This window comes from Adiantum capillus-veneris, chromosome 10 (assembly GCF_014529385.1).
Source record: "Adiantum capillus-veneris isolate H3 chromosome 10, ASM1452938v2, whole genome shotgun sequence".
NCBI classification, from domain to species: Eukaryota; Viridiplantae; Streptophyta; class Polypodiopsida; order Polypodiales; family Pteridaceae; genus Adiantum; species Adiantum capillus-veneris.
Genome location: NC_140940.1, coordinates 107851390 through 107995568, shown reverse-complemented (window position 1 = coordinate 107995568; position 144179 = coordinate 107851390). Strand labels below are relative to the sequence as shown.

The 144179-nt window shown below is 43.0% G+C and overlaps 1 protein-coding gene across 1 annotated transcript; it reads right to left on the bottom strand.

Annotated features, from left to right (window-relative positions):
- Window positions 1-47341: 47341 nt before the first annotated feature.
- Window positions 47342-114649, bottom strand: LOC147449433 (uncharacterized). Its single transcript, XM_086521881.1, has 9 exons — window positions 113405-114649; window positions 70394-70557; window positions 70118-70241; window positions 69904-70036; window positions 69381-69448; window positions 66892-69280; window positions 66698-66784; window positions 66468-66572; window positions 47342-47819 (listed from the first exon to the last, which is right to left on the bottom strand). Exons 1-9 carry the CDS (start codon window positions 113557-113559, stop codon window positions 47763-47765), a joined length of 3282 nt encoding a protein of 1093 aa, XP_086378007.1. The 5' UTR covers window positions 113560-114649; the 3' UTR covers window positions 47342-47762.
- Between the last annotated feature and the right edge of the window lie 29530 nt (window positions 114650-144179).

Below are 144179 nucleotides of genomic sequence, written 5' to 3'. Positions count from 1 at the left end.
ACAGCGGACCCCACCCACGCCTATAGAGGACCCAACGGTATGGCATGCATATGCAGAGACACTCTATCAGGTGCAGGCTCAGCCCTCCCTTCCACACCCGGTGGCTCCCCGACCTACAGCTCCCACTCTCTTTACCATAGACATGGTGAGACGAGGCATTCAAAGTCTACAGCACCGTCGAGCCGCGGACCACACCGAACTTCAAGGTGAGCATTTTATATACGCTACACAGTTTGGCTCCATTGATTGCACACTTGTTCAACAGGGCATTGGCAGAGGGATTTCCAGAGAGCTGGACTATGCATACTATTGTGCCTTTACATAAGGCTGGAGACCGCATGGATCCACCCAAATACAGGACTGTCATGATTGGTCATATGATGGCCAAGATTTATGGAGCAGTTTTAGAGTCAGAGTTGAGCATGTATGCAGAGACCGAGGGGCTACGCGCCTCCGGACAGGCAGGCTTCAGACGCACATTCTCTACTGTGGACTATATCTTCACTCTCAGATGCCTGATAGAGCAGTCATGGAGCCGAGGGAGACGCCTCTATTGTTGCTTTGTGGACTTTAAAGCCTTTGACACAATCCCCAGAGAGAGACTACTACAGCGACTCATATCTCTTGGGATACCCCCGGACATGATATGGGCCATATATGCTTTGTATGAGAGAGTGTCAAGTAGGGTCAGATGCCCAGGAGGACTATCAGATACCATCACTAGCACCATCGGGGTGACACAGGGGTGTCCACTCTCCCCTACTCTATTTGGTTTGTACATAGATGAGATGGAGGCCTACATCCCACAGAGAGGAGGAGCAGGCGCCGACCTATCAGGCACTCAGGTACATATTATGCTATAAACTGATGACATTATTTTACTCGCAGAGTCACAGGAAGATCTCCAGCTCCACGTACAGGCTCTAGACTTATTTAGTACACAGAGAGGAGTGACAGTGAACCTTGGCAAGACCAAGGTTTTGATATTCCAAACATCAGGCATTGTTCGGAGGAGATCAGTTTTTCCTTTTGAGGGCAGCCAGATTGAGGTAGTAGAGTCATATGTATACTTGGGCATCACCTTTACAACCAGGACTGGCCGCTTCTCTATGGCATAGGCAGCCCGAGATCGCACCACACGAGCGTATGCAGCTCTACCCATACTTGAGAGGGGATGCCATCAGACACATTTCCAGAAGCCCCGCACGAAGAGCTGGCTATTTGACACTTTGGTGACACCAGCTCTTCTATTCGCTACCCCGGTGTGGACCCCAGGATTATCAGAGCAGGCTTGGAGCAGACTCGAGAGGCCACACATATTGTTGCTTGCCCAGATGATCCGGAGCAAGCCATCAGTCCCACATGATATCGTGAGAGCAGAGTTCGGTGCCCCACCCACAGTAGTGGAGGCGCTATTTCAGATAGTGGGATACCTCCACAGGCTACGAGACATGAGGGCAGATAGACTACCTCACCTTGCTCTTGAGGCCTCCCGCGGGCTAGCAGACTCTGGGAATGAGAGATCATGGTACGCGAGTGTGACTAGATGGCTTCAGACATACGGCTACTCTATGGACAGATTGCCTCCCTCAGTATGATCCACATGCACCACGCCAGGCCCTCTCACACACTGAGAGGAACACAGTTGTCAAATATGAGCTCATACAGAGGCATGTAGATCAGACTTGGCTCACACCTTCACGGCCATTGGCCACCAAGATGGCATATTACAGAGATCATTTCCTTATGCTCACACAGGACAGGTTCATACAGAGGCCCCACTACATGGATATATATCTACCACATGGCATGGGGGTGGCCATCGGACAGCTCAGAGTATCATCCCACCAGCTTGAGATTGAGAGCGGCAGAGCAGTACGGGTCCCACGTGAGGCCAGGATATGCAGATTATGCAGGTAGGAGGTAGAGTGTGAGAGCCACTTCTTATGCAGATGCCCTCACTATGCGGAGATCAGATCACGATACCCCACTCTATTTGATAGGCCAGAGGTCTCATTACAGACAGTGATGACATCATTGATCAAAGACTACTTGGAAGTTGGGAGACTCTTGGTGGAGATGCACCAGCATAGAGAGAGAGCCCTCCAGACGGGGGAAGGTGGAGGATCGGACAGGCAGACACCTTACAGATTACTTCCAGGCTAGAGTACCCATGCAGCCACAGCCATCCACACATCAGGGGATGACTTTGATACAAGCTGAGGAGGCCTGAGCTAGGCGGCGACCACGACTACCAGGATATCGCTCTAGGGCCTCTCAAAGACACAGACGAGAGGTCCAGGCCATTAGGGATCGACGTACAGCATATATTCAGAGGAGGGCAGAGCAGACACTAGACATGGCAGGTATAGCCAGAGTCCTCACATAAGGCTCACGGATGTACCAGATACTACACCCTGCCACACTACTGGATGGAGCTGATGTACCACACCACCCCCTCCCTCCTCCCCTCACTCTCACTACACACATACATGCCTCTTTATGTACACCGGATGTTTTGTTATTACCCGGTCACCCCCACATCTGCACACCGGATGCTTTGTTATTACCCGGTCACTTACCACACTACACTTTGTACACCGGATGCTATTATTACCCGGTCATTTTGCACATACCAGATATCCAAAGGATATTCACATTTTTGTACATGGATCTGTCTCATAGGCCAGTTTTCTTTGGCCTTTTGAAGACGTAAATAAAATCAATCTCTCTCTCTCTCTCTCTCTCTCTCTCTCTCTCAGTTCAGTTGTTATTGAAGTGCTAAAAGTCTGCTCTTTTCTATTGGCATGTGGTGCCCGTCTCGTGACAGTGGTACTAGAGCATCAGGCGCGTGCTTTTTTGAAAGCATACCGGTCCTACAAAAGAGGAGACAGAGCAAACCGGCACTTCCAAAGGCTACTGGAATTTTACTTGAAGAATCTGGCCCTGAATCCGTACTTATTAGGCACTTCCACCCTTACTTCATCGCGCATTGGGCGAGCTCTCGTCTGCACCCCTCATGTCCTTCAGGGCATAAGCCATAAAGATCACTTGCAAGAGAAGGATCCAAGATTTGTTTCGAGGTGCTGTTTTTCTCAGAGGCAGTGCCATGCACTGGTGGAAGTCCATAGCTACCAAGCCGCACACTCCAAGGACTTGGCAAGCTTTCAAGAAAATTTTTTCTCGAAGTTATATGATTTTTCTAACATCTTCCTTCGGAGTGCAACTTCTGACAAAGTGGGGTATCCTGAAATGCTTGCCATGGAAACCCTAGAAGATTATAACTTCAAATTCCTCGACATCTCTCAGTAGGTCTCTCTTTTCGAGCTACTAACCTTGGAGGACCAGTGTGATTGCTGTGTCTTGGGACTATCACCGCCACAGGAACATTTTCTATCCAACAGCTTATGGACCATGGTGCGGTCGGCTACGACCTTATGAAAGGAATCAACCCTAATTTTTAGTGCAGGTATCAGGATGGAAAGTCCGTCGACTTTTTGAGCTCGACTGATGTCGAGATTGCTTTTTAAGTTTGAATTTTGTTTGAGAATCTGTTTGACAAGTTGTTTGGTGATCCTGTTTGGAATTTGTTTGAAATGGATGGTATCTGTTTTGAACCTGTCTTGGTGCCAATTTGAAATGTTTCTCTGGTTTTAATACTGGTTTCAATGATTGGTGATTTTACTCCCAGGTGGAGGAGTGAGAAACGTTGTTTTGGTATTGTCTCAACCTCAGAACGACGCAGACGGGATGTGTTTCGTTGTATGCTTGAAAACCTCGGAACAATGTAGATGGGATGTTTGGGGAGCGTTTCGTTGTATGCTAGAAAACCTCGGAACGACACAGACGGGATGTCTAGGGAGCATTTGGTTGCAAGCTAGAAAACCTCCGAGCGACACAAACAGGATGTCTGGGGAGCGTTTGGTTGTACAATCCTCTAAGCTCATGGCCCGGACCTTTTTAGGTTATTTGCGGAGGCAGTGATGAGGTAGTCGTTGAGTAGCTTCATACCGATGACCGTTTGTCTCGGGGGAGTGCTCAGCGACGATGTTCGTTGTGTCTTGTAGCATGCATATGTGAGCATTTGTGTTGCATTGTGATGTGCCAGCTACTGAATATTCCTAATTGGATGAGATGGCCTAAATATGTAATTTTAATGCATCAAGACACCCATGGAAGATCAGTGCGGTCTGGGTGTGATGGCTAATCTTACTACGCCGGATTGGTCAAGCATTTGGACTTTCTGCATTAGGTGTAGGATATGTTTTTTCATGTAGATGATAGCACATGCAGATTGTTTGTTGATACTTGGTCGGCACTCACTGGCCATGTCAGCAATGTAGTTCAAAGGCCGAGTCTTTGAGGCACTGTTTCTGGGTCTGTCCTTTTGCGCAGCCAGTGTGGAGAGCAGTTTTTTGTTTACTGATTAGAGTGGTGTCCACGATGGGTTCGTGACGTGGGAGCGGTTGCATGGCTTTTGCAATTTCCAGGGTCACACTCCTCTTTTTAGGGCTTGCCAACAAATCCCCTCATCATGCTTACTACCTTGGATTATAGACTAGGCACTCTATCCAAGATGCAGGTCACAAATTGGCTTTTTGCAAACGAGACACATTATTCACCATGATATGCCGCATCACGCTTTGGACAATGTGGAAGGCTCGATGTGACCAGATCCTAGGCTTACAATCCTCCCCTACATCCACCATTTTGACAGCACAGAGCTACTACTTGCATACTCTCCGCAGTTAGTGGGATTTTTCAACTGGCTCCTCGAGGGCTACGGAATATCATCTATGCCCCTTTCTTAACACATGGGCACGGTCGTCGGTTCTTTTTCGTCAGGATCACGATCACATCACATGGCAGTATGCACCCCCATAGTGGTTCATTCTACATTCATCGTAGAGATTGCCTTGATGTTTACATAGCCTACACATTGTCCCTCCTCTTTTGTGCTTCCTCTAGGTGATAGGCCATTGAGCATTTCCCGAGGACTCTTACATACACAATACAACCCCTTTTCTACCAAAAAAAAAAAAGAAAAGGAGAGGGGGAGAGAGGGAGAGAAGGGGGGGAGGGGGGCACTTGGTGAGGAATTGCCCTAGAAGGCGCTAGCAAAGACAGACTAGTCGAAGGAGGAGACAACCCTTACAGCCACAACAGAGTTCTGTACGACAACGGAACCCTGCGCGGAGTCAGTAGCAGCAGAGTGTTGAGCAACAACACAATGTAGAGCAGACAAAGATAAAGAGACAGAGACAGGCAGGTAGAGAGGGACAGGCACAACCTATCCTTGTTTACAAAAGGGTAGTAAGACGGAGGTTGGCAGAGGCAGAGCAACCCACAGACAAACCTTCGGAGGAGGATTAGTATCGAGAAGAGGTAGCAAAGCAGTTGATTGGACAGAGGGATAGAGGAGGACCGGCAGTCGATGGCAGCTCAGGAGCAGTTTGAGTTGCCCGAGGATAGACCAATTCAGCAGGCCTTGGATCTCTTGGAGATGTGGTCAGAAGTGCCTCTCACAGTAGGCTTTGTTCGGGGGGAGCAGGAGAGTGAGTCTACAAGGATTTTGACTATTCAGTAGGCTTTGAATCTCCAGCAGAAAGTCGCGCTCTCTAAGATCTTGCCACCTCAGTTTTTTGCGGCTGGTCCATGGAAATCTCTAGATGTTTCTTTGAGGAGTGGGCCACTATGTGTCAACATTCTTATCCTGCAGTTATCAGGAACACATCACATTTTTCGCAACCCAGAGAGAGCCCCCATGATCAGATTTAGAAGACAGGTTTTACATGGTTACTCCTTCTAGACGAGGGAGCTGTCTATGATATCTTACCAAGAGCAGACAATAATTGATGGCCAATTACTTTAAGGATATCAGGGAGTTTGCAGATTTGTTTGAAAGCCATTTCGGAGAGGCCTTAGGGAAGGGTTAGAGAGATGTGCATCGTGGTACCTTCCCTTGGCTTTTGATGTGGACAACAAGTGGGTCCCCACTGTCTCTCTTACAATTTGTGCCATAGATTGGCTTTTGGATATACCCTCTACTTCGCAGCATCCACCCAAAGCTTCCTCACATTTAGCTATGGAGATAGAATCTCCACCTCTGCCTTCTTTACCAGCCCCTCCGCTCTCCCAACCACCGAACACTACAACACCGTCACCCTTGCTGCACACCCGTGCCCAACCACCCCCACCCACGACACTCTATCCTCTCCACCTCTTGTATGCGCCCCACTACCTCCTCATGTTCCTCGATCCTTCGTAGCTTTTGCGCCTCTAGCTTGGTAGTTTTCTAGAGCTGAGTACAATAGTGATAGCATTGGTATGTTATTGGTTCGGTTGTACATTTTACGATGTGCCACAGAAGGCACACTCTCTATGTCACGAGACGGGCACCACGTGCCAATAGAAAAGAACAGACTGAACAGACTTTTAGCACTTCAATAACAACTGAACTGAAAGAGAGAGAGCGCACGCAACACGGAGTGGCGAAATTCCACCCCAGAGAGTATTGGCCCCAAACTTTGGCGCCTCTTTCGGTATTTTTTTAATATTACTTGTACTCGCGCTCTGCACCTTCTCGTTGAAGCGTGCCAGAGATTGGGCCCTCTGCACTTATTAAAAGGCCCTTGGCCTTGAAAAGCAGTTTACATGAAAAGCTTGAATCTCAAAAGCTGGCACTGATCAGCCAGCGTAAATCACGGAAATCCATACAGAATGCACGTCAGCACAGTAGAAATCTTACAGAAGCGACGAATCCATACAGCTGCCACATCAGCAAGTCAACGCAAAACACGGGCATCCCTACAGCCTGCTGCCATGTCATCAAATGAATCACAAGTCCTTCTGTGTGTGTGTGGGTCCTGCTTTATTTATTCTCTTTAGGTCACTTGGGCCCCATCGGACGGGGTCCCATAAGTTAGCGGGAACTTCTTTAAAAATAGACCCACTTGACGGGGATCTGTAAGTTGGTGAGAACTTCAACTTCTTCTGCTGCTTCTCGGATTTAGGCCCCTCGGCCGGGATTTGCAAGTTGACTCCGTTCTTCAGTGGCTTGACAAGGCAACACTTTGTGACATCTCCCCTTCTTGAAAGAAAGTAATCGTCCACAATTATAGCATATCTGCAAAACCACTCAAGTTAGCTCAAAAATTTCCGAGAGACAATCAATTTGCTCTTTTTTTTGTTAAGGAGTTGGCTTCTCCTTTCGTCTAGATCGGAACTCTGCCACTCACCAGGATCCCACTCCAATTGAACAAGTGGCTTTCCTTGCCAAATCCACAGTCTTGAAAGTGGTGCCTCCTCAATAGTGAAAACAAGGTCAACACAAGACCTTTGGAAAGAGCCTACAACTCTAACAGGATGCCAATGCAGCACAGTTGGTAGGGACATGGATCCTGTCAAAGGTGGCAGCGGAATATGCAATGAAGACAAGAACTGACTCGTGATCCGGTGGGTACCTCGACTCCAATCTAGAACATCTGCGATGCCAAACACATGAACAAGGCAGATCGGTGGAGCAGAGAGATCACTGAGGTAGAAATAGACAAGACATCTGAGAATGAGAGAGAGAGAGAGAGAGAGAGAGAGAGAGAGAGAGATCTGGGAAATGCTCTCCATGTTGATAACAATATGCTCATACAAGTCACCAAGGGTGGTCCGGCATAGAACGGACATGCCCAATGGATAGACCCAAGGCAAACACAACTACGACTGCTTGGCTTGATAACCCGAAAATCTCCCATACTTCACGCCCAAACACCGCATAAAAGCTGCTCAATAATATAATATATATTTTAGCCATAGTTGTCTTGTTTCGAAATTCGGGTGCAATAAAGCCCGAATACATTCTCCAAAACTCATCACCCACAATCCAAACATCAATTCGACTGGCAATCTTCAAACTTTCACACCCTTGCATTGCATTTCCCCTATTTAATGAAACCCGAACACTGCACAGCTCCTCAATATTCAACTAAAATGAGCATATCTTGCCTAAATGGAATCCAATCGAAGCACCGTAAAGCACATCTCATAGCTGCTATCAGAGGCTATCAACCAAAACCCTAACAAATTGAATTCGATCACTCGGACACAAATTCCAAAGCCCATCCAAAAACTGCAAGCTCGACTCTCGAAAAATCTTCTCTCTCCAATCTGGCCGCCAATCAGCGAGCCATAAAAACACGCTTGGAGAGCATTTTGAGCACTACATAATCAACCCATAAACTTGTACTTTGGAAACTTTCGAGCATCCCGGCTCACAGGCATCAAAAACACACTTACTAGCTCCAAAATCCACATTAGCCTGCATCCATGTCCCACCGTTGCACAAAATGTGTATACATATCAAGCAAGCCTGAATTACATTCCCTAACTCTTTTTCCCATGGTGGAAGCGGAGCAACACAACCCGTGAATGGCAAGTAGGATGGTTCACATCTGTATGCTTGTGATTATGTGAAGGTGACACATCTGTCCGAGTGCATATCTACGTGTATAGAAATGTCCGGATGTGTTTTGGGTGGATATGTGTATACATGTATGGGAGTGCATGTGTATGTGGGAGGGTGTGTATGTCTATGTGCACCATCACTCTAGAGAGAGAATATCCTCTTTATTAGAGAGAAAATTTATCTAGAGAGAAAAAGCAAAGAGAAGAAGAAGAAGAAGAAGTGAAGTTTAAACGTCGTGGGAAACTATCCCAAGAGACCTCAAAGATCTATCCGAGAGAGAGAGAGAGAGAGAGAATCACGTGCTCATGGGCTCGATGTGCCACCTGGACAGTACCATAATCCAAAGCCAATCCATAGACAGAAAATCCTTTGTAATTATAATTTATGCGTCATAGTGAGGCTGTTCACAAGACCTGCATGTCCGACAAATCCTGTTTTGCCTCCAAGCTTGGCCAAGCATTCTAAACCTTGGTAGGACAAGGCAAACAAATTTCTACACTGTTTCATAGCTTAAAAAAGACTACCTGATCCAAGAAAGGGGATCTCTCATAACCATGCTAGCTTGGATTACTTCCTTAAAGACATCGAGGAAGGAAACAAGGGACTCAGCAAGTCTAGCAACATGTGGTAGAACGCAGAAAAGAAAATACCATGGCATGAACATGGCCGCACATTACCAAGCAACCTCAAATACAGGCGGCACAGTCATTATCCTTCCCTATGAAATATCAAAGCTCTAGCAGCACCATCCAGGAGGTGAAAATTTCTAACCAAACCAAGCCGAAAATGGAAACCCCATTGTCAAAAGTTGCTCATCACAAGAATGACACAGACAAAAGGACACTTTGAAAAAGTTTGCTGTAACTATGAGAACTTCAAATAAACATGAAAATTCTGGGTACTCGCCACATGCAACAAGTCAAGCGCATGACAAACTAAATGCAGATTCTCCTTTAAAAAGTTCTTACTCTGCCAAATCTCCAAGCTGCCGAATAATACCAACCAGACCAGCCATTGCCACTCCTTCAAGTAAACCCTCAGGGTCATCCTTTTCTGCAGCCCTATATAAGTCTGGATTGGCAAGGCTATACTCACTTCTGATTTCGTACCTGGAAAGAGGCATGTTTCCTCTTGCAAAACCCTCTTGAAACAAATGACCATCTACACCAGCTTACTTACTGGTGTGAGGTACAAACATCAGCAGAGAACCCTGTAAGCAGCTTGATGGATTTGTGATTCTCTCTCTCACTTCCATGAGGGCCAGCATTTCGCTTTCGTGTAGAAGCAGTGACTTAGCAAAGTTGCTCTACTGTGTAAATTGCTCGGTGATGCAGCTCTTTAACTAATTCGAAGCACATCATCAAATGCCAAGGCTGAGCTCAGAGACAGTTTTGCCCAGAGTGCCACTGCTGTAATTTCTGTAATGTGGGTTTATAGCTAGCAAGATAACCGGTTTTCTGGATGCACAAAACTCTACCTCTCAAGTTGAGCTCTGTGATAATGTGCAATGCAACAAGGATGTATGCCCTTGGATTTTCAAAGTCTGTAATAGTTTGCCTCTGCAAATAGCGCGAACACAGACGTTCCATGTAACATTCCACTTGTCTAGATTGGCTCTGTGAATGGGCATTTGCGCTTCATGACTAATCTACCATGAATTTGGCATCCTGTCAAAATCCCTTGTTCAATTTGGAGGAAGACCCGCTTTTCTCCATGGAGAGAAAAAGACCATCTTCAGAGGTTTCCTGCTGGGGAGCTACCTCGGACTTAATAAACTTTGTAGGGTTCGCTTTGCAGATTGTGTGTCTCTAAAAGAAACAGCAATTGGCTTGAAAGGGAAAAGAGGAAAGGGTGAGGGACCAGGTTATGGCTTTCTATAACTCGCTTCTGTCTCTCGCTTACACGCCCACTCCGCCCACACACGGGGAGAAAGCCGGCTCTCGCTCTCTCTCTCTCTCTCTCTCTCTCTCTCATGCCCTCCTTAGTCTTTCACCAAGACAGCGTTTCGCGTACAGCTCGGATTCTCTGCTCTCTATGAGCGTCGGGTCGAGAGTGTGGGCGATACGACACAAACAGCTCACAGCCTCACACAACCCGCTGCCACTTCAAGAAAGGGAGCTGAATCCGCTACATGCAGCAGGCGTCCTAGTGTATGGAAAGTGCGGTTTTGTGTGTGTTGTTCGATCAGTCAATATGTCAGTACGCGGATGTGCAGAGAGAGAGAGCGAGAGAGCGAGAGGACTCGGGACTCGGGAATGTGCATTGCTGATTTGCTCGTCTAGAGAGAGAGAGAGCCCGCGCTAGAGCATCTGCACTTTAAATATAATCGAAAAGGACAACCAGCGCGAGAAAATAATAGCGTCCTCTCAAGTGTAAGGTTTCAGCGTTCACACCTACTTTACTCTTGAGTCTTGCCTCTCCTAGTCATCTGGCACTCTCCTAGTCATTTGGCATGATTTGTCTACCATCCGATCGCGGACTAGACGCCATGTCAACTCGAGTGCCACCCAAACTTGGAAGCCAGTCGGCAAAAGGTCATTTGTTGCACAAGGTGGACACTGGACAACATTTCAGGCAGCCACAATCCCCTGCGCGAGCTCAAGTGGGGGTTGAGTTCCCGCCAATGCATCTAGGAAACGTTCTCAAACCAATTGGCTACGAGCAGTTGGTGAAAAGAAGCGCACTTTTTAAAGTTGAGATATGATCGGTGTGTAATGCATGCCCGCCCGTCCCCAAAAGTGGGGTAGACAACAGTTTGGTGTGCATCCAGCCCCAACAAAGGAGGGCGGCCTCATAGGCCTTCCAAAAAGAGGGCCCTTCAAAATCCACAGCATAGCCACATACAATGCAAAAAATTTCCTCCAGAAACCTTCAGATGATCTATTGATCCACTAACGTCAAAAAATTAAACCCGATGGAGCGGTTTTGTCAATTCCCAACATTTCGCAAAATCAAGTACAAGTCTACAGTAGAGCAATGGGTAACCCAATCTATTGTCCAACCCCTCCTCATCATACCTAGGGAGATATGAGGGGTAGCAGCTACACAAGCTAACAACACTACTTGTGGATGCATTTTCAGCTGTATTGGCCAAATAGAGGCGATTTTATCCCACCTAAAGGAAAACCATCTAAACTACTTTGGAAAGCTACATATTAGTACCTACATGCCACAATGCTCTTAATTGACATTTATTTGAGTAGGTCCCCCCAATCTAGGAAAAATAAAAAGCCCTTCAAAACATATGAAGGGAATAAGTGAAGGGTGAGATTAGGAAATGAAAAGACCCATGGAAGTAGAAAGTCAAAAGAGGTTTTGTGTTTACATAAAGAGAGAAGCATTTTCTTCTCTTTAGAGTGTTCTTGCACTATGTAAGCAGTGAATATATTTATTTTGAAGCCATTAGGTATACCATTTGATAAATGCCACAATATGTATGAAAAATATTTATTGATTTGCAAGGTCCAGAGAGGACAATGTCTCTTTGGTGCAGTGTTCGGGAAAAATGTGTCTCAGCTTAATATCATGCCATTTTCAATTGCAAAAATGCCGGTTGAGGGCAAGGGGAAAGGGAGAAATTCCGGCCCAAAATAGAAAAAAGAAGAGTAAAAACCTGCAAAATAAGCCTAGTTTTCTAGACTTTCCTATTGGCAAATTCAAGAAAAGGAATTTTGTATGTTTGGGAAAATGATCTTTCCCGAACACTGCTTTGGTGAGTGAGAGAGATTAAAAGAGGGTAGGTATAACCAAAGCAAGAGTGATGAGAGAAACCGTTCTTAAATTTATCTTGATAGCAATTTGTTTATTCAATTTTTGGCCTGCTAAAGACCTCAGTATCCGTATGGATGAAGGTCGTTCAATTCTAGTTGTGAAGCATACGTCCCTCAAGAAGCCTTAAAAGTCTTGAAGTAAACTAGTATGTGACCCGCGCGTTGCTACGATCAAGGAAAAATCATCTTTATTCTCATAGGGCCATTTTCTCTTCCAAGTGGAACATTGTCAATACTCTCTTCCTACATGTATAGTCTATCACATTTCTAAAAGTGATGCATGACATGACCTCTTAATAGATGCTACAAAACATTCTTTGATACCAAGATTGGGAGCTTCTCATAGACATTATTTTTCATGAGGTGCTAGCCCTTGTTCAACAAACTTAGGAGTGCTCTAATTCTATTGAGGTGTGTGTTTGTGTGTCCGTGTGGGTGTATATATATATATATATATATATAAAAAGAGAGAGAGAGAGAGAGAGAGAGAGAGATTCCTCCTTTTGGTCTACCTTGATCTAGCAATGCTACCAAGCTTGATTATAGAGATTAGATAAGTTAGCATGGTGTGAAGAGATGAAACCTAAGAGAAGTCAATGTAATAATAATTTATTTAATTTTATATGGAGTGGGTTCTATGATTGGTTTCAATGATAGGAATACAATTGGATTCAATGTCTCTGCTCCACTCTCTTACTTGCTTCTATCCTTGCATCTTTCTTATGACCAAGGTTTGATAGTAGTGCACATCATAACTACTTAGGGTTGAAAAATGTGCTACCAAGTCGAGAAGCACAAATTGGGTAAGCTAGCAAGCTTTTAAAGATGAAGGCCCATAACTGCTACATTGTGTAATTATAAAACTTTTCATATCTAAGAGTAGAGTTATGAAAAGATTAGGGCTTATACTTTCCAATGTACGAGGAAAGCTTCCAGTTTCAAAGAGATGAGTTGGATTTCTTTTAATATTAAGAATGTGATTGACCCTTCCATCTATGTTTCTCTCTAGATGTCTTGCTTGCATCTATATCTATGTTTTGTGCACAAGCATAGTAATGTTTTACATTTTCACCTAATACAATAATGCAAAAGCAGCTTAGTACAATAAGGTGCACACTGTTTGTTCATGTACACTTTCACATCATTTGCAGCTTAAAATGTGATAGAAATGAAAGAAAAATAATGTCACTAAATTGTTTATTTTTGCGAGAGTTTTGGCCATTAGGCTAAACTGAAGGACGTGGTGCAAAATCGAGGTTGTGACCTGAAATCATGCATGTCATTGATCTCTATCTCCCTTTCTCTCCAAATTATATAGCATGTTCCTTGTTGAGAGAGTAGATTGTATTCAACCATTTACATGCTTGAGCTTATTCCCTTACGTGCAATCTATATCCTACCAACCATTTGGCTTAGCTCTTGATGCCTTAAATGTGAGACCAAACATTGAGGTAGTGTAGGAGAGCCTCTTTTCGTATATACACACATTATGTCCCTTGAAAAATTGAGAGTATAGATATCATACCCTACTTAAGTGCTCAGCTTTTGATCACATGAAATTTCTTGTCTTACATTTTAGCTTGGATCATGGCCTACATTTCTTTGTCTTCCAAAAACTTCATGGATTTAATTTTGTTAGTTGCCACCATTATATCCATGGTCTTCAAGCATGCTACCTGTAGTACTTGGTCCCACATGTCAATCTAATGTTTAAGTACAATGCCCCCCCCCCCCTCCCCCTCCTCTCTCTCTCTCTCTCTCTCTCTCTCTCTCTCTCTCTAACTTTGAGGTGATTGTGATTGTTTCTACTATATTAAAAATCCCACCCCCTCTCCCTCCTTGAGAAAGTATGCAATCATATAAGTACTTGCATTCAAGAATCTAAACTCCTTAACTATATCTTTTAGGCCTCTTGCCTTCTTATTCTCTCTCTCTCTCTCTCTCTCTCTCTCTCTCACAGAACTCATTTGATAGTATTTGTCACTCAATTATTTATTTTGGTGATGTTAGACATTCTCTTTGTGTGTGTCTGTGTGTGTATGTGTGTGTGTATGTTGTGTGTCTTATTTAAGCTATGCAACATGAAAACTCCTTGCCAACAATGTTTGGAGAAGGTTTGCCTAAGCTTGGCTGTTGAGAGTCTAGATTAACGGGTCTCAAACGGCATTAATACGAAGTAAAGCAGGTAAAAATAGTCAAAAATGCTATAAAGTTGCAGATTTTAGAGCTTATTAGTACTTCTAGTGTGCATCTTAATGGAAGGGATATGTGCATTGTAGGTACATCAACAAAGTGAAGGCCATTTCAGCTACAAAAGGACAGGTACCTCTCAAGGGCTTGAGAGAGAGAGAGAGGAGAGGAGAGGGAGAGGGAGGCATGTTGCCTAATCAAGGGAGACACACATGCGACCACCGCTATTTGTTGATACACAGGTTTGCAAGCACCTTCTCTAATTGATACTATGCAAGGGTAGAAGGGGAGGGTTACGTGTGGAGAAGTCATGAGTTTAGGAAAAATTTTATGTCAATAAAGAAGTTATTGAATATTCTAACATCATAGAAAAAAATTCAAATTATTTCAAAGATTTTAAACATCTGATAAAATTGGAATGATACAAAGATGATACACATAAGTTTAGATCTCTGTCTCTCTCTCTCTATGTCTATATGTGTGTGTGTGTATGTATGTATGTAAATACACACACACACATACACATATACATATGTGTGTGTGTATATACTTACTTACTTACACACACATACACACACACACGCGCGCGTATATATATATGCATATATATAACATTTAAAGACGACTACTCTCTCTCTCTCTCTCTCTCCCCCCCCCCCCCCCCCCCCCCCCCCCCCCCCCCCCCCCCCCCCCCCCTAAAATTTTGAGGTCATTGTGATTGTTTCTATGATATTAATAATCCCACCCCCTCTCCCTCCTTGAGAAAGTACGCAAGCATGTAAGCACTTGAGTTCAAGAATCAAGACTCATTGGATATATTTTTTTTCTCTTGTCTTCTTCTTCATCTTTTCCTTCTTCTGTCTCTTTCTCTCTGTCACCTCTCTCCCTCTCAAAACTCATTTGATAGTATTTGTTACTTGATTATTTATTTTGGTGATGTTAAACATTGGGTGTGTGTGTGTGTGTGTGTGTGTGTGTGTGAGTGTGTGTGTGTGTCTTATTTAAGCTATGCAACATGAAGTCTTCTTGCAAGCAGTGTTTGTAGAAGGTTTGCCTGAGCTTAGGGGTTGAGAGTCTAGATTGATCGGTCTCAAACCATGTTAACAGGAAGTAAAGCGGGTAAAAAATAGTCAAAGGATGCTCTAAAAGAGATTACTAGTACTTCTAATGTGCATCTTAATGAAAAGGAGATGTGCATTGTAGATACATCAACAAAGTGAAGTCCATTTTGGCTACAAAAGTGCAGATGCCAAAAAGTTCTCAAGGGATTGGGGGAGAGAGAGGGGGGGGAGAGGGGCTTGCTTAGTCAAGGGAGACACACATGAGGCCACCGCTATTCATCGATACATTGTCTTGTAACTTCTAATGTCTGTTTAGATTGTTCCTACACCCTTGAACATTTTGTTCTCTCTCCTCTTGCATCATTGTTTGGGCACTAAAAAAATTTCATCTCTCTCTCTCTCTCTCTCTCTCTCTCTCTCAAGTTGATTTTTGATTGGCACCCTTGCTGCCAATCAAAAGTTTAGAGAATTTATAGATTTTTTAAGCATGGACCATAGGTTAACTCTTAAAAATAAAAAGAACAAAATATCCAAGAATTGGTAAAAAGTTGATTTTTGATTGGCACCCTTGCCTGCCAAAGTTTAGAGAATTTATAGATTTTTTAAGCATGGACCATAGGTTAACTCTTAAAAATAAAAAGAACAAAATATCCAAGAATTGGTAAAATGTCCATCAACTGGGCAATCTCTCTACTCATTTGGGGTGCTAATTTTTATTGCCTCTCATCCCAACGTCGGAGAAAGACAATAAGAAACCTCTTACACAAGATTCATTCACAAAATCCCTTAACAAATAGCGTTCAATACGTACACAGGAATCAGGAATCTGTCAGGTGACTGAATCCGAACTGAAAACTGAATACACAAAAAAACAAGAACTTGACATTGCACGAGGCTTCAATCCTCTTCTTCTTCTTCATTCCACACGTCCAAAACGTTACAACCATCAGGGAATAACCCAATTTTTAATTGGAAGAAGTTTTGTCCCTTTCACACTACAAATCCTGACTACTTCCTGAAAAAACTACAAACGATGAACTGGAATTATAAAACTACACCCATTTTGAGTTTAACACCTGCCACAGCCCGGTGGTAGAATTTTTTTCAAAAACTTTTGACTCGTTTCCCACAAATCTCTTGTTGAAAAAAACCTTAGTGCTAATAACTATACAGAGTACAAAGTGAAGTGCCTGGAACTTAATCCAAGATTCACAAACTACACACTACATAATCACTAAACACTGCCCATTGTCCCCTCGAAGGATTACATTGATATCCCAATTTGTGCACCACCTCGCCATTAAGAGTGATTTACAAATGCACCATTTATAGCAACATGCTAAGGCCGGGAACCCATCAAGTCACACTCCATGAACATTCAATAAAAATAGCCAAATTCAGGTTTAGGATCCTCTGTATCCCTTAAATCTGCCTGATTGAAAACTGCATTCCTACAAACTGCATCTCTTTGCAAATCTGAAATTCATCAAACATATCCTCAAAATGTCTTCTCAAGAAAAAAAATTGATTCCAAGAACCATAGAAAAACTGATCTAAATGCTCCACAAACATCTCCTCTTCAATATCCATCATTCTCGACAAATCAAACTCAGAACACTTTCCTCTTTGCAACTCAACCATTCCATTCATCAAAGTTTGCCACTTTTGCAAGAAAAACATCCAAAACATCAAATCCCTTTGAACTCCACGAGCATTTTGCAAAATCAGGTTCAAAACCTTCATCTCCTGATCATTGTTTTGCAAAATCTGATCCAAGCAATATGAGATTAACAAAATTGAATCATCAAAATCAGCATCTTCCATTTGCAAAATCTGGTTTGCATGCTCAAAATTCAAGAAATCTGAAAAATTCATGTAAGGTTAAGCTTCATCCACTTCAGACACTTCACAATTTGGAGCATCTGCAACTTTGAGCTCGGTAACCATCATTGCATAATTTAGAAACATCTCCACACTCAATGTTAACCACCAATTTGCCGCAAATAGTCTTTTAGATAAATCAGGTTTTAGTTCAAAATGAGATATGAACGGTTCGATATGAAAAAAAACCTTGCAAACCATCAAACATTGCTTCTTCAACATCTCCAACACTTGTGGAAAAAGATTAGAATCAACTATGGACTCCACATCATCCAAAACAAGCTTTCCCTGATCTTCGTGAATTGGGTCATTGAAAAAATAGCCAACTTGATCTTTGCCTCCTGCATCCTACTTCAAATCCCTTTACAAAATAGTAAACTCTCCTCTTCTTCAAGTAATTTCAGGTCTTTAGGTCCTTTCTCAAATTTAGGTATACATTCAAGAACAAATTCAGTTTTCTTTTCATGTTCAGGTTCATGTTCAGATTCAGGTTTAGTTTCAGGTTTAGGTTCCTCAAAAAGACTGAAGAAATATTCAAGGTAGGATGAAAAATTTGCAACCATTAGACACTTCCTCTTGAGCATCTGCAATATCTTTGCATGTAGATGAAACACTTCAAAATTTGAATTAGACTCAGTATGCCAAAACAATTGATTTTCTTGAAAATTTTGATTCAAGAAACACCAAAACTAATCTGCTTCTTCATCAAAATGATAAGATTCAAAGCTTGAAAATAACAGGTTGAAATCTTTTTCACACATAAAAAACACCACCAAGATGGCTTGCTCATATTTCTCCTCAAAAACAGAAAGAAATCCACTTTCTAGCCACAAAACAGTTCAACTACTGATATCCTCTTGAAATTAAAAACTTTTCACTTGTGCTCCTTGAAAAACTTTCCTTATGTCATCAAGCATGAAGACATAAAACCAATGAAATATAAGAATATCAACAGCATTTCCTCCATCAACAACATCACATAGAAATGTAGAACCATCTTTATGAAAACCCACTTCACCATCATCAAGAACTTGCAAAAGGCTTGCATAATCATCAGTCAAAACCATCTCCTCGGCATCAACAAAACCATTGACATCAGAAACATGACCACATAAGGAATACAAATCTTCAAGAATACCATCAGGAAATTGAACTTCTTTGCAAAAGTTTGCACATCCAACCTACGCAATGATTGAACTTGGGCAAGAACCAACATCATAACAATCATTCAAGATAACATCATCATGCAAAATATCATCCATAATAGCAAGATATGAAGAAGACTCCATATTCTTGAATTGAGTAAATTGAAGATTCAGATCCTCAATTTGATTATCCTTATTCAAAACAGCTTTCTTAAGAGCAACATGAACCTCATAGCAGTAACAAATATGTAAGTCAGCTTTAGTTTGAACCTAAGAAATCTCCACCATGAATGATGCCTTCTCTTTTTGAAGTTGACTAATTTTGGAAACCGCTTCATTATCCGCAACCATATTTGAATACCTCTCATTCTCCAAATCCAAAGAAAGGTTATGGATCATCTCCGCTTGAGAAATAACAAGACTTTACAGTTCATCAAATTAAAGTACATAACTTCTTTGAAAAATCAGTAATCTCAGGATCAGGGACCTGAATTGTGAAACTCTATAAATCAGGAACCTTTGACATCAAAACTTGCAATTCAGGGACTTGAAATTCAAGATACTTGTCTTCACAACTTGAATAACTCATATCCACTCATGGAAATTGGTTTTCAATCTTCAAGACTCCAAAAAACACTTCTCCATCAACACAAACACCTCCTGATTGTCACTTGTAAGATACTTCTCATCAAGATACATCAAAAACTGATTCATCACATCATTCTCATCATTAGCACACAGTATGTCTTTATCTCTCTTCGTCTCTTTCACTTCATTATATTGTAATCAGATGTCTCCCTGAATATGAACCTCTTCAAGATTGATGTTCAATGTTCGTATATGGGTTTGTATGGATATTGGTGGCTTCTCTCCACTTGCATTCCCTTCTTCTCCATAACCAATTCTTCTTTTGGGTAACTTTCATTCTCTTTCTGCAAAGACGTGAGTCTCTTTGATGTGAGGTTTGGGGATAGTTGGCAATCCTCTTGGCTCTCTTGGCTCTTGAGTTGCTCCTGACTTCCTCCTTCTTCCTCCTCTTGGACTTCATCTCCCTTGCTTTGAACTATATCTCCTTCTTCAACCAACACCTTCTCTTCAATAATTTTTACATATAGAACTTTGTTCTCACATTCAAGAACATCAAAATCAGGTTGAAAAACTTTAGGTGCTGAAAAATCATATTCAGGCTTTGAAAATTCATGTTTTGAAATTGCAAGTGCTTGAAAAACTACTGGTAACTGAAAACTGACAACTTGAGGATGTTTTATGTTGGAAACATTAACAGGTTGTTGAAAACACCATTGAGAATCAGCATCACTCAGATCATCACCAAACTCATCTTCATATTGCTCTGAAATACATTCACACGCTTCTTGCAACCTTGATATTCGCATAACAGTTGAGCATGACTTTCTCTTCTTATTGACATGACTATTATGCCACTTGTGTGCATCATCAAGAACATCAAAAAACCAATCTAGATCCTCTTGAGCATCGCACATGTCCTGATGACATGATGCATCCTGAAAACATTGCATAATCCGATACAACTCCCTGCACAACTTTGGCATGCATTACTTCACACATACCTCTTCCTTCTAACAAAACGTACACATATAAGGACATTTCTTGATGGAATGGCCATGCTTTTGACAAATAAGACATTGCTTCTTCTTCTTCTTCTTCTTTGCCATTAAGTAGACATTAAAGAAATAGAGACAAATAATATCACCATAATCCAAGAATCAGTATGACACTGCATAAAATTGAAATTTCCTACAAACTATCAGGAAATTGCCTAAATCTGCTTGAATTTCCTGCGAACTGTCTGAAAATTGCTTGAATTTGTCCGAATTTCCTACGAATGTAAGGAAAACACCATGCATTGTTAAAAAATGCCATCATGTTGCAAAAATTACCCTGAAAACAATAGGACAACACCCCAACTGTTGAAAAATGCATGATTTTTGAAATGCCATGAAAACCAAAAACACCTTGAATAGAACTAGGGTTTCCACTCCTTAATTTGCCACTTCTGACAAAAACCAGCTAAGGATCGCCATGTGTTATTGCCTCTCATCCCAACGTCAGAGAAAGACAATAAGAAACCTCTTACACAACATTCATTCACAAAATCCCCTTAACAAACAACATTCAATACATACACAGAAATCATGAATTTGTTAAGTGACTGAATCCGAACTGAAAACTGAATACACAGAAAAACAAGAATTCGACATTGCACAGGGCTTCAATCCTCTTCTTCTTCTTCTTCCACACGTCCAAAATGTTACGACCATCAGGGAATAATTTTTTATTTGAAGAGATGTTGTCCCTCTCACACTACAAATCCTGAAAAAACTACAAACACTGAACTGGAATTATAAAACTACACCCATTTTGGGTTTAACACTAATGTGAGGGTTGGCCTTTGTCGGGCATTTAATCCATTTTCTATGGGTGAAAAACTTAGCTACACTTTTAAAAATACACTAATGTCAAAAAACAATATCTTGAAAATTTGAAGGGCTTGAAGGGTGCGCGAGCTCAACGATAAAATCTTTGTCTCTCTCTCTCTCTCTCTCTCTCTCTCTCTCTCTGATACATGGTGTACGTGTATGCACACATAGGCAATGTGATGGTCTCTCTCTCTCTCTCTCTCTCTCTCTCTCTCTCTCTCATGGTCAATAACATGGAGAACAATCCCTACATTTGCATGTCATGCATCTCCTCAAAGCGAGATAGCTCCAAGTCGACGTTAGGCGAGCTTTTTTCTTTTTGTCAAGCCTTTTAAAGAAATACGTACTTCCAAAAATTTATAAAAAATATCAATATTGGTCTTGAACAAAAGCCCCTTGAGAAGATAAAGCTAAATATATCTTCAAAATTTACATTTCCATTAAATAGAAAAAATTTCACTAAAATTCTTCTTTTTTTGTTATATCTTCAAAAAGTAAATTCGCATTAAGTAGTGAAACTTCCACTAAAATTATCCCTTTTTTGCTATGTACAATCAAATAGAAACATTTATTGTATGTAAAATAGAAAGTCTTTTGATTTTACATTTGAAAAGGCTTGTCATTCCTTACATTCTGCAAAGGCTGTCATTTCTTACAATCTTACCCTTCACTTTTGCATTTTAGATTAGATGTTTTGCAAGTTTTTTTTAAAATGAACCAAGGGAGTGACACGTGGAAGCTCTCTCCTTCCTTGAAAATTTTAAGCCGCTTCATATATAGTATAGATACGCACTTCCAAAAATTTATACAAAATATCAATATTGGTCTTGAACAAAAGCCCCTTGAGAAGATAAAGCTAAATATCTTCAAAATTTACATTTCCATCAAATAGAAAAAGTTTCACGAAAATTCTTCTTTTTTTTGTTATATCTTCGAAAAGTAAATTCGCATTAAGTAGTAAAACTTCCACTAAAATTATCCCTTTTTTGCTATGTACAATCAAATTGAAACATTTATTCATTCTATGTAGAATAGAAAGTCTTTTGATTTTACATTTGAAAAGGCTTGTCATTCCTTACATTCTGCAAAGGCTGTCATTTCTTACACTCTTACCCTTCACTTTTGCATTTTAGATTAGATGTTTTGCAAGTTTTTTTTAAAATGAACCAAGGGAGTGACACGTGGAAGCTCTCTCCTTCCTTGAAAATTTTAAGCCGCTTCATATATAGTATAGATACGCACTTCCAAAAATTTATAAAAAATATCAATATTGGTCTTGAACAAAAGCCCCTTGAGAAGATAAAGCTAAATATCTTCAAAATTTACATTTCCATCAAATAGAAAAAGTTTCACGAAAATTCTTCTTTTTTTTGTTATATCTTCGAAAAGTAAATTCGCATTAAGTAGTAAAACTTCCACTAAAATTATCCCTTTTTTGCTATGTACAATCAAATTGAAACATTTATTCATTCTATGTAGAATAGAAAGTCTTTTGATTTTACATTTGAAAAGGCTTGTCATTCCTTACATTCTGCAAAGGCTGTCATTTCTTACACTCTTACCCTTCACTTTTGCATTTTAGATTAGATGTTTTGCAAGTTTTTGGCTTTCTAAAAGAAACCCTTAGTGTTGTGTTGGGTCAGGGGGACTTTCATTGTTTTAAGTGCATGATGGAGACTTACCTTTCATTTCACATCGTGACCTGTCTTTACTTTTCTTGCATTCTACTGTTTTATAATGCTAAAGTGAAGTTTCACCTTGCATAATTTTGGTAAATTTTACACACACACATATGTTTTTTTTGCATTCTATTGTTTTAGAATGCTAAAGTGAAGCTTCACCTTGCATAATTCTAATAAATTCTACACACACACATATATTAATTAGTTCTTTTTATTTCACCTTTCATTTCACACCTTCACATGGCTTTACATTTCTTGCATTTTATAGCTTAGTGTTAACGTTCGAGAAAGTCTCTTTTATTAAGCGGTTGCTGATCGAGTTTCCTTCTCACAAAGAAGAAAATAAAAAATGCTAGCAAAAAAATTGAGATTTGTAGAATTTTTGGATTACTTTCTCACATATTTCATCGGTTTTTCTTTTGTTTACCATGGTTTGCAGCTAGCTAGTCTCGATTTTCAATCGGCTTAAGACTAAGCAATCCTTTCCCAAACAGTGATACCACTTTAATTTAACCTAACAATTTTCTCACTTTCTTATTGTTTTTGAAAGTCGTCGTGACCCGTTCACTTGTTTTCAAAGTGAACCAAGGGAGTGACACGTGGAGGCTCTCTCCTTCCTTGAAAGTTTTTAGCCGCTTCATATATAGTATAGAAGATATCATGTTCTTTCAAATGCTATTTTTCAAAGCTGCATTCATTTTTTTGTCGAAAAAGACATTAGAGAACAAAGGAATAAAAAGAGTGTATTTATGGAGTTTGATCCATGATGTGAAGTATTGACTCAATATTTGTTTTTTTATTTTGATTTGTAAAGAGTCCTTTCATTTAAGGACTTCACAAAAATTCATTTCATTAAATTGTTTTATTATCCATCTTTTTCTATGAAGGCTTCAAAATATTCTTTTGTTTTAGTTTTTCAATGTGTCTTTTTATTTTATTGTTTTTCTTATTTTAACTTTATTTTATTTTGGTTTCAATGATAATGTGAAATGTGCACCTTTCACTTTATTATTTTGGAAAAATTACCAAAACACCCTCTCATTTGTGGAAATTCTCAAAATATCCCTTGAGTTTCAAATATTCTCAAAATACCCTTGTATCTACTTTGGTTGGACTCTTGAAGGTTTTTTACTCTCTATTCCTTTTTGATAATTGAGATTCATTTTTGAATGCTTAGCATGTAATTTGTCACAAATTCCCTCGCCAAAAAAGGCAATCATGTCTAAAAACAATGAAGCAATTCATCTTTAATGCCTACATAACCAGCTCAAATTCTAGTTTTAGCCTCTTGTATTGTAGACTATCAGTCTTCTTATAATTTTTTTAATCTTTGGAGATATTTAATCTCACAACCAGGGGTATTTTGAGAATTTTGAAAAATTTGAAGGGTATTTTGAGAATTTATGGCAAAATATTGGGGGTATTTAGGGATTTTTTGAAATTTGAGAAGTATTCTAGGAATTTCCACAAATTAGAGGGATATTTTGGTAAACCATGTGTGATTATGTATGTAAATAATATAATTTTATATTAAAACACAAGAAAACTTCTATGTGATTTTAGACACTCATAAAACTTACTCTCCATAAATCTTATCCTCCCCTTAACTTAGCAGGCCTTTGTGCTTCCTCACCTTGTTTGCTAAGTAGGAAATACATCACTGTAAAATCTTTGAAAGTGTTTGACAAAAACTTAAAACATTCATAGCAGCCCACATTGAGGTGATTCTACATCTTGAAGCCTGAACCTTGATGTGATCAATATTGAACTCTATATACTCTAAGTGAACAACCAATAAAGTCTATGTATTTTGTGTGCATTACGTGAATTCTTGTTTGTGTTATGTTTAAATTACATTAGCACGAGCTAGAAGATCCAAGAAAAATGATTTCCAACAATATAGCAAATTTGGGGCCACAATTTCTAGAACAGTAGGTTGATGTATCCATAAAATAACAAGACAAGCATTGTGTGTGTGTGTGTGTGTGTGTGTGTGTGTGTGTGTGTGTGTGTGTGTGTGTGTGTGTGTGTGTGTGTGTGTGTGTGAGAGAGAGAGAGAGAGAGAGAGAGAGAGAGAGCATGTATGTTCATGACCATAAGTGATGTGCAGAGATAGAGAGCGATAGAAGGAACATGATCCATGGGTGCAATCTCCCTCCATGTAAAAATGGGCATCTTCCTTCTGCATATATTCAATTGATAGATGAAAAGTCAGCTCAAAATAGATACATTTCACTTTGTGTAAAAATAGGAATTGTTCATAACTCTATTTACAAGAAGATTATAATCACTCTAGCTATAAGGAGATAAGTGAGTGGTGCATGCCAATTGCATAGAAGATGTGACCACACAATCTATACTTGAAACGGTTGCTCATGCCCCACTCATTAATCTTCTATACAACAACACTGTACAATGTGATCATAAAAATGATATCAATCATCAATGCACCATCAATATAGTCAAATCCAAATAAAAAATATTCAAGTAGCCAAATATTCACTTCCGTTGCATACCCCAGGGTTAAAAGACAATTGTCTTAAATTGTCACCAAAATGATAGCAATGGCTGGCAACTTGTAGTCTGGTCTTGTAATTAATGTTGTCTAAATTGGCGAATCTACACCAATAGGCATGCTGCCTAAATTAGAGTATCTCCATTGTGATCATGCTACCTAAAGCGACCAATTTGCATTGAAAGGGGATCACTACTTAAATTGGTGAATCTATGATCCTAGACAAAAGTTTTGCAAATATCTAGCGGTGCTAGTGTGGACTTAGGGATATTTGTGATATCCACTAGCATGCTTCGAAGGCACGATTTTTAAATTCCACTAAGTACAAAGTCTAGGTGATCTATCTACAAGCACCCATACCGAGCCACAACCATGTATGGTTTGGTAGACCTATAATAAATTGCATAGAGATATTGCACTTGTGATGCGAAAAGCTTCATAAGCTATTGAATTTATGAATTTGCATGCCGTTCCAAATTTATGTTTGCTAAACACTAGGGCCCATAACACCTAGTGTGCATGCATTTAGTAAAACTTATCCAAACCTACATTTTCATGACTATACTTGCCAATGCTTATGGCAGATGTTCTGCTCATAGCATAAATGGAAGAAGAGGGGATAAAATGTGTAAATAGATCTACAAAAAGAAACTAGATACTTCCCATTGCAATTAATTGAAAGCCTTGCTACAAAATTTGAACCGTAACAGAATGTGAAAAATAAATCACATCTAGGCACAAATAATGAAACATTTTCAATAACAATACATAGCCTTGCTATATGCGTAAACAATCATCTATTAATGTTGGGAAACACAAGCCAATATCAATACTGCCAGTCATCCAGAAAAGGATAGGTAGTTTACAGGTGTTAATCTCATGCTACTAGTGTTACCATATACATGTGGTAGTGATTTGTGTGAACACACTAGGACCGCCGGGGCATTTTTCCCCTCTTTAGGAGGTTTTTTCCCCCGAGCATTGTATATACGCCCATCACTCTAGGGCTGTCTATCTTTCCATTGCACACTAAGTAACACACTCTCTATTGTGTGCCTTGAGCTTCCTTCATCTTCTCCAAGCTGTGTGCGTTTCTCTGCAACCCTAATTCCAATAATTGGTATCAGAGCAGGTTACGTCCTCATGGGCTTAGTCGCCAGCTGCTCCAGCACACGCCTTCTCACTTTCTCTGATTACAGTGAGGTTTGGCGAATGTTTGTAGGTCGACAAATATTTTGGGAGAGCTCATAGAGCCAGTCTGCTCAAATTTCTGATTCGAGCTCATTTCGGCCTTCGTTTCCACTATAGGCAGGTCTGCACAAGCAATTTCATCATTTTGTGCAGAATTTCTATTAGTGCCGATTTTTGCATAACAGGTGCCTTATAGTATTCTACAGTTTGTGCTATATAGCATGTGTTGTTCCCACTCCGTTTCTCCTATTTTTGGGAAGGTTTCACATTAGGTGCAGCATTTACCATGGCTGACAACAACACAGATGTCTTCAAGATGTTTGATGGTGAGGACAGGTTGGATGGGGACAATTACCCTATGTGGGCTTATATGATGCAACACGTTCTTGTGTCAAAGGGCATCTAGAATATTGTGCAGGGCATTGATGTACGTCCTGGTTCTGAGGATGTAGGCCATGTTGAGGATGTTGCAGGTCTTCCTGCAAGGGTTGCTGCTATTAGAGTTGTTTTGCCTACAACTGAACAAGCTCGTTGGGATGTAAATGATGTGCAGGCTCATGCATTGATTGCATTGTCTGTGAAGCACACCATTGTTCCTCACATCCGTTCAACAAAATCTACAAAACAGGCTTGGGATATTTTGGTTGGTCTTTATGCAAGCCGCAATGAAGCTAAAATTGTTTTGCTGCGTAAAGAGCTGGAGTCGAAGATTATGCATGAGGAAGATGATATGGACACTTTTCTTGTTGGTGTCAAGGATATCAACAAGCAAATTATTTTTGCAGGTGAAGTCATTTTAGACAGTTCCCTTGTGCAGACTGTTCTTGATGCCTTACCAGATTCTTACCAGACTTTTGCTAGTACTTGGAGACTTATGACACAAGGAAATCCAAAAGTTGTCAAGTTTGATGCATTCTGCACATTGCTGTTGCAAGAGTCACTTTCCATAAAAAACAGGACTAGACAGTGTGCAGTTGAACAGGCTTTTATTGCTTCTCAAAGAAAGGGTGGTAACAGCAATGCAGCCACTTCTTATGGTTCTACTGCGAGTGGCAAAACTTCTGTTCCTAATGCTTTTGCTGGCAGCAATTTGTCTGGAAATTTTGGTGATAAGGGCAAAAAGAAAATTCTTTTCCATTATTGTAAAGCTAATGATCACTTGATCAAGTCGTGTCCTAAGTTGAAGGCCAAAGAGGCTAAGAAGAAGAGGGTGGTTCCACTGCAAATGCTGGTTCGACTACAAATGCAGCCATTGTTGAGTCTTTTGTGAAAGGAGACTGTGTCGCTGATGTTGATGCAGAATGGGCTTTTAGCGCAGAGTGCACTTACAATCCTGTTGTCCATGATGCATGCTTGTCAGTTGCTGCAGATTCACATGTGTGGTATTTCGACAGTGGTGCTACAAAGCACATTACCTCACATCGTGAATTTTTCACCTCTCTTGAGTCTGTCCCTCATGGGAATTCAGTCACTTGTGCCAACAATGCCTCTTATCCGGTTTAGGGAGTTGGAAAGATTGTGCTTACTGCTGCAAATGGCAGTTCCTTCACACTTGTTGATGCACTTTATGTACCTGGGATCAAGAAGAATCTCTTGTCTGTATCCGCACTTGCTAGACTTGGACTTGTAGTCAAATTTGTGGATGACAGATGTACAGTTCATGATCTCAGTTTTGGTGATGAAATTGTTGCATCTGGCCTTCTATGCCGTGGGTTGTATAAGCTCACTTTGTATGACAAGTGTGGACAAAATTTTGCAAATGCTGTTGCAGATTCAAGGGCTATTTCAGATGCAAAACTTTGGCATGCACGTTTTGGTCATCTCAATTTTGCCAGTTTGCTGTGTTTGTAGAAATCTGATATGGTTGCTTCTTTGCCGCCTCTTGAAGCACCTGTCAAACATGTTTGTGAAGGCTGTATTTTGGGTAAGATGCAGTGTTCTAAGTTTCCAAAGGATGGTTCAGTTCGGGCCACATGCAGGTTGCAGCTTGTGCATAGTGATGTTTGTGGGCCCATGCAAACTCCGTCCTTGGTCAATTACCTTTACTTCGTGACTTTCATTGATGGATGCATGGGTATTTTTGCTTAAAGCGAAGTCCGAAGTTTTTATGTGCTTCAAGCAATTTCTGGCTATGGCTGAAAATGTCTTGAAATGTACTTTGGGCACCCTCCGTTCCGATCGAGGGGGGGAGTATATGTCTCATGAATTCAATGCATTTCTGGCTAGTCGTGGGATAAAACACCAATGTACAGTGCCTTATACACCTCAGCAAAATGGTGTTGCTGAGAGAAAAAATAGGTCACTTATGGAAATGGCACGATGTATGGTCAAAAGTCAAGCTTTGCCGCATTCTTTTTGGCTTGAGGCCATCATGTGTGCCGCTTATGTACTAAATAGGTGTCCTACAAAAGCTTTGCAGTCTATTACTCCATATGAAGCATGGCATGATAGAAAGCCTTCTATTGAGCACATGCGTGTTTTTTTGGCTGTTTGGCATATGCTTTGGTGCCACAAACACGACGCAAAAAATTGGATGATAAGGCTGTCAAATGTATATTTGTTGGTTATGGTGCTGAAAGCAAAAGTTACAGGTTGTATCATCCGCAAACAAAACGAATTCTGGTTTCACGGGATGTAGTGTTTGTGGAAGATTCTGTTCAGCCCTTGCTGTCATGTACTAGAGACAGTAATGTAAGCTCACATGACATTTATGACAAGATTCTTGTAGGTCTTAGCTATATTCATCAGCAACAAAGATCTTCCCATGTATTTTAAGTAGTAAGGGACTTTTGGATCTTCCTTCTTTAACCTCAAAAGGTACTTTCCCCAGAGAAGTATGTACAATATCATTGTACGCATACTCTATAAGAGGTAGGTACTTCTATCATTGAGAACATTGATCTACTTTCATGACATAGGCTTTTAGTATATCAAGAATTGTTAGATTGGTTATTTCACTTTGGTCATCCGTTTGTGGATGACAGGCCGAAAGAGAAATTTAATCTACTTCCTAGATTCTCAAAGAGACCCTTCTAGAAATTAATGGTCATTCTAGGATCTTTGTCTGACACTATGGGTGTTGGAAACCCATGATGCTTGAAAATTTGAGATCTGAGGAGGGTTGCCATTTGATGTGCCTATTTTGGATCTTCCTTCTTTAACCTCAAAAGGTACTTTCCCCAAAGAAGTATGTACAATATCATTGTACGCATACTCTATAAGAGGTAGGTACTTCTATCATTAAGAACATTGATCTACTTCCATGACATAGGCTTTTAGTATATCAAGAATCGTTAGATTAGTTATTTCTGTTTGGTCATCCGTTTGTGGATGACAGGCCGTAAGAGAAATTTAATCTAGTTCCTAGATTCTCAAAGAGACCCTTCTAGAAATTACTGATCATTCTAGGATCTTTGTCCAACACTGTGGGTGTTGGAAATCCATGATGCTTGAAAATTTGAGATCTGAAGAGGGTTGCCATGTGATGTGCCTTAATAGTCTTTTTGACAGGCATAGAGTGTGTTTTCTTGTTAAGCCTGTCGACTGAAACAATCCAAGTTGCTTCCCTCGATCAAGTTTCAACTTTTGGTATACCACGCATTTTTAAACATACTCTTGTATGTTTACTTTTCATGGTAGACCAACAGAAATACATTTCTACTCCTTGAAAAGTAGATTATGGATTCCCTTTTGGCCCCACATAAGGAGAAGTATGGGATTCATACATGACTTTCTTATTGTATGGGTGAGTAACACATAGCCTATTGCCGTTTGGAAGATAACCATCCTTCAAGGTGAACGGTTCTTTTTTCTTCCCTAATGCAAAGGCTGCAATTACATACTTAAAGTCTCAGTTAGTAGCATACTTATCTATCATAAAAGATAGATCATTGTGAGTTGCTATAGACACCACATTTACCCTTGGTCGTTGTGAAAGTGCATCGACCACTTGATTGTGTTTGCCAACAATGTGAGCATGAGCAATATGAAATTTAAATTGCAAAAGAAAATTTGCCCACCCCATTTGTTTGTTGGAGAGCTTGGTTTGCGTCATGAAGTTCTTGAGGCTTTGTGATCCATTCGTAGGATGAATGGAGTCCCCAAGAGACAATGTTTCCACGTGTTTAGGGCATATACAATTGCTAGTAGCTCTTTTTCGTATTTGCCCAATACTCACTTATCGAAGTTGAGTCTTTGACTCTCATATGCTATGGTATGCCCTTCTTGAAGCTCAATAGCTCCAAGGCAATTACCACAAGCATCACATTGGACCTCAAATGGCTTTGTGAGATCTAGTAGTGTGAGCACACGTTGAGAGATAAGATTCTCCTTAAGCTTCTTCAAAAGCTTCTTGCACTTTTGCAGTCCATGAATACTTAATGTTTCTTTTTGTTAAGTCATGTAATGGGCCTGCTATTAGCGAGAATGTTTTCTATGAAGCATCTATAGTATGCACACATACCTATGAAGCTTCGTACCTCATGTAGATTCTTTGGATTAGGCCATCCTTTTATTATCTCTAACTTTGTTGGATCCATAGGGGTGCCATCATTAGAGATAATGTGACCTAAATATTGAATCTCTTGTAGGAAAAATTCACTTTTCTTTTCATTAATGAAAAGCTTATTCTCTCTTATAACTTGAAAGTCTACCTGGAGGTGTCGCTTGTACTCCTTAAGAGAATTTGAATGGCCGAAAGACTTTTGGCCGTCATGAGTTTGAATGCGTCTGGAGCATGTGTCAGGCCAAAACTTGTAACTTATCAAATAGATCTTCTACCCGCATTACGAGAAATCTATTGTTGGTAGTGATCTTATTTAGTGCTCTATAGTCGACACACATGTGATATGTGTCATATTTCTTTTGCACTAAAAGTAATGGTGAGCAAAATGGAGAGGAGTTAGAATCCCTTTTTCCACCAATTCATGCACTTGCCTCATGATCTCCTCTTGTTGAGCTTTTTAAACTCAATAAGGAGGCTTGTTAGGTGACGAGCTTCCTGGTACGAGCTCAATTGCATGGTCATCATCCCTCATTTTAGAGGTAGCTCACTAGGGATGTCATCAATGAAAAAATCTTGGAATCCATTTAGAAAATCAGACAACTCTAATTCCTATTGATTCCCTTTATTGCAAGTATATGGTGTTCCCCGACTCATGAGCATTTATGTACATGCTCTTTTTCCTAAAGGTGAAGTAGATTCTCCTTTTAGGGAACTTCATGTTGGGAGCCATGCGATTAAACCATGGTGCCCCAATGATTAACATTCTCATGTTTGAGAGGGGAGATGAAGAAATCCTTTTGTCCACATAGCTTTGGACATGAAGCCTTAATTTTCCAATTAAGGAAGTAAGTGAGACGTCTTGTCCCTTGATAGCTCCATTGGCTTTCAATGCATCTCCCATTCTCGTGGGCTTGTATGCCTAGCTTGGTGGTCAACTCCGTGGATATGAAGTTGTGAGTTGAACCAAGGTCAAACAAAATAAAGGCATCATGCTCTTGCATCTTTCTCCAAGCATAGGAAAGGAGAAATCCTTGGCAAGGAGCATCCTCTTTTGGAGCTTCAAACATAGAGGCTCTTAGAAGTCTCATTGCGGGCAATTCTCTTGGGGCAAGGACGATAACCATGGCCTTGCTCCCCACACTTAAAACATTTGTGGTCCTTTAAGAAAAACTTCTAGCTCTTTAGGAGAGAGTTTATATTTATCTTTGTAAACTCCCTTCTCCTTGGACCGATTGTTGTTGTTTTTGGAATAGCCTTGGTAAAAATTTTGGGCATTGGCTTTCCTCTTGGCATCACTTAGTCTTTATTTTCCATGGGCTTGACATTCCGTCTACCCCCTTGTTGGATATTGATGCACGAAGCAACCATTGTGTGGTGAATTACTTCGGGGATAGAACTAGGCCGTTGAGAGTTGACATACTCGGCCATCTCTTTGGGTAATCCTGCACAAAATTGTTTCTTTTGCACGGCAAAGTCTATCTTTTGAAAGATAGTAGTCTTGAGATGTAAATCCCAAAACTTGTCCACATATTTGTGGATAGACTCATGAGAGAGAAGCTTTAAACTTCACCATTTGGTAAGCACTTTTTCCTTTGCATCACTTGCAAGAAATTGCTTCATGATGGAAACTCGTAGAGTTTTCCATGTCTTTGGGGCTTCACCATTGCTACGAAGGCTAGCCCACCATTGACAAGCCGATTTTTGGAAGTGCATAGCCACATGCTGTAGCTTGGAGGACTCCGTCAAGCCCTCGTCTCCAAAGGCCGCATTAAATTGTTGGATGAAGGCCAATACTTTGTCCATAGCACCAAAGGTGCCATCATATGTGAGAAAAGAGATACTCTTTCCTCCCTCTTGAACTTCTTTAGCTTTTGTGACCTTCACCATGCAAGGTAAGATTTGTGATGTCCTCCCCTCTTGTATTCTCTAGGAGAATAGTCATAGCTTTCATCGATAGAGGAGGAAGGTGAAGAAGAAGGAGAAGAGGGTGACCTCTATCTTGCCCTTTTCTTCCTTTGTTTCCTCTCTTCCCTTTTGGAGTGACGAGGAGAAGGACTATGGGTTAACCATTTCCTCTTGGGAGGAGTTCGCAATCATCTAGACTGCCATCTTCATGGAGCCACATCTTTTGAGGAACTTAGGGAGTCATTACTTTATCGTTCTTTGGATTCCTCCCCTTGCCCGCGCATCTTAGTACCAGGCCACCAAACCGAGTGTATAATATATCCTGGAATACTTGGCAGTCTACATGTGTCCTGTTCCCACGTTTCAAGTAGAAAAAGTATGTCTGCTTGTGGTAGAACCTCTGTCAATCCTTCCCCTTTGTGCCAAGGGAAACCTCGGCAATTCTAACTTGTGACGTGTATGTTTGTGGTCCCATGGGTTTCCCCCTGTCATGCTTCTGGTGGTGTTGCCCCTGTGGGGGTGGTGTTCTTTTTCATTCGTTCTTCATATGCATGTCTTCTTTCCTTTTGTTTCGCGGGTGTCCTGTCTTCACTGATGTAAATTGCGCTGTCCCTTAGATAAATGCGAGCATTTTCGAGTATGATGGCTCTTTTACGTGCATCCAACATTGTGCATACAATTGCGCGATTGTTCTCAGGCCTCTACTTACCCACATGCTGTGCCCCATACACCACTACATCATGCATGCCAAATGTGTTTGCAAGGAGGTCCGTGACCTCCGCATTCAACATGAGTACTTTCTCATTGTCAGATTCGGGTATGCCTCGGATCACAATATTCATACTGCGTTTCTCTCGCTCATTATACTCTGTGTCATCTACATTGCCATACGTCTCATGTGTCTGCAGAATGGCATTTGGAGTACTTCCTACATATGCCCAGGAGGTCGTATTTCCTATTGCATTATCACTGATGTGTGCAAGCTTCTTGTCGTGTGTAGCTAGAGCGTCTTGCACATTGGAGACCTATTTGTTTAATGCATCTTGCAGGGCCTGAATTTTCTCATCTTGATGTTGCATTTTCAGATTCTGTATTTGGATTGTGTGCTCCAATTCCTGGTTCTTTAGTGCAAGATTTTTGATATCTTCACCCTGCTTCATCACCATTTCCTGTAAGGATGAGATAAAGCCCCAAATATCTTGCATCGAGCATAGCACCGATTTCTCGGTTCCTGCACTTGTCTTTACCTGTCCCTGTATTTGTACCTGTATCCATCTTGGATGGGGGTGTTTGTTTATCCTTTGCATTTGGCATGTTTCTTGTCGGTGACGATCGCACGGAGAAACCACTTCTCGAAACCCACAGGTTGACTGATTCACTCATTCATATGGGGTCAACCCTTGCTGCAGTGTTGCGCACAGGTGTCCACGACAATTCTACGCAGTGTAACAGGGCTGGCGGGGGCAATGGCGGCAGGTGTGCCCCACAACAATGCTGCACACAAGGGTGTTGGGCTGTCGAGGACTGTGGCGGGAGCAGTGGCAAGCAGCAAGCAGCTCATGGAGTCCCGCGCTAGCAGCTGTCCCGCGAGAGAGAGAGAGAGAGAGAGAGAGAGAGAGAGAGAGAGAGAGAGAGAGAGAGAGAGAGAGAGAGAGAGAGAGAGAGAGAGAGAGAGAGAGAGAGAGAGAGAGAGAGAGAGAGAGAGAGAGAGAGAGAGAGAGAGAGAGAGAGAGAGAGAGAGAGAGAGAGAGATATTAATGCGATAGAAGGCTGAGAGGAAAAAAAGAGATTAATGCGATAGAAAGAAAAAAGACCTTGAAGACTTAGAGAGAAACAAAGACGATAAAGGACGTTTTATCACGATAGAAGATTTAGAGAGAGAAGAGGAAGAAGAAGAAGAGAGTTTTAATGTCGTAGGAACTATCCAAAGAGACCTTAAAGGTCTAGCCGACAAGGAGAGTTGAACGAGAGAGAGAGAGAGAGAGAGAGAGAGAGAGAGAGAGAGAGAGAGAGAGAGAGAGAGAGAGAGAGAGAGAGAGAGAGAGAGAGAGAGAGAGAGAGAGAGAGAGAGAGAGAGACCCTATGTTGTCGCTGCCCTGTTGCACTTGAGTGGGAGCTTACCACAGCTTCAGAGAGGGGCATGAGGGGGTGGAGCTGCAGGGGAGAGCGCGAGGGGGGCTGAGCAGGAGGAAACGCGAGTAGGAGAGGGCGCGAGGGGGACTAGACAAGAGGGAGCGCGAGGGGGGAGGGCAGGATTGCATTGGTTGGTTTGTTGTGGGGGGGGGGGGGGGGGGGGGGGGGGGGGGGGGGGGTGGTAGAAGGCCGTCGGCCGTACTAGTGTGTGATATATAGAGGTGTCGTGTTTAAATGGTTATACATGTCCACAAACACACAAATGCCATGTTAAATTAAGTAGTACCTATATATGTATGCATGCATGTATGTAGATGTACATTTATGCATACATATCTATGTATGTGTATGGTATAAGGATGTTGTTTTTAAACGCTTATTCATGTCCAGAGACAAAAAGATGTAACTATCTACCATGTAAAACATTCAACCTGGTCTGAAAGCTATAGAAAAAATGAAACCCGGAAAAGAGAACAATAAATACCCTTTTAATATCTTTTTGCTACATACACAATCAATGATTCAGGGAGGCAATAGATTTGAGAGTCAGAAAAGGAGGGTTATTTTTTAAAGCTTGAAAATTAAGCTAAAAAAGAGTGCATTTGGCTAATGACAATCAGATTGGTAACTTGCAATGGAACACTGATGCAAAAGGGAGCCCACTGCAAGATCCCAAAAATGTATTATTGCCGAGCATTGTTGAGGTTGCCACAGTCATCCGCTAAGGGGCTTTGGGTCTTGAAGACTGCACTCTCTCTTCAAGAAGGTATCACAAGATAGTATGGTACTTGCACATGGCAATTCTTGGCACAGGTATGTGGCTGAACGAGTAGAAATTGTCTGGTAATTTTCAACCACTGTTATGTTATGACTTCCCATACGCGGTGGACCCAATCCTTCATGACATGAAATGACCGCTGCGATTTGATTTGCTGCCCACGTGTTGAATTCCTTGTTACCTTATGCCTGTCCTTGAGAACCTAATCCCTTGCCCATTACCAACTATATCCGATCTTGGTTATTTACATAGGTAGCCTGACCGGAAAAGCTTTGTTCGAGGGAATCTTAAAAGGAGGCGCTACTGTCTTTTCATTAATTGTACTTAGTTGATAAGAGTGAATTTGTTCAAGAGCTAATTATGGAAAATTGGCAGGGGATGTAGTGGAGCACGATATTGTCATAGAAATGCATGTGGCTGTACCGGAGACCGATGGCCATACCACAGAGAGCAATGTCCATGCAACTGAGGGCCAACTGCTTTGTGATCGACCTACTCAATCAGTCACTCTGGAATTGTGCCGCTATTGATAGCCTGGCATGGTAGCACATGGAGAGGCCGCTGCTTAACATTGCATGACACTAGGCGTGGAACCATTTTTGTACATATTTCCATATTATTCAGCACTTCAACGTGAAGCCCATAAACAAATGTCAAGTGCCCAACATACAGCACAATCTACCTTTTCATAGCCTTGAAGCAAGAAAGTGTACCTGCTTCCCTGTCATCAGAGTATAAGCTATTGGGCCCTACTACCTCACTGGTAGTTTATGCATGCTACCTTTGATCTTTCTTCAGCATCCTGCTACTTGGGCTGAATGTCCCATTACTCGTTTCCTGGGGCCTCTACCCATTATTCCCATAGGCTCCTAGCCACTAGCCTCTTACCCATACTAGGCCATTTGGGTTCTCCGATGTGGAGGGATGTAACTCGCATCTTGCTCCCCTACGATGTCAACTACTCCCTTCGTTGCAAGTCAATTAATCTTCTGTTCACAAGAGAAAGCTGGCTAAATCAAGTGTTTTACACAACTCTGGGAACTCCAACAAACCTTGAACATTATTCGCGGAAAATATCAACCAAATCCTTCTCTACTCAGATAAGTTACAGGGTTAAAATATCTCTCTCCATAACAAAGCCTCTTCTCACCTGTCACCCCCCTAAATCAATAGGGCAATTTACCGATAATGTACATTTATTGCTTTTAAGATCATACAAAATTGCTAGTCATCTGCTGTACAAATACCTCACGGAGGTAAAAACCATCTTTGACTCCTAGCAGGGAAGTTACTGCAAGCATTTATAGAGAAATGGTTAGAACCTGGGCCCTCATATTGTGATGTTTGTGCCAGGAAGACATTTGCCATACAAATGTACACTCCAAGGATACTTCAATGGGTGTTCAGAGTTGTGCTTGTGGTTTACTGCAATGAACGTCTCAGATTATGCATCACTCCATTTATCATCATCCTCATCATCTTCATCGCTTCCAGCAAAAGCCTAAAGCAGAAAGCAGGTGTAAGCAAGATAAACAAGTAATAAAATCACGAGGCCTGCCTAGTTTTTGTTGTCTTGACTAAAATTAAGAATTCCCCTTATTTTGCAAAAAGAGAGTGCATTTGCCAAAGCTCCCGAGGTGTGCACCATATCCCACATAGTGGGCTCAACAAAACCGATAATAGATCCCAGTCCCACTTACCCTAATATAATTAACAAAATCAACCATTAAGAGGCTACTTAAGGACCTCTCTTCTTAAGCAAGAAAAGAGAAACCAAATGCTTTGATACCAATGTAATGGAAATGGCCTATGAACTTTGAGAGTAGTGAAATTAGGAAATTAGGTAAAGCACTTTTAAGAGATTACTTTGTGAGCATAGCGGGTGCACTTATTTGATGGTAGCAACATAAACATGGCACTTAGTTAACTTGGCATGATCAATACTTTTGCAAGAGAAAGAGTTTAGAGAACATGACAATAGTTGAGGACCGGATTCATATGGAGCCGGTCCCCCCTCCAATAGGCATTTGTATTATAGTTTCTCCCATCAAGAGAGACTTGGTACAATACAATCTTTGTGTTCCTTGTAACGTAGGTGATGCAATGAAGATGGAAAGCTTCATGCATCACAAGCATAACATAAACTTGAAGAAAGCATTAACTATCTGAAGCCTCAGTCCCAAGGCCTCAAACACCTTCGAAGGTGGAGAGAGCTAGCAGGGAATGAGGATAGGGAGGAGGAAGAAGAAACATTCCATAGGAGAAAGAAATAGTTCCTCACTTATCATTACTCTTCTTGCTAGCATACATAATAGCATTTTAATGAAGATGGAGAAGATGGCAAGCTTAAGCATGAAGCATGGCTCTTGGTTGGATTTGCATTCCATATCCAAGAGTGTTGATGTAGGCTCTCACTTCTCACAAGCTTGGAGAAGGAGGTGGTGTTCCTCAACTTTCACCAAGTGAGAATGCCCTTGCAAATGAGTGTGTGTGTGGAGTATATCCCCCTAGCACCCCCCTTCCTTGCTTTGGGCAAAATTTCTACATGCTGCAAGCTCACTGAACCCCTCTCCCCCTAGCTAATCACATGCAGCATGTAGTCAAGTACATGGGTAGTCTTTTGACAAGTGTCCTCCTTACCCCTTAGAGAGAGAGAGAGAGAGAGTTTGAAAATATCTAAATATTTGTTAGATGGACGTAGAAGCTCATTGGACCCCTCTTTAGCCCAACCAATAGCATTCAAGCACACCATGTGGTTAAGCTTAGTGAGAGTCTGACACATGTCCCATGTGCTCTTTTAGAATTCCCGTAACTTTGAGATTTTTATGCATAGGAAGCTTCTCGAGCAACTTCCTCATTAAGTGTGTAGGTTCTCTTTTTGACTCAAGCATCTTACCCCCCATGCATAGGAAGCTTCTCAAGAAACTTCCTCATTAAATGTGACAAGTACCTCAAGTACCTTTGCATTTCCTCCTTGTACATTATAGCAACACCCCCTTGCCCGCGCATCTTAGTACCAGGCCACCAAATTGAGTGTGTAATATATCCTGGAATACTTGGCAGTCTACATGTGTCCTGTTCCCACGTTTCAAGTAGAAAAAGTATGTCTGCTTGTGGTAGAACCTCTGTCAATCCTTCCCCTTTGTGCCAAGGGAAACCTCGGCAATTCTAACTTGTGACGTGTATGTTTGTGGTCCCATGGGTTTCCCCCTGTCATGCTTCTGGTGGTGTTGCCCCTGTGGGGGTGGTGTTCTTTTTCATTCGTTCTTCATATGCCTGTCTTCTTTCCTTTTGTTTCGCGGGTGTCCTGTCTTCACTGATGTAAATTGGGCCGTCCCTTAGATAAATGCGAGCATTTTCGAGTATGATGGCTCTTTTACGTGCATCCAACATTGTGCATACAATTGCGCGATTGTTCTCAGGCCTCTACTTACCCACATGCTGTGCCCCATACACCACTACATCATGCATGCCAAATGTGTTTGCAAGGAGGTCCGTGACCTCCGCATTCAACATGAGTACTTTCTCATTGTCAGATTCGGGTATGCCTCGGATCACAATATTCATACTGCGTTTCTCTCGCTCATTATACTCTGTGTCATCTACATTGCCATACGTCTCATGTGTCTGCAGAATGGCATTTGGAGTACTTACTACATATGCCCAGGAGGTCGTATTTCCTGTTGCATTATCACTGATGTGTGCAAGCTTCTTGTCGTGTGTAGCTAGAGCGTCTTGCACATTGGAGACCTATTTGTTTAATGCATCTTGCAGGGCCTGAATTTTCTCATCTTGATGTTGCATTTTCAGATTCTGTATTTGGATTGTGTGCTCCAATTCCTGGTTCTTTAGTGCAAGATTTTTGATATCTTCACCCTGCTTCATCACCATTTCCTGTAAGGATGAGATAAAGCCCCAAATATCTTGCATCGAGCATAGCACCGATTTCTCGGTTCCTGCACTTGTCTTTACCTGTCCCTGTATTTGTACCTGTATCCATCTTGGATGGGGGTGTTTGTTTATCCTTTGCATTTGGCATGTTTTTTGTCGGTGACGATCGCACGGAGAAACCACTTCTCGAAACCCACAGGTTGACTGATTCACTCATTCATATGGGGTCCACCCTTGCTGCAGTGTTGCGCACAGGTGTCCACGACAGTTCTACGCAGTGTAACAGGGCTGGCGGGGGCAATGGCGGCAGGTGTGCCCCACAACAATGCTGCACACAAGGGTGCTGGGCTGTCGAGGACTGTGGCGGGAGCAGTGGCGAGCAGCAAGCAGCTCATGGAGTCCCGCGCTAGCAGCTGTCCCGCGCGCGCGAGAGCGAGAGAGAGAGAGAGAGAGAGAGAGAGAGAGAGAGAGAGAGAGAGAGAGAGAGAGAGAGAGAGAGAGAGAGAGAGAGAGAGAGAGAGAGAGAGAGAGAGAGAGAGAGAGAGAGAGAGAGACAGAGAGAGAGAGAGAGAGAGAGAGAGAGAGAGAGAGAGATATTAATGCGATAGAAGGCTGAGAGGAAAAAAAGAGATTAATGCGATAGAAAGAAAAAAGACCTTGAAGACTTAGAGAGAAACAAAGACGATAAAGGACGTTTTATCGCGATAGAAGATTTAGAGAGAGAAGAAGAAGAAGAAGAAGAAGAGAGTTTTAACGTCGTAGGAACTATCCAAAGAGACGTTAAAGGTCTAGCCGACAAGGAGAGTTGAACGAGAGAGAGAGAGAGAGAGAGAGAGAGAGAGAGAGAGAGAGAGAGAGAGAGAGAGAGAGAGAGAGAGAGAGAGAGAGACCCTATGTTGTCGCTGCCCTGTTGCACTTGAGTGGGAGCTTACCAAAGCTTCAGAGAGGGGCATGAGGGGGTGGAGCTGCAGGGGAGAGCGCAAGGGGGGCTGAGCAGGAGGAAACACGAGTAGGAGAGGGCGCGAGGGGGGCTAGACAAGAGGGAGCGCGAGGGGGGAGGGCAGGATTGCGTTGGTTGGTTTGTTGTTGGGAAGGGGGGGGGGGGGGGGGGGGGTGGAGAGGTGGCAGAAGCCCGCCCGCCGTACTAGTGTGTGTGATATATAGAGGTGTCGTGTTTAAATGGTTATACATGTCCACAAACACACACATGCCATGTTAAATTAAGTAGTACCTATATATGTATGCATGCATGTATGTAGATGTACATTTATGCATACATATCTATGTATGTGTATGGTATAAGGATGTTGTTTTTAAACGCTCATTCATGTCCAGAGACAAAAAGATGTAACTATCTACCATGTAAAACATTCAACCTGGTCTGAAAGCTATAGAAAAAATGAAACCCGGAAAAGAGAACAATAAATACCCTTTTAATATCTTTTTTCTACATACACAATCAATGATTCAGGGAGGCAATAGATTTGAGAGTCAGAAAAGGAGGGTTATTTTTTAAAGCTTGAAAATTAAGCTCAAAAAGAGTGCATTTGGCTAATGACAATCAGATTGGTAACTTGCAATGGAATACTGATGCAAAAGGGAGCCCACTGCAAGATCCCAAAAATGTATTATTGCCGAGCATTGTTGAGGTTGCCACAGTCATCCGCTAAGGGGCTTTGGGTCTTGAAGACTGCACTCTCTCTTCAAGAAGGTATCACAAGATAGTATGGTACTTGCACATGGCAATTCTTGGCACAGGTATGTGGCTGAACGAGTAGAAATTGTCTGGTAATTTTCAACCACTGTTATGTTATGACTTCCCATACGCGGTGGACCCAATCCTTCATGACATGAAATGACCGCTGCGATTTGATTTGCTGCCCACGTGTTGAATTCCTTGTTACCTTATGCCTGTCCTTGAGAACCTAATCCCTTGCCCATTACCAACTATATCCGATCTTGGTTATTTACATAGGTAGCCTGACCGGAAAAGCTTTGTTCGAGGGAATCTTAAAAGGAGGCGCTACTGTCTTTTCATTAATTGTACTTAGTTGATAAGAGTGAATTTGTTCAAGAGCTAATTATGGAAAATTGGCAGGGGATGTAGTGGAGCACGATATTGTCATAGAAATGCATGTGGCTGTACCGGAGACCGATGGCCATACCACAGAGAGCAATGTCCATGCAACTGAGGGCCAACTGCTTTGTGATCGACCTACTCAATCAGTCACTCTGGAATTGTGCCGCTATTGATAGCATGGCATGGTAGCACATGGAGAGGCCGCTGCTTAACATTGCATGACACTAGGCGTGGAACCATTTTTGTACATATTTCCATATTATTCAGCACTTCAACGTGAAGCCCATAAACAAATGTCAAGTGCCCAACATACAGCACAATCTACCTTTTCATAGCCTTGAAGCAAGAAAGTGTACCTGCTTCCCTGTCATCAGAGTATAAGCTATTGGGCCCTACTACCTCACTGGTAGTTTATGCATGCTACCTTTGATCTTTCTTCAGCATCCTGCTACTTGGGCTGAATGTCCCATTACTCGTTTCCTGGGGCCTCTAGCCATTATTCCCATAGGCTCCTAGCCACTAGCCTCTTACCCATACTAGGCCATTTGGGTTCTCCGATGTGGAGGGATGTAGCTCGCATCTTGCTCCCCTACGAGGTCAACTACTCCCTTCGTTGCAAGTCAATTAATCTTCTGTTCACAAGAGAAAGCTGGCTAAATCAAGTGTTTTACACAACTCTGGGAACTCCAACAAACCTTGAACATTATTCACGGAAAATATCAACCAAATCCTTCTCTACTCAGATAAGTTACAGGGTTAAAATATCTCTCTCCATAACAAAGCCTCTTCTCACCTGTCACCCCCCTAAATCAATAGGGCAATTTACATATAATGTACATTTATTGCTTTTAAGATCATACAAAATTGCTCGTCATCTGCTGTACAAATACCTCACGGAGGTAAAAACCATCTTTGACTCCTAGCAGGGAAGTTACTGCAAGCATTTACAGAGAAATGGTTAGAACCTGGGCCCTCATATTGTGATGTTTGTGCCAGGAAGACATTTGCCATACAAATGTACACTCCAAGGATACTTCAATGGGTGTTCAGAGTTGTGCTTGTGGTTTACTGCAATGAACGTCTCAGATTATGCATCACTCCATTTATCATCATCCTCATCATCTTCATCGCTTCCAGCAAAAGCCTAAAGCAGAAAGCAAGTGTAAGCAAGATAAACAAGTAATAAAATCACGAGGCCTGCATAGTTTTTGTTGTCTTGACTAAAATTAAGAATTCCCCTTATTTTGCAAAAAGAGAGTGCATTTGCCTGTCTTATTACACAAAAAGAGAGGGAGCTATTCAAGGAGCATGTAAGGATTTTTCCAACCATAGGTTATTTTCCTCTATGCAAACAAATTGATAAAATGACTTTGGAATTTTCATTAGCCCAAGCAAGATCAAGCAATGCTTGGGCAGGCTAGAAAAGATTGGAAACATCAGAACGACTGAAAGAAACATGTCCAATAATCCAGTTCCAAAATCCGATGGTATCAGCAAGAGGCAGGTTGTTTTGGGGCAGGAGGATATGTCAAAGTCGACGATGCAAAAGCGTAAAGCAACGGGGAGAATACACGAGAGAGAGAGAGAGAGAGAGAGAGAGAGAGAGAGAGAGATACTGGTGAACCAACCAACCTTGGCAATAAATAACTGATGATAATACAATGGGGGCAATGGGTTGCATATATACCCATCTAAGTAAATTGCCCTACCCAGACTTTGACAAACAAGTAAGATATATACCTAAAAGCCAAAATAAATAATGGGATCACATTGGGTGGTTCACTTTAGATGCCATAACTTTAACACCCTCTCTAAATGCCATAACTTTAACACCCTCTCTACAGCTCATAGTGGACATAAATGGTGAGCCAAGTCGATTAAGAAGCTATACCATGGACACCCCAACAACAGCTATCATGGCTAGATTCACCTCGGATTTGCTACCCTCAACTTTGTACCTTTGAATAATGCCATCTTCAGCATCGTTGCCTTTTAGTAATTGAACTGTAGACCACATCGCATCCAAGAATATCCATACATGAACTGTGAACACATCACGTCCAAAATACTCCAAGATAATGAACTTTGAAACACATCCTCTCCATAATCTGGCTAACAACAATGGATTGGTGCACTCTAGATTGGTGCACCATCCATACTGTTTTAGATATGTCTGATTGGTTCCCTGCCAGATGCATGTGCCTTGAACACAGTAACCTTAACTCCAGAGTCCAACACAAGGGTCAAAATTATTTATAGGGACCACTATTTGCCCTTCTCTGCCACTCACAAGCCTCTCTTTGGCTGAAGCTAGTGGTGGCAACTGCCTCTTGACTAGAAATCTGGCGTCGTGGCCACTGTGATCGCCTCCACCAGTGCCATGCTGACCTCCTCTGTCAAATCTTTATCACCGTTATCTCTGTCCAACTTGCCTTTGTCTTTGTCTCTTTGTGAGTTCCTGCTTTTGTCTTTGGCTTCAAACTCCCGAGCCAAACAAAGCAACGTGTTTTATAACAACGGTTGTAGGACCTCGCGGGTGCCGAGGCAACTAACTAAGTATTGGTAGTGCCTTCCTTGTTAAGCTTGCCTTTGCCCCTCTCGTTTGGCGAACTCATGCATGCGCTTTTGGCTTCAAAATCCCGAACCAAACAAATTGGCGGCTTCCTTGAGAACTTTGCCAGTGCATAGGTCGCTAACTCGAAGTAATTGATCCATTTTCCATAGCCATTGGTTGGTGTTGGTATTGGTTCGCTTTTTTGATGTCATGGCTTCATGGGAGCACCTATCGCATTGGCCTTTGCCTCCTGAAGGACTCCATCTTTTCAGCCTTGCAGAATACTCGCTAAGACACAACCTTAAAACATGCCAATCGAAGGGACATAATAAAATGAAACGAACCCAAAAGCTATACTCTTAAAGCCCACTTTGTCAATGCATTTCAAAATGCTTGAAGATGAACCGTCACCGGGGATCCATGCCTCCAATAGGATTTGCATTGGCGTCTCAAAGCACACAGCCAACATCGCTCATCTCCATTGCAACAAGGGCCCTTTGCCAAGCGCTGTAGTTTGTGTTTCAAAATGCCGTGGCAAGGGGCAAGATAGCCAAGTGTTGCATTTTGCATTTCAAAATGCTCGTCGACCGGTCGGGCATGAGCGGGGGAGGGGGGCGTCCCACAAGGAGATGAGCATAGGACACCACGGGTCGCCGACTTCATGGGGCTAACGCTGACGTTTTACAACGCCGTCCATAGGGCCCTCTTCCTTGGAGGAATCAAGGTGCAAGGACAACGACATGCCCTCCTCCTCCTCCTTTGATTTCTCTTCGTCACACACAGGTGCTTGTCCTCACCCAAGGTCACGGAGCCTTGCGCTCTGATACCATGTCAAAGTCGACTATCACAAACCAATGACGTGGCAACCTAGATACACACACTTACACCCCGGCTGGCTGCAGAATTCCGAGAATTGCGCTGCAGTGCTGACGAGGACTGTGGCGGGAGCAGTGGCAAGCAGCAAGCAGCTCATGGAGTCCCGCGCTAGCAGCTGTCCCGAGAGAGAGAGAGAGAGAGAGAGAGAGAGAGAGAGAGAGAGAGAGAGATATTAATGCGATAGAAGGCTGAGAGGAAAAAAAGAGATTAATGCGATAGAAAGAAAAAAGACCTTGAAGACTTAGAGAGAAACAAAGACGATAAAGGACGTTTTATTGCGATAGAAGATTTAGAGAGAGAAGAAGAAGAAGAAGAAGAGAGTTTTAATGTCGTAGGAACTATCCAAAGAGACCTTAAAGGTCTAGCCGACAAGGAGAGTTGAACGAGAGAGAGAGAGAGAGAGAGAGAGAGAGAGAGAGAGAGAGACCCTATGTTGTCGCTGCCCTGTTGCACTTGAGTGGGAGCTTACCACAGCTTCAGAGAGGGGCATGAGGGGGTGGAGCTGCAGGGGAGAGCGCGAGGGGGGCTGAGCAGGAGGAAACGCGAGTAGGAGAGGGCGCGAGGGGGACTAGACAAGAGGGAGCGCGAGGGGGGAGGGCAGGATTGCATTGGTTGGTTTGTTGTGAGGGGGGGGGGGGGGGGGGGGTGGTAGAAGGCCGCCGGCCGTACTAGTGTGTGATATATAGAGGTGTCGTGTTTAAATGGTTATACATGTCCACAAACACACAAATGCCATGTTAAATTAAGTAGTACCTATATATGTATGCATGCATGTATGTAGATGTACATTTATGCATACATATCTATGTATGTGTATGGTATAAGGATGTTGTTTTTAAACGCTTATTCATGTCCAGAGACAAAAAGATGTAACTATCTACCATGTAAAACATTCAACCTGGTCTGAAAGCTATAGAAAAAATGAAACCCGAAAAAGAGAACAATAAATACCCTTTTAATATCTTTTTGCTACATACACAATCAATGATTCAGGGAGGCAATAGATTTGAGAGTCAGAAAAGGAGGGTTATTTTTTAAAGCTTGAAAATTAAGCTCAAAAAGAGTGCATTTGGCTAATGACAATCAGATTGGTAACTTGCAATGGAACACTGATGCAAAAGGGAGCCCACTGCAAGATCCCAAAAATGTATTATTGCCGAGCATTGTTGAGGTTGCCACAGTCATCCGCTAAGGGGCTTTGGGTCTTGAAGACTGCACTCTCTCTTCAAGAAGGCATCACAAGATAGTATGGTACTTGCACATGGCAATTCTTGGCACAGGTATGTGGCTGAACGAGTAGAAATTGTCTGGTAATTTTCAACCACTGTTATGTTATGACTTCCCATACGCGGTGGACCCAATCCTTCATGACATGAAATGACCGCTGCGATTTGATTTGCTGCCCACGTGTTGAATTCCTTGTTACCTTATGCCTGTCCTTGAGAACCTAATCCCTTGCCCATTACCAACTATATCCGATCTTGGTTATTTACATAGGTAGCCTGACCGGAAAAGCTTTGTTCGAGGGAATCTTAAAAGGAGGCGCTACTGTCTTTTCATTAATTGTACTTAGTTGATAAGAGTGAATTTGTTCAAGAGCTAATTATGGAAAATTGGCAGGGGATGTAGTGGAGCACGATATTGTCATAGAAATGCATGTGGCTGTACCGGAGACCGATGGCCATACCACAGAGAGCAATGTCCATGCAACTGAGGGCCAACTGCTTTGTGATCGACCTACTCAATCAGTCACTCTGGAATTGTGCCGCTATTGATAGCATGGCATGGTAGCACATGGAGAGGCCGCTGCTTAACATTGCATGACACTAGGCGTGGAACCATTTTTGTACATATTTCCATATTATTCAGCACTTCAACGTGAAGCCCATAAACAAATGTCAAGTGCCCAACATACAGCACAATCTACCTTTTCATAGCCTTGAAGCAAGAAAGTGTACCTGCTTCCCTGTCATCAGAGTATAAGCTATTGGGCCCTACTACCTCACTGGTAGTTTATGCATGCTACCTTTGATCTTTCTTCAGCATCCTGCTACTTGGGCTGAATGTCCCATTACTCGTTTCCTGGGGCCTCTACCCATTATTCCCATAGGCTCCTAGCCACTAGCCTCTTACCCATACTAGGCCATTTGGGTTCTCCGATGTGGAGGGATGTAACTCGCATCTTGCTCCCCTACGATGTCAACTACTCCCTTCGTTGCAAGTCAATTAATCTTCTGTTCACAAGAGAAAGCTGGCTAAATCAAGTGTTTTACACAACTCTGGGAACTCCAACAAACCTTGAACATTATTCGCGGAAAATATCAACCAAATCCTTCTCTACTCAGATAAGTTACAGGGTTAAAATATCTCTCTCCATAACAAAGCCTCTTCTCACCTGTCACCCCCCTAAATCAATAGGGCAATTTACCGATAATGTACATTTATTGCTTTTAAGATCATACAAAATTGCTAGTCATCTGCTGTACAAATACCTCACGGAGGTAAAAACCATCTTTGACTCCTAGCAGGGAAGTTACTGCAAGCATTTATAGAGAAATGGTTAGAACCTGGGCCCTCATATTGTGATGTTTGTGCCAGGAAGACATTTGCCATACAAATGTACACTCCAAGGATACTTCAATGGGTGTTCAGAGTTGTGCTTGTGGTTTACTGCAATGAACGTCTCAGATTATGCATCACTCCATTTATCATCATCCTCATCATCTTCATCGCTTCCAGCAAAAGCCTAAAGCAGAAAGCAGGTGTAAGCAAGATAAACAAGTAATAAAATCACGAGGCCTGCCTAGTTTCTGTTGTCTTGACTAAAATTAAGAATTCCCCTTATTTTGCAAAAAGAGAGTGCATTTGCCTGTCTTATTACACAAAAAGAGAGAGAGCTATTCAAGGAGCATGTAAGGATTTTTCCAACCATAGGTTATTTTCCTCTATGCAAACAAATTGATAAAATGACTTTGGAATTTTCATTAGCCCAAGCAAGATCAAGCAATGCTTGGGCAGGCTAGAAAAGATTGGAAACATCAGAACGACTGAAAGAAACATGTCCAATAATCCAGTTCCAAATTCCGATGGTATCAGCAAGAGGCAAGCTGTTTTGGGGCAGGAGGATATGTCAAAGTCGACGATGCAAAAGCGTAAAGCAACGGGGAGAATACACGAGAGAGAGAGAGAGAGAGAGAGAGAGAGAGAGAGAGAGAGAGAGAGAGAGAGAGATACTGGTGAACCAACCAACCTTGGCAATAAATAACTGATGATAATACAATGGGGGCAATGGGTTGCATATATACCCATCTAAGTAAATTGCCCTACCCAGACTTTGACAAACAAGTAAGATATATACCTAAAAGCCAAAATAAATAATGGGATCACATTGGGTGGTTCACTTTAGATGCCATAACTTTAACACCCTCTCTAAATGCCATAACTTTAACACCCTCTCTACAGCTCATAGTGGACATAAATGGTGAGCCAAGTCGATTAAGAAGCTATACCATGGACACCCCAACAACAGCTATCATGGCTAGATTCACCTCGGATTTGCTACCCTCAACTTTGTACCTTTGAATAATGCCATCTTCAGCATCGTTGCCTTTTAGTAATTGAACTGTAGACCACATTGCATCCAAGAATATCCATACATGAACTGTGAACACATCACGTCCAAAATACTCCAAGATAATGAACTTTGAAACACATCCTCTCCATAATCTGGCTAACAACAATGGATTGGTGCACTCTAGATTGGTGCACCATCCATACTGTTTTAGATACGTCTGATTGGTTCCCTGCCAGATGCATGTGCCTTGAACACAATAACTTGAACTCCAGAGTCCAACACAAGGGTCAAAATTATTTATAGGGACCACTATTTGCCCTTCTCTGCCACTCACAAGCCTCTCTTTGGCTGAAGCTAGTGGTGGCAACTGCCTCTTGACTAGAAATCTGGTGTCGTGGCCACTGTGATCGCCTCCACCAGTGCCATGCTGACCTCCTCTGTCAAATCTTTATCACCGTTATCTCTGTCCAACTTGCCTTTGTCTTTGTCTCTTTGTGAGTTCCTGCTTTTGTCTTTGGCTTCAAACTCCCGAGCGAAACAAAGCAACGTGTCACATTTATAACAACGGTTGTAGGACCTCGCGGGTGCCGAGGCAGCTAACTAAGTATTGGTAGTGCCTTCCTTGTTAAGCTTGCCTTTGCCCCTCTCCTTTGGCGAACTCATGCATGCGCTTTTGGCTTCAAAATCCCGAACCAAACAAATTGGCGGCTTCCTTGAGAACTTTGCCAGTGCATAGGTCGCTAACTCGAAGTAATTGATCCATTTTCCATAGCCATTGGTTGGTGTTGGTATTGGTTCGCTTTTTTGATGTCATGGCTTCATGGGAGCACCTATCGCATTGGCCTTTGCCTCCTGAAGGACTCCATCTTTTCAGCCTTGCAGAATACTCGCTAAGACACAGCCTTAAAACATGCCAATCGAAGGGACATAATAAAATGAAACGAACCCAAAAGCTATACTCTTAAAGCCCACTTTGTCAATGCATTTCAAAATGCTTGAAGATGAACCGTCACCGGGGATCCATGCCTCCAATAGGATTTGCATTGGCGTCTCAAAGCACACAGCCAACATCGCTCATCTCCATTGCAACAAGGGCCCTTTGCCAAGCGCTGTAGTTTGTGTTTCAAAATGCCGTGGCAAGGGGCAAGATAGCCAAGTGTTGCATTTTGCATTTCAAAATGCTCGTCGACCGGTCGGGCATGAGCGGGGGAGGGGGGCGTCCCACAAGGAGATGAGCATAGGACACCACGGGCCGCCGACTTCATGGGGCTAACGCTGACGTTTTACGACGCCGTCCATAGGGCCCTCTTCCTTGGAGGAATCAAGGTGCAAGGACAACGACATGCCCTCCTCCTCCTCCTTTGATTTCTCTTCGTCACACACAGGTGCTTGTCCTCACCCAAGGTCACGGAGCCTTGCGCTCTGATACCATGTCAAAGTCGACTGTCACAAACCAATGACGTGGCAACCCAGATACACACACTTACACCCCGGCTGGCTGCAGAATTCCGAGAATTGCGCTGCAGTGCTGACGTGGCATGTTGTACGGAATTCCGCGTTTTGCGGCGCAAATTGTGGCAGATGTACGGACAGCTCTTCTCTACCCAAGGGCTGGGCAGAATCTACGCAAGGTGAAATCTTGGCAGTTTTTTTGAAGCTTTTTGGAGACTTGCTTTATTTTAAGCCTAAGTTAAAAAGATGGCAGCTTTTGGGGCTCTGCTTTTAGCATCCCTTGTAAACTTATAAATAAGTGGCCAGGGCTCCCACTCTACAGAGCATCTGGACGCAGAGTCTGAGAGTGAGACCCCTCCCACTCCCTTGTACTTTGAGCACAGATTAATACAAAAAGAAATACCGAAAGGAGCGCCAATCTTTGGGGCCAGTATCTTTAGGCACAGAACTCCGTCCGTGTCGAATCAATTGTGAACTGTGAACTATCTTGAAGTGAACCTCTGCTGAGTCGTGGTAAAACCTTGACTTGGAATGTCCAAGTCTGTTACAGTGGTATCAAAGCACGGCCCATTTCTCTTCTACCGGGAAATCCGATCCCTTTCTCGTGACACTTATGGATTCAAACAGAGATCAGTTGACTTCCTCTGTATCTGAGGATGCGGGAAGAGATCACGAAGAAGATTCTCACAAGGAGTACGGCCCGCCTCAGCCTACTCAGGCGAAGATTGAAGAGATGGAGCATCGACGATTGGTTGACGATGTGACAAAGATGATGATTAATCTTGCGAAGGATCCCAAATTTGCAAAATTTTTGACGCAGACATCCTTCGACGAAGTGCACTCTTAGTGGCAAAAGGCCATAGAACCACCCCTCAAACCGGCACTCAAGAAACCTCCTACTCCGAGGATGTTTAGAGAGCAAGAATTAGAAGAGGTGGTTGATACACGGATTACCCAGATTTTGACGCAACCAACAAAGCCAAAAAGCACGACAAAAAGCAGAAGGAAGGAACTGACTTCTCTGGTTATTTGGGTCGTCAATCTAATTTTGCCTCGGCACAAAAGCACAAGAAGCATGTGCGATTTGAAGGAGTATCCAATTCTTCTTCTTCTTCTGACAGTTCTTCTAGCTCTTCTGACTAGAGCGAAGAAGAAAGGAAAGAGAAAAAGCGAAGCAAAAAGCAAAGCTTCGGAAAGGGCAAGAAAAAGGCAAAGAAGCCTAAGTTTCGCCCAGTTTCTGACAGTTCTAAAGAGGACTTGTCTTCAGATACGAACGCGACATACGAACTACTTGGAACCATCTCTGGATTACCAAGAAAGATACCTTGGACGCATATTGCGGGAGATTTTGGAGCTCTTTTCTACCCGCTTCTTCATTTAAGAAGATCTTGTTTAAAGAACAGATTGAGCGGTTTACCTTGGGACTTCCTACGGAGATCCGAGATCACTACTTAGAGCAAAAGTCAGATTCTATTCAAGAACTAATGAGTCATGCGAAACGGGGCTTTGCCATACACTCAGGCAGTTTGACTTACCTCACATATGAGATCATGACGCAAAAAACAAAACAGACTTCTAGAAATGAAAGTAGAAAGAAGAAGAGCCCCCAAGATCAGAAAGATAAGGATGCACGACCCCGGCTCACTCCTCGGGAACGAGCCAACTACATTAAAGAGGGGAAGTGTTTTGGATGCGGGGAACAAGGACACATCTCCGCAAAGTACCCTAAAAAAAGGCACAGAAAGAACAAGATGAAGAAAGGCCAGAGAGTTCAAAAGCAGCTGAGGAACTGGACGGAAAGGTAAGATGAAAGCAAGACTGGTTCCAGATTGCATGGTTACTGACCCAAGCACGATTGATGAGAGTACAGAACTTTGCCGAGCTTGGGGAAAAGTGAAAAATCAAGAAGCCCTGATTTTCTTTGATGAAGGAGCCAAGGCCAACTTCATTTCACATGAATTGGCGGCGCGGTTTGAGATTACACCCAATCGGATGGGACCACAAGCTGAGACAGTTCTAGTGGCACCCAGCAGAGGCGTGGCCATTACACCTGTCATTGGCAAACTTCGGTTGCATTTCCAAGGGTATTTGGGGCACGAGGACTTCTACATAAAGCCCTTGGAAGGTTGTGATGTTCTCTTGGGAGTCCCTTGGTACCATAAGAACAACGCCATGGTCGATTATCAGGCAAAGAAAGCGACACTAACTACAGAAAAGGGCCGAACCATTGTACTTGATGTGAAACTTAAGGGCGAGTCTGTCCCTATTGTATCGACTTCGGCTGTTTCAAAATTAATAAAATCCAATCTGTTTGTTTACTCGATCTTTTTGAAAGAGTTGAATGATGATTGTTTGATCTAGAAAAAGAATGCCAAGATTTTCTCTACACTCACGCAGATTGCTTTTCTGAGGGCCTGCCAGGCGAGTTGCCACCAGCTCGTCCTAAGGATCATACCATTGATCTAATACCTGGAAGTACACCACCGAACCAGCCACCTTACCATGTGAGCCGAGCCCAGAATGAAGAGATTATGAACCAAGTGTGAGACCTCTTGGATAAGGGTCTTCTCCAGCCGAGTACTTCACCTTACTACAGTCCAGTGTTGTTGGTTTTGAAGAAAGACGGGTCTTGGATAATGTGCATTGACTACAGAGCTCTCAACAAAATCACCATCAAGAACAGATTTCCGATTCCTAGGATCGATGATATTCTAGACCGACTACAGGGATCCTCTTGTTTCAGCAAGATCGATTTGAAGAGCGGATATCATCAAATCCGAATCGCGCCGGGAAATGTCTACAAGACAACTTTTCGGATGACTTTCAGTTTATTCGAGTTTTTGGTTATGCCTTTTGCGCTTACCAATGCTAAAACGACCTTTAACCGAATGATGGACAAGATTTTCAGAGAGTACAAATCTTTTGTGGGCACTTTCTTTGATGACATTATTGTCTTCTCCAAGGATGAGGCAGAACATAGAGAACATCTGCTACAAGTCTTTCAGGCATTAAGAGATCACAAGTTGGTGATTAATGCAAAGAAAAGTGAATTTTCCCTGCCTGAGATACACTTTTTGGGACACATTGTCTTAGCAACAGGAGTGCAGATGGACCCGGCCAAGAAAGAGACTATCCATGATTGGCCCGATTTGAAGAATGTCCATGAAGTTAGAAGCTTCTTGGGCTTATGTTCTTACTACCGACGGTTCATTAGAAAGTTTGCAGAGGTTGCTTCCCCTTTGCATATTTTGACACAGAAAGGAGTCCCTTTCTCATGGGGACCCACAGAGGTGACTGCCTTTCAGACATTGAAAGAGAAATTGACTACAGGACCAGTTTTGACTTTGTCGGATTTGCAGAAGTCATTTGAAGTATATTGTGATGCTTGTGGTCGTAGTTTGGGTGCGGTCTTAATGCAAAAGGCCATGTCATTGCCTACATGAGCCGATTGTTCTCAAGGCCGGAATTGACAGCACAGATATATGAGAAAGAGCTTTTGGCGGTTATCCATGCTCTTACTCAGTGGCAACATTACCTACTCGGAGCCGATTTTACGGTCTTCATAGATCACCAGAGTTTACACTACTTCTTGTCACAGAAGCAGCTATCGGAAAAGCAGATGCGATGGACAAGCATCTTGTCACAATTTCACTTCCAGATTGTCCATGTGCAAGGACAGAAGAATTCGATGGCAGATGCTTTGTCTCGGAAGCCGTTGGTTCTGGCTATTTCCGCGATACATCATAGGGCTTCGAGGATATTGCAGATATTTTCACTCAGATACGAAATGGGGAGATAGTAGCGGGATATTCCATTCAGGATGGCTACTTGATGAAGAAAACGATGTTGTGCGTTACACAGCCGTTGAGGGAAAAGGTTTAAACCGAATGCCACTGTCCACCATTTATAGGTCACCGCGGCATTGCTACCACCTTAAAAGGTGTGGAGAGAGACTTCTTTTGGCCGAGACTTTGTTTTGGAAGGCTATTTGGTAGAACATTGGCACGCGGTTGTAGTTCTCGTCATCTTTCCACCCGCAGATAGATGGGCAATCGAAAATTGCAAATTCAGTTGTACTGGTTTATTGAAGTCTTACATCTCGGATTAGAAAACTCAATGGGAAAAGTATTTGCCTTTGGTGATATTTGCCTACAATAACACGATACACTCTTCGACACGGAAGGCGCCATTTGAGATTATTCAAGGTGCTACGAAGGTTCCACCCTTCTTAAGCACGAAAGATAAGATTTTTGAAGCCGACTAGTACACACGGGACTTGCACACGGCTTTTGCCAAGGTCCGGGAGGCTTTGTAGAAATCTCAAGAAAGACACAAAAAGGCAACAGATCGACATCGTCGCAATTTGAAATTAAAGGATAACGATTGGGTGCTCTTACGTTTTGAGAAGGCATGCTTGAGAAAGAAAAAGGGAAAGGAGCGGCTTTTTCCAAAGCTTAGCATGAGATACTATGGAACTTTCCAGATTTTCGAAAAGATAAATGATGTCTCCTTTTTACTTGGAGGATTCACAATGCTTTTCATGTGAGTCTCTTGAAGCCTTTTAAAGGCGATGTGCTTGATGATGGGGAGCCAAATGAGCAACCCAAAGTGGAGGAAAACGAGGAGATACATCGTTCCAGAACAGATTTTGGCACATAAAGATAGAAAGGTAAAAGGTAAAATGATAAGGCAGTTTTTGGTTAAATTCAAGAACTATCCCGCATTGGATGCGAAGTGGATGGAACACGAGGACCCAGCAGATACTCCTCAGATTGTGAACCTTTACCTTGAAGCATTTGGTTTAGTATAAGTCTATTCCAAAAAGAACCCCGAACTCAGCTGGGCGAAATTTGGTGCAGCGGGTATGCACAAGAGGGGAGTCGCTCCACTCCTTTGTCAACAGATTGCCCCGATTTTTGATACTAAAGTCACTGATGTCTCTTTTGAGTTTCAGGGATACTGTGAGCTGACAATATTCTGCTATATGACTTTATGAACTGGAATTCCCAATAATATGATCTTGACTTGTCTAAGTGCAGGAACTGATAGACAAAATGACTGCACAGCATTTTGATCTGAAAAATCTCGATAGACATGGTTGCAATAAGAATTAGTTAATCGGGCATCTATGAGGTCCCGAGCGGATCTAGATGCGATTGCTAAACTCGTTGCCGATTAATCATGGTCTAAGATCCGAAAGAATTTTTGAAGGTGATTTGTCATGTGATGTCTGTCCTGTGATGTCAAGTGATGTCCTCTGATGCCCTGTGATGTGATTGTCGATTGGTACATGTGCTAGATGTGTGTTCCTAGTGCATCGGTACTAACAGTCAGTGTCTACTAAGACAGTTTATGGCCTCTGTTTGTTTTGCAGGCATAATCAAGAGCGAGAACAATGCTTTCAAGAGGGGGGTATGTCACAAACCAGTGACGTGGCAACCTGGATACACAAACTTACACCCCCGATGGCTGTAGAATTCTGAGAATTGCGCTCCGGTGCTAACGTGGCATGCTGTATGGAATTCCGCGTCTTGCGGTGCAAATTGTGGCAGCTGTATAGACAGCTTTTCTCTACACAAAAGCTGGATAGAATCTACGCAAGCTGAAAATTGACAGTTTTTTTGATGGCAGCTTTTGGGGCTTTGCTTTTGGCATCCCTTGTAAACTTATAAATAAGTGGGCAGGGCTCCCACTCTGCAGAGCATCTCAACGCAGAGTCTGAGAGTGAGATCCCTCCCACTCCCTTGTACTTTGAGCACAGATTAATACAAAAAGAAATACCGAAATGGGCGCCAATCTTTGGGGCCAATATCTCCGGGCACAGAACTCCGCCAGGCCGTGTCAAATCAACTGTGAACTGTGAACTGTCTTGAAGTGCATCTCTACTGTGTCGCGGTAAAATCTTGGCTTGGAGTGTCTAAGTTTGTTACATCGACGATGCAGAAGCATAGAGCAACGAGGAGAATACACGAGAGAGAGAAAGAGAGAGAGAGATAATGTTGAACCAACCAACCTTGGCAATGAATAACTGATGATAATACAATGGGGGCAATGGGTTGCATATATACCCATGTAAGTAAATTGCCTTACCCAGACTTTGACAAATAAGTAAAATAAATACCTAAAAACCAAAATAAATAATGTGATCACATTGGGTAGTTCACTTGAGATGCCATAACTTTAACAGATATGGTGTGTCCTTTCGGTTGGAAGTAGGTGGTGGCTCTGTGGTTAGCTCTTGCCATCGTTTTTTGCAGCCACAAGAAAGGACCTATGTATCTCCATATCTAGAGCCACTGGTCGAGAACCTAAAACCCTGGACATCATTTTTTAACCTAGAGATTCTCGGCCAGGAGTGAGGGAATTTGCTTTTTTGATGTAGATGGGACATTGATGGGTTCTTTCTTAACCTTTCAAGCCGCACTTTGGACTGCCAGTGTATAAGAGAGGATGTCTGCTTTTTTCAGCCAATAGGAGTGCTCCGCTTGGTTTTACCTAAACAGGAGGGCTTGTGTTGTTGATTCAGCACCGGGCAGCCCATTGGTGTCCATATGTGCGACCAAGGAGAGGCTTTGGAGCAGTGTGATCAACAGTCTGCATTCAGTGAATCAGTGGGGATGGGAATCCTAGCTGTGCTTTTCAGTCTAAGCTTATCACCTTGCACGTGTCTTTCACCATCACTCAAGGCTAGTGCTCGATTGCTAGGCTGCATCCTTAACGGTGTGTATCACATTGGACTTGCAACTGCTCCTAGTTCTAAAAATGATTGGAAGGATTTGCTCTAAGCTGAAAGCATCACCGTGCTTCCCATGGTTTGCACTTTCTTTCCTTAATCTAACCTTCACAAACCAAAGAAGAACCCAACTCCCTTCATTCAGCTCTAAAGGCCTCCATGCTTGACTACCTCTCCTATGAGGTGTGAAGAGCTTTTGTGACCTTATGGCAAAGACTTAGCTAAGTCTTCTATAAAATGATCAGGTAGTTAAATCTTATCCTTGGTAAAAATGATGGAACCTTTTTCCTCCTTCCACAATCTCAAATGAAGCTTTCCAAGTGGAAAAATAAATTGTGTTATACTCGTCAACTCCACAAGTGGAAGAGATCTATCTTAACCTGACTTGCGGTCAGAAACATAACATCTCAACAAATCCAAAACAATCGAATTGGTGATCTCCTATTGCCCATCTGTCTATGGATGAAAAGAATAAGAAAACTTGTGGAACCCAAATTCTCAAACTACGCTCTCCAAAACAACCTGGTCGTGCTAGGATCTCTATCAGACACAATGGAAGTTGGCATCCCATTATACTTAAAACTGATCGTGCTAGGATCTCTGTGTGACACGATGAAAGTTGGCATCCCATGGTGCTTGAACCCGTTTCTTCCACACAAGATTTTGGAGAAACGTTTATGAAACTCAAGTTTCTTTGGAGACCAAATTTTTTCCTTGTGCATGGTTGTCATCTATTTTGTTTATAGTTTTTAGTTTCAAGTATGCCATAAGTTTTCTCGCACATAATACAACTAATATCTAATCTTGACATGTTAAGCAATGTGCATGACCATTTAGTGTCCATGCATATATGTCAATACTTATCTTTAAGTTTTTATGAAACCTCTCGAATGGAGTTTTAAACATGGACAGAAATGTTTGAGAACCTATTACAAAACTTCTTGTTTTGAGACTCCATGGCTGCTACTCCACAATTGTTGGAATCTCTCTTGGTTTTCAAGGCTTCCCCCTCTCCATCAGTCTTCAAAGAATGTGGCTCGCTCTGTCCAACCTTCCATTTTCCTTCGCAAGCCTCCATTGAATCAAAAGATCTCGATCTCACTCGGGATTTGAACTATTACTCCTGATATAAAACCATCAGCACTAACTCCTCCTATGTACTAGTATTCAGTCATCCACTTGTAATCAATGAAGAATAGAAACCCGAGCACGACAGCGGTAGCTAGGACATCAAATAATGGCCATGTTTGTCGAGGCGATGTTCTTCCCCATCCCAAGTATCTCCTGCCACAGTGATTGCATCTTGTTGGTGTGAACCCTCATGGAAGTACCTAGGGTTGCATACAGGTTGATCGATTGCACTTGCAAAGCAACATGCTTCATAGGGGGTAACATGTTGATGGATAGACTCCAAATGATCCCAAATCTGCTTGGCACTCGTCGTTGTCTTCACATGCTCCAAGATGTATGGGGTACAATTCAAGATGATAAAGGACCGCACTCGAGCACCCTCCTGCGTTGTAGATTGCTTCTCCACCTTCCCAGTGATAAAGAGCCCGAGATCATGAGTCAACCCACAAACAACCTCTCCGTACTTGCAAAACTCATACCAGATCCTCGAAAACTCCCTCTGGTGCGATAATACCAGATCTGAATCTGAAAAAACAGCAAGCTAATTCCTCTTTGAAAACTCTAGGAAAGCACCGAAACATGCCGAACAGACGCTCCAAGGTCAGATCCAACACTCGAGTTCTGATATGATGTCGAAAGTAGCAGTGGAAGATGGACGGATATGGCTGAAAACAGAAGCAACTCGTGCTCGTATCCAATGGCGGACAGTAGCAACCTCTATGAGCAAACCCGTCGCGGTGGATCTCCTAGATCTATGGAGTACAGACACTAGAGAGAGATGGACCCAAAACGCTATCTCTAACTACTATGCACAATGTCTCATACAACTCGAGAGGGCACATCCCCCCCCCTCCCCCCCCCATATAGGGAGAAAAACAGATTGCCCGATTACCCCTAAAAACCCAACGACCTCAAAAATTAGGTAAAACACACACAAACAAAAAACCTTGCCCATAGGTGGAAACCAGTGGCACTGATGACGGTGATAGGTCGAAAATGAGAAAACTACCTCACATAGGCCTAGCACAGCCACAAAACAGCCCACTCCCTATGATCAAGCCCTCGGAAATACTCAGGCACTCGCAACTCCACCAAGACTGGCCATAGAGGTGACAAACTCTAACAGAGTAATCCCGATGTCTGTGCCTCCAACGGCATACCATATGCCCAACAACTGTGATTGCTTCAAATACGAAGAGCCTGCTCCATATGTGACTTGGCAGGCTTGCGCGAATGAACTGAGGAGCCAGCAGGGAAACTGATGTCAAAAGGGGTGTTCAACAACCAAATAAGAGAACCGATCAGTTTCCAATACTTAGTAGCATCAACTACATCTAAGGGGTCATATATGAACAACTTCTAGGTGAGATCCATCAGAGTAAAGATTGTCTACATAGTCATACCAAAAGCCTCCAACAATTCTTGGACATAACTGCTGAGAGACATAGATGCCCCCCTCTGTCTGCCATATCTCTAGTCCAAGAAAATAACAAAGCAAGCCGAGACCTGTCATCTCAAACTCCTTTGTCAAGGTCTCCATAGTATTGTGTATATGTGAGTCATGGCTGCCTGTAATTACAAGATCGTCCACATAGAAGATAACAAGTGTCGCCATCAAAAGATAGAAATCAAGGTCTACAAATGAACAATGAAAGGAATGTTGTAGGAAGAAAGAATCAATCTTGTACCATCCTTGAGGAGCTTGCTTCAGGCCATAGAGAGCCTTCCCCAACTTGTAAACTCTGTCAATAGATCCTAAAGGTGAGAATCCTAGAGGTTGCTCCACATACACCTCCTCCTCCTTTAAGACCGTCAAGGCATAGTTCATGAGTACTAAAGCTCCATCTGTCTCAACATTCTGCAACCGTCGAGACCGTCTCATAGTACCCGCATCAAGCCAAACGGTGGAAAGTCTAAAGCATCTCACAATGTCTCCAATAGCAACTTCGGTAACTTGACTGGTTTGCCCCAAGGTTCAAGAGGTATTGGTTTCACCTCCTCATCATCTACACCATGGTGAGAACCATCTTTCATTGCATCAGCAAGAGAACGTGCATCGTTTCCAGAGCCTAAGGGTCACGAACTAAACAAGAAGGTTCATCAACCATAGGAGAGGAATCATCATCTGAATCACCAAGTTGAGGCAGATATGGGGATGATGTGGAAGACTTGGGAGAGGAAAAGCCCTCTGAACGAATATGCTTGCCGAAGACCACATCTCGGCTCACCACAATCTCCTTCCTCTCAAGAGCATAAAGACGATATCCCTTGGAAAGAGTATAGTGGCCGATAAGAATCATTCGGTTGTCAACCATTCCGAGTTGCTTCTTCGAAACATGGGCATAGACTACTTGTAAAAATCCGAAATGGGATTAGGCTTCATACTGAAGGAAGCCTCAAACAGAGTCAGTCAAGGAAGAGACGTCGTAGGAGACCAATTAAGAGTATGAACTGCTATCACAACTACATCGGCCCATAAGGTGTTCGACAGAATTTCTATGCTCGAGCATTGCCCGTGACCTCCCCACCACAATCATATTCTTTCACTCCACAACTCCATTCTTTGAGGGCGATTCAGTATTTGCAAGCTCTTACTTGATGCCATGGTCCGCACAAAATTGTACAAAGACAATGGAGGTAAACTCTTCACCCTTCTCCGCACAAATAGTCTTCAATTCTTTGAAGGACTCCTTCTCCACAAGTGTACGTCGATTTCTGAAGATCTCAAAGCCTCGTCCTTGCGCTTGAGGAAGTATACCCAAGCAAAGCGGTTGAAATCATCCACCAGCAACATAAAGTAAAGAGCTTTGTCTAAGGATGAAGTCTACATAGGTCCACAAAGGTTGGTGTGAACCAACCATTGCAAAACTGGAGTTGGTGTGAGCCAACTTCAATACTGCAGTAATGGCGCTTCCGACGAATGCACAAAGTGCATTGTCTTTGCTTACTCCCAACATCTAGTAAGCCTTCTATCATCTGATCACGTAAAGCACAACGAAGAGCATCAACATTCAAACGGCCAAACCGATAATGCCAAAGATCACATGTAGGAGAACCTGTAACCGATGTAAGAGCTTGGAGCCTGTAGAGAAACTCCTCCAATGTGCCCCCCCGACTTCCTTGCTCGCATCAAGATCCCATATGAACATTGCATCCTCAATGAAGACCACCTCCATGCCTAACTTGCACACTTTGATAGATGGAAACTCAACTTTGGAGCATAAAGTACCTTGGAGGTGTGCATACCCCCTCTGCCGTCTGGAATCAACTCCATAGTGCCCTTTCTATGAACCCGAATCACCAATTTGTCATTGATAAAAATGGAGCCATAGTGTCGCCGCATGTTGGATAACTGATCCTTCGAAGGTGTCATGTGCTGTGAAAGACCTCTACTATCAAGGATCCAACTCTGAGAATCTCCGATCACAAGAGTTGTCTCAACCTCCAATGTCCTTGGAGAAGTCCTTAAGGTATCACTCCAAATGAACAAAGGTTGGTCTTTTACTGCAGCAGAAGGAGTAGAAGCTTCACCAACTCGCTTTGGACACTTCCGCCAATAACAGCCCTTTTCTCCACACTTGTTAGAATGCCATTTAACTTTCAAAGCTTCCTTTTCAGCATCTGTCATCTTGTTGTTGTTGTTGGAAGAATGTACCAAGGCTTCGGATCGTGACTTCTTCCATGCGTTGCACCACTCCTCCTGGTCCAATACCAATGGGACTATTTCCACCCAAGTAATGGTGTTCAATCGGCCACTCATGATTGTGAAAAATAGAAGTTGGTATAGCGGGGAGGCAATTGAGCCAAAAGCTCAATGGCCATGTCCTGCAAACTGATCCTGTTGTCCATATGAAGTATCTCCTACTAGAGCTCCTGCATCTTGTTGTTGATATAGTCCCTCATGGATGTTTTCTTAGCATCAAAGGTCCACAACTCCACCTTCAAAGCCATTCGCTTCATCAAAACACTCGATCATATAAAGAGGCAAGTCGATCCCACATCATCTTCGCGTCCTTCATCAATCGGATGTGACTCATGACAGATGGTGTACTATTTAGGATAATAAATGAAGAATCCGAGCATGTGAACGCTCCCATAGCTTCACTCTAAAGGAGATTCCACACGCTACGTAGAAGAGGAGAAAGACGACACAGCATGCAGGTGGAGCTCTTGCAACAACAAACCTCCACCTCCTTGTTCTTTGTACATGTGATAAGGTAATTAAAGGTTAGCAATTGGGCCGGCCGCCAGGCACAATGGCCCTTTAACCCCAACAATCTCCCACTTAAAGGCCAACCTACCTTTAAGGTATGTAAAGTTTGGATCTCTACCCAATGCCCATAAGCACTTGAAAGTGTGCAAACTTCTCGGAGGGAAGACCTTTGGTTAGAAGATCAGCAAGACTATCTGTGTCAATCTTGAAAAGCTCTATGGGCTTGTCCTCTACTTGAATTCAATAACCCAAGGTTGCTTTGCTTTGTCGCAAGCACTATCTCTTTTGTTATTTGCGACTTGCGTTAAACCAAGGTTGTTCTCGTCCGTTGGACGGAACGAGGTGTACGGTGGCGTCCGGTGCGATCAAGGCGTCCATTGCGTCCGGTGGTTTTTTAGTACGTTTGACCAGTTTCTTAGTCCGTTGACTGTGCTTTTTTTTGGGAGGTTTTTGGGTTACCTTTTGGCATAGGATCCCTCCCACCTAGCCTAGGATCCCCCTCCCCCCACCTCCCACATGCCCTGAGCATACCACGAGAGGAGCGTACATGCCGGATCTGCTAGACGGAGGTGGAGAGTGAGGAGCATTTTGTCATGAGATGCCCAGCATATACAGAGCTGAGAGAGAGATATGGCATTGGAGACTCATTACAACAGCATATGATAGGCCGAGAGCAGAGGAGGTTTGGCCAGTTCCTGGTTGCGGCTTTAGAGGTTCGAGAGCAGTTGTTACAGCCACGCAAGAGTCAGGATAGCAGGACACAGACTACCATCACACAGTTTTTCCGACGAGCAGGGCCAGATCCCCCCACACTACCTACACAGAGTAGAGGGCTTACCCTTCTGCAGGCAGAGTCTCAGAGGGCACGTCGGAGACCGAGGCTCCCAGGATACAGGACACATGGGTGTCACCAGAGGGAGATCTCGAGGATACTAGCTCTACACCATCAGTATCTAGAGCAGAGTCATATACCAGCACTAGGGGATCCAGCATTCCAGAGATACTTGAGCAGGCCACCACCGATGTACCACATTCTCTACCCTACATATGTTGCTTGTTTTTAGATACCCTCCCTATCATCTCATGGTGGTATCACCTTGCAGCCCCTAGTTGAGCCTGATGATGCGTGAGCACACCTCGACACGAGGACCCACACTATACATTGTACACCACATGCACCACCCTACCACACCCTTTTGCATAGTATAGGCTCATTTCAGTTTGTACCTTTTTTTATTTTCCGATGCCTAGAGCATCAGCACATGTATATGATATTGTCTCATAGGTCGAGTTCGGCCTTTCGAAGACGTTCATAAAGCTTTCTTTCTTTCTTTTCTTTCTCTCTCTCTCTCTCTCTCTCTCTCTCTCTCTCTCTCTCTCACACACACACACACACACACACATTGCTTTGGATTCCATTAGACTCCTCTCTCTCTTCCTCTCCCTCTCCCTCTCTCTCATTGCTTTGGTCCTTCACCTTGGATTCCATTAGGCTCCTCTTTCTCTCTCTCATCCATCCTCTCATCTAACTCTCTCTTGTTCAAGGACAAGTATCTACACTCTAAATCTATATATGGATGCCCTCTTTCTGTTCTTCTCCATTATGTTCCAACTCAAGGCTCAAGCTCATGAGTCATTCTCAAGCTCTCTCATGAGTCATGAGAGATTGCTCAATGGCTCAATGAATCCAGGATAAGCCCAGATTCACCCTTAAAGGAAAGTGCAAGGTATAGACCCATGGTAGTCACCCACAAGACAATATAACCATCAGCTCCATCATGCATAGTATTGACTAAATACCACGACATCCCCACTGTGATAATCAATTGTCTAATTGTCCAAAGTGTAAAATCTAGGGTTAAGAATTGCATGTTTTTATTTTTGAACGTACGTAACCATGTCGTATGACATAAAATTTTCTAGTTCGATGAGTACCGTACGTGGACAAAACCTACGTGACCGTACGAGACCACCCTACGTTAAACTTTAACGCATCCTGTATCAACGAGGTTACTAGCTCTACCTCCATTTGAAATGTGGCCAGACGTCCTCTCTCCGACATTATTTGTAGCTTCTTTACAATTTGCTACAACTAAATTCCCACGCTCTAGAGATGTGCAACCCTTACTACTTGATGTAAGAATTCATCACCTAATTTTGACAAGCCTGAGCTCTCGACTTGGTAAACTCTTTCCGTTCCCGTCGATTGAGCTCACCATCGGCTCCCGTACCACTTTAAGGGGATTCGACGTGCTAGAGCATGGAGAGCAAGAGCGAGAGAGGAGAGAGAGGACACAACATGTGGGTGAAGCTCTTGCAGCATACATTAAATCAATCCCACCGAGCTAAATAGCTCCCTAGCTCTAAAAAGAAATCAGGCAAGCCTGAGCTCTTGACTCGGCAAACTCTTTGCATTCTCGACGATCGAGTTCTATGTTGGATCTGATACCACTTGAAGGAGTGTGTGCACGAGAGCACGAGAGTATACAGAGTCCATGGGAGAAGCTTCTGTAGCAACGAACCTGCAACTCCTTATTCTCTATATATGTAATAAGATAATGAAAGGCTAGTAAATGGGTTCGTGAGTGGCCGGGCACAACCTTCACGCAAAGTGGCCCTTTAACCGCAACACGCTCTTGTTGGATCATTTGGCTTCTGGAAGTTGCTACTGACAAAGCCTCCAAGCTCATATGAGTCGAAGACCGCTGTCATAGTCGCTCTTCAAATGGCATAGTTCTCACCATTCAATTGCTGATCAGTAGGAGGAAAGGTGGATAGAGTAGAAGTTTTGATTCATTGATCTCCCACAATGGCATAGAATTGCGACCAATCTCCCCACTCTTCTTTGTGTATTGCTCCATCATTGGCAACCTCTTTATGTACTTCTTCATCACAGACCGAGTTCTTGTCAGATTCTTCACCCGCTTCCATGGTTGAGGAAAACTTGGGCATGTGAAAAGGCTAGGGCAGGATGAGATGACGAGGGTTCTCCAAATCAGCCGCAAACAACACCAAATCAGCCCCAAGATGGTGAAAAACAGCAGCAACCAGCCGTACAATCCTCTTCATCATAGAAATCAGCACCACAAACTCGCACAAATCACCGATCCGACTCAATCCACTCCGTGGCTCTGATACCATGTCAAAGGTGCAGTGGAAAAGTGAGTTGGATGATGATCAAGTCTGCCACTAGGAGCAAACCTCCTCACGAATGAGGGCAGCCACCGGCTCTCGAGTCTACCACAACACGTCTCCAACCTGCACACACGAGCAGAGAGAGAGGCTAGAGAGGTGTGAATGAGATCGCTAGAGAGACAAAGTGGAAACACTGCCACCGATCTGTAAAACGCTCATGAGAGAGTGGGCGATGAGAAAATGTTACTGAGGAAATGCTAGAGAGAGGAGATCCCACAAACGTTGGCAATCTGCAACTCACTAAATGAATGAAATATAAAAGGGGGGGGCGGGCACAGGGATCCCAATATAGAACTGGAAAGTGACTAAATTTGGTCACCTGTTGGCACAAGTCTGGGACACAATGCAGAAACTAGAGACTCTAACCCCGTGAAAGCCTAGTAACAGGGGTGTCCTACGTGACGCCAGCCTACCACGTGGGCACATACATGGCTTGTACCATCAGAAAAGGTACGTATACCTCAAATACGGCTAGGCACAGCCACAAAGCAGCCCTCATTCCCTGATCTGCTCCTCGGAGCCACCCCCAGACAAGACAGAAGATGAAATTCCTAACATATCTCACAAAGTGATGTCGTAGCAAACCATCACCGATTGGGAGAGATAGAAAGGGGCGTTGTACCGGAAGGCTGACGGACACCATGAATTTCCGCCGTGAAATGCGCCAGAAATCGCACCTGTTTTCAGCTTTGTAGCTTTTGGGCCTCAGGACCTTTATAAAGCAATGGTGCATCAATGTGCTAGATTCCGTCCAATTTTCCAAAGGGAGCCTTCTTTTTAGAATCAGACAACTGATCATTCACTCCATGAGAATTATCTTTCTATCCTTCCCTAGGGAGCAGGAAAACAACAAGGAAGTGCTACTAACATACTTGGATTATGCAGCCACGTGACAACAAGTATGGTATTGTTGCAAGGGAATATGTCCCCCATACTGTGGATTTCATAGATCCTTCCCTCTTCTCCCCTCCCCTTCCCCTTCTTCACTTATTGACTCCCTCATTTGTATCTTGGCACGTTAGTACATGTTCTTTGGAACATAATTGCTAACTTTTCTTTGCAAAAGAGAAAAAAAACGGTATACACTCCACATTACCTGTCTTATTGCATTAGCTTTCTCCAGTATGGCAGCAACATTGATGTTCGTTACAGGACGGGACACGGCCAGCTTTTCTGCACTAAAATTCCGCAAGCTGAAGGACTATCAAGGACAAGAACAAAAAAATCATATGAGCTTATTGCAAAGTCCAATGCACAAACGAAGGTGGTGGTAACATCATCCATGTTTACATATGAGACAAAGACACAAGTGAGTACAAAACACACCCTAGTCCTGATTTGTTGAAGTAAAACCTCTCTGTCATCAGAAGAGGCTGTAGTTGATGTTAAGGCCCATTTCGAGCGCCTTTTGAACTACAGAAGCAAGAATTCATGCAAATAAGTTAGCTAACAGAGCAACACTGTCAAGCTATAAAGTCAAACTTCTACCATCTTAAGTATGTGGTGTGATTAGCTGTTACCCTGTTAATGTCAGATGATGTTGTGGCTTCTGCAGAAAAATCATTTCTCTCAAAGTTTGGCCGGAAGTCCTGGCTCGCCAATGGCCATGCTCTATTGCCACCTGCACTTTTAGCCTCTGGTACTAATCTGGTTTCATCCAGCCTTGCGGGAGTGCTCAGAGCCCGGGTCAAGAAAGTATGGTTGCTATCACTATCCTGCAAACTACTATCGGGTAGAGCCTTAGCATTATTTTCCCTTTCAAAACTTGATGGTGCCAAAACTGAGACGGATTCTTCTTGAGAAGCATCTGCCTTTGATGTCACACTAGCAGCACAGCTTCCATTGGGTCCAGCAAGTTTTAATTCTTTGAGAGTTTCCTCAGAGTTGTCCTGCAAAGCGTTCGTTTCTAAGGGTCGGGTTTCATGTGTGAGAGGCTGCCTTGAATCATCTGGTACATGCTCTATGCCTGTATTAGGGGGAATAGCTATAACTGAAGTGGAAGGCATGAAAGCCTGTGGGAGCTGACTGGTTAGTATTTCAACACCACGCTGGGACGAAGTTTCCGTGGGTGGTTTCACTGGCTCAGAAGAGCCGACAACTGCACTGTGAGATCTTCTTGTCATACGCCATGCTAGAGGCGGTAAAGGTGGTGGTGGAGGGAAACTTTCCATGTTACTGACTCCATTATTTTGGGTTAACAAACTTTTGGCCATATTCTCAGGAGAAGATGTGTTAAGATTGAGCCCTAATGATGGGAGTGAGTCAAAGAATGGTTGCACAGCTGAAGACGACGAGCGAGGTGAAGATGGAGCTGAATGATCAGCATCTGGAGACATTGCAGATCCTGTAAAATGCTTGGCAAGAGACACACTCTCATGCACTGCTGCTGTTATACCTGATTTAGGAGGGCTACACACAGGTGAAGTAGAAGAGGAGTCGGCTAATTTTAAAGGGAGAGAAGAGGACGTCTGCTTATCTCGTAGAATTAAGCTCTGCAGAGTAGTGGCCAATGTTGATGGCCGTGGACTGGAGAGTGTTGAGGAGCTAGAAGAAAGGGAACCTAAGGAGCCTTGCAGCCCATCTATTTCATCATCTGTGTGGTAAGATTTTGAAGTACCTAAGGCCCACCTCATGGGTTGAATGCTAGAACTGGGCGATGAGTGTAAAGATAGTTTCTTCGGACTCTGCTCACTCTCAGAGGCTTGTGAGCTGTCTATTGCCAAATCAGGTGCAAGAATCACTTTGTCAAAGACTCCATCTATTTGCCATCGTTTTCGAGTACTAGCAGAGCCAAGAACCTTGAGAGGTTGGTTCTGGTTTTCTGAAACACCCGACTCTTCTTGCTGCCTGAACAGAGCTGAGGGCTCGTCTCCATGGAGCTCATTGGTATTATTGGCCTCCAAAGTTTCTGAGGTGGTATCAATATGTTCTGTACTTCCCAATTCAAGAGACTTATTTGAGCTTGAGAATATCTCCTGCTCACAAACAGGGGAACATCCACCACTCCCATTGTTTGAGGCTGGGACAACATTATTCTCTGAGGACGCCACAATATGGCTACTGTCAAGAAAGAAAGAGCTTTTTACTTCGATAAAATCTCTTGATGCACTGTCAGTTGATGATTCTGCCGACTTTGCAGCAGCATCTTTCTTAACAATGGATAACGACACATCTTCTGGACTATCCAAAGTCAAGGCATCAGTGGTTTGAGCAGGGGATGTAACAAAGTGACCATTCACGAACGACAAATCCTCCCTTTCAGGAGAAGCTGCCGGTTTATCTTCTACCAAAAAAACCTGGTCTGTCCTACTCAACACCTCAGGCATAAGGACCTCATTTGAATAAACTTCCCCTCTGACCGATGCTCCTTCAACTTTCATGTGTTCTACATAGTCCTCTACACTGATCTGTTCTTCACCTGCTTCCCGTGGACTTTCAGAAACTGGCTGTGGTTCTGGAGCTTCATTTTCTGCAATAATTACACAATCGACAAAATCCACTTCAGCTCTTGCCTTTGTTTCTGTATCCGTCTCCACTTCAGAATCCATCGTCGTTACTGCATCCATGAAATTTTCTGTGTCGCTGGAAGAATCGTCAACTATGACCTCAACTTCCTTCAGACCATTTTCCAAGCAAGCCTTCAGTGGACCCATGTCTTCGCTGGTTTCCATACTTAAGACCTCCCCCTTGCCACTTGAAGGTTCTAGAGGAAGTTCCTCAACCATAAGCTGCTCTACCACAATTCCCCTTGATTGTTGCCCATCCTTACCAGACAACAGTGATGAAGAGGCCGTGAGCATGTCTTCATTCTCTTGCTTAAGTGAATCAAGTAGGTGTTGCTCATTGCTGGAATCTGCAGATGATGAAGGGATGCTGGATGTTTCTCCATCCTCAACTTCACTGGGCGCTCTAGAAAAGCGACAGTAAACAATAAACAGCATCAGATATTAGAAGAGGTTTAGCAACACTACATGTACAATAACAACTCTCTTGAGAAGAAATTCAGAACCTGGGTTTCATATGTGAGGCAATCCTTGCTTCCCTCACCTCCCCATTCTCCTGTCGTTGACCCTTTTTCTAGATACACAACACAAAGCAGCACAAGCCTTGTTCATCATCATCATTCCACAGTTTCACAAAATCTCAACCTCTGCTTCATTATTTAAATTCCACAGTTTTGGTCGGCAAAGTTGAAAAGGAAGGCATATCCACAACATAGATTCGAGTTAACAAGTAAATTGTCCATACATAGTCAGCACAACTTTGGATAATTAATAAATGGATAAAACAGGATAACCTGCCCTACAAAGCAGCTGTAGGCATATGTAAGAACACAGCCAGACTGTGCATGCACCTGTGTCTGCTTAAGGACATCAATTGACTATAGTATGAGGGCAAAGAACAAAATCTTTGGGGGTGGTGATTTTTATCAATTTCTCAAATGTTAACTGCTCATGGCATTTTAGTCAAGTTGGAGGGAACGAGATGGTGCAGATAGACCCTTTAATAGCTTATGTGTTTGAAATCTGTACCTTCAATCTGCGAGCTCTCTGATCCCGCTGTTCTTTCTCAGCTTTTAACAACTCTGAGCTTGCCCATTCTGTTTTGAAAAATGATGGATCCGTAAACCTCTTCAAGCAAGCACCAGCTCCAGTAACATCAAATCTGAAAAGCTAGAGAACAATGAAATCTAAAGTCCAATTCATTTCAAAGAAGATCTTCCATCATCAAATATCAACGGGGTACCTATCAAGCCCAAATAGTCTGGGGGGACTCCTGCAGTCCTCATATGCACTCCGAATGAAACGTGGTAGATCTCCCTGAGTAAAATGGTTCTGTTCATTGTGTATATGAACATGCCATTCCACTCCTGACAATCATTACAGATTCACATTAAGTCTATTGAAAGCTTTGCTCTGAAGCTCAACTTCAAAATCTATCACACAATCATAGCACAGAGCATGCAGAAGAGCGAGCACTTTGACTACGATTTTTCTATGCATGGGTCTCATTCAATAATACCTGGGTTATGCATGAAGTTCCCACGGTCAGTCTTGGTAAACATTAAATTCTCAACCAATGGAACCTCTCTTTCAAGCTGCCGAACACGCACAAGTAACTCATGACCCCTAGCGGCAGTTGCTAAGACATCCTCGTGCAGGTCATGAAAGACTTCCGCTGCAAATCTGCAGAGCACAAGGTTTTGCATATGACAGGCAGGTTCCCCAAGAAATCAACTGATTCCCAGTCGGTAAAATCAGATCACAGCAACAAAATGCATTGTCAAATTTTCATCAACTTAATTACAATTCAAATGATTTAAAGCAAGATGCTACCTAGGTGCATTTCTCACTTTCCTTCAGAATGTATCTACTGCCTCAAGCACGATTTACCAAAAAATGTGATGAGCTTAAATGACCGCAACAGGTATGTGCAGCAGTGGGGGCAGCAAGCGGTGAGCAGGGGGAAGGAGAGCGCCACAAGCAGTCAGACGGTGGCAGACAAGCAAGGAGCGTGGGGACTAAGCGGGTACAAGCTAGAGTTCATACAGGTACAGACTCTCTCTCTCCCTCATGTGACTTTTACACCCCCCCCCCCCCCCCAAAAAAAATGTCAGGTGCAGCGGAATTGAAATGGTGAAGACCTAGGTTTTACACTTCCACAAATCTTTTACTACTTTTCCTTGAGTTAGTGATTCCTTTTAGCTTGATTGATGGTTCCTTTTACCTTTCCCTGAAGAGAGGGAATGATAGAGAGCAGTAGAGATGTGTAGAGAGAGAGAGAGAGAGAGAGAGAGAGAGACCCGATGGGGTCCAACCAACCCTCTCAAGGGGCCCCCACACCGTTGCCGATGTGATATTTTCTTTAGTTTGCGTAAATAGAATGTACACACATGCAATACCTCAAGCGTAGACTCTACTGACTCGAATGATGATTGACGCTGTGGTAACTCATAAGATGAGGCACCTCCGGGACTGATTTGATGCACCTTTGGATCCTTCTCGATGTGGGATTGAGGATGGCCGCCAAGGGGTAGATCTCGGGCTGAATTGCGCTCCCAATGTGAGAGGAATGAAGGGCTGAAAACGCAGATCTCGATGATGCTGATGATGGATAGCAATGGAGCACTCGATGCCGGCGAGGGAATGGCCGAGGGAAGGCTCATTGGGCTGCTGAGGGACCGGTCACCGGACCGCATCTGTGAGGCTAACGCTTGCTGATCCCGCACATCTCCCATGAGAGGATGGGCTGGAAAAAAAGAAAACGTTGGCTGATCTGCAAGGGTATGGGCTAGCGCTATGGCTGAATCTGCAAACGCTGGGGTCCTCGCGCTAGATGGCTGAAAACGCTAGCGCTAAAAGCTATACCTAGATGAATCCAGGATAAGCCCAGATTCACCCTTGAAGGAAAGTGCAAGTTATAGACCCATGGTAGTCACCCACAAGACAATATAACCATCAGCTCCATCATGCATAGTATTGACTAAGTACCACGACATCCCCACTAACGTCGTCAGTGCCCAATAGTGGGTGTAGAACTAGGTACTAACATATGCTCCCCAACACAACACACACCACACGCACACACACATGAGCATACATCAACACAAAGTTCAGCGTACTGAGTTTCTGTCATGACTCTGGAGATCAAGGGCAGACTCAGCCATAATGAAGCCTAGCACTAAAAGAAGCATTAAATCGAAAAAATTAGCACAAAAGGCTCAGGCTCAGGCTGACGTGGGGTTTGGATGGACTAGATCCGCGCCACGATTGCATACTGCAGGTCCTTCTCAGAACTATATGGGACTCTACACACAACCTCCAGTTCAGTACTACAATCCACAGTACCCTCAGGGGTTTCAGTCATCGCCATCGTCCCACATGCATAGCGTTCCTTGCTGCGATGGTGTTGCTGGTGCACACTGCCATGGCTGTGTCACTTGTCTTCCTCAGTACACTTCCAAACAGGTGTTACCCCTCCTTGACAACCACCTTCCCTACTTGCAGTACCCGACCCCCCCTTTCCCCAAAATGCAGCGAGTGTTTTAAAACGTTGCTGGCTAGAGTTGGTTTTTAGTCTTGGGCAGCAGAGAGAGAGTTTTGCAGCCTAGTCTTGGACGGCCTTGGGGATTGGGCCATTGGAGCTTTTATGAAGATTTGGAGATCTTTTTGGGCAAAGTTGAGAAGAATCAGCTTGGAAAGAGCGGAGAAATTGGAGCTCGAGAGAGGGTATGGAGTGGGTTTGGAGTACCAGAGGAATGGCTTGGGGATTTTGTGCAACTTGGATGGAACTCTTAGCCCTTGCTATGTTTAGTTTATTGTGGAGCTTTGGATTTGTTCGAGGCCTACCACAGGGCAAACGTGCGAAGCGGCAATCGGCGATAGAGTTTCGGATTTCAGAGAGGGATAGCAGATTGTGCGGAGCCCATTACATGTGGAGTTCCCTATATGGTGGAATTGAATCGGCTTGGAGTATTTGCGACTTGGTTTGTACGGCCATTTTTTGGACTGCGAGAAGATACCCAATTACCAGATCTTGCAACTTCAATATGTCCCTCCGTTGCTCGAGCGCCCCCGACGACATCGACCAAAACCAACCAAAAGCTATGGATAACGGCACAGTCCTCAAGGAACCCGGCAATTGTTTGGCTCGAGTTTGTAAAGTCAAAAGCAAATGGCGAAGTTCGCTAGAGGACAGCAACAAAGGTCAGTTGGACAAGGATGACAGTACCAGTACTAAGTTAGCTGCCTTGGTACCCACAAGGTACGACCAAAGTTGTTATAAATGTGACTTGACGCCTTGTTTGGCTCGAGAGTTTGAAGCCAAAGGCAGAAGCAGGAACTCACTGATAGACAAGGATAAAGGCAAGCTAGACAGAGATTATGGTAATAAAGATTTGACACAGGAGATCCGCATGGCACACGTGGCGGCAGCCACAGTGGCCTCGATGTCAGATTTCTAGTCAAATATCAAGTGTCACGACTCACCACTAGCTTCAGCCACAGAGAGGCTTGTGAGTGGCAGAGAGGGGCAATGACTGCTCCCTATAATTAATTTGGACCCTTGTGTTGGAGTTCAAGTTATTGGTGTTTGGACCCGTAGGTCGGAGTTCAATGCACATGCATCTAGAAAGGAACCAATCAGACGTCTAAACACTATGGATGAGTCCACCAATCCATTGTTGTTGGTCGGATCATGGATAGGATGTGTTCCACAGTTCATTATCTTGGGGTTTTATATTTTGGACGTGATGTGTTCATAGTTCACGAATGGGGATTATTGAACGTAGTGTGGTCTACAGTTCAAAGTTTCTACAAAGGCAACCGATGCTCAAGATGGCATTACTTTCAGGTACAAAGCTGAGGAGGGCAACACCGAGGTATATCCAATATCCCTTTAGGTGTTGGGGTGTCCATGGTAGCTTCTTCGTCGACTTGGTCTCACTATTGATGTCCACTATGAGCTGCAGAGAGGGTGTTAAGAGTTTTGGCATCTCAAGTGAATTGCCCAATGTGATCCCATATTTAGTTTGGCTTTTAGGTATTTATTTTACTTATTTGTCAAAGTCTTGGGTAGGGAAATTTAGTGAGATTGCTATATAAGCAATCCCTTGCCTCCATTGTATACACATTCAGTTATTCATTCCCAGGGTTGATTAGTTCAGGAGACTCTCTCTCTCTATCTTTACATTGCTATTTGCCACTTTCCCCCGAGCACGTCAGTGTATGCACCACCCAGAGGACAATCCCCTTTCTCTATTTTGGATGATGACATATGGGAGTTCTCTAGAGATGGTGACATCATCATTCTAGGGGATTTCAATGCTAGGACTGCCCATCATCAGACAATATTTTATGATACTTCAGAGGAGATGCTGAGAGAGCTAGATGCTGCAGAGACAGGCCTATCCAGACTATCACAAGATGGAGAACACACTGAGTATGGACGACACTTGATAGACATCGCGACTGCACATGGATTGGCCATCTTGAATGGCCTACAGAGATTTCCCGCCTCAAGGGGTTTTACATGCTTTCCCCACAGACATGGAGCCAGCACAGTGAACTATGTCATGGCACAGCCGAGCCTTATCTCTAGTATCCAGGATCTCACGATTGGACCCAGACCTGTTGGTGTGGCAATGGATCATGCTCTTGTGTCAATGACCATCTCTTTTCAGTTTAGTGTAGCACACAGGCTACGGACAGCAGCCCCTACTCGCTACACCTTCACGCGGGAGACAGACTCTGTATACATAGATGGGATCTACAGACGCCTATGCACAGAGGAGCCAGGGCGACCTCTGGAGGAGCTTACTACTATATTGACACATACACTACATGATGCAGCAGCAGAGGCATACCCACATACCCAGCCTGAGCAGAGACGCCGTTCGGGGAGCATGCCCCAGAACAATTGGTATGATGAGGAATGCCGAGACACTAGAGCTAGACTTCAGAGGGAGGTGCTTTTGGGGGACATCACACACAGACAGTCACAGATTGACTTCCGACGCCTAGTGCGGCGGAAGAAGAGGGCATTTTTGGCTCGGCTAGAGCAGGATCTATATCAACTGTTCTTGAGTCAGGACTCACGTGAGGCATGGCGGCTCTTTCAGGAGCACTCTCCCCCCCCCCCCCCCGCCATCACCTCTACATAGGACTGGGGCCAGTACGCATCATCTCTGTACACAGTTCCTGAGCAGCCCCCCCTTCCCGACCCTCCCGATCCATGCCCACACACATGTGCTTTTTTCACCGCGGAGATGGTGAGGAAGGCCATTGACAGGATGAGGACTGGGAGAGCTTACGATCATGATGGTTTAGTGGCTGAGCATTTCACACATGCCAGAGATCTACTAGCAGAGCTTCTAGCAGTGATGTTTAACCGTGCCATGTGTGAGGGCTTGCCTGATACTTGGAGCCTATCTACTATTGTACCTATCTTCAAGTCGGGAGACCCTATGGAGCCTGGGAATTATCGCACTATCATGATTGGACACACATTGGCACGGTTGTACGCATCTATTCTTGAGCAGCAGCTGAGTAGATGGGCAGAGAGGGAGGGGATACGCGTAGCCGGGCAGGCAGGGTTCAGGAGGGGTTTTTCTACTCTTGACCATATCTTGACACTCAGAGCCATCATTGAGGAGGATAGATCGCGTGGGAAACGGATCTATTGTAGCTTTGTGGATTTCCGCAAAGCATTTGACACAATGCCTAGAGCTAGATTGATACGCATATTACAGCAGATGGGAGTACCCATAGAGCTCATTTGGGGGGTCATGGCATTATACAGGTCAGTAGTGGGGCAGGTACGCAGCTCAGAGGGTCTATCCACACCGATTCACTCCACTATTGGGGTGAAGCAGGGCTGCCCGCTCTCTCCTACTCTATTTGGTATGTATGTGGATGAGGTTTCTGACTACATTGAGAGAGATGGTGATAGAGGTGCACAGTTGGCAAGGACATGGATTCCATTATTGTTATATGCTGATGATATTGTGTTGATCTCGACTCTCCGGAGGGGATGCAACGTCACTTGGATGCTTTGAATAGGTTTGCTCAGGAAAGTGGTTTGTCCGTCAACCTTGGTAAAACCAAGGTCATGGTATTTAATACCACCCCACAATGGATCAGGAGGTCAGCACCAGAATTCACATACGGCCAAGAGACTGTGGAGTATACAGATGCGTACACTTACCTCGGAGTGGTTTTTAGTGGGCCAGCATTTTCATTGAGGAGGGCAGCAGTGACTAGACTGACCAGAGCCCATGCAGCATTGGGTAGATTGGAAAGGATGTGTTCACAGGTTCAGTTTCAGGAGCCTAGGACGAAGCTCTGGCTCTTTGACACTCTGGTGGCTTCTGCATTACTTTATGGAGCTGAGATCTAGGGACCTTCATTAGATCATCACGGGAGGACAGGCCGCAGTGATGGATGGGGGGACATGGAGAAGCCCCTGGTCTCTATGATCTCGCGGCTCATTAGAGCCAAGGCCTCAGTACCACGTGCTATTGTTCGAGCAGAGCTAGCTGCCCCCCCCACTAGTGGTTGAGGCGCTCACAAGATCGGTCTCCTTCATACACCGCATGTGGGAACTTCCCAGAGACAGATATGCCCGCCTTGCACTTGAGTCCTCTCGACAGTTAGCCATGCAGGGAGATACAGCATGCTGGTATGGGGAGATGACATCATGGTTTCAGGCGCAAGGGTTCAGCATAGACAGATTGCCTCCCTTCCAGTACTCACTGGATGCACCCTCTCTGACTCTTACACAGTCCGAGATCACCAGGCTCATCCGCCAGGACTTGACTCAGCTAGACACCAAGAGGACATGGATACAGCCAGCACAGGAGCTGGGCACGAAGATGGCTTTCTACAAAGAGCATCTCCTCCACCTTACGATTGATGGCTTTGTGACGAGGCCGAGATACATGGACACCCACTTATCTCATGGGATACGATGTACTATCGGCCAGATACGTACATCTTCACACCAGCTGTGGATCGAGACTGGGAGATACAGCGGAGTACCAGGACATGCCCCCTGTGTGACATCGAGCCTGAGACAGAGTTGCACTACACATGCCACTGCCCCGTCTACTACGAGATATGAGGCCGCTTCCATTGCTTGTTCAGAGAGGGCTTTGGACCATTCTCCGGAGTCATGCAGTACGAGGATCAGAGATGCTTGGGTTTGTTTTTGCTCGAGCTACGCAGACACAGAGAGAGCCTGATGAGAGGAGAGGCTAGCCAGTCCCAGAGACAGATCACAGATTTCTTTAGAGCTGCCACTGGACACCCGGAGGAGTTACTACCACAGCAGAGCTCGTCGTCTCACACCAGAGGCACACTGATCGACCGAGCGACTGAGCTTGGAAGATCCAGACGCCCACGACTGCGGAGGACTACACAGCATCGATGGAGGCTGCATCAGAGGATTCGGATCACTTTGGCTCGACATGCACGACGCCCGGTCAGACTACTGACCATGGAGGAGATTGATGAGATCCGCCACGACCGATGCTGGATCTCTTGTGATCTAGCTATCCCTGCTAGCTGTTGTTCACACCTAGTAGTTTAGGATTCCATAGTATTTTATTGTGACATTTTTCATTTCATTTTTGTCATTGTTGTCATCTTGTTACCCTGACTCTGACTTTGTATCAGATCCACCACATTGTAACTTTCTGGTCTCATAGGTCACTTTGGCCTTTTGAAGACGTTAATATAACATTTCTCTCTCTCTCTCTCTCTCTCTCTCTCTCTCTCTCTCTCTCTCTCTCTCTCTCTCTCTCTCTCTCTCTCTCTCTCTCTCTCTCTCTCTCTCTCTCTCTCTCTCTCTCTCTCTCTCTCTCTCTCTCTCTCTCTCTCGTGCTCACTCCCCTTGGTCTCTACGCTTCCGCATCATCGACTTTGACAGTCACACCCTTCCAAAGGCATGATGTAAAAGTCCTCGAGCCCTAAATACCCTCAATAATGCAAACGAAGTTTACCAATGACAGGAGTAATGGTTACATCCCGTTCGGGCGCCGCTAGAACCGCCTCCGCCGGTGGCCCCATCCTGTCAACCGTAATCTTGAGCCGCACCACCAATTCACGTCAAATGAAGTGGCCTTGGCTCCTCCATCAAAAAAGATAAGGGCTTCCAGATCTTTCACTTTTCCCCACTGCCTCCCAAACTTGCGTACGAAACCCTTGGGCTGATTTGGCTCTAGTTCCTTAGAGCGCTTTCTCCTGCAAAGGCTCATGCCTTCCTCTGCTCCTACTCCCTCACTAAGAGGAAGTACACTTGCAAACAAATACTTAGAGATCATAACATGAAAATCATTACCTTCAAAGTCTCGACACTCGAAACACAACTCGGTTCTCGAAAAGCAATTCCCCGGAAGAGACCTCTACATAGAAAATCCTCTCTTCCAATCCTACACACAAAAGAGGTGTTCTCGGGTTCCTTCTCGTAAATCAGCCCCGTCTACGACGTTTATGGGCTGAAAACAGAGAAAACAGAAACTTGTCGCGATGGAAACACACTCCGTAGAGACTTCTTCGCGAGGGAACTCGTGCACTAGGTCTTGGCGACATCTGGTACACTTGGGGCAGCCATGGGCATCACCAGCAACGTCTTCTTTGCAGCTGAAATCTGCAGCAACGTCTCCTTCTTGCGAAAACTGGTCTTCTCTCTGGGAGAGGGCGTGTGATGCTTTTATAGCTCCCTGGCCACGGCATAGATAGCAGAGCATTGGCAGCTCGCATAGAGATCACGGCCGTTTTTCGCTTCTTTTCCCTTTTTTAAAAAAAATAATAATAAATTTTGCGATGTTTCGCCAGAAAAAAAGAGAGAGAAAAAAACGATGGCTAATATGTTGCCTTATTTATCAGATGGCTGCCCACTTGTTAAGTGGGCGGCCGGCGTATTTTAGAAATAGTCTGAATCTACCCAAAAACTCAATAAAACCTAATAAGTTAAAAACAATGCTTTCACAGCACTTTCCAGGCGTCCCTGGATGCAATCACATACACACTTGCAATGCAGACATAGACTTCCTCGCGGGAAAGTATCTGCTTTCCTGAAAAGCAATCCCGCTTTCTCAGAAAGCATCCGTTGTTCCTCAAAGTTTCCTCTGAACCCATCTTCATTCAAGTGCTTGCTTTTCCTTGTGCACAATTCTAACACGGTTCAGAATTTCCTCTTGACTATGGATATTTCCTTTTTGATGCACCTGTCACCACCTTGTGACGCATCAGGAATACCCATCACCTAGTCTTTTCCTACCGAACTTACGGTACAATCTCCTTCACGATGCTCTATGTCACCCATCCTATGACGCATCAGAGATGTTGTTGCTAAATTGGCTTTATCTGATAGAAAAATAATTCTAAATGAATTGTTGGATTTATAAGTGAGAGGGTTTTCTCGCTTGGAACACCAAGGAAACATAATTCTAAATAAATTATTGGAATTTTAAGTGAGAGGGTTTTTCTCACTGGAGACATCCGAATACAAAGTATTCCTAGTGCGTCATTCAGAGTAATGACGGGAGCACTGTGAAAGGGAATATCTGTAAGGCCACCAAGAACGGGTACTTCTAATGCGTCACATCTGATGGGTGACAGAGAGCATCGCGAAGAAGTATCCGACCATCCGAGAACGGACATCTCTGATGCGTCATAGGATGGGTGACATAGAGCATCGTGAAGGAGATTGTACCATAAGTTCGGTAGGAAAAGACTAGGTGATGGGTATTCCTAATGCGTCACAAGGTGGGTGACAGGTGCATCAAAAAGGGAATATCCATAGTCAAGAGGAAATTCCGAACTGTGTTAGAATTGTGTACAAGGAAAAGCAAGCACTTGAATGAAGATGGGTTCAGAGGAAACACTGAGGAAAAACAGATGCTTTCTGTGAAAGCTGGATTGCTTTTTGGAAAAGCAGATGCTTTCCCGCGAGGAAGTCTATGTCTACATTGCAAGTGTGTATGTGATTGCATCCAAGGACGCCTAGAAAGTGCTGTGAAAGCATTGGTTTTAACTTATAAGGTTTTATTGAGTTTTTGGGCAGATTCAGACTATTTTGAAAATACGCCGGCCGCCCACTTAGCAAGTGGGCAGCCATCTGATAAATAAGGCAATAGATCAGCCATCGTTTTTTTCTCTATTTTTTTCTGGCGGAACATCGCAAAATTTATTTATTCTTTTTTTTTTTAAATTAAAAAAACGAAAAACGGCCATGATCTCTACGCGAGCAGCCAATGCTCTGCTATCTTTGCCGTTGCCAGGGAGCTATAAAAGCATCACACGCCCTCTCCCAGAGAGAAGACCAGTTTTCGCAAGGAGGAGATGTTGCTACAGATTTCAACCGCAAAGAAGACATTGCCGGTGATGCCCATGGCTGCCTCAAGTGTACCAGATGTCGCCAAGACCCAGTGCACGAGTTCCCTCGCAAAGAAGTGCCTACAGAGCTTGTTTCCATCGCGACAAGTTGCTGTTTTTCTCTGTTTTCAGCCCATAAATGTGGTAGATGGGGCTGATTTACGAGAAGGAACCCGAGAACACCCCTCTTTTGTGTGTAGGATTGGAAGAGAGGATTTTCTATGTAGAGATCTCTTTCGGGGAATTGCTTTTCGAGAACCGAGTTGCGTTTCGAGCGTCGAGACTTTGAAGGTAACGATTTTCATGTTATGATCTCTAAGTATTTGTTTGCAGGTGTACTTCCTCTTAGTGAGGTAGTAGGAGAGGAGGAAGGCACGAGCTTCTGTAGGAGAAAGCGCTCTAAGGAACTAGAGCCAAATCAGCCCAAGGGTTTCGTACCCAAGTTTGGGAAGCAAATCCACGGATCGAAGAGAGGTAGACTCTCGAGATGTGATCCGGAAGTTGAAATTCCCAAGGGAAGGACTTGAGTCCAAAAAAGCAGAGTTATTCTGCAGGAAGAGGACTCTGGGAACAGAGTCGGAAAAGAGTTGCAGGGATGTCATGCCCTGAGTCTGGAAGGTGAGATCCAGAGGCGAGAACCTTGATCTTGAGGATTTGAATAAGGAACGGAAGCTCCTTGGAATAGGGGTTTGCCCTAGGAATAGAAAGCCGAGGCTTCCGGGAACCATCAAGTCTTATTCTAGAACGAACGTGGTAATACATTCGGTTAAAGTGCTTGTATAGACTTCTCCTTAGTAATAAAGATACTATTACGAGGTTGGACCAGCCCATCTTCTGGTCCCCACTGCTGTGTCGATTTTCACGCTCTATCTCTCTCTCTCTATCTATTTCTCTCTATTTCCTCCGGCTTCAGTATTAAGTGATAAATTCTATTTATCCAAGTATATTTTATATCGTTATGCGCTCCCGTTTGTGACAGTGGTAGAAGAGCATGGTCTCCTCTCTTTCTCTGTAAAGGAGGACGACTCTGGGAAGATACGGGAAGAAGCCATGACAAGCCAAGAGAGAAGTAAGCACGCGGAACCCTAAGTCCTGCAAGGAAAAGCTCGCATAGTTGGAAAAAAATCTCTCTGTAGAAGTCGACACAAGACTTGGGATTCTCTGAGAAGGTGACACGAGCATTGGGATTCTCTGAGACAGCTTTTCTGGACACGAAGTCCTTCCCTTGGGAATTTCAACTTCCGGATCACATCTCGAGAGTCTACCTCTCTTCGATCCGTGGATCTGCTTCCAAAACTTGGGTACGAAACCCTTGGGCTGCTTTGGCTCTAGTTCCTTAGAGCGCTTTCTCCTACAGAGGCTCATGCCTTCCTCTACTCCTACTCCCTCACTAAGAGGAAGTACACCTACAAACAAATACTTAGAGATCATAACATGAAAATTGTTACTTCAAAGTCTCGACGCTCGAAATGCAACTCGGTACTCGAAAAGCAATTCCCCAGAAGAGATCTCTGCATAGAAAATCCTCTCTTCCAATCCTACACACAAAAGAGGTGTGTTCTTGGGTTCCTTCTCGTAAATCAGCCGCGTCTACGACGTTTATGGGCTGAAAACAGAGAAAAGCAGCAACTTATCGCGATGGAAACACGCTCCGTAGGCACTTCTTCACGAGGGAACTCGCACACAGGGTCTTGGCGACATCTGGTACACTTGGGGCAGCCATGGGCATCACCGGCAACGTCTTCTTTGCGGTTGAAATCTGCAGCAGCATCTCCTCCTTGTGAAAACTGGTCTTCTCTCTGGGAGAAGGTGTGTGATGCTTTTATAGCTCCCTGGCCACGGCAAAGATCAGAGCATTGGCTGCTCGCGTAAAGATCGCGGCCATTTATCGTTTTTTTTTTTTAATAATAAATAAATTTTGCGATGTTCCGCCAGAAAAAAAGAGAGAAAAAAACGATGGCTGATCTTTTGCCTTATTTATCAGATGGCTGCCCACTTGTTAAGTGGACGGCCGGCGTATTTTAGAAATAGTCTGAATCTGCTCAAAAACTCAATAAAACCCTATAAGAAAAAAACAATGCTTTCACAGCACTTTCCAGGCGTCCTTGGATGCAATCACTTACACACTTGCAATGCAGACATAGACGTCCTCGCGGGAAAGCATCTGCTTTCCCGAAAAGCAATCCCGCTTTCTCAAAAAGCATCTGTTTTTTCTCAAAATTTCCTCTGAACCCAAGTGCTTGCTTTTCCTTGTCCACAATTCTAACACAGTTCGGAATTTCCTCTTGACTATGGATACTCTTTCTGATGTACCTGTCTGCCACCTTGTGACGCATCAGGAATACCCATCACCTAGTCTTTTCCTACCGAACTTACGGTGCAATCTCCTTCGTGATGCTCTATGTCACCCATCCTATGACGCATCAGAGATGTCCGTTCACGGATGGTCGGATACTTCTTCACGATGCTCCTTGTCACCCATCCGATGTGACGCATCAAAAGTACCCGTTCCTGGTGGCCTTACAGATATTCCCTTTCACAGTGTTCCCGTCATTACTCTGAATGAAAGCACTAGGAATACTCTGTACTCGGATGTCTCCAATGAGAAAAACCCTCACTTAAAATTCCAATAATTTATTTAGAATTATTTTTCCTTGGTGTTCCAAGCGAGAAAACCCTCACTTAATTATTTTTCTATCAGACGAAGCCAATTTAGCGACAGTTTGTGTCCGCAGGGTCATGCACTGTCGTCAGTTTGTGTCTGCAAAGTCATGCCACGTCATTAGTTTGTGACATACCCTCCTCTTGAAAGAATGGTAATCGCCCTCGATTACGCATGCAAAACAGACAGAGGCTATAAACCAATTCAATAGACAGTGACTCTTAAGTACCGACGCACTAGACACGACACATCTAGCACTTGTACAAAGACGACAATCACATCAGTGCACATGACATCACAGGACATCACATGACAAATCAATCACAGAAAAATTCGTTCCAAATCTCAGACCATGATTGCGAGCAACGTATCTAGTGATTGCATGTAGATCCATCCCGGAACTCACTGATGCCGGATTAACTAATCCTTATTGCGATCATGTCTATAAAGATTTATGACACCGCTCCCAGACTACGACCACAAGCATCACAATAGACTTCGAATGGCTTTTGCAAGTCTGACAAAGCCAACACTGGTCCAGTAGTCAATTTTTCCTTGAGTGTCTGAAAGGCAGTCACCTCTATCGGTCCCCACAAGAAAGGGACTCCTTTCTGAGTCAATACGTGCAAAGGCGAAGCTATCTTTGCAAACTTCTGAATGAAACAATGATAGTAAGAACACAAGCCCAAAAGGCTTCTAACTTCATGAACATTCTTCAAGTCATGCCAATCGTGGATAGTCTCAATTTTGGCCCGGTCCATCTGTACTCCTGCTACTGAGATGATGTGTCTCAAGAAATGCATCTCCGGCAAGAAAAACTCGCTCTTTTTGGCATTAATAACCAATCTGTGATCACGCAATGCCTCAAAGACCTGTAGCAGATGGTGATGATACTCTGCTTCATCCTTGGAGAAAACTATAATATCATCAAAGAAAGTGCCCACAAAAGATCGATGCTCTCGGAAAATCTTGTCCATCATTCGGTTGAAAGTTGCTGGAGCATTGGTAAGTCCAAAAGGCATTACCAAAAATTTGTATAAACCAAAGCTTGTCCACAAGGCTGTCTTGTATCTCCCGGAGCGATTTCGATCTGATGATATCTGCTTTTCAAATCAATCCTACTGAAACAAGAGGATCCCTAAAGTCTATCAAGAATATCATTCATCCTGAGAATCGGGAATCGATTCTTGATGGTGATTTTATTGAGAGCTCTATAGTCAATGCACATTCTCCAAGATCCGTCTTTCTTTAGTACCCATAAAACCGGAGAACAGTAGGATGAAGTACTAGGCTGGATGAAACCCTTTCCAAGAAGATCTTTCACTTGGTTCATGATTTCTTCATTCTGGGCTCGGCTAACATGGTAAGGTGGCCGGTTCGGTGGTGTGGTTCCAGGAATCACATCAATAGTATGGTCTTCGGGACGAGATGGAGGTAACTCGCCTTGCAGGCCTTCTGAGAAACAGTCAACATGTGTGTGCAGAAATTCTTGTCGTTCTTTGTCCAATTCAGACATGTTTGTTTATTGTTCATCATTCAATTCTTTCAAATAGATCGAGTAAACAAAGAGATTGGATTTCATTAATTTTGAAATGGCCGAAGCCGATACAATAGTGATGGACTCGTCCTTCAATTTTACATCAAATACATCTCATTTATCAAAGTCGCTTTCTTGGCCCGATACATGACCACGGCCTTGTTCTTATGGTACCAAGGGTTTCCTAGGAGGACGTCACACCCTTCCAAAGGCATGATTGAAAAGTCCTCGTGCCCTAAATACCCCTGACAATGCAAACGAAGTCTGCCAATGACAGGTGTAATGGCTACATCCCGTCCGGGTGCCGCTAGAACTGCCTCCGCCGGTGGCACCACCCTGTCAGGCGTAATCTCGAGCCGCGCCGCCAATTCAAGTGAAATGAAGTGGCCTTGGCTCCTCCATCAAAAAAGATAAGGGCTTTCCGATCTTTCACTTTGCCCCATGCGCGGCAATGTTCTATACTTTTATCCATCTGGCTTGGGTTAGTTCCCATGCAATCCGGTACCAGTCCTACTTTCATCTTGCCTTTTCTGCCACGTTCCTCCGCTGTTCTAGAACTCTCTGGCCTGTCTTAGTCTGTCCTCGTTGTACCTTTTTGGGGGCACCTTGCGGAGATGTGCCCTTGTTCCTCGCAACCAAAACACTTCCCCTCTTTGAGATAGTTCTCTCTCTCTCTCTCTCGTCAGTAGTCAATGTGTTGTAACAAACTTAGACACCCCAAGTCTAGATTTTTGTCGCGACACAAAAGAGATTCACTTCAAAAATTGAAGAATCGACACGACTCGGCGTAGTTCCGTGCCAAGAGAGATTGGCCCCAAAGACTGGCGCCCCTTTCGGTATTTCTTTTATATTAATCTTTGAGCAAAGTACAACTTCCGCGGGTGCTTGCTCTCAGACTCTGCATCCAAATGCTCTGAGAAGTGAGACCCCCCTTGGGTTTATTTATTCTTACAAGGGATGCCAAAAGCAGAGCGCCAAAAGCAGTTAAACTCAAAAGCAATTGAGTTCCAAAGCTTCTAACTGAAAATATGCCAACGAAAAGCAGCAACGCAAATTGTAGAAATCTATGCGATGCCACGTCAGCATGTCAGCACAAAAAACGGGCGCCCCTACAGTGCCACGTCAGGTCCGTACGTTGCCACGTCAATAGATCCGTACAATGCCGTGTCAACAGTCCCATCAGTTTGTGTCCGCAGGGTCATGCCACATCATCATTTTGTGTCTGCACGATCATGCCACGTTATCAGTTTGTGACAAAAACGTTGAGCTGCTTTGCTCCCTTTGCTAGCACTATGTAATTTGTCTTCAATCGATGGCTCATGGGTTGCCTTTATAGGCCAAGCTTTGGACTTATAATTCACGTAAGGGCTAGTTAGGGAAAATTATCCACCAATCCTACAAATTAAATCATTAAATGATTTAATTTATAAAATTTTGACCAAGGCTAAGTTTCTAATGAAACTGTTGCACATCTGGAAATCCGATTGACACAGGGAATTGCTCGTTGGATTCCTCTAACCTAAAATTGCATCCACGTCATGTCAGATGCCCACCTTAATGTAATAACATCTACTAAAACGCGTGTACAAACCGATTATGCAAGAGGGTTCCAAAATTGGGAAATTGACTTTAGAAGTCGATGAAGTGTGTCCACGTGGAACATAGAGCCATATGCACGTGACATCCACTCCTGCTTAAGGCGAGGTACTGGTACCGAACTCCATGCACGGCATAAGATGGTCTCGATAATGTTCCTTCTAGAGGATGTCCTCCACGGCGACTTTTGAGAGAGAGGCTCCCCTAGGTGATGTGGAGATGTCCAAAACACAAGGATGGTGATGATGCATCTACTCGCAAACAATGGAATGCCTCTTGGATCAACGTTGCCCTTGTTGGTTACCAGCAAACAATAGACTTTGCTGCCCCAACTCGGATGGTGTGAGCCAAACTGCAAACCGGATGCATGCTCATAGAGCGAATGGCTGGATATGCAAATGCCCATGTTTATGAAGGTTACCGGCCAACCTATGTTGCCCCTACGCGGAAAGATTGGCGAGAGCAACGCCGAATGGGAGATGAAGTGTCACGTGACACATCCAACCCTATGTGTCCGTGGACAAGCTACAGCATGATCAGGGTTCAGTCAGTCTAGTCAAGTCTAGATTAGAAGTGATCTGGCACTTTTGTGAGTCTATTCGTAGACCGTGCATGACTAGTCACTTAGCATAGATGCATATCCTCTGGTTGCACACAGCATGATCATCAGAATTCCCATCAGAATCCATTAGAATCAGTTAGGGGATTTTTCCAATGCATTTAGCCTATTTCCCCTATTTTTGACATTTTTCACTTATTATTTTTAAGTGACTTTCCAACAAAAGTAGGTAGCGCAATTTTGCTAAGAAAATATATAAGCAAACCCAAGTTAGCACTTTCTAGTAGAAGAGGCAGCGGGATCTCCCCGTTCAACAGGTACCTTCTCAGCAAGAACCATCAAGGACCCAGCAGACTTGGCGTTTCCCACCATCAACACTAGCGTTTTTGGTCTACATCGTCACCATCCCCCCTAGCCTGGTGTTTCCAGCCTTGATCATCGCCAGCATACCCAGATCCCCCAGCGTTTTACTAACGCTACAAGAGCAGTACCGGATCCCTAGCGTTTTCAGTTGCAGTCATCGCCAGTGCTTCCCAATCAGCCCAACGTTTTGCTAGCGTTTCCAAATCTGCCAGCGTTTTTGGTTTTCAGCCCATTCCGCAGCAGATGGTCAGCGTTTTCATCCTTCTTGGACAGCAGCAGATTCAGCCCTAGATGCATGCAGAAGACCCCCATTTTCAGCCCTCAAAAATGCAGCCAAAACAGTCATTTTCAGCCACCCAAAACAACCCAAAGATTAGCAGATTTTCAACAGATAGAAGACCGCAGATTTCAGCCCTAACATCGTCGTCGTCATCCCCGTCATCTCGGAGCAGAGCAGTACTCACAGCAACAGGCGGGCAGGTCGATGTGGTTGATTCATATGTATACATGGGGTTGACTTCACTGGCACCACTGGCAGATTTTCCATGGCCCAGGCAGCCCGAGACCGGCTTACACGAGGATATGCAGATTGGCCACCTTGGAGCGCAGATGCCATCAGGCCCACTTCCAGAAGCCCCACACCAAGGGGTGGCTTTTTGACACTCTAATCACACCTGCCATGATGTATGCAGCCGCAGTATGGGCACCACGGCTATCAGCATCTCTATGGTCACAGATAGAGCACCACAGATCATCATGATCTCTCGTTTGCTCCACAGCAAACCCTTAGTACCACATGACATCATTAGAGCAGAGCTAGTTGCACCTCCGATGCTAGTAGAGGCCCTCTTTCAGATAGTTTGTTTCATCCAGCGCATGCGAGAGCTCCCATCAGACAAACTCACCCGCAAAGCTTTTGAGGCATCGATACAGTTGCATCAGGAGGGGGACACGAGGGCATGGTACTCACAGGTCATAGAGTGGTTTACATCCCATGGCTTGGACATCACGGATCTGCCTCCTTTTCAGTATGATCTTGACTCCCCTCACATACGCCTCTCACACACCGAGAGGAATCGAGTTCTCCGACAGGATCTCTGGCAGCTATACATCAGGGAGACATGGATCACACCCAGAGAGTCTCTTCCTACGAAGAGACAGTACTACAGAGACCCCTTCCTGACCATTCTAGTAGATGGGTTCATCCAGAGACCGAGATACATGAATGTCTACATGCCACATAGATCACGGGTCGCCATTGGACAGCTCAGAGTATCATCACACCATCTAGAGATTGAGGCAGGGAGAGTTGCACATGTTCCCAGAGCAGAGAGGATATGCAGACTTTGCACAGCAGAGGTTAAGGGCGAGGAGCATTATGTATGCAGATGTAGAGCATATTAGGAGATTAGAGGCACATATCCGACCTTGTTTGCAGATCAGCCCGCCCTACATCAGATTTTTGAGTCCAGAGACTAGCGGCAGTTCGGCGGCTTCCTCATAGAGGCACAGCAGCATCGGGACTCCCTCCTCCAAGCGACATCAGGTGTGAGAGACAAGCGCCAGACACAGGTCACCGACTTTTTTCAAAGGCCCACAACAACACCATCACCTCTGACCATCCAGAGAGAAGAGACTCTATAGCAGGCTGAGGAGGTCCGAGCTCGCAGACGCCCACGTACCCATGGACGTAGGGCACCTCGCCTACACCAGAGAGAGATCCAGGAGATCGAGGAGCACTACTATAGATCTTTGGAGGAGTGACGCATTCGAGCTTTAGCAGATCCAACCGCCATCTTACGCGGATTGTTCACACCCTATCAGCCCATGCATTATGTATTACATCCCGACTATGGGACTGGATGGAGCTAGAGATAGGATAGCATCTCATGATTGTATTTACTTCAACATATAGGTTTGCATCTTTCCCCAGTTTTGGAGCTTCCCCCCCCCACCCTTGTATCACTTACCTCCTCCCCCAGTCATTACCCAGGATAGCTTACTTTTATTTTTGTACCTTTTATCCTTTATGGATACACAGAGGACACCCACCTCATGTACTTTGATTTGTCTCATAGGCCGAGTTCGGCCTTTTTATAGACATTAAATATCTCTTTCTTTCTTTCTGTCTCTCTATGTAAAAAAGGGGATGTATTTTGTGTACATAAGAGACCTCGGGAAATGCTCGATGGCCTATCACCCAGAGGAACTACAAACGAAGAGTGACAATGTGTAGGCTATATAAATATTAGGGTGGCCTGTACGATGAATGTAAAATGAGCCATTGTGGGGGAGTGTAATGCCATATAATGTGACGCTGATCTCGACGGAACACAACTAATGATCGCGCCCATGTGTGAAGAAAGGCACATCGACGCTACTCCGCTGCCCTGGAGGAGGCTGAACCCCACTGACTACAAAGAGTATGCAGTAGCTCTATCAAGATGGCTGTCAAAATGTGGACGTAGGGGAGGACTGCCAGCCCAGAATGTGGACACATCATCCTAAGCGTGATGCTACATATCGGGGTGAACAATGTGTCTCACTAGAAGAGGGCCAATTGGTCACCTGCATTTGGGATCATCTGTAGAGTGCCTGGTCTATAACCCAAGGTAGTAAGCATGAAGACCGGATCTGTTGGCAAGCCCTGACAAGAGGTGTATGATCCCGAAAATTGATGCCATGCAACTGCTCCCCACGCATGAACCCATCGTGAACATCCACTCTAATCAATAAAGAACAAACTGCCATCCACACTGCCTGCGCAAACGGACGGACCCAAAAACAATGCCTCAAAGACTAAAGCTCCGAAGTACATCATTGACAAGTCGGGGTTGTAACCAGTGACTGTCGACCAAGTACCAAAAGACAATCCTACATGTGTTATCATCCACATGAAAAAACATATCCTACGGCTGATATGGAGAGTCCAAACTGTTGGAATTAGGGTTGCAGAGAAACACACACAGCTTGGAGAAGACGAAGGAAGCTCAAGGCACACAATAGAGAGTGTGTTACTTAGTGTGCAATGGAAGGATTGATAGCCCTAGAGTGATGGGCGTATATACAATGCACGGGGAAAAAAACCTCCTAAAGAGGGAAAAAATGCCCCGGCGGTCCTAGTGTGTTCACACACATCACTACCACATGTATATGGTAACAAATCCCCCCTGGAGTGATGCGATGAACGAGAGCTGGCACATGAGTAAAGGGAAGTGCCATGCCCTGTGGACAAGATCAGTCCACAAAGGGGAGTAAGCCCAAAGCTTTGCGGAAAGCTTCAAGCTTCTCACGAGACAATGCCTTTGTGAAAAGATCTGCAAGGTTGTCCTGTGTTGGCACATAAGCCAAGCTGGTCTCTCCTGCTGAGAGCCTCTCTCTGACATAGTGGTAATGCACCTCAATGTGCTTTGTGCGAGCATGAAAAACTGGGTTCCTCGCAACTGCCAATGCGCTCTGACTGTCAGTGTAGATAGTGTTGGCAATGTCCTGTCCAGCACCCAAATCAGCCATAAGGCGTCTAAGCCATACAAACTCAATCGTAGCTGTGAAGACTGCCCTGTACTCAGCCTCACAACTCGAAGTGGCCACAGTAGGTTGCTTCTTGCTCAACCATGATATACATGAACTGCCAAGCATGAAACAAAAACCACTTGTGGACAATCGCGTGTCAAAACAACCAACCCAATCTGAGTCCGAAAAAGCATGTAAGTCTGGCGGCAATGATCCCCCCTTGGGATAAAACGAGCCAAGATGTAAAGTGCCACTAAGGTAGCGGAAGATCCTCTTGATAGCCTGCCAATGCTTAGACCCTGGGCTATGCATAAATCTGCTGACCTGTGAGACTGCAAACTGAATATTCGGCCTCGTGTTGCATACATAAATGAGGCAGCCAACAGCAGTTTGGTAAAGAGTGACATCAGCAGGATCGCCAGCATCATGTAGACTCAACTTCAAGCCTGTTTCCATGGGAGTGGCAATAGGTTTGCAATCCTCAAGTCCAAACTTACATAGCAATGTCTCTATGTAACTTTTCTGACACAAGGCAATACCACCATCACACTGCTTAAACTGTATACCCAAGTAATGATGCAACAGCTCCAAATCTTTCATCTTGAAAGTAGCATTCAAATCAGCCTTAAATTCAGCAATATGTCTCTCATTTGGTCCAGTGATCAGCAAATCATCAACATAAAGAACCACAATGAGAAGTACATCACCCTCACGCTTTACATACAATGTGCTTTCTGTTGGACTATTACGAAAGCCTCGTTTAACCAAGTGAGTGTCAGTTTTCTCATACCAAGCACGAGGAGATTGCTTCAACCCATACAAAGCCTTCTTACATCTGCACACTTTGTCCTCTTGTCCTTTTATGAAAAAACAGCGAGGTTGCGTTACATAAACTTCCTCAAATATATCACCATTCAAGAAAGCACTAACAATGTCTAATTGATGTACATCCCAACCCAAATGAGCTGCCAATGCACATAGAAAACGTACAGTAGTCATACGACAAGTGGGAGCAAAAGTCTCTTCATAATCTATGCCTTTTTGCTGTGCATAACCCTTTGCAACAAGTCGAGCCTTATGGCGATCAATCTCACCATCCGGCTTGCGTTTTAACTTGTAAACCCACTTCGTACCAATGGCCTTTTTGCCAGGAGGCAAATTACATAAAGTCCACGTGTCATTTTCTATAAGTGCATCATATTCTGATTGCATGGCAGCCATCCAATTTTCTGAATTTTGTGCTTCATCAAAGGACAGAGGCTCCTCAACATCATGTAAACTAGACACAGCCAAAGCATAACAATCCGATGCATAAAATGCATGGCGAGAGTCTGAATGAGTACGACTAGACAAAGGTGCATCCAATTTACTGTCACGCAAAGTGTGCACCAGCCATTTTGGCATACCTCTAGCCTGCTCATTTTCAGCCCTTTCCTCATCAAGTACATCATGTATATCTGCATCAGTAATAGGCTGATCTAAAACATTTTCAGAAACCCCCATAGGCTGTACATTTGCCTCATTGGAACTTACATTCGTATTTCCACCACTGAAAAGAGGCAACAAAGTGTCATAAATGTCCTGTGAGCTTACATTACTGTCTCTAGTACATGACAACAAGGGCTGAACAGAATCTTCCACAAACACTACATCCCGAGAAACCAAAATACGTTTTGTTTGCGGATGATACAACCTGTAACATTTGCTTTCAGCACTATAACCAACAAAAATACATTTGACAGCCTTCTCATCCAATTTTCTGCGCTGCACTTGTGGCACCAAAGCATATGCCAACCAGCCCAAAACACGCATGTGCTCAATAGAAGGCTTTCTATCATGCCATGCTTCATATGGAGTAATAGACTGCAAAGCTTTCGTAGGACACCTGTTAAGTACATAAGTGGCACACATAATGGCCTCAAGCCAAAAAGAATGCTGCAAAGCTTGACTTTTGACCATACATCGTGCCATTTTAGTCAGTGACCTGTTTTTTCTCTCAACAACACCATTTTGCTGAGGTGTATAAGGCACTGTACATTGGTGTTTTATCCCACGACTAGCCAGAAATGCATTAAATTCATGAGACATATACTCCCCCCCTCGATCGGAACGGAGGGTGCCCATAGTACATTTCGAGACATTTTCAGCCATAGCCAGAAATTGTTCGAAGCACATAAAAACTTCGGACTTCGATCATGAACTGTACATCTGTCATCCACAAATTTGACTACAAGTCCAAGTCTAGCAAGTGCGGATACAGATAAGAGATTCTTCTTGATCCCAGGTACATAAAGTGCATCAACAAGTGTGAAGGAACTGCCATTAGCAACAGTGAGCACAATCTTTCCAACTCCCTGAACTGGATAAGAGGCGTTGTTGGCACAAGTGACTGAATTCCCATGAGGGACAGACTCGAGAGAGGTAAACAATTCACGATGTGAGGTAATGTGCTTTGTAGCACCACTGTCGAAATACCACACATGTGAATCTGCAGCAACTGACAAGCATGCATCATGGACAGCAGGATTGTAAGTGCACTCGGCGCTAAAAGCCCATTCTGCATCAACATCAGCAACACAGTCTCCTTTCACAGAAGACTCAACAATGGCTGCATTTGTAGTGGAACCAGCATTTGTAGTGGAACCACCCTCTTTCTTCTTAGCCTCTTTGGCCTTCAACTTAGGACACGACTTGATCAAGTGATCATTGGCTTTACAATAATGGCAACGCATCTTCTTTTTGCCCTTATCACCAGAATTTCCAAACGAATTGCTACCAGCAGAAGCATTAGAAACAGAATTTTTGCCACTCGCAACAGAACCATAAGAAGTGGCTGCATTGTTGTTACCACCCTTTCTTTGAGAAGCAATAAAAGCCTGTTCAACTGCACGCTGTCTAGTCCTGTTTTTTCTGGAAAGTGACTCTTGCAACAGCAATGTGCATAATGCATCAAACTTGACAACTTCTGGATTTCCTTGGGTCATAAGTCTCCAAGGACTAGCAAAAGTCTAGTAAGAATTTGGTAAGGCATCAAGAACACTCTGCACAAGGGAACTGTCTGAAATAACTTCACCTGCAAAAATAAGTTGCTCATTGATATCCTTGACACTAGCAAGGAAAGTGTCCATATCATCTTCCTCATGCATAATCTTCGACTCCAGCTCTTTACGCAACAAAGCAATTTTAGCCTCATTGCGGCTTGCATAAAGACCTGCTAGAATATCCCAAGCCTGTTTTGCAGATTTTGCTGAACGGATGTGAGGAACAATGGTGCGCTTCACAGACAACGCAATCAATGCATGAGCCTGCGCATCCTTAACATCCCAACGAGCTTGTTCTGCCGTAGGCAAAACAACTCTAACAGCTGCAATCCTTGCAGCAAGACCTGCAACATCCTCAACATCGCCTACATCCTCAGAACCAGGACGTACATCAATGCCCAGCACAATGTTCCAGACACCCTTTGACACAAGAACATGTTGCATCATATAAGCCCACATAGGGTAGTTGTCCCCATCCAACCTGTCCTCAGCAGCAAACATCATGAACACATCTATGTTGTTGTTGTCAGCCATGGTAAATGTTGCATGCACCTCATGTGAAAACTGCCCGGAAATAGGAGAAACAGAGCAGGAACAACCTGTGCTATATATCACAAACCGTAGAAGACTATAAGGCACCTGTTATGCAGAAAACGGCACTAACAAAAATTCTGCACAAAATGACGAAATAGCCTGTGCAGTACTGCCTGTAGTGGAAACGGAGGCCGAAATGAGCCCAAATCAAAATTCTGAGCAGATCGAGCTCTTCGACCTCTCCCAAAGTATTTGTCGACCTGCGAACGCTTGCCAAAGCTCACTGAAATCAGAGAAAGTGAGCAGGCGTGTGCTGGAGCAGCGGGCGACTAAGCCCGGGAGGACGCGACCTGCTCTGATACCAATTGTTGGAATTAGGGTTGCAGACAAACACACACAGCTTGGAGAAGACGAAGGAAGCTCAAGGCACACAATAGAGAGTGTGTTACTTAGTGTGCAATGGAAGGATTGATAGCCCTAGAGTGATGGGCGTATATACAATGCACAGGGGAAAAAACCCCCTAAAGAGGGAAAAAATGCCCCGGCGGTCCTAGTGTGTTCACACACATCACTACCACATGTATATGGTAACACAAACTCCAAACGGATGACAAAACTCTCTCTCTTAAGCGGGGAGAATGCCCTGATCCTGCCATACCTCTGATTGGCATGGACGGTGAGCACTGTGCCGAGTCTGCAAAAGAAGTCTCCTCACAAGGGAGACAAAAGTACTCAAAATAGGATAGAGGGTCTCCATCATCGCTCAACGAGGGCCACTGCCACTCACCAAGCTCCCACTCCAACTGAACAAGTGGCTTTCCTTGCCAAATCCACAGTCTCCAAAGCGGTGCCTCCTAAGACACTGCCACTCTAAGACGCTGCCAACGGGCAGTTGATTGCTGATCAAGTGAAACTCTCTCTCTCTCTCTCTCTCTCTCTCTCTCTCTCTCTCTCTCTCTCTCTCTCTCTCTCTCTCTCTCTCTCTCTCTCTCTCTCTCTCTCTCTCAAAGGGGTTGTATTCTATGTGCATAACAAACCTCTCGAGATGCACAATGGTCTATCACCCAAAGGAAGTACAGAAGTGGGCTAACAATGTGTGAGCTGTATAAACATCAAGGTGGCCTATATGATGAATGTCTAAGGAACCACTGTGGGGGTGCATAATACCATGGGATGTGGCCATCATCTCGACGGAAAAGAACTGACGATCGCGCCCATCTGTAAAGAAAGACGCATCGACGCTGCTCCGCTGCCCTGTAGGAGCCGGCTGAAGAATCCTACTAGTTGCGGAGGTATGCAACAGCTCTATCCAAATTGCTGTCAAAACGGTGGACATAGGGAAGGACTGAGAGCCAAGAAAGTGGGCACAGCGAGCCTTCCACATGGTCCAAAGCTTGATGCTGGATATCGTGGTGAAAACTATCTCTCGGTGGCAGAAGTCCAACTCATGACCTGCATCTAGTATAATCTGTAGAGTACCTGGTCTATATCCTAAGGGAGTAAGCACGAAGACCGGATCTGTCAGCAAGCCTTGAAAAAAGATGTGTGACCCCAAAAATTGCAAAAACCATGCAACTGCCCCCCACGTCACAAACCCGGTATGGGTGCCCACTCTAATCAACAAACAAACTACTATCCACACTAGCTGCACATATAGACAAACCCAGAAACAGTGCCTCAAAGACTAAGGCTACGAAGTATATCTCTGACAAGTCGCATCATGACCAATGACTGCCGACCTAGTGTCTACAATCAATCCAGCATGTGATATCATCCACATGAAAAAACATATCCTGTGGCTGATCCAAAGGGTCCAGTAGAGGACCAAAACTGTCGTTGGAAAGCTGGTAGGATGCACTAATCTTGCCACACCTCTGACTAATGTGGACGTGGAAGTGGATGCCGGGTTCGTAAAAGAAGCCTCCTCCCAAGGGAGACTGTGTACTCAAAAGAGGATAAGAGGGGCTTCATCATCACTCAACGAAGGGCAGTGCCACTCCCCAGGATCCCAATCCAGCTGAACAAGGGGTTTGTCCTACCAAATCCATAGTCTCCAAAGTGGAGCCTCCTCAACAGTGAGAACAAGGTCGACACATGATCTCCTCTGGAAAGAGCCAACCACTCTAACAGGCTGCCAATGGGCAGTCAGCATCTGATCATCACCCTGAAAGTCCAATCTAATGTGACATCAATGATGGCCAACCACGGTGATGCCGAAGACTAGAGTCCCTTGCTGAGCAACAATCGGGTCTCCTCAGATGGGATCGAAGTACACCCACCATCCTTGATGGGAAGGCAAATAAGTCTAGCCCTCAATCAAGGCATGCCAATCAGGTGGAATGGCCTCATCAATCTCTCTCATACGGGCAGTAACCTCCGGACGAATCCAATAGGTTACTCCAATAACTTGTGCCCCAACCAAGGAAGCATCTGACCAACAGTGTAAGGAGCTTGATGGTCCGTCATCCCATCTAGCCCAATCAATGTGAGTCCTCTCACCTAGCTAACGGCCATCTATATCTATCACGTATGCATTCCATACAAGTGGCTGCCTCGCAACCTCCTCGATAGAAGAAGGTAGGTGTCCAATCAAAGCAAGACATGATTCCTTCCAAATCCGCAATAAGCAGCCCATAAATGGTGACAAATGGGACGCATACAATGGTGCATTTGTGAAGATGAATCTGATGATTGGCGCCAGACACCGGCAACATCTAGAGATCCAAAACGAGGAGAGGTATGTGACAAAGCATGGTGCAAAAACTGTTTCCAAGGCTTTGTCCCTGGAAACAATCCGTTGTTGAAAGCATTTTGAGAACCCTGTTGTTTGTAAATTTATACATATGCACATGACGCCCGATGTCAAAAGAGTGTGTGGGCTTTGGTTTTGTGAGTTTTTTAGCTTGCTTTAGCAAGCACATTTACAGTCGGGCTATTGTAAGTGCCTGTGAGAGTTTTTTGAAGTGAGACTTGTATACAACAAAAAGTCAAAACGCATGTAAAAACTTAAAAAGTTCAACCAAAGTTCAAAAAATTGCAGGTTTGATCTCGTTGTGCTTCTTGATGGTTTCTGTTGCAGTTTTTGCCCTCGCCTTGCCTACTCTACGTGTACTCGTGTCGGGGCAGCTCTCTCTTCGCATCAATTTTGCATGTAACGGCATGTAGATTCAATTTTGGCCATCTTCAGCTTTCTCGCCATTCCTTTTTCAAGCTTTCTCTCTAGCTTTAAAGTGCCCCAATTAATGTTGTGCTCTTCCCGTTACGACTAGTTCTCTGCAGGGTTATGGCTATGGCAACCTAGTGGAAAATTGTGTGCAAACAGATTGGGAGGACATGTATCTACGAATTATAAAATTGATGTTTAAGTAGTGGGTTTGTGATGTTCAATTGTGAAAGGGGAGCCCTTTATTTCATATGCATTGGTCGGCGTGAGCTGTAAATCCGTGCTTTGACAAGGTTTTGCTCCTATTTGACATAATCTCTTGGGTGGGTGATGGCCAGTAAATTCCCAAGGCGACTACTCTTGTTGGATTAGTGGTGTTTCAAAGGGGTTTCCCAAATCTTTTGGTGTTCTTGTAGTACTCTTTCAACGCTCTTGCGTGACATCACTATAGAGGTGTTCCAGCTTACTTGTTTCCCAACACCGTGTACTATGAGCTTCGCAAGCAATGCCTTGCTCTGCATCTCTGGATCAATAATCCCTAATCCTCCCTCCTCTCTAGGCAAAATGATTGTGTCCCAATGGACTCGTGGTCGAGTGTTAGTTGAACCATCCAGATTTCAACCGCATACTGATCATGCGAGCAAAGATCTGGCACACAAAAGACATGAGGGTGATCGGTCTCCCCTGTCGGAGAGACAATCCATCTCCGCCTTTTGGTATAAAAGAAATAAGTTTCAAACACATAGAGGCAGGCATCTCTCCTGTGTCAAATTTGTCTTGCAAACCTGAAAGCATAACGGGGCTGAGAACATCCAAGAACCTCAAAAAGGATTGTCTAGTCAACCCGTCCTCTCCGGGACAGGAGGCACTATCCAGGCCAATTACTGCGTCATGCATCTCTTGCATAGAGAAGGGAGCTAGTAACGTATCACACATAGCCTTTGTAACCACAGGCTATACATGAGACCAAACCTCTTCTCTACCACGCCGAATATCATCTGTAAGCAGACCAACAGTAAACAAATGCTCAAAATAATCTGAAGCTATGTCAAGGACCTTGTCACGATCCATATGTAATTTGTACACAGAATCACGCAAGGCTCTAATGGAAGTCCCCTTGGGACACTCTCGGAAGTGGGCAAAGAAATCCTTATTTATCCTATCCGCTTTGGATATCCATGTTGAGACCGAAGCATGATAGGAAAATAAATATTGATTTCTCAGTCTAAATGTGACTAAGCGTCTCTCTAGTGTCAACCTCACGCTCACCCAAGAACTCATCACCTGGAAATCCTCAAGCTGCCGACGAATGCAACTCAAGCGGTCCTGTAGGTCACGCTCCCTACAAAACAAGCATCGTCGCCGCTCTGCAGTGGTCCATCTGCAAGCCTCAGAGGACGCAATGATGCATGTAAGCAGACGAGACGCTTGATCTGCAGAAGCAATGCATGTCCAAACATACTGAAGCAGCTAAGATAATGAAGCATCGTCTAACACTAAGTCAGGTATGCGATCCTCGTCTAGGCAAAGAGGAAGTTGCAAAATGCAAGTGCAAAGAAATTGGGGCATGATCAGAGAGTACTATGCTAGGTCAAATGGTAATTGTCCCACCATGGGATGTTGCCCATGCGCCCACATAACATCTATCCAATCTCTCTAGCAGACGACCTAATTGTCATCTAAATCCCCACGAAATCTGCAATGACTGTGAACTGCGAGCCACATATGAAATATGCTAGGCATCTGTACCAAAAACAGCAAAAAGAAGTCTGTCCCAAGCATCTCTCTCACAACGCTACATATGGTAAGGATGGGGGTTGAAGAGCGCGCCAATCCTCAACGGTCTCTACATTGTTCAAATCTCCACCAACGACCCACGAATCCACAGGAGGCAATGCATGTACAATCTGCTACCAAAACTCGGCTCTCGCATGGGCTGAGGGGGGGCATAGATGCAAATCACACCAACCAAGTTATCATCAATCTCTAGAGTAACCCACATCGCTCTACCATGCACTAAAGTACCGTGGTCACGAACACAATGGCACCAACGGGGTCCCACAAAAATGCATACACCACTGCTCGAATACGGCTGTCCAATCGCAGTTTCCCAAAATATATGAGAATCCTCGAGCAACAATTTGCCACATCTGCGTAACGATCTATACATAACTTGTGCTCGATCCACATGAGAGCCATTGACATTCCAAGTGACAATGCATAAATTCATGAGTCAAAAAATGGTGAATCAGAAACCTCAAAAATATACAACAACCGTGTCAACAGCTACAAGATTGAAGATCAATGCCCTGCTCTCTTGATCCCTGACCGAAGCCGTGGAACAAGAGCGAAAGGAAGCGCATCCTCAAGGTGGGGAAGTGGTAGGAGGAGCTATCCTGGAGCAAAGAAGCAAGCAGCTGTAAACCAGGAACCAAAGTAGTCAGAAGAGCATCCAAGTGTGGAGACTACTACCAACTCTAACCATACCCGCATGGTAGGAGGGATCCATGCAGTATGGTCTACGGACAGAACCATTGGTAAACAGTAGCAGTCCTCTATATGGAGCCATTGTATGGTTCCTGTGCTCTGTGCCAGTCTGTCAATGGAAATGTATGACGGAATGCAACCTGCCCAAGTCTAGATAGCCTGTTAGGTGTGACGAAGAATAGATTCCATAACTAAAACCTTTGTCTATGTCTCGGTGCCAATAAAAGGTAGGGAGAAGGAGAGCATGGGACTCTGCCTACCACCTAGAAGAGTGTTTTTTGTTCTGTTTTGTTTTGTTTTAGGAGTCGGGTTGGGCACTCCCGACCACTCCCCTCATACATCAAAAAAGTGCACAACAACGACCAGGACTATGCACCGAGGCTCCTAGGGCAGACGCTTTTGTCACTAGTTTCCTCTCAACTACGTGAGACCAGAACTATCTACACTCTTAGAGCCGTGCCCTTGAGAGACCCATTTCGCTGACTAGTTATGGGCGTGACAACGACCAAGTACCTCTGTTCACAGGCCAGGTACTACGCGACTTGCTTCGGTCTTCCCTTTGGAGTTGCCTCCTCCAGGTAACTTATCGCTCACCTCACTAAACTGCACTTGTAGCCCTACAGTTTTCCCCTAGGAAATGCCATACCCACTTGGAAGGGCGTCGGCTCACAAGTGGCGTATGCTGAGGTTGGTGGTGTCTCCCTTTGCACCTCCCAACCCCGTTTTAGGTGAGGTTGACCCCCGGGTCGGCAAGGCACTTGGGCGCTCTCGTAGCTTATTTGGCTTCGCTTGGGGAGAATGACGTCATTTCCCTCGAAAGGGATCAGATTCAAAATAAAAAGCATAGGAAGGGGGCATTATCCCCCCATCCGCCTATGCAGAGCACCCAAGTACCGGGGTACAACCTCACCGAGGAACTTCGCCACATACACGTGCCCTGCGGTTCCATCCCTTGAGTGCGGATCACGGCGTACCCAAAAGGGCAGCCGCTTCCCACGAGCCTCCCCACCAAGGAGGATAACGGTCCTTTCTTCAGGGTCCAACGACGGGTCGATGTCGTTGAAGGTGGAATTGAATCGGTTTAGCCAGCGCCCCCTAGAATCATCAATCGCGGAACAAGACACCAGCAAATGCGAAAGCGAACGACCCTCTAACTGGGAGCGGAGCACAGCGAGCAAATACTATGTCCGCGCCTCCAACTATCCACCAGTTTGAGCACTGCGGTGCGGATCACTGCGTACCTAGAAGAGTGTCACAAACTGCTGAGGTGTCAAACCACTGAAGAACGGAGCCAACTCGCAGATCCTGACCGAGGGCCCTAAACCCTAGAAGCAGCAGAAGAAGTTGAAGTTCTCACCAACTTGTAGATCCTCGCCGAGAGGGTCTATTTTATAGAAGTTCCCGCTAACTTATGGGACCCCATCCGATGGGGCCCAAGTGACCTAAAGAGAATAAATAAATCAAGACCCACACACACACACAAAAGGACTTGCGTATTCAGCTGATGATGTGGCAGCAGGCTGTACGGACGCCCAAGTTTTGCGCTAACTTGCTGATGTGGCAACTTGTACGGATTTCCGCGTTTCACACTGCCTGTGCTGATGTGGCAGCCTGTACAGATTTCCGTGATTTACGCTAGCTGAATTTTAGCAACAGCTTTTGGGCCAGTGCTTTTGAGTTTCAAGCTTTTCATGTAAACTGCTTTTCAAGGCCAAGGGCCTTTAAATAAGTGCAGAGGGCCCAGTCTCTGGCACGCTTCGATGAGAAGGTGCAAAACACGAGTATCGGCATTGTACTGAGTTCAAGTAATTTAAAGAAATGCCGAAAGGGTAGCGTGTGCTCTCTCTCTCTCTCTCTCTCTCTCTCTCTCTCTCTCTCTCTCTCTCTCTCTCTCTCTCTCTCTCTCTCTCTCTCTCTTCTCTCTTCTCTCTCTCTCTCTTCTCTCTCTCTCATATATAGATGGAAAACCCATCGCATAGGGATTCGCGGCCTATGAGACTACGGAGACCACTACGGAGGCGACACGACACGAGATCACACTCGGAGTATGGAATTGTGACGGATGCCTATGGACTCAACCAGGCAGCCCGTGGAAATTGAATCGGTTTAGCAGCGGGCCCCCTAGAATCATCAATCGCGGAACAAGACACCCAGCAAATGCGAAAGCGAACGACCCTCTAACGGGGAGCGGAGCACAGCGAGCAAATACTATGTCCGCGCCTCCAACTATCCACCAGTTTGAGCACTGCGGTGCGGATCACTGCGTACCTAGAAGAGTGTCACAAACTGCTGAGGTGTCAAACCACTGAAGAACGGAGCCAACTCGCAGATCCTGACCGAGGGCCCTAAACCCTAGAAGCAACAGAAGAAGTTGAAGTTCTCACCAACTTGTAGATCCTCGCCGAGAGGGTCTATTTTATAGAAGTTCCCGCTAACTTATGGGACCCCATCCGATGGGGCCCAAGTGACCTAAAGAGAATAAATAAATCAAGACCCACACACACACAAAAGGACTTGCGTATTTAGCTGAAGATGTGGCAGCAGGCTGTACGGACGCCCAAGTTTTGCGCTAACTTGCTGATGTGGCAACTTGTACGGATTTCCGCGTTTCACACTGCCTGTGCTGACGTGGCAGCCTGTACAGATTTCCGTGATTTACGCTAGCTGAATTTTAGCAACAGCTTTTGGGCCAGTGCTTTTGAGTTTCAAGCTTTTCATGTAAACTGCTTTTCAAGGCCAAGGGCCTTTAAATAAGTGCAGAGGGCCCAGTCTCTGGCACGCTTCGATGAGAAGGTGCAAAACACGAGTATCGGCATTGTACTGAGTTCAAGTAATTTAAAGAAATGCCGAAAGGGTAGCGTGTGCTCTCTCTCTCTCTCTCTCTCTCTCTCTCTCTCTCTCTCTCTCTCTCTCTCATATATAGATGGAAAACCCATCGCATAGGGATTCGCGGCCTATGAGACTACGGAGACCACTACGGAGGCGACACGACACGAGATCACACTCGGAGTATGGAATTGTGACGGATGCCTATGGACTCAACCAGGCAGACTCGAGGAGGTGGAGGGGAGAGACATTGTGATGCTGACAGAGACACATGAGAGCCAGGAGAGAGGTCTACCACATGTCCGGGGCTACCACCAGGAGTCCACATACACGCGATACACAGGGAGGCAGGGGACATCACGTTAGTGAGGAGAGAGCTACACGACAGGGTCACAGTAGTGAGCAGAGATGTAGAGGCCTGCTTCATGTGGGTGAGGATACAGCTAGCCCCAGACAGAGCCATACATGTTGCACTGTGCTACTTCCCCCCCACGCGGGTCACATTTCGCAGACCATACAAAGATACGACGAGCATCTACGACAAAGGAGGAGCCACCAGAGGAGGATGCCGATGAGAGTATGGTAGAGGAGGAGGAGGAGGGACCACAGTCACAGTCACCCTTTTCGGTTATCTCGGAGGACCTCCTACACTACGCGGCATTGGGAGAGATTCTACTTGTAGGTGATTTCAATGCCCGCACACAGAGCCGACAGTGTGAGATGTATGACTTTGATGATTCCACTCTATTCCATACCATAGCGGCGGGACTAGGGAGGACATCAGACAGGGAGAGACTCTACCAGATGATCACACTTTGCACTGATCAGCACCACCTCCTAATCTACAACGATTCGTTGCCGATGTCAAGTGGATACACTTTGCTTCCAGAAGGGAGACTTCAAAGCACGATACACATCTTTCCGCAGGGGCATGGATTGTACGCTCCTTTACCATGTGCGCGGATCATACATATCTCAGCCTCTCTCTCAGGACCAGGACCGACACCACCTTCCCAGTCCCCCATGAAGCATACCACTATACACTTCAATGAGGATCTTTCCGAGATTTACAGATACCATGTGTACGCAAGGATCAGCACGCTAGACCCTGATGCCCGACTCTCCACACTCACCACTGAGCTCACCTCCATACTTCACTCAGCATCCCTCGAGAGCTTTCCCTCGACCATGCACTCCAGCGACACATCACGATCTGGGACAATGCCCAAGGATAGATGGTATGATGATGAGTGCAGACAGCTATATCAGAGGCTTAGGGCACAGCATATTACTGGGCACATATCTGAGAGACAGATGCACCGACAGATGGATACTCTTACTAGACGTAAGAGGAGAGCCTTTGAGGAGACACAGTGGTGGGGTGTACATACACTTCAGAGTCGAGAGGCAGCGATCTCTTGGAGAGATATGAGACAGCGGACCCCACCCACGCCTATAGAGGACCCAACGGTATGGCATGCATATGCAGAGACACTCTATCAGGTGCAGGCTCAGCCCTCCCTTCCACACCCGGTGGCTCCCCGACCTACAGCTCCCACTCTCTTTACCATAGACATGGTGAGACGAGGCATTCAAAGTCTACAGCACCGTCGAGCCGCGGACCACACCGAACTTCAAGGTGAGCATTTTATATACGCTACACAGTTTGGCTCCATTGATTGCACACTTGTTCAACAGGGCATTGGCAGAGGGATTTCCAGAGAGCTGGACTATGCATACTATTGTGCCTTTACATAAGGCTGGAGACCGCATGGATCCACCCAAATACAGGACTGTCATGATTGGTCATATGATGGCCAAGATTTATGGAGCAGTTTTAGAGTCAGAGTTGAGCAGGTATGCAGAGACCGAGGGGCTACGCGCCTCCGGACAGGCAGGCTTCAGACGCACATTCTCTACTGTGGACTATATCTTCACTCTCAGATGCCTGATAGAGCAGTCATGGAGAGACGAGGGAGACGCCTCTATTGTTGCTTTGTGGACTTTAAAGCCTTTGACACAATCCCCAGAGAGAGACTACTACAGCGACTCATATCTCTTGGGATACCCCCGGACATGATATGGGCCATATATGCTTTGTATGAGAGAGTGTCAAGTAGGGTCAGATGCCCAGGAGGACTATCAGATACCATCACTAGCACCATCGGGGTGACACAGGGGTGTCCACTCTCCCCTACTCTATTTGGTTTGTACATAGATGAGATGGAGGCCTACATCCCACAGAGAGGGGAGCAGGCGCCGACCTATCAGGCACTCAGGTACATATTATGCTATAAACTGATGACATTATTTTACTCGCAGAGTCACAGGAAGATCTCCAGCTCCACGTACAGGCTCTAGACTTATTTAGTACACAGAGAGGAGTGACAGTGAACCTTGGCAAGACCAAGGTTTTGATATTCCAAACATCAGGCATTGTTCGGAGGAGATCAGTTTTTCCTTTTGAGGGCAGCCAGATTGAGGTAGTAGAGTCATATGTATACTTGGGCATCACCTTTACAACCAGGACTGGCCGCTTCTCTATGGCATAGGCAGCCCGAGATCGCACCACACGAGCGTATGCAGCTCTACCCATACTTGAGAGGGGATGCCATCAGACACATTTCCAGAAGCCCCGCACGAAGAGCTGGCTATTTGACACTTTGGTGACACCAGCTCTTCTATTCGCTACCCCGGTGTGGACCCCAGGATTATCAGAGCAGGCTTGGAGCAGACTCGAGAGGCCACACATATTGTTGCTTGCCCAGATGATCCGGAGCAAGCCATCAGTCCCACATGATATCGTGAGAGCAGAGTTCGGTGCCCCACCCACAGTAGTGGAGGCGCTATTTCAGACAGTGGGATACCTCCACAGGCTACTAGACATGAGGGCAGATAGACTACCTCACCTTGCTCTTGAGGCCTCCCGCGGGCTAGCAGACTCTGGGAATGAGAGATCATGGTACGCGAGTGTGACAAGATGGCTTCAGACATACAGCTACTCTATGGACAGATTGCCTCCCTCAGTATGATCCACATGCACCACGCCAGGCCCTCTCACACACTGAGAGGAACACAGTTGTCAAATATGAGCTCATACAGAGGCATGTAGATCAGACTTGGCTCACACCTTCGCCGCCATTGGCCACCAAGATGGCATATTACAGAGATCATTTCCTTATGCTCACACAGGACAGGTTCATACAGAGGCCCCACTACATGGATATATATCTACCACATGGCATGGGGGTGGCCATCGGACAGCTCAGAGTATCATCCCACCAGCTTGAGATTGAGAGCGGCAGAGCAGTACGGGTCCCACGCGAGGCCAGGATATGCAGATTATGCAGGTAGGAGGTAGAGTGTGAGAGCCACTTCTTATGCAGATGCCCTCACTATGCGGAGTCAGATCACGGTACCCCACTCTATTTGACAGGCCAGAGGTCTCATTACAGACAGTGATGACATCATTGATCAAAGACTACTTGGAAGTTGGGAGACTCTTGGTGGAGATGCACCAGCATAGAGAGAGAGCCCTCCAGACGGGGGAAGGTGGAGGATCGGACAGGCAGACACCTTACAGATTACTTCCAGGCTAGAGTACCCATGCAGCCACAGCCATCCACACATCAGGGGATGACTTTGATACAAGCTGAGGAGGCCTGAGCTAGGCGGCGACCACGACTACCAGGATATCGCTCTAGGGCCTCTCAAAGACACAGACGAGAGGTCCAGGCCATAGGGATCGACGTACAGCATATATTCAGAGGAGGGCAGAGCAGACACTAGACATGGCAGGTATAGCCAGAGTCCTCACATAAGGCTCACGGATGTACCAGATACTACACCCTGCCACACTACTGGATGGAGCTGATGTACCACACCACCCCCTCCCTCCTCCCCTCACTCTCACTACACACATACATGCCTCTTTATGTACACCGGATGTTTTGTTATTACCCGGTCACCCCCACATCTGCACACCGGATGCTTTGTTATTACCCGATCACTTACCACACTACACTTTGTACACCGGATGCTATTATTACCCGATCATTTTGCACATACCAGATATCCAAAGGATATTCACATTTTTGTACATGGATCTGTCTCATAGGCCAGTTTTCTTTGGCCTTTTGAAGACGTAAATAAAATCAATCTCTCTCTCTCTCTCTCTCTCTCTCTCTCTCTCTCTCTCAGTTCAGTTGTTATTGAAGTGCTAAAAGTCTGCTCTTTTCTATTGGCATGTGGTGCCCGTCTCGTGACAGTGGTATTAGAGCATCAGGCGTGTGCTTTTCTGAAAGCATACCGGTCCTACAAAAGAGGAGACAGAGCAAACCGGCACTTCCAAAGGCTACTGGAATTTTACTTGAAGAATCTGGCCCTGAATCCGTACTTATTAGCCACTTCCACCCTTACTTCATCGCGCATTGGGCGAGCTCTCGTCTGCACCCCTCATGTCCTTCAAGGCATAAGCCATAAAGATCACTTGCAAGAGAAGGATCCAAGATTTGTTTCGAGGTGCTGTTTTTCTCAGAGGCAGTGCCATGCACTGGTGGAAGTCCATAGCTACCAAGCCGCACACTCCAAGGACTTGGCAAGCTTTCAAGAAAAATTTTTCTCGAAGTTATATGATTTTTCTAACATCTTCCTTCGGAGTGCAACTTCTGACAAAGTGGGGTATCCTGAAATGCTTGCCATGGAAACCCTAGAAGATTATAACTTCAAATTCCTCGACATCTCACAGTAGGTCTCTCTTTTCGAGCTACTAACCTTGGAGGACCAGTGTGATTGCTGTGTCTTGGGACTATCACCGCCACAGGAACATTTTCTATCCAACAGCTTATGGACCATGGTGCGGTCAGCTACGACCTTATGAAAGGAATCAACCCTAATTTTTAGTGCAAGTATCAGGATGGAAAGTCAGTCGACTTTTTGAGCTCAACTGATGTCGAGATTGCTTTTTAAGTTTGAATTTTGTTTGAGAATCTGTTTGACAACTTGTTTGGTGATCCTGTTTGGAATTTGTTTGAAATGGATGGTATCTGTTTTGAACCTGTCTTGGTGCCAATTTGAAATGTTTCTCTGGTTTTAATATTGGTTTCAATGATTGGTGATTTTACTCCCAGGTGGAGGAGTGAGAAATGTTGTTTTGGTATTGTCTCAACCTCAGAACGACGCAGACGGGATGTGTTTCGTTGTATGCTTGAAAACCTCGGAACAATGTAGACGGGATGTTTGGGGAGCGTTTCGTTGTATGCTAGAAAACCTCGGAACGACGCAGACGGGATGTCTAGGGAGCATTTGGTTGTAAGCTAGAAAACCTCCGAGCGACACAAACAGGATGTCTGGGGAGCGTTTGGTTGTACAATCCTCTAAGCTCATGGCCCGGACCTTTTTAGGTTATTTGCGGGGGGAGTAATGAGGTAGTCGTTGAGTAGCTTCATACCGATGACCGTTTGTCTCGGGGGAGTGCTCAGCGACGCTGTTCGTTGTGTCTTGTAGCATGCATATGTGAGCATTTGTGTTGCATTGTGATGTGCAAGCTACTGAATATTCCTAATTGGATGAGATGGCCTAAGTATGTAATTTTAATGAATCAAGACACCCATGGAAGATCAGTGCGGTCTGGGTGTGATGGCTAATCTTACTACGCCGGATTGGTCAAGCATTTGGACTTTCTGCATTAGGTGTAGGATATGTTTTTTCATGTAGATGATAGCACATGCAGATTATTTGTTGATACTTGGTCGGCACTCACTGGCCATGTCAGCAATGTACTTCAAAGGCCGAGTCTTTGAGGCACTGTTTCTGGGACTGTCCTTTTGCGCAGCCAGTGTGGAGAGCAGTTTTTTGTTTACTGATTAGAGTGGTGTCCACGATGGGTTCGTGACGTGGGAGCAGTTGCATGGCTTTTGCAATTTCCAGGGTCACACTCCTCTTTTTAGGGCTTGCCAACAAATCCCCTCATCATGCTTACTACCTTGGATTATAGACTAGGCACTCTATCCCAGATGCAGGTCACAAATTGGCTTTTTGCCAACGAGACACATTATTCACCATGATATGCCCCATCACGCTTTGGACAATGTGGAAGGCTCGATGTGACCAGATCCTAGGCTTACAATCCTCCCCTGCATCCACCATTTTGACAGCACAGAGCTACTACTTGCATACTCTCCGCAGTTAGTGGGATTTTTCAACTAGCTCCTCGAGGGCTACGGAATATCATCTATGCCCCTTTCTTAACACATGGGCACGGTCGTCGGTTCTTTTTCGTCAGGATCACGATCACATCACATGGCAGTATGCACCCCCATAGTGGTTCATTCTACATTCATCGTAGAGATTGCCTTGATGTTTACATAGCCTACACATTGTCCCTCCTCTTTTGTGCTTCCTCTAGGTGATAGGCCATTGAGCATTTCCTGAGGACTCTTACGTACACAATACAACCACTTTTCTACCAAAAAAAAAAAAGAAAAGGAGAGGGGGAGAGAGGGAGAGAAGGGGGGGAGGGGGGCACTTGGTGAGGAATTGCCCTAGAAGGCGCTAGCAAAGACAGACTAGTCGAAGGAGGAGACAACCCTTACAGCCACAACAGAGTTCTGTACGACAACGGAACCCTGCGCGGAGTCAGTAGCAGCAGAGTGTTGAGCAACAACACAATGTAGAGCAGACACAGATAAAGAGACAGAGACAGGCAGGTAGAGAGGGACAGGCACAACCTATCCTTGTTTACAAAAGGGTAGTAAGACGGAGGTTGGCAGAGGCAGAGCAACCCACAGACAAACCTTCGGAGGAGGATTAGTATCGAGAAGAGGTAGCAAAGCAGTTGATTGGACAGAGGGATAGAGGAGGACCGGTAGTCGATGGCAGCTCAGGAGCAGTTTGAGTTGCCCGAGGATAGACCAATTCAGTAGGCCTTGGATCTCTTGGAGATGTGGTCAGAAGTGCCTCTCACAGTAGGCTTTGTTCGGGGGGAGCAGGAGAGTGAGTCTACAAGGATTTTGACTATTCAGTAGGCTTTGAATCTCCAGCAGAAAGTCGCGCTCTCTAAGATCTTGCCACCTCAGTTTTTTGCGGCTGGTCCATGGAAATCTCTAGATGTTTCTTTGAGGAGTGGGCCACTATGTGTCAACATTCTTATCCTGCAGTTATCAGGAACACATCACATTTTTCGCAACCCAGAGAGAGCCCCCATGATCAGATTTAGAAGACAGGTTTTACATGGTTACTCCTTCTAGACGAGGGAGCTGTCTATGATATCTTACCAAGAGCAGACAATAATTGATGGCCAATTACTTTAAGGATATCAGGGAGTTTGCAGATTTGTTTGAAAGCCATTTCGGAGAGGCCTTAGGGAAGGGTTAGAGAGATGTGCATCGTGGTACCTTCCCTTGGCTTTTGATGTGGACAACAAGTGGGTCCCCACTGTCTCTCTTACAATTTGTGCCATAGATTGGCTTTTGGATATACCCTCTACTTCGCAGCATCCACCCAAAGCTTCCTCACATTTAGCTATGGAGATAGAATCTCCACCTCTGCCTTCTTTACCAGCCCCTCCGCTCTCCCAACCACCGAACACTACAACACCGTCACCCTTGCTGCACACCCGTGCCCAACCACCCCCACCCACGACACTCTATCCTCTCCACCTCTTGTATGCGCCCCACTACCTCCTCATGTTCCTCGATCCTTCGTAGCTTTTGCGCCTCTAGCTTGGTAGTTTTCTAGAGCTGAGTACAATAGTGATAGCATTGGTATGTTATTGGTTCGGTTGTACATTTTACGATGTGCCACAGAAGGCACGCTCTCTATGTCACGAGACGGGCACCACGTGCCAATAGAAAAGAACAGACTGAACAGACTTTTAGCACTTCAATAACAACTGAACTGAAAGAGAGAGAGCGCACGCAACACGGAGTGGCGAAATTCCACCCCAGAGAGTATTGGCCCCAAACTTTGGCGCCTCTTTCGGTATTTTTTTTATATTACTTGTACTCGCGCTCTGCACCTTCTCGTTGAAGCGTGCCAGAGATTGGGCCCTCTGCACTTATTAAAAGGCCCTTGGCCTTGAAAAGCAGTTTACATGAAAAGCTTGAATCTCAAAAGCTGGCACTGATCAGCCAGCGTAAATCACGGAAATCCATACAGAATGCCACGTCAGCACAGTTAGCAGAAGCGACGAAATCCATACAAGCTGCCACATCAGCAAGTCAACGCAAAACACGGGCATCCCTACAGCCTGCTGCCATGTCATCAAATGAATCACAAGTCCTTCTGTGTGTGTGTGTGGGTCCTGCTTTATTTATTCTCTTTAGGTCACTTGGGCCCCATCGGACGGGGTCCCATAAGTTAGCGGGAACTTCTTTAAAAATAGACCCACTTGACGGGGATCTGTAAGTTGGTGAGAACTTCAACTTCTTCTGCTGCTTCTCGGATTTAGGCCCCTCGGCCGGGATTTGCAAGTTGACTCCGTTCTTCAGTGGCTTGACAAGTCAACACTTTGTGACATCTCCCCTTCTTGAAAGAAAGTAATCGTCCACAATTATAGCATATCTGCAAAACCACTCAAGTTAGCTCAAAAATTTCCGAGAGACAATCAATTTGCTCTTTTTTTTGTTAAGGAGTCGGCTTCTCCTTTCGTCTAGATCGGAACTCTGCCACTCACCAGGATCCCACTCCAATTGAACAAGTGGCTTTCCTTGCCAAATCCACAGTCTTGAAAGTGGTGCCTCCTCAATAGTGAAAACAAGGTCAACACAAGACCTTTGGAAAGAGCCTACAACTCTAACAGGATGCCAATGCAGCACAGTTGGTAGGGACATGGATCCTGTCAAAGGTGGCAGCGGAATATGCAATGAAGACAAGAACTGACTCGTGATCCGGTGGGTACCTCGACTCCAATCTAGAACATCTGCGATGCCAAACACATGAACAAGGCAGATCGGTGGAGCAGAGAGATCACTGAGGTAGAAATAGACAAGACATCTGAGAATGAGAGAGAGAGAGAGAGAGAGAGAGAGAGAGAGAGAGAGATCTGGGAAATGCTCTCCATGTTGATAACAATATGCTCATACAAGTCACCAAGGGTGGTCCGGCATAGAACGGACATGCCCAATGGATAGACCCAAGGCAAACACAACTACGACTGCTTGGCTTGATAACCCGAAAATCTCCCATACTTCACGCCCAAACACCGCATAAAAGCTGCTCAATAATATAATATATATTTTAGCCATAGTTGTCTTGTTTCGAAATTCGGGTGCAATAAAGCCCGAATACATTCTCCAAAACTCATCACCCACAATCCAAACATCAATTCGACTGGCAATCTTCAAACTTTCACACCCTTGCATTGCATTTCCCCTATTTAATGAAACCCGAACACTGCACAGCTCCTCAATATTCAACTAAAATGAGCATATCTTGCCTAAATGGAATCCAATCGAAGCACCGTAAAGCACATCTCATAGCTGCTATCAGAGGCTATCAACCAAAACCCTAACAAATTGAATTCGATCACTCGGACACAAATTCCAAAGCCCATCCAAAAACTGCAAGCTCGACTCTCGAAAAATCTTCTCTCTCCAATCTGGCCGCCAATCAGCGAGCCATAAAAACACGCTTGGAGAGCATTTTGAGCACTACATAATCAACCCATAAACTTGTACTTTGGAAACTTTCGAGCATCCCGGCTCACAGGCATCAAAAACACACTTACTAGCTCCAAAATCCACATTAGCCTGCATCCATGTCCCACCGTTGCACAAAATGTGTATACATATCAAGCAAGCCTGAATTACATTCCCTAACTCTTTTTCCCATGGTGGAAGCGGAGCAACACAACCCGTGAATGGCAAGTAGGATGGTTCACATCTGTATGCTTGTGATTATGTGAAGGTGACACATCTGTCCGAGTGCATATCTACGTGTATAGAAATGTCCGGATGTGTTTTGGGTGGATATGTGTATACATGTATGGGAGTGCATGTGTATGTGGGAGGGTGTGTATGTCTATGTGCACCATCACTCTAGAGAGAGAATATCCTCTTTATTAGAGAGAAAATTTATCTAGAGAGAAAAAGCAAAGAGAAGAAGAAGAAGAAGAAGTGAAGTTTAAACGTCGTGGGAAACTATCCCAAGAGACCTCAAAGATCTATCCGGAGAGAGAGAGAGAGAGAGAGAATCACGTGCTCATGGGCTCGATGTGCCACCTGGACAGGCTACCATAATCCAAAGCCAATCCATAGACTAGAAAATCCTTTGTAATTATAATTTATGCGTCATAGTGAGGCTGTTCACAAGACCTGCATGTCCGGACAAATCCTGTTGTTGCCTCCAAGCTTGGCCAAGCATTCTAAACCTTGGTAGGACAAGGCAAACAAATTTCTACACTGTTTCATAGCTTAAAAAAGACTACCTGATCCAAGAGAAGGGGATCCTCTCATAACCATGCTAGCTTTGGATTACTTCCTTAAAGACATCGAGGAAGGAAACAAGGGGACTCAGCAAGTCTAGCAACATGTGGGTAGAACGCAGAAAAGAAAATACCATGGCATGAACATGGCCGCACATTACCAAGCAACCTCAAATACAGGCGGGCACAGTCATTATCCTTCCCTATGAAATATCAAAGCTCTAGCAGCACCATCCAGGAGGTGAAAATTTCTAACCAAACCAAGCCGAAAATGGAAACCCCATTGTCAAAAGTTGCTCATCACAAGAATGACACAGACAAAAGGACACTTTGAAAAAGTTTGCTGTAACTATGAGAACTTCAAATAAACATGAAAATTCTGGGTACTCGCCACATGCAACAAGTCAAGCGCATGACAAACTAAATGCAGATTCTCCTTTAAAAAGTTCTTACTCTGCCAAATCTCCAAGCTGCCGAATAATACCAACCAGACCAGCCATTGCCACTCCTTCAAGTAAACCCTCAGGGTCATCCTTTTCTGCAGCCCTATATAAGTCTGGATTGGCAAGGCTATACTCACTTCTGATTTCGTACCTGGAAAGAGGCATGTTTCCTCTTGCAAAACCCTCTTGAAACAAATGACCATCTACACCAGCTTACTTACTGGTGTGAGGTACAAACATCAGCAGAGAACCCTGTAAGCAGCTTGATGGATTTGTGATTCTCTCTCTCACTTCCATGAGGGCCAGCATTTCGCTTTCGTGTAGAAGCAGTGACTTAGCAAAGTTGCTCTACTGTGTAAATTGCTCGGTGATGCAGCTCTTTAACTAATTCGAAGCACATCATCAAATGCCAAGGCTGAGCTCAGAGACAGTTTTGCCCAGAGTGCCACTGCTGTAATTTCTGTAATGTGGGTTTATAGCTAGCAAGATAACCGGTTTTCTGGATGCACAAAACTCTACCTCTCAAGTTGAGCTCTGTGATAATGTGCAATGCAACAAGGATGTATGCCCTTGGATTTTCAAAGTCTGTAATAGTTTGCCTCTGCAAATAGCGCGAACACAGACGTTCCATGTAACATTCCACTTGTCTAGATTGGCTCTGTGAATGGGCATTTGCGCTTCATGACTAATCTACCATGAATTTGGCATCCTGTCAAAATCCCTTGTTCAATTTGGAGGAAGACCCGCTTTTCTCCATGGAGAGAAAAAGACCATCTTCAGAGGTTTCCTGCTGGGGAGCTACCTCGGACTTAATAAACTTTGTAGGGTTCGCTTTGCAGATTGTGTGTCTCTAAAAGAAACAGCAATTGGCTTGAAAGGGAAAAGAGGAAAGGGTGAGGGACCAGGTTATGGCTTTCTATAACTCGCTTCTGTCTCTCGCTTACACGCCCACTCCGCCCACACACGGGGAGAAAGCCGGGCTCTCGCTCTCTCTCTCTCTCTCTCTCTCTCTCTCATGCCCTCCTTAGTCTTTCACCAAGACAGCGTTTCGCGTACAGCTCGGATTCTCTGCTCTCTATGAGCGTCGGGTCGAGAGTGTGGGCGATACGACACAAACAGCTCACAGCCTCACACAACCCGCTGCCACTTCAAGAAAGGGAGCTGAATCCGCTACATGCAGCAGGCGTCCTAGTGTATGGAAAGTGCTGGTTTTGTGTGTGTTGTTCGATCAGTCAATATGTCAGTACGCGGATGTGCAGAGAGAGAGAGCGAGAGAGCGAGAGGACTCGGGACTCGGGAATGTGCATTGCTGATTTGCTCGTCTAGAGAGAGAGAGAGCCCGCGCTAGAGCATCTGCACTTTAAATATAATCGAAAAGGACAACCAGCGCGAGAAAATAATAGCGTCCTCTCAAGTGTAAGGTTTCAGCGTTCACACCTACTTTACTCTTGAGTCTTGCCTCTCCTAGTCATCTGGCACTCTCCTAGTCATTTGGCATGATTTGTCTACCATCCGATCGCGGACTAGACGCCATGTCAACTCGAGTGCCACCCAAACTTGGAAGCCAGTCGGCAAAAGGTCATTTGTTGCACAAGGTGGACACTGGACAACATTTCAGGCAGCCACAATCCCCTGCGCGAGCTCAAGTGGGGGTTGAGTTCCCGCCAATGCATCTAGGAAACGTTCTCAAACCAATTGGCTACGAGCAGTTGGTGAAAAGAAGCGCACTTTTTAAAGTTGAGATATGATCGGTGTGTAATGCATGCCCGCCCGTCCCCAAAAGTGGGGTAGACAACAGTTTGGTGTGCATCCAGCCCCAACAAAGGAGGGCGGCCTCATAGGCCTTCCAAAAAAGAGGGCCCTTCAAAATCCACAGCATAGCCACATACAATGCAAAAAATTTCCTCCAGAAACCTTCAGATGATCTATTGATCCACTAACGTCAAAAAATTAAACCCGATGGAGCGGTTTTGTCAATTCCCAACATTTCGCAAAATCAAGTACAAGTCTACAGTAGAGCAATGGGTAACCCAATCTATTGTCCAACCCCTCCTCATCATACCTAGGGAGATATGAGGGGTAGCAGCTACACAAGCTAACAACACTACTTGTGGATGCATTTTCAGCTGTATTGGCCAAATAGAGGCGATTTTATCCCACCTAAAGGAAAACCATCTAAACTACTTTGGAAAGCTACATATTAGTACCTACATGCCACAATGCTCTTAATTGACATTTATTTGAGTAGGTCCCCCCAATCTAGGAAAAATAAAAAGCCCTTCAAAACATATGAAGGGAATAAGTGAAGGGTGAGATTAGGAAATGAAAAGACCCATGGAAGTAGAAAGTCAAAAGAGGTTTTGTGTTTACATAAAGAGAGAAGCATTTTCTTCTCTTTAGAGTGTTCTTGCACTATGTAAGCAGTGAATATATTTATTTTGAAGCCATTAGGTATACCATTTGATAAATGCCACAATATGTATGAAAAATATTTATTGATTTGCAAGGTCCAGAGAGGACAATGTCTCTTTGGTGCAGTGTTCGGGAAAAATGTGTCTCAGCTTAATATCATGCCATTTTCAATTGCAAAAATGCCGGTTGAGGGCAAGGGGAAAGGGAGAAATTCCGGCCCAAAATAGAAAAAAGAAGAGTAAAAACCTGCAAAATAAGCCTAGTTTTCTAGACTTTCCTATTGGCAAATTCAAGAAAAGGAATTTTGTATGTTTGGGAAAATGATCTTTCCCGAACACTGCTTTGGTGAGTGAGAGAGATTAAAAGAGGGTAGGTATAACCAAAGCAAGAGTGATGAGAGAAACCGTTCTTAAATTTATCTTGATAGCAATTTGTTTATTCAATTTTTGGCCTGCTAAAGACCTCAGTATCCGTATGGATGAAGGTCGTTCAATTCTAGTTGTGAAGCATACGTCCCTCAAGAAGCCTTAAAAGTCTTGAAGTAAACTAGTATGTGACCCGCGCGTTGCTACGATCAAGGAAAAATCATCTTTATTCTCATAGGGCCATTTTCTCTTCCAAGTGGAACATTGTCAATACTCTCTTCCTACATGTATAGTCTATCACATTTCTAAAAGTGATGCATGACATGACCTCTTAATAGATGCTACAAAACATTCTTTGATACCAAGATTGGGAGCTTCTCATAGACATTATTTTTCATGAGGTGCTAGCCCTTGTTCAACAAACTTAGGAGTGCTCTAATTCTATTGAGGTGTGTGTTTGTGTGTCCGTGTGGGTGTATATATATATATATATATATATAAAAAGAGAGAGAGAGAGAGAGAGAGAGAGAGATTCCTCCTTTTGGTCTACCTTGATCTAGCAATGCTACCAAGCTTGATTATAGAGATTAGATAAGTTAGCATGGTGTGAAGAGATGAAACCTAAGAGAAGTCAATGTAATAATAATTTATTTAATTTTATATGGAGTGGGTTCTATGATTGGTTTCAATGATAGGAATACAATTGGATTCAATGTCTCTGCTCCACTCTCTTACTTGCTTCTATCCTTGCATCTTTCTTATGACCAAGGTTTGATAGTAGTGCACATCATAACTACTTAGGGTTGAAAAATGTGCTACCAAGTCGAGAAGCACAAATTGGGTAAGCTAGCAAGCTTTTAAAGATGAAGGCCCATAACTGCTACATTGTGTAATTATAAAACTTTTCATATCTAAGAGTAGAGTTATGAAAAGATTAGGGCTTATACTTTCCAATGTACGAGGAAAGCTTCCAGTTTCAAAGAGATGAGTTGGATTTCTTTTAATATTAAGAATGTGATTGACCCTTCCATCTATGTTTCTCTCTAGATGTCTTGCTTGCATCTATATCTATGTTTTGTGCACAAGCATAGTAATGTTTTACATTTTCACCTAATACAATAATGCAAAAGCAGCTTAGTACAATAAGGTGCACACTGTTTGTTCATGTACACTTTCACATCATTTGCAGCTTAAAATGTGATAGAAATGAAAGAAAAATAATGTCACTAAATTGTTTATTTTTGCGAGAGTTTTGGCCATTAGGCTAAACTGAAGGACGTGGTGCAAAATCGAGGTTGTGACCTGAAATCATGCATGTCATTGATCTCTATCTCCCTTTCTCTCCAAATTATATAGCATGTTCCTTGTTGAGAGAGTAGATTGTATTCAACCATTTACATGCTTGAGCTTATTCCCTTACGTGCAATCTATATCCTACCAACCATTTGGCTTAGCTCTTGATGCCTTAAATGTGAGACCAAACATTGAGGTAGTGTAGGAGAGCCTCTTCTCGTATATACACACATTATGTCCCTTGAAAAATTGAGAGTATAGATATCATACCCTACTTAAGTGCTCAGCTTTTGATCACATGAAATTTCTTGTCTTACATTTTAGCTTGGATCATGGCCTACATTTCTTTGTCTTCCAAAAACTTCATGGATTTAATTTTGTTAGTTGCCACCATTATATCCATGGTCTTCAAGCATGCTACCTGTAGTACTTGGTCCCACATGTCAATCTAATGTTTAAGTACAATGCCCCCCCCCCCCCCCCCTCTCTCTCTCTCTCTCTCTCTCTCTCTCTCTCTCTCTCTCTCTAACTTTGAGGTGATTGTGATTGTTTCTACTATATTAAAAATCCCACCCCCTCTCCCTCCTTGAGAAAGTATGCAATCATATAAGTACTTGCATTCAAGAATCTAAACTCCTTAACTATATCTTTTAGGCCTCTTGCCTTCTTATTCTCTCTCTCTCTCTCTCTCTCTCTCTCTCTCTCTCTCTCTCACAGAACTCATTTGATAGTATTTGTCACTCAATTATTTATTTTGGTGATGTTAGACATTCTCTTTGTGTGTGTCTGTGTGTGTATGTGTGTGTGTATGTTGTGTGTCTTATTTAAGCTATGCAACATGAAAACTCCTTGCCAACAATGTTTGGAGAAGGTTTGCCTAAGCTTGGCTGTTGAGAGTCTAGATTAACGGGTCTCAAACGGCATTAATACGAAGTAAAGCAGGTAAAAATAGTTAAAAATGCTATAAAGTTGCAGATTTTAGAGCTTATTAGTACTTCTAGTGTGCATCTTAATGGAAGGGATATGTGCATTGTAGGTACATCAACAAAGTGAAGGCCATTTCAGCTACAAAAGGACAGGTACCTCTCAAGGGCTTGAGAGAGAGAGAGAGGAGAGGAGAGGGAGAGGGAGGCATGTTGCCTAATCAAGGGAGACACACATGCGACCACCGCTATTTGTTGATACACAGGTTTGCAAGCACCTTCTCTAATTGATACTATGCAAGGGTAGAAGGGGAGGGTTACGTGTGGAGAAGTCATGAGTTTAGGAAAAATTTTATGTCAATAAAGAAGTTATTGAATATTCTAACATCATAGAAAAAAATTCAAATTATTTCAAAGATTTTAAACATCTGATAAAATTGGAATGATACAAAGATGATACACATAAGTTTAGATCTCTGTCTCTCTCTCTCTCTATGTCTATATGTGTGTGTGTGTATGTATGTATGTAAATACACACACACACATACACATATACATATGTGTGTGTGTATATACTTACTTACTTACACACACATACACACACACACACACGCGCGCGTATATATATATGCATATATATAACATTTAAAGACGACTACTCTCTCTCTCTCTCTCTCTCTCTACCTCCCCCCCCCCCTAAAATTTTGAGGTCATTGTGATTGTTTCTATGATATTAATAATCCCACCCCCTCTCCCTCCTTGAGAAAGTACGCAAGCATGTAAGCACTTGAGTTCAAGAATCAAGACTCATTGGATATTTTTTTTTTCTCTTGTCTTCTTCTTCATCTTTTCCTTCTTCTGTCTCTTTCTCTCTGTCACCTCTCTCCCTCTCAAAACTCATTTGATAGTATTTGTTACTTGATTATTTATTTTGGTGATGTTAAACATTGGGTGTGTGTGTGTGTGTGTGTGTGTGTGTGTGTGTGTGTGTGTGTGTGTGTGTGTGTGTGTGTGAGTGTGTGTGTGTGTCTTATTTAAGCTATGCAACATGAAGTCTTCTTGCAAGCAGTGTTTGTAGAAGGTTTGCCTGAGCTTAGGGGTTGAGAGTCTAGATTGATCGGTCTCAAACCATGTTAACAGGAAGTAAAGCGGGTAAAAAATAGTCAAAGGATGCTCTAAAAGAGATTACTAGTACTTCTAATGTGCATCTTAATGAAAAGGAGATGTGCATTGTAGATACATCAACAAAGTGAAGTCCATTTTGGCTACAAAAGTGCAGATGCCAAAAAGTTCTCAAGGGATTGGGGAGAGAGAGGGGGGGGAGGAGGGGCTTGCTTAGTCAAGGGAGACACACATGAGGCCACCGCTATTCATCGATACATTGTCTTGTAACTTCTAATGTCTGTTTAGATTGTTCCTACACCCTTGAACATTTTGTTCTCTCTCCTCTTGCATCATTGTTTGGGCACTAAAAAAATTTCATCTCTCTCTCTCTCTCTCTCTCTCTCTCTCAAGTTGATTTTTGATTGGCACCCTTGCTGCCAATCAAAAGTTTAGAGAATTTATAGATTTTTTAAGCATGGACCATAGGTTAACTCTTAAAAAATAAAAAGAACAAAATATCCAAGAATTGGTAAAAAGTTGATTTTTGATTGGCACCCTTGCCTGCCAAAGTTTAGAGAATTTATAGATTTTTTAAGCATGGACCATAGGTTAACTCTTAAAAATAAAAAGAACAAAATATCCAAGAATTGGTAAAATGTCCATCAACTGGGCAATCTCTCTACTCATTTGGGGTGCTAATTTTTATTGCCTCTCATCCCAACGTCGGAGAAAGACAATAAGAAACCTCTTACACAAGATTCATTCACAAAATCCCTTAACAAATAGCGTTCAATACGTACACAGGAATCAGGAATCTGTCAGGTGACTGAATCCGAACTGAAAACTGAATACACAAAAAAACAAGAACTTGACATTGCACGAGGCTTCAATCCTCTTCTTCTTCTTCATTCCACACGTCCAAAACGTTACAACCATCAGGGAATAACCCATTTTTAATTCGAAGAAGTTTTGTCCCTTTCACACTACAAATCCTGACTACTTCCTGAAAAAACTACAAACGATGAACTGGAATTATAAAACTACACCCATTTTGAGTTTAACACCTGCCACAGCCCGGTGGTGGTAGAATTTTTTTCAAAAACTTTTGACTCGTTTCCCACAAATCTCTTGTTGAAAAAAACCTTAGTGCTAATAACTATACAGAGTACAAAGTGAAGTGCCTGGAACTTAATCCAAGATTCACAAACTACACACTACATAATCACTAAACACTGCCCATTGTCCCCTCGAAGGATTACATTGATATCCCAATTTGTGCACCACCTCGCCATTAAGAGTGATTTACAAATGCACCATTTATAGCAACATGCTAAGGCCGGGAACCCATCAAGTCACACTCCATGAACATTCAATAAAAATAGCCAAATTCAGGTTTAGGATCCTCTGTATCCCTTAAATCTGCCTGATTGAAAACTGCATTCCTACAAACTGCATCTCTTTGCAAATCTGAAATTCATCAAACATATCCTCAAAATGTCTTCTCAAGAAAAAAAATTGATTCCAAGAACCATAGAAAAACTGATCTAAATGCTCCACAAACATCTCCTCTTCAATATCCATCATTCTCGACAAATCAAACTCAGAACACTTTCCTCTTTGCAACTCAACCATTCCATTCATCAAAGTTTGCCACTTTTGCAAGAAAAACATCCAAAACATCAAATCCCTTTGAACTCCACGAGCATTTTGCAAAATCAGGTTCAAAACCTTCATCTCCTGATCATTGTTTTGCAAAATCTGATCCAAGCAATATGAGATTAACAAAATTGAATCATCAAAATCAGCATCTTCCATTTGCAAAATCTGGTTTGCATGCTCAAAATTCAAGAAATCTGAAAAATTCATGTAAGGTTAAGCTTCATCCACTTCAGACACTTCACAATTTGGAGCATCTGCAACTTTGAGCTCGGTAACCATCATTGCATAATTTAGAAACATCTCCACACTCAATGTTAACCACCAATTTGCCGCAAATAGTCTTTTAGATAAATCAGGTTTTAGTTCAAAATGAGATATGAACGGTTCGATATGAAAAAAAACCTTGCAAACCATCAAACATTGCTTCTTCAACATCTCCAACACTTGTGGAAAAAGATTAGAATCAACTATGGACTCCACATCATCCAAAACAAGCTTTCCCTGATCTTCGTGAATTGGGTCATTGAAAAAATAGCCAACTTGATCTTTGCCTCCTGCATCCTACTTCAAATCCCTTTACAAAATAGTAAACTCTCCTCTTCTTCAAGTAATTTCAGGTCTTTAGGTCCTTTCTCAAATTTAGGTATACATTCAAGAACAAATTCAGTTTTCTTTTCATGTTCAGGTTCATGTTCAGATTCAGGTTTAGTTTCAGGTTTAGGTTCCTCAAAAAGACTGAAGAAATATTCAAGGTAGGATGAAAAATTTGCAACCATTAGACACTTCCTCTTGAGCATCTGCAATATCTTTGCATGTAGATGAAACACTTCAAAATTTGAATTAGACTCAGTATGCCAAAACAATTGATTTTCTTGAAAATTTTGATTCAAGAAACACCAAAACTAATCTGCTTCTTCATCAAAATGATAAGATTCAAAGCTTGAAAATAACAGGTTGAAATCTTTTTCACACATAAAAAACACCACCAAGATGGCTTGCTCATATTTCTCCTCAAAAACAGAAAGAAATCCACTTTCTAGCCACAAAACAGTTCAACTACTGATATCCTCTTGAAATTAAAAACTTTTCACTTGTGCTCCTTGAAAAACTTTCCTTATGTCATCAAGCATGAAGACATAAAACCAATGAAATATAAGAATATCAACAGCATTTCCTCCATCAACAACATCACATAGAAATGTAGAACCATCTTTATGAAAACCCACTTCACCATCATCAAGAACTTGCAAAAGGCTTGCATAATCATCAGTCAAAACCATCTCCTCGGCATCAACAAAACCATTGACATCAGAAACATGACCACATAAGGAATACAAATCTTCAAGAATACCATCAGGAAATTGAACTTCTTTGCAAAAGTTTGCACATCCAACCTACGCAATGATTGAACTTGGGCAAGAACCAACATCATAACAATCATTCAAGATAACATCATCATGCAAAATATCATCCATAATAGCAAGATATGAAGAAGACTCCATATTCTTGAATTGAGTAAATTGAAGATTCAGATCCTCAATTTGATTATCCTTATTCAAAACAGCTTTCTTAAGAGCAACATGAACCTCATAGCAGTAACAAATATGTAAGTCAGCTTTAGTTTGAACCTAAGAAATCTCCACCATGAATGATGCCTTCTCTTTTTGAAGTTGACTAATTTTGGAAACCGCTTCATTATCCGCAACCATATTTGAATACCTCTCATTCTCCAAATCCAAAGAAAGGTTATGGATCATCTCCGCTTGAGAAATAACAAGACTTTACAGTTCATCAAATTAAAGTACATAACTTCTTTGAAAAATCAGTAATCTCAGGATCAGGGACCTGAATTGTGAAACTCTATAAATCAGGAACCTTTGACATCAAAACTTGCAATTCAGGGACTTGAAATTCAAGATACTTGTCTTCACAACTTGAATAACTCATATCCACTCATGGAAATTGGTTTTCAATCTTCAAGACTCCAAAAAACACTTCTCCATCAACACAAACACCTCCTGATTGTCACTTGTAAGATACTTCTCATCAAGATACATCAAAAACTGATTCATCACATCATTCTCATCATTAGCACACAGTATGTCTTTATCTCTCTTCGTCTCTTTCACTTCATTATATTGTAATCAGATGTCTCCCTGAATATGAACCTCTTCAAGATTGATGTTCAATGTTCGTATATGGGTTTGTATGGATATTGGTGGCTTCTCTCCACTTGCATTCCCTTCTTCTCCATAACCAATTCTTCTTTGGGTAACTTTCATTCTCTTTCTGCAAAGACGTGAGTCTCTTTGATGTGAGGTTTGGGGATAGTTGGCAATCCTCTTGGCTCTCTTGGCTCTTGAGTTGCTCCTGACTTCCTCCTTCTTCCTCCTCTTGGACTTCATCTCCCTTGCTTTGAACTATATCTCCTTCTTCAACCAACACCTTCTCTTCAATAATTTTTACATATAGAACTTTGTTCTCACATTCAAGAACATCAAAATCAGGTTGAAAAACTTTAGGTGCTGAAAAATCATATTCAGGCTTTGAAAATTCATGTTTTGAAATTGCAAGTGCTTGAAAAACTACTGGTAACTGAAAACTGACAACTTGAGGATGTTTTATGTTGGAAACATTAACAGGTTGTTGAAAACACCATTGAGAATCAGCATCACTCAGATCATCACCAAACTCATCTTCATATTGCTCTGAAATACATTCACACGCTTCTTGCAACCTTGATATTCGCATAACAGTTGAGCATGACTTTCTCTTCTTATTGACATGACTATTATGCCACTTGTGTGCATCATCAAGAACATCAAAAAACCAATCTAGATCCTCTTGAGCATCGCACATGTCCTGATGACATGATGCATCCTGAAAACATTGCATAATCCGATACAACTCCCTGCACAACTTTGGCATGCATTACTTCACACATACCTCTTCCTTCTAACAAAACGTACACATATAAGGACATTTCTTGATGGAATGGCCATGCTTTTGACAAATAAGACATTGCTTCTTCTTCTTCTTCTTCTTTGCCATTAAGTAGACATTAAAGAAATAGAGACAAATAATATCACCATAATCCAAGAATCAGTATGACACTGCATAAAATTGAAATTTCCTACAAACTATCAGGAAATTGCCTAAATCTGCTTGAATTTCCTGCGAACTGTCTGAAAATTGCTTGAATTTGTCCGAATTTCCTACGAATGTAAGGAAAACACCATGCATTGTTAAAAAATGCCATCATGTTGCAAAAATTACCCTGAAAACAATAGGACAACACCCCAACTGTTGAAAAATGCATGATTTTTGAAATGCCATGAAAACCAAAAACACCTTGAATAGAACTAGGGTTTCCACTCCTTAATTTGCCACTTCTGACAAAAACCAGCTAAGGATCGCCATGTGTTATTGCCTCTCATCCCAACGTCAGAGAAAGACAATAAGAAACCTCTTACACAACATTCATTCACAAAATCCCCTTAACAAACAACATTCAATACATACACAGAAATCATGAATTTGTTAAGTGACTGAATCCGAACTGAAAACTGAATACACAGAAAAACAAGAATTCGACATTGCACAGGGCTTCAATCCTCTTCTTCTTCTTCTTCCACACGTCCAAAATGTTACGACCATCAGGGAATAATTTTTTATTTGAAGAGATGTTGTCCCTCTCACACTACAAATCCTGAAAAAACTACAAACACTGAACTGGAATTATAAAACTACACCCATTTTGGGTTTAACACTAATGTGAGGGTTGGCCTTTGTCGGGCATTTAATCCATTTTCTATGGGTGAAAAACTTAGCTACACTTTTAAAAATACACTAATGTCAAAAAACAATATCTTGAAAATTTGAAGGGCTTGAAGGGTGCGCGAGCTCAACGATAAAATCTTTGTCTCTCTCTCTCTCTCTCTCTCTCTCTCTCTCTCTCTCTGATACATGGTGTACGTGTATGCACACATAGGCAATGTGATGGTCTCTCTCTCTCTCTCTCTCTCTCTCTCTCTCTCTCTCTCATGGTCAATAACATGGAGAACAATCCCTACATTTGCATGTCATGCATCTCCTCAAAGCGAGATAGCTCCAAGTCGACGTTAGGCGAGCTTTTTTCTTTTTGTCAAGCCTTTTAAAGAAATACGTACTTCCAAAAATTTATAAAAAATATCAATATTGGTCTTGAACAAAAGCCCCTTGAGAAGATAAAGCTAAATATATCTTCAAAATTTACATTTCCATTAAATAGAAAAAATTTCACTAAAATTCTTCTTTTTTTGTTATATCTTCAAAAAGTAAATTCGCATTAAGTAGTGAAACTTCCACTAAAATTATCCCTTTTTTGCTATGTACAATCAAATAGAAACATTTATTGTATGTAAAATAGAAAGTCTTTTGATTTTACATTTGAAAAGGCTTGTCATTCCTTACATTCTGCAAAGGCTGTCATTTCTTACAATCTTACCCTTCACTTTTGCATTTTAGATTAGATGTTTTGCAAGTTTTTTTTAAAATGAACCAAGGGAGTGACACGTGGAAGCTCTCTCCTTCCTTGAAAATTTTAAGCCGCTTCATATATAGTATAGATACGCACTTCCAAAAATTTATACAAAAATATCAATATTGGTCTTGAACAAAAGCCCCTTGAGAAGATAAAGCTAAATATCTTCAAAATTTACATTTCCATCAAATAGAAAAAGTTTCACGAAAATTCTTCTTTTTTTTGTTATATCTTCGAAAAGTAAATTCGCATTAAGTAGTAAAACTTCCACTAAAATTATCCCTTTTTTGCTATGTACAATCAAATTGAAACATTTATTCATTCTATGTAGAATAGAAAGTCTTTTGATTTTACATTTGAAAAGGCTTGTCATTCCTTACATTCTGCAAAGGCTGTCATTTCTTACACTCTTACCCTTCACTTTTGCATTTTAGATTAGATGTTTTGCAAGTTTTTTTTAAAATGAACCAAGGGGGAGTGACACGTGGAAGCTCTCTCCTTCCTTGAAAATTTTAAGCCGCTTCATATATAGTATAGATACGCACTTCCAAAAATTTATAAAAAATATCAATATTGGTCTTGAACAAAAGCCCCTTGAGAAGATAAAGCTAAATATCTTCAAAATTTACATTTCCATCAAATAGAAAAAGTTTCACGAAAATTCTTCTTTTTTTTGTTATATCTTCGAAAAGTAAATTCGCATTAAGTAGTAAAACTTCCACTAAAATTATCCCTTTTTTGCTATGTACAATCAAATTGAAACATTTATTCATTCTATGTAGAATAGAAAGTCTTTTGATTTTACATTTGAAAAGGCTTGTCATTCCTTACATTCTGCAAAGGCTGTCATTTCTTACACTCTTACCCTTCACTTTTGCATTTTAGATTAGATGTTTTGCAAGTTTTTTTTTAAAATGAACCAAGGGAGTGACACGTGGAAGCTCTCTCCTTCCTTGAAAATTTTAAGCCGCTTCATATATAGTATAGATACACACTTCCAAAAATTTATAAAAAATATCAATATTGGTCTTGAACAAAAGCCCCTTGAGAAGATAAAGCTAAATATCTTCAAAATTTACATTTCCATCAAATAGAAAAAGTTTCACGAAAATTCTTCTTTTTTTTGTTATATCTTCGAAAAGTAAATTCGCATTAAGTAGTAAAACTTCCACTAAAATTATCCCTTTTTTGCTATGTACAATCAAATTGAAACATTTATTCATTCTATGTAGAATAGAAAGTCTTTTGATTTTACATTTGAAAAGGCTTGTCATTCCTTACATTCTGCAAAGGCTGTCATTTCTTACACTCTTACCCTTCACTTTTGCATTTTAGATTAGATGTTTTGCAAGTTTTTGGCTTTCTAAAAGAAACCCTTAGTGTTGTGTTGGGTTAGGGGGACTTTCATTGTTTTAAGTGCATGATGGAGACTTACCTTTCATTTCACATCGTGACCTGTCTTTACTTTTCTTGCATTCTACTGTTTTATAATGCTAAAGTGAAGTTTCACCTTGCATAATTTTGGTAAATTTTACACACACACATATGTTTTTTTTGCATTCTATTGTTTTAGAATGCTAAAGTGAAGCTTCACCTTGCATAATTCTAATAAATTCTACACACACACATATATTAATTAGTTCTTTTTATTTCACCTTTCATTTCACACCTTCACATGGCTTTACATTTCTTGCATTTTATAGCTTAGTGTTAACGTTCGAGAAAGTCTCTTTTATTAAGCGGTTGCTGATCGAGTTTCCTCCTCACAAAGAAGAAAATAAAAAATGCTAGCAAAAAATTTGAGATTTGTAGAATTTTTGGATTACTTTCTCACATAGTTCATCGGTTTTTCTTTCGTTTACCATGGTTTGCAGCTAGCTAGTCTCGATTTTCAATCGGCTTAAGACTAAGCAATCCTTTCCCAAACAGTGATACCACTTTAATTTAACCTAACAATTTTATCACTTTCTTATTGTTTTTGAAAGTCGTCGTGACCCTTTCACTTGTTTTCAAAGTGAACCAAGGGAGTGACACGTGGAGGCTCTCTCCTTCCTTGAAAGTTTTTAGCCGCTTCATATATAGTATATAAGATATCATGTCCTTTCAAATGCTATTTTTCAAAGCTGCATTCATTTTTTTGTCGAAAAAGACATTAGAGAACAAAGGAATAAAAAGAGTGTCTTTATGGAGTTTGATCCATGATGTGAAGTATTGACTCAATATTTGTTTTTTTATTTTGATTTGTAAAGAGTCCTTTCATTTAAAGACTTCACAAAAATTCATTTCATTAAATTGTTTTATTATCCATCTTTTTCTATGAAGGCTTCAAAATATTCTTTTGTTTTAGTTTTTCAATGTGTCTTTTTATTTTATTGTTTTTCTTATTTTAACTTTATTTTATTTTGGTTTCAATGATAATGTGCAATGTGCACCTTTCACTTTATTATTTTGGAAAAATTACCAAAACACCCTCTCATTTGTGGAAATTCTCAAAATATCCCTTGAGTTTCAAATATTCTCAAAATACCCTTGTATCTACTTTGGTTGGACTCTTGAAGGTTTTTTAATCTCTATTCCTTTTTGATAACTGAGATTCATTTTTGAATGCTTAGCATGTAATTTGTCACAAATTCCCTCGCCAAAAAAGGCAATCATGTCTAAAAACAATGAAGCAATTCATCTTTAATGCCTACATAACCAGCTCAAATTCTAGTTTTAGCCTCTTGTATTGTAGACTATCAGTCTTCTTATAATTTTTTTAATCTTTGGAGATATTTAATCTCACAACCAGGGGTATTTTGAGAATTTTGAAAAATTTGAAGGGTATTTTGAGAATTTATGGCAAAATATTGGGGGTATTTAGGGATTTTTTGAAATTTGAGAAGTATTCTAGGAATTTCCACAAATTAGAGGGATATTTTGGTAAACCATGTGTGATTATGTATGTAAATAATATAATTTTATATTAAAACACAAGAAAACTTCTATGTGATTTTAGACACTCATAAAACTTACTCTCCATAAATCTTATCCTCCCCTTAACTTAGCAGGCCTTTGTGCTTCCTCACCTTGTTTGCTAAGTAGGAAATACATCACTGTAAAATCTTTGAAAGTGTTTGACAAAAACTTAAAACATTCATAGCAGCCCACATTGAGGTGATTCTACATCTTGAAGCCTGAACCTTGATGTGATCAATATTGAACTCTATATACTCTAAGTGAACAACCAATAAAGTCTATGTATTTTGTGTGCATTACGTGAATTCTTGTTTGTGTTATGTTTAAATTACATTAGCACGAGCTAGAAGATCCAAGAAAAATGATTTCCAACAATATAGCAAATTTGGGGCCACAATTTCTAGAACAGTAGGTTGATGTACCCATAAAATAACAAGACAAGCATTGTGTGTGTGTGTGTGTGTGTGTGTGTGTGTGTGTGTGTGTGTGAGAGAGAGAGAGAGAGAGAGAGAGAGAGAGAGAGAGAGCATGTATGTTCATGACCATAAGTGATGTGCAGAGATAGAGAGCGATAGAAGGAACATGATCCATGGGTGCAATCTCCCTCCATGTAAAAATGGGCATCTTCCTTCTGCATATATTCAATTGATAGATGAAAAGTCAGCTCAAAATAGATACATTTCACTTTGTGTAAAAATAGGAATTGTTCATAACTCTATTTACAAGAAGATTATAATCACTCTAGCTATAAGGAGATAAGTGAGTGGTGCATGCCAATTGCATAGAAGATGTGACCACACAATCTATACTTGAAACGGTTGCTCATGCCCCACTCATTAATCTTCTATACAACAACACTGTACAATGTGATCATAAAAATGATATCAATCATCAATGCACCATCAATATAGTCAAATCCAAATAAAAAATATTCAAGTAGCCAAATATTCACTTCCGTTGCATACCCCAGGGTTAAAAGACAATTGTCTTAAATTGTCACCAAAATGATAGCAATGGCTGGCAACTTGTAGTCTGGTCTTGTAATTAATGTTGTCTAAATTGGCGAATCTACACCAATAGGCATGCTGCCTAAATTAGAGTATCTCCATTGTGATCATGCTACCTAAAGCGACCAATTTGCATTGAAAGGGGATCACTACTTAAATTGGTGAATCTATGATCCTAGACAAAAGTTTTGCAAATATCTAGCGGTGCTAGTGTGGACTTAGGGATATTTGTGATATCCACTAGCATGCTTCGAAGGCACGATTTTTAAATTTCACTAAGTACAAAGTCTAGGTGATCTATCTACAAGCACCCATACCGAGCCACAACCATGTATGGTTTGGTAGACCTATAATAAATTGCATAGAGATATTGCACTTGTGATGCGAAAAGCTTCATAAGCTATTGAATTTATGAATTTGCATGCCGTTCCAAATTTATGTTTGCTAAACACTAGGGCCCATAACACCTAGTGTGCATGCATTTAGTAAAACTTATCCAAACCTACATTTTCATGACTATACTTGCCAATGCTTATGGCAGATGTTCTGCTCATAGCATAAATGGATAAAATGTGTAAATAGATCTACAAAAAGAAACTAGATACTTCCCATTGCAATTAATTGAAAGCCTTGCTACAAAATTTGAACCGTAACAGAATGTGAAAAATAAATCACATCTAGGCACAAATAATGAAACATTTTCAATAACAATACATAGCCTTGCTATATGCGTAAACAATCATCTATTAATGTTGGGAAACACAAGCCAATATCAGTACTACCAGTCATCCAGAGAAGGATAGGTAGTTTACAGGTGTTAATCTCATGCTACTAGTGTTACCATATACATGTGGTAGTGATTTGTGTGAACACACTAGGACCGCCGGGGCATTTTTCCCCTCTTTAGGAGGTTTTTTCCCCCGAGCATTGTATATACGCCCATCACTCTAGGGCTGTCTATCTTTCCATTGCACACTAAGTAACACACTTTCTATTGTGTGCCTTGAGCTTCCTTCATCTTCTCCAAGCTGTGTGCGTTTCTCTGCAACCCTAATTCCAACAATTGGTATCAGAGCAGGTTACGTCCTCATGGGCTTAGTCGCCAGCTGCTCCAGCACATGCCTTCTCACTTTCTCTGATTACAGTGAGCTTTGGCGAATGTTGTAGGTCGACAAATATTTTGGGAGAGCTCATAGAGCCAGTCTGCTCAAATTTCTGATTCGAGCTCATTTCGGCCTTCGTTTCCACTATAGGCAGGTCTGCACAAGCAATTTCATCATTTTGTGCAGAATTTCTATTAGTGCCGATTTTTGCATAACAGGTGCCTTACAGTATTCTACGGTTTGTGCTATATAGCATGTGTTGTTCCCACTCCGTTTCTCCTATTTTTGGGAAGGTTTCACATCAGGTGCATCATTTACCATGGCTGACAACAACACAGATGTCTTCAAGATGTTTGATGGTGAGGACAGGTTGGATGGGGACAATTACCCTATGTGGGCTTATATGATGCAACACGTTCTTGTGTCAAAGGGCATCTAAAATATTGTGCAGGGCATTGATGTACGTCCTGGTTCTGAGGATGTAGGCGATGTTGAGGATGTTGCAGGTCTTCCTGCAAGGGTTGCTGCTATTAGAGTTGTTTTGCCTACAACAGAACAAGCTCGTTGGGATGTAAATGATGTGCAGGCTCATGCATTGATTGCATTGTCTGTGAAGCACACCATTGTTCCTCACATCCGTTCAACAAAATCTACAAAACAGGCTTGGGATATTTTGGTTGGTCTTTATGCAAGCCGCAATGAAGCTAAAATTGTTTTGCTGCGTAAAGAGCTGGAGTCGAAGATTATGCATGAGGAAGATGATATGGACACTTTTCTTGTTGGTGTCAAGGATATCAACGAGCAAATTATTTTTGCAGGTGAAGTCATTTTAGACAGTTCCCTTGTGCATACTGTTCTTGATGCCTTACCAGATTCTTACCAGACTTTTGCTAGTACTTGGAGACTTATGACCCAAGGAAATCCAAAAGTTGTCAAGTTTGATGCATTATGCACATTGCATGACATTTACAGTGGAACATATTGGTCGTATAAGTATTAGTGGTTCACGTGTACAAATATGGCTTGCAGCATTGGAGACTCTAAGCTTTTTTCTTTTTTTACCTCCAGTTCTACAACTTGAGCCGATGCCAATCCCTTTTGGAAGCAATTGACATAATTATCATGTAAACCAGGGCTGAAAATGCAGCTTTCAATGAGGCCGATGATAGAAATCAACGAAAACACTTACCTCCATTGCATCAGGGTTTTCAAAATTTTTAGCAGTTAGATTCCTTAGCGCAACCCCCAAACCTCGTAGATCTGACCTTCCTTACCAATTATTCATTTAAGCACCGGGTTGCACATGCCATTGAGTAGGCACACACACCCAAATTTAGGCCAAAATTTTATGCAAAAATTAGATCAATTCCACATTGGAATGCATAAATTGCAAACTCAATCAAGCATAAGTGAATGCATGCATGCTCAATTTCTAAAAATTTAGCACTATTTTTACCCAATCAAGCAATGCACACACTCAAAAATTGAGCACAAATGACCAATTTTTTCTCAATTGGCAATGAATTTAAGCTTATACCTAATGATTGCACACACTTTTCATGAAAATTTCATAACAAAAAATCATTTAGGTGCCCTAATTGACCATCAATCATAGAAAATTAAGTGGTCTTGATAGGCACACACACTCAATCTTTGCCCAATTTTTTGGCAATTAGGCTTATCCAAATGATTGAATTAGCCTAACATACACATCATTTACATGATTGCATACTCATGTATCATCAATTCCACCACTTTATACGCATGCACACACTAAAGATTAGGTGCACACTTGAAATTTTTGACAGTTTTTTCCCTCTTTGGTGTATGCACACACACAATGATTTTTATGCACACACATGAATTCTTGATGAGAATTAAGCATTATTTGGATACACACAAAGTTCATTAGTCACAATTTGACTATCAATTTCATTCAAAGTGTATCAAATTAGGTGCAAAGTGTAGGTCAATTTGTGTTACACACCTAATTTTAGAAAATAATTAGCAAATTGAATCACATTGATCAATCAAGAATTGACATAACAAGTGAGTGCACTTAAATCGTAATTACACTCCAAGCTATTCCTTTGCTCCACGCGAAGTCGCATCATGGCACACAAGTGTGTGCACCATCAAATCGGCTCCAAAATTGACCATTTGTAAGTCAAAATCAAACACTCAAATCATCAAATTAGGCATAAATTGGTACAATTAACTTGATTAAAGTGATGATTCCACCTCTTGTAAGGGGATTTCACATACTTTACACTTCAAATGTTAGTGGTTAGGTTAGCAAGGTTAGTCAAAATTAGTATAAATTAGCATGAAATTAGTACAATTAGCATGGAAAGAAGCAAAATTAGTAAGGGATAGCATGAAATTAGTGAAATTGGCGGTGGAATTGGGGATTTGGGGTTAACTCAACATTAGCATCAACTTCTTACACAATCATCATCAAATCACACCAAAATTAAGTTACACAAACTCAAAAACCGAGAAATTAGTAATGAAATTACTCTATTCTACACATCCTAAACTCACTAGCTTAGGTTATCGTTCCTCGGCAACGGTGCCAAATGTAGGGATGTGTTGTAGCACGACCTAATCGCAACCAACAAAATTGTCAAATCGTGGATCAGCAACCCGGCTAGGGCATGGAAGCACGAGCCTAAGATGTATAGACATAGAGGATTCAAGGGATCCTTCTTCTCATCATAGAGAGAAGCCATGGAAAGGGCTTCCTCTAATCAAAAACAAATTCCTACTTACTAATCACTTGCACACAATCATGTGGTTGAATTTAACCTCTCACATCAATCACTCTTATTCACAACTCTTAATCACAACTACACAAGCATGCAATTAACATGCCTACTCCGCATTAGTGTGTCCATTCCGGCACAACCCCTCAATGCGACTACATATGCACACACACTAACCACACACCTTGTAGAGAGAGATGAAGAGAAGGAATGCACAGTCATCACACACCATGGCCAATGGTGTGGATATAATAGATTAACTCAAAAAAGGGATTATGAGATCTACCATCACACTAATACAATCTCACTCCACATAATCAAACAAAGAAAACTAATAAGAAAGAAAGTGTAATTGATTATTAGAAATCAAGAGCTACATGGGCATGGAAAGCCCATGAGCCTCATGACCATCCACTCTACAAAGAGGAGAACTCACCCAAAAATGACCACTCATTAAGCATAGGGCTCTTTTATAGCTTTGGGCCTTAAACCCTTCAACTATGGGATAAAGTTGCTCTCTAGCTTAGACTCATACAACTTTGGAACTCCGACATGAGCCCAAGTCCCTATACAATGAAAGGAAATGTTGTGCACTATAGCACATCTACAGCTTGGTACATATTCGATGTAGCCTGTGTTAGCTGCTGCTAACAATTGAAGAACTGAACATAGTTCAGGATCACAATGATGCGCAAGACATTAATATGTTGACTGAAATTAATGATGTCTTCCATGATGCACATGAAACTCTATCTTTGCAGAGTTCTATGCCAACTGAACTCCTTGTAAGTGGTGAAGTATCCCATATATGGATTCTTGATTCGGGTGCTTCGTTGCATGTCACACCTCATAGGCATTGGTTTACTACATACGAGGAAACCATTGGCTCTGTTACACTTGGTGACAGTTACTCTTGTGACATTGTTGGCATAGGTGATATTGTCATGGTTATGGAAAATGGGGTGAAGTTTATCATCCATAATGTGTGTCATGTTCCATCCTTGACATGCAATCTGATTTCGGTTGGACGTCTTGATGACTTGGGTTATAAAGTCACTTTTCATTAGCAGTCTTGGCGTGTTGCAAAGGGTCATCTTATTATTGCCCATGGTTCCAAAGTTGGTTCACTTTATCCTCTTTATGTATCTGATAAAAACAGTGTTTTTTCTGTAATCGAGCTGCCAACCATTGCTTTGTGGCATAGCCGTATGTCAAAGAAGGGAATGGAGACACTCTCTCGTTTGGGCTACTTACCATCTTTGTCATTTTTTGATTTTCCCTTTTGTGAGCACTGTCAATATGGAAAGCAAACACGGATACATCGTACACATTCTTTTGACAAAGAAAGAAAACCCTTAGAGCTTGTGCACAATGATTTATGTGGGCCTATGCCTTCTAAATCCCATGGTGGTGCGTCCTATTATGTTACATTCATTGACGATGCAACACAACATGTTTGGATCTACACCATGAAGTCTAAACATGAGACCTTTTCTTGAAGTTGAAAGATTTGCGCGCTCAGACAATGGTGGAGAATATGTCTCCAAAGAGTTTACAGACTTCTGTTCAAGTAGGGGAATTAAGCGTGAGTTTACAACTCCTTATACCCCTGCACAAAATGGTGTTGCGGAATGAATGAATAGGACCATCCAAGAGTGGATTATGTCTATGCTATCACAGGCTAATTTAACGCAAGTGTTTTGGACCGAAGCATTATACACAGCTGTGTACTTGAGCAATAGATCACCACATGCTTTATTACAATTTTGTGTACCTTTGGAGTTATGGTCAGGACATAAATTGTCTTACGAAAAACTCCGCACATTTGGCTGTGAAGCTTATGCACATATACCCAAGGAGCTGCGTACTAAGCTAGATCCTAAATCCAGGAAATGCATCTTCATTGGCTATGGTGTAGATGGTCAATTTGGTTATCGTTTATGGGATCCGAAAAGTCGATCAGTGATCCGTAGCAGTGATGTTGTCTTTAATGAGACTAATATGCATAGACAACCAATGAAAGAGGTTGAAATCCGGAAAGTGACATTTTTTGATGTATCACCTCCTGTCCAGATAGCTCCCGAGCTAATTACTACACAGGCTAGTACAAGTTCTGATCAACCACGGAGATCTTAAAGAGTCTCACATCCGCCAAAACGTTTTGTTACAGGCGTGGATTTTGTTTTGTTGACAGATAGTGGTGAACCTTCTTGTTACAAAGAGGCTATGCTAGCCAATGATGAGGTTCAATGGGAACATGCTATGATGAGGGAGCTATCCAATATTGCAAAGATGTTTGTTCTTTTGCAAAGAACAAAACATGGGAACTTGTTCCATTGACAAAAGGTAGGAAAGCATTGCCTTATAAATGGGTTTACAAGAAGAAGATTGACAATTACAAAGCTCGTTTAGTGGCCAAAGGTTTCAAGCAAGAATATGGCAGGAAATCTTTTCTCCAATGGTCAAAATGACCACACTGAGAATGTTGCTTGCTTTGGTTGCCACTGAAGATATGGATCTTGATTATATAGATGTCATTATAGCTTTCTTACATGGTGATCTTGAGGAAGAGATTTATATGTAGCAACCTGAAGGGTTTGTGCTAAAGGGAAAGGAATATTTTGTCTGTAAGCTTCTGAAAGTCTCTATGGCTTGAAGCAATCATCCAGACAATGGTATCAAAAGTTTGATGCATTTATGCATTCCCTACCTTTACGTGAAAAGACAACCCCCCAATGGACAACTTATTATGCTTATCCTTTATGTAAATGACATGCTTATTGCTGGTCATTCCAAGAAGGAGATTGTTGACTTGAAAACCAAGCTGGAAAGTCAATTTGACATGAAAGATTTGGGTGAAGCCAATCACATTTTGGGTATGCGCATTACTTGTGACCGTAAGAAGAGGTTGTTGTACCTTTCTCAAAAAGAGTATGTACACAAGGTTCTTGATCGTTTCAACATGCAGAAGGTGAAGGCTTTGAGTACTCCATTGCCTGCATATTTGAAACTTAGTAAGAACGACTGTCCTAAATTTGCTGAGGAAAAAGCTGCAATGGCTAAGGTTCCTTATGCTTCAGCTTGTGGTAGTCTCATGTGTGCCATGGTGGCTACAAGGCCTGACATTGCACATGCAGTGGGAGTTGTCAATAGATTTATGTCTAACCCTGGTAGAAAGCATTGGGATGCTGTCAAGTTGATTCTCAGATACTTGAGTGGCACTGCAGATAGACAATTATGCTATGGTCATGGAGAGTCATCCATTCAGGGATTGTAGACATTGATTATGCAGGCTGTGTTGATAGTCGTAAATCAACAACAGGTTGGATTTACACATTTGCTGGTTCTACTATTTCTTGGAGATCCGTTCTTCAAGACTGTACATCCATTTCTACCACAGAGGCAGAGTATGTTACATTGAGTGAGGCATGCAAAGAAGCTATTTGGCTTGCTCGCCTAGTGAAAGATCTTGGATTGGAGCAGTGTACACCAATTCTTCATTGTGATAGTTAGAGTGCTATTACCTCCAGTGTTTCATTCTAGAACAAAACACAATGATGTGCGTTATCACTTCAGTCGTGAATGCATGGCAAACAAAAGCCTTGATTTAGTGAAGATTCCTACATCAGAGAACACAACGGATGCACTCACTAAAAGGCTCTCTAGCCATCAATTTCAGCACTATCGTGAGTTAATGGGCATTGGGTGAAGAGTGGTTCTCTTCCATTCTTATGGTCTCCCACATTGGCCATCAAGTGGGAGAATGTTAAGTTTAATGGCCATGTGGTCGACTGCCCATCACTAACTGCTACTAACCCTAAGTGTACAACTATAAACTTGTGTGAGCCATTAACACTAACTACAATGTGTATTGTGCCGTAGTGCATAAGATAAAGAAAGAAAGGGGGCACACAGTGTGTGTCGATTCTCCCACTCCAACCTGTGTGTGGCTATGGTAGTGCTTGTGTGAGTGTGTGCGTATTCATCTTCCGCTTCCGTCGCTGTGCTCCCGTCTCCTCTCCTTAACTTTGGAGCGTCAGTGGAATCGGTTTACATATCGAGCAATCAGCAATTAAGTGGTGCCCTTAGAATCTAGACATGTGTGATATGTAAAGTCATTGTTGATTTGATGCTATGGATTTTTTATTTGTGCATTTCCATGCTGTAATAATGTCAAAATTTTCCTAGAATTGAATGTGCATGGAGTTGATGTTTCACTTGGTAATTTTCATTTTTGATTTGCTTATTGTGTGCTTGCTTGGTTCATATACAATTTTTTGCACTAAGATCAAGTGTGTGTGCACTCTTTTTGTGAGTGTATGCCTATATTTAGTTGTGTGTGCCTGAATAACCAATGTGTAATTGGAGTTTGGCAAATGTGATTGATGATTTGTGGTATGGTCAGTGCCACAATTGAACATTTGTGTGCACATGTGTGCTCACCTAGAAATTGGTAAAAACTGTCAATTATTAGTGTGCGTGTGCATAAAAATTGATCAATTGTGCATGCTTGATTGGATTTATGATTGCAAAATTTATGGGTGTAATGGTTAATTGACGTGTGTTTGGACTGAAAACAAGGATTCACACACTCTAATTGCATCGATTTTTGACCTAATTTTGTCATTTCTATTGTGTAGTCTTGATTTTCATTGATAAAATTTATTGACAATTGAGTTTTTGTGAAAATTGAGTTTTTATTGATTGCACCATTCATTTAAGTGTGTGGAATGTTTAAAAAAGTGTATTTTATGGATAGTTTTTGTGAAAATTTGCATTTTTTTGGCTAATTATTGCACTAGTTTCTTACTAATTCCATAAAAGCTAGATAGTGCATGATCTTGATGAGTTGTTTTGAATGCACAATTGTGGCATGATCTCAAGCACTTTGGAGCCCATGTTGTTCAAGTTTTGTGCATTTCAGTATTTTTAGGGGCTCGTTTGATTTGGTCATAATTGATATTTTTGATGAAAACTGTTATTTTTGTCATGCTTGTATGTGTCCAACGTGGTTGAATGTGATTGCCAATTTTCCTTTATTTTTGGAAATTTCTAGGTGTTTTTCTAAATTTTTGGCTATTTTTGGTATTTTGGAAGTTCAAAAACTTAAAATTAAAGTTTTTGGTTTGAGGAGCACGTCCACACCGGTACAGATAGTTCTTTGTCTCATACACACACCACGACAAGAGAATTTTGGGAACTTCGTGTTTATTTAACAAGTAAAATTGCAAAATCTCGACAGGTTCTGATCTTGCCTTGACATAAACTGGGAAAGGGAATGAGATTTGGGTGCGAATACAAGCACTTGCATCGGATTTTGGCAAGAGCCTCTCTGTTCATCGGATTCGGAAATGTTGTTTCCAAAAGGGTGGTGGGAACCTCCTTTAAGGTGAGTTTTATAAAATGGAAAAATAATAATAAAACCATAAATTCATCTCTCTCTCTCTCTCTCTCTCTCTTCATGGGAAATAACGCTTATTAACATCCTCTCTCTTCCCTCGCACACTCTCACTTTCTAGCACTAACTATCCCCCCCCCCCCCACCCCCCCCCCCATCCCCCAACTCACTCACTTTGCAATGCTCTCTCTCTCTCTCTCTCTCTCTCTCTCTCTCTCTCTCTCTCTCTCTCTCTCTCTCTCTCTCTCTCTCTCTCTCTCTCTCTTCCCTCCTACACTCTCACTTTCTAGCGCTAACTATCCCCCCCCCCCCTCTCTCTCTCTCTCTGGGCATAATGATTATAATCGCTTTCATTCTCATTCCATTTTCTATCTCTTTAGCATTTGCAGTCAACCCACATGCAACCACCTCAGTTTTAATGCCTTGCAGTGCGTAGCTAAATACACCCCGCCTCAAGTTGCAAATGGTAGTATTCTCTCTCTCTCTTTCTCTCTCTCTCTCTCTCTCTCTCTCTCTATATATATATATATATATGTGTGTGTGTGTGTGTGTGTGTGTGTGTGTGTGTGTGTGTGTGTGTGTGTGTGTGTGTGTGTGTTTGCCATACTTGCTTCCAACTAACACGCAAACATTGATATCCATAAAAATTCGCTCAGGATCTCCCACTTGCTAGCCTGAAATTAATGCCAACAGTCCTTCAATTACCCAAACACTTCACACACACAACCCACACACACACCCACACACACACACACACACACACACACACACACACACACACACACACACACACAAGTCTTGGTCCCTTGCCATATTTTTCACCTCTCACTCGTCGGCGGCCAACAACGTAGAAGTGGCTTTAAAAAAAAACAAAAAACAAAAAATTAAACACAAAAAAATGCTCTTCAAGAAGGCATTCCCAAAGTAGTGCTCATAAGCATACATGCTATTGAGCATAAGCAGACATGCCATTAGCCATCCCTACAAGTCAAGATGGAGCAGTCTACAACCTAATTCTAAGCATTTTTAAGGATGATACAGATAACTTGGTGAGCAAAGAGGCAATAAATTCTCAACAAGAGTTTCCTATGGATGAAAAAATTGAAGTGCCACCAATTATGGTATACTGTTTAGATTGTGGAAGATAAGGAGGACATTTTTCAGAGGATTGTCCCAAGAATCTGGAAAACAAGGACCTGCATTACCATTAGAAACACTAGTAAAAGAATTGCAAGTTCGGAATGTGTATGAAGATGCACATGCACTTGAAGGTTTCCAATTGGAGCCTTCAATTTCCTAAATTCCCAGTAGACAATAAATTTTTGTGTGAATTTAGTCAGAGCCCTTTGCAATCACCAAACGTAACTAAAAGTGTTAGGTTCACAAGCAATCCTGCATCCAATGCCAATAGTCTGTAATCACCTATGAGTCTGAGGGATACGTCAAAACAAATGCTCTTAGGATTATATGGCACACATAATTTCTATGCACATTATGTAGACCAAGATGGAAAATTGTACCAAATAGACCGACCAATATTTGAGAGGCCTAAATACCAGCTCATAAAATTATGTCCTATGCTAGATCAGGTTAGATGATTTATCTTTGAGGAAAATATCCTTTATTTCCTATCCTCACTAGAGCTAAATGACGTGACCCTAATGAATCTAAAACTTTGTCTAGAGCCAAACTATCATCCACCAAAAGTCAAGCTTCAACATTATGATGTGACGAGCACATATTATATCGGAGATGGATGTAGATATAGATGAGAGTCTACTTTCCATGGTGCTTTGGGTCATGAATCCACAGAATCTCAAGTCATAGGAGACCCATGAGATAGGCAATATCAGGGCAAAGATATGTGATTTATAGCCTAACCTGGGAAAAGATATGTCATGTTTCATGGAGATACATAGGAAATGGTGCAGAAAGTTTGTAGATGTCAAATATTGAGAAGGCAACACACAACATGACTCCCAAAAAACGAGTTCAAGTTAGAGCCAAACATTCTTGAGCCTTGGTCATGAAGAAAGCATTAGTGATCACCCTAGTAAGGGGAAAGTTGCAACCCCATTAAATTCAGTGCCTCTATCAAGAATCACAACGTCAGTTAGAAGCCCTAGATCTTTTAGCCAAACCTTTTCAAAGAAGACGCCATTACTAGACTATGTGGTTGCTAGAAGCTACGAGTTGACACAAATTCCAATATAATCTAATGACAAATGCCTGTATGGAGATCATCAAGTAATAATGTTTTAGTTAACTTCTAATAGTCAAAGTCAAGACTGACCAACCCAATAGTGTTCAAGTAATTGCATGTAACCAAGCTCACACGTGTATATTGAGATGTAGATGACAATGAATACGAGCAAGTTCATGTCCTTGGTACAAACCTCTCTTGTGAGAACTGGAGGACTACCACGTGATAATATCCACCCAGGCTTGCCCCTATATAGACCCTCGGTCCCTATTTTAAGAGCCCCCTTGACCATAAATGCGTAGATTAGGGCCTTGCCTCCCTAGTCCTACCTTAGACCTGACATTACTCCCCCCTTAGAGAAGGGTTTTCATCCTTGAAAACAAAAGTGGAGATATCTTCTTAAAAACACTATTTTTTCCCCACAATGGCACCTCCCTCGGGTCCCCAGCTGTCCATTTGACATATACACAGTTCAGTAGGAGGTTCAATGAAACCAACAAGAACATCTTGATCGTCTTCATTGTTGTCCCTTTGTAAGCATTTTTTGTAAATGGCTTATATCCATAAACGGATGAATACCATAGTGTGTAGACTTGATTTATAACTCACTCGATTATTTTAAATGAGTTACTACAACTAAGAGGTAATCAAATGAATGACCAATTTTTAGGTTTTCTAAAGGTGCTAGCACATGTAAGAATACCTCTTCTCAACTTTCCATGAAAGTAACTTGCTGACATACCTCATCAGCATAGATTAACTCGACTTGCTGACATTCCTCATTAGTGGCCAACCCCACCATACTTTTTGATCTAGATTGAAAACATGGCATAAGTATAAAAGGACTAAACCTAGTTGTAACATACATCATGATAAGCAAACTCCAAAATAGAGAGATAATCTTTCTAATTGGATTGTGTCTTGCTAATGTATGCTCTTAACATATCCTCTAGCAATAGATTAACACTTGCAAGCTGCCCATCCATCCCTGGATGATTGGAAATACTAATATTGAGTTGTATTCCCCAACCGTCTACATTTATTCCATAAATGATTGGTAAAAATGGGTTCACAATTACTCACAAAATTGTTGGGGAATCCATATAGTCTATACTGATTGTGAACACCCCACTTGGTTAAAGAGTGGACTTAATTGGAATAAACTTACGAAGTTGAAACAATCTCTCTACAAACACTTATATCGAGACATCACCTCATATGGTGGTTGGTAGTCCCACAATAAATATCCTAAAGATATTATATCTGTGGTGCTAAAAAGTTTCCTAAACTATCAAATTCATGAATTTGTATGCCGCTCCGAATATGCTTTTTCTAAATACTATGGCCCATAACACCTAGTGTGCATGCATTTAACAAAAACTTATCGGAACCTGCATTTCCATGACTAATGACTTGTAATTGCCAATGCTTGTGGCAGATGTCATGCTCATAGCGTACATGGAAAATGAGGGAATAAAATGTGGAAATAGCTCTATGAAAGCAACTGAATACATCCCACTACAATTACCCCGATATCCTTGCTAAAACATTTGGACCATAATCGAATGTGAAGATAAATCACACCTAGGTACAAACAATGAAACATTTTCATTAACATGACATAGCCTTGTTATATGCATAATAGGTGTGCAGAATTGCAACCTAAAACTCCTGAAACAACCATACATAATGTTGTTTAATAGTACTTGTTACATCAAAAAGTCTTACTGGATATCCAACAATTTATAGCCACCAAATTGTTCTTGATACTACGTGCTCAAAATGGTCTAATAAACGGATTTGACCAACACCTAAGGAATTTGTTGCCACACATAATTGGGAAAACATGTGCTGGTGTCAGTCCTAGAGACTCATATTCTCCACAAGGAATATGTCTCATTTAATATAATAGTGGTCAAGAAATATGACATCCATCAAGTACGAGAGGTACTTGTGTGTGGAGGTAATTGGAAATAATTAGCGACATGAGTGAGAGGTACCGTTATAGCCCTTGTTCCACATTGGTTAAACCAAACTCTAAGAGTTCATAGACCATGTTGCACACCTTGTGACTAACAACATGTGCCAATTGAAACCCTACCTTGTAGACCTATAACCGTTTTGATAGGGAGTGAACCCTCGATTTGATCATAGTAAACAATTAATAGAGAAAGTAACAGGTGGCAGAGATGGTACTTGGTACACTACCTTTCCAAAATCCTGTGCTCATACATGACCTTGTCATGTATTTGAAGAACAAAGTGCATGAAAGCATTCTAGCCTATGCATCCCACTTGTAAAGCTCAATCAAAGCATATTTAGAAAGGATACAAAACCAAATTATACGCTTACTATGAGGTGAAAAGGTACCGTATACTTACCCAAAGGTCAAGGGCAAATTTCAAATCTCAAAGGTACCTTACCACAATTCTAGCCTCAAAAGGTCCAAAATTTCTTTGACTAGTTAAAAACTAAAGTAGAAATTAGTGAAAATAAACAAATATTTAATTGAGAACCCTTGGTATTTCCTTGGCAATCTAAATCCCGTGGTTAGATTTTGAAAGGAAAACCATTAGGTATCCGAGACCAGCATAGGCTACTACGCTACGAATAGTGATTGTGAGCAACTTGTTAAAATGAACTTAGCCATTACCCCTTGGCAGTTAAAAATTTATTTCCTTGGAAGTACAAGCGTGAAGAGACCAATTAGTGACCATAAACACTTATAGAGTGATTTGTCATTAGCTAGGTCATACCCCTAAAAATACCACTCCTATAGAGTGCGCTAATGCGGTGTGTGTGGAGAGAGAGAGAGAGAGAGAGAGAGAGAGAGAGAGAGAGAGAGAGAGAGAGAGAGAGAGAGAGAGAGAGAGGACACAAGATGTGGGTGGAGCAACTCACCACAATGTGTGCAAGAGAGCCCCTTATTCTTCTATCTAGTAAAGAATGAGGTGTGTACAAGTGATGGGTGGTTGGATGCCTCTGGCACATCTGACCAGGGTAAGAGGCACATCGTCTTTACCCCAACAATCTCCCACTTAAAGGAAAATGTGCCGGCAAGTGGTACTACTAT

Excerpts from the sequence above, each read along its gene's own strand:
- LOC147449433 (XM_086521881.1), bottom strand. The coding sequence starts at position 113,559 with ATGCCTCTTTCCAGGTACGAAATCAGAAGTGAGTATAGCCTTGCCAAT. Across the intron at positions 70,558-113,404 it reads CAGCTTGGAGATTTGGCAGA|ATTTGCAGCGGAAGTCTTTC; the intron begins GTAAGAACTTTT and ends TGTGCTCTGCAG. Across the intron at positions 70,037-70,117 it reads AGACTATTTGGGCTTGATAG|ATTTGATGTTACTGGAGCTG; the intron begins GTACCCCGTTGA and ends CTAGCTTTTCAG.